Source organism: Melitaea cinxia, chromosome 2 (genome assembly GCF_905220565.1).
Source record: "Melitaea cinxia chromosome 2, ilMelCinx1.1, whole genome shotgun sequence".
In the NCBI taxonomy this organism is placed as follows: Eukaryota; Metazoa; Arthropoda; class Insecta; order Lepidoptera; family Nymphalidae; genus Melitaea; species Melitaea cinxia.
The window spans coordinates 12,293,448-12,437,626 of NC_059395.1; the positions used below are offsets into that span (position 1 = coordinate 12,293,448).

Below are 144,179 nucleotides of genomic sequence, written 5' to 3' on the forward strand. Positions count from 1 at the left end.
TAAGAATATAGCTACCCCCTCTCTTCCCGTGCGTGTCGTAAGAGGCGACTAAGGAACACAGTTCCACTACCACTATGGAACTTATAGAGCCGACCGATGGCGGGATAACCATCCAACTGCTGGCTTTGTAATACACAGGCCGAAGACGGGCAGCGTATCTCCTCTTTGTAAATATCAATTTTTACACGAGCGAAACCGTGGGCTGCTAGTAATTATATACTCGTATTATTTGAATTTAATTTATTTTGTTTACGAGTAGGTACTGTATATAAAATGAAATGTGCTGTGTGGCTACGGCATTTAAGAATATAGCTACCCCCTCTCTTCCCGTGCGTGTCGTAAGAGGCGACTAAGGAACACAGTTCCACTACCACTATGGAACTTATAGAGCCGACCGATGGCGGGATAACCATCCAACTGCTGGCTTTGTAATACACAGGCCGAAGACGGGCAGCGGCGTCTTAGGTGTGACAAAGCCAGCCATGCGGTCACCGACCCGCCTGCTCAGCGTGGTGACTATGGGCAACACACATACACACATTCACACCATTTTTGGCGCGAACTTGTGGAGGCCTATGTCCAGCAGTGGACTGCAATAGGCTGAAACGATGATGATGATGATATACAAAATGAAGTTAAATAATTAATTTTCACTCACATTACAATTACTATTACCGACATATTTTTGATATGTTACTTTTCGCCCATGACTATTAAAAACGTTGGATGTGAAAAACAGCTATTTTCAGGAGAGCGATTCAAAGTGTAAATTGCGTGTATCTTTTTACTCATTTTAAGCAGGATCATGAAATTTTAAAGTAATGCTGTACAGGCTATTTATGTTTAATATTATTACTAGCCGGTATTTAATGTGTAAATATGAGAAAAGTCACTTATTACATTTTTAACGGGTTAAGACTAATAGGTACTGATTTGTCAGAAGTACCACAACTAAATAATATATGCATAAAATAAAAAATTTCTCTTCAGCTGATGATAGACTTGGTTATTTGGGAACGTTTTATGAAATAAACAAATAAATGCGATTTTATGAAAGGTTGCCTGGCATACATTATTTGTTTCTGTATCTAATCGTTTTAAAATGTATCTTCTTTTTTGTGCGTGCAATAAAGTTTAATAAATAAATAAAATAAAATAAAATAATTTTTATACTTTATTATTAATCTATATATTAATACGTGAAGCAAAATTTTGTACCCCTTTTTACGCGAATTGCGCGGACGAAGGAGTATAAAAGTTCGTACACTTATAGTTTATATAGAGAAGTGCAGAATGCTTATATTTTTTTAAATTATGCATAAAATATATTAAATCAATAAAAAAACATTACACACACTACCATGTATTTGACACAAACACGCATATTATATACTCTTTTGTTGATTGTCAAAGTCAGTAGTCAAATTGAATAATTTAAATAATAATTGTGTTTGCAGGCAAACGAAGAAAAACCGATTTCAATTATATCGACAAGTAATACAACGTAGGTAGACGAAAAAATAGTCAAGTAAATACGCATTATCAAAGATTACTCCAAAAGTTGTAATCAGATCTCGATGAAATTTAAATATGACCACATGATAAACATCGGCTTTCGATTAAATTAAAAATCATTAAAATCGGTACACCCAGTAAAAAGTTATGCGGATTTTCAAGAGTTTCCCTCGATTTCTCTGGGATCCTATCATCAGATCCTGGTTTCCTTATTATGGTACCAAACTAGGGATATCTTTTTTCCGACAAAAAAGAATTATCGAAATCGGTTCATAAACGACGGAGTTATCTCCGAAAAAAAAAAAAATATATATATATATATATATATATATATATATATATATATATGTTCGGAGATAACTATATATATATATATATATATACGGTCGAATTGAGTGACCTCCTCCTTTTTTGAAGTCGGTTAAAGTAGGTTATTTTTTTTCTTTACTTTAAATTTGTAATTATCGTCGAATTTCTACCTCTTGGCGACCACTACGTTTATTAATATTTTGATAGGAGTGGTAAGAGATTACTATCTATTCGAATATTATAAAGCTCAAGAGTTTGTTGGTTTTTTTTGTTTGTAAACGCCCTAGTCTCAGGCACTACTTACTTATTCAAATAAAAAAAAAATCGTTTCGCGTTGGATAGTCCATTTACTGAGGAAAACTATAAACTATATAACATTATGACAATCGGAGGGCCACCAATAGGAGCTGAGTATTCATAAATGTTACAAAAATGGGAAAAAATATTATTTATTGAGAGCTTCCGTTGCGTACGCTGCGACCTACCAATGAACTATGTAAGACGAAATTAATCGCAATTAAAAGTTGTAATAAAATTCGCGAATGCGTATGTCTATCTCTTAAGGTTCTAAGGTGAGTGACATAAGTTGGTTTATTTATAAATAGGGCATTTTTTTCTCTCAGAATATATAACTCATGCTAAGAAAGCAGATTTGGACAATCTCATAGACCTGACGTTTTTTGATGAAAACATAAATTCGTCATATCTCTGCGACGTAATATAAGAACTAAAAAATTCCTACTTTTTCTAACCTGTACAGAACTATATTATAACATATTTCGTATGTATTTTGTTTTATGTTTGTGTTTTCTGTAACCTTAGTAAGTCTTACATACCGGTATTCCGGATAAAATTCTTTATTGTATATTTACTATTATGGCTAAATCTTATGCGATTTCCTCAGCGTTCTTAACCAAACTAACTCTTCATCATTGATCATCATTATCATTTCAGCCTATTGCAATCCACTGCTGGACATAGATCTCCACAAGTTCGTGCCATTTTTGGCACGAACTTGTGGATCAGGGCTGGCTTTGTCGTACCGAAGACGCTGCTGCCCGTCTTCGGCTTGTGTTTTTCAAAGCTATGAGTTGGATGGTCATCCCGCCATCGGTCGGCTTTATAAGTTCCACGGTGGAAGTGGAACTGTATTATCCTTTAGTCGCCTCTTACGACACCCACGGGAAGAGAGGGGGTGGCTATATTCTTTAATGCCGTAGCCACACAGCATCTGCAACTATTCAATTTTATAATATTACTCAAAAGGAATATTTATTTTTTCCGTTTTAACAGTTCCAATATTTCTTTTTTTCGTTAAAACTATTTGTTGTAGCGTAATGTTATAAAGTCTTATCGCCTTTCTTAAGACGTATTATATCTAACAAACGAATTTTTCATTATGAAAATTCTATAATATTGTTGTTTTTTTTTTTTTTTTTTTTTAATTAATATTATTAAGTTTTTCCCATTTCTTATTTCTTTGAATGAAAGGGTTTTGTTCTGTGTACCCACTGCCTCAATAGGTCGAGGAGATAGTGTCATGTAAAATTTATTTTAGTAATGCCGCTGTCTTCACTACATAGTATAAAACAAAGTCGCTTTCTCTGTCCCTGCATATGTATGTACGCTTAAATCTTTAAAACTACGCAACGGATTTTGATGCGGTTCTTTTTAATAGATAGATTGATTCAAGAGGAACGTTTATATGTATTATAACATCCATTAAATAGTGGAGAAATACTGTTATTTTTGAGTTTTCTAATGTTATGTCGTAAATAATTATTTTTTTTTTTTTTTCGCTTAAATTGCAAACGCAGGCTGAACCCTACCAGATTTATCAAAATAATGTACTAAGTATTGTACACATTGAAAAGGTCTACAGAAAACTCCGCGATGGTATATACCTATCTCTTATGGATATCCCACAATAACATTTTTTTGTCATTTACTTTTTACGACAAATAATGGCTAATTTTCGAAGCGATTTTAACCAATACAGTATTAATCCTTATCCAATTAAATACCTTAAATATATTTTTTATTTAATATAGATCTATATGGCCCTTTACAGCAAATGATTTAAATGAATATTTTCGAAGATATTACAGATTTAAAAATCGCGGTACGTAGCGTTTGCGGCGGTTCCGGCCGGCTTTTACTCTAAGTTAACGCGTGCGGGTCACGGGCAGTAATGAATAAATCAAAACTACTGGATCGATTTTAATCATTTTTTCAGTGAATGACATAGGCTATAATTATATTTTATACCCGTGCGAAGCCGGAGCGGGTCGCTAGTTTAAATATAAAGTAAGAGAAAGCAAGAGTGGACCAGTTTATGAAACACTTTTCGTGATATTTTAGTTATATATTAAAAGAAGTCGTAACTATGTCTGTCGTATATTTATAAAGTAAATACTAGCCGACATCTCGAATTTGTTAATGTTCAAGGTTAACTCTAAACTAAAAAGCTTCGGATATGCAAGTGGTTGGTTGTCAAACATCTGACGACGAAGGCTGTCCGCTTCTGTCCGGCTCCGCTCGCTAAATTTGTCGGTGACTGTGTAAGGGGCCTGTGGTGGGGCGGGGACTATTTTCGTCTGGCGGCCACGTTTGGAAAATGCGCGGTGACGTCATGATTCTCCACGGCGATGCCATCATCGAGCGCCCGCGACACGCACAGACCGACTTGCCAAAATATCGCAGCGAGCTCCCCGCAATCAACTTTATTTTGGTCATTGTTCCGACTTAAAAACTTACCTCACGCGATGTATTGATCAACATAGAGGTTGAAAGTGCTTAATGATTGCTTAATGATTTTATATCTTGAGACGAAATCTAAACTAGCTAGCTAGCTATATGTGGCCAAAACACAATTATATCCGCTTGTTCTTTAGCGGTATATATGTATATATATATTGTTGTAGTATGTTAAAGTTAGCCTACTGTCTTCTGGGTGACTTAGACCATAATCCATATCTGTTCTAAAGTACATCTAAGATTAATTCAGCGGTTAACTGTTAAAAATGTAACCGAGAGGCTAATAGACAGACATAATATCGTGTTATTTTGGCATTTCTAATTTTCGTACATTAAGTATGGATAATGTGAAGATGAGTCCCGGTGAGACCTTTTCCTTTTACATATTAAGGTCTTTGACATTAATTGGAATAAAACTGCTCTCGCTCTCTGATACTTTTTTGAAACTCTACGTGACTGTCGTTATTATTTAGCCGCATTGTTTCTTTCGTCTTTGTATATAGTTTCGTGTATACAATTCTTATAATTATATTAAATTAACACAATAAAGTATGTAAAGTAGGTATGCACTATCCTCCGCCAAACGACATTAACTCGTACGTGTTTGTTTACTCATCATATTTCTGTGTACTTACGAGTGAAACGAGAAGGTACATTATGTACTTGTTATCAGTGTCAAGCCAATACTTTGCACCCCGTACCAAGTTTACTTAGCGTGAATGAATTCACAATTTGTGCACGTAGTTTAGTTTAGAACGAGCGATAGTGTAGCGTTGTTACGTTTCAACAGAGATGTCGAGGTAGGAGCTATAGGGTCGGATACGCGCTATCGTTCGTCAGTCATCAGTGCTGCGCGACTGCCGCCGCTGCGTGGTACAGTCCACCTAACATGAATATTAGAAATGGTAATTTAACAAACACGTCCGTTTATTTACAGTGACGTTGTGTGAACTATACGATCATGGTGTTAGTGATGGAAGGTTACCATTAAATTGTAAACAGGTGACTAAAGCTCAAGGCCAATCGACGACCCGCGCACGTCAACCCTTGTGTTTTGACGTTACCGAATAGTGTTGAGGAATATGTAAATCTAACAATCGTGTCGTGCTATATTTTTGCATATTTATGGATTTTATGTAAGTTTATTACTAGGCAAAAACAAATGCAAGTTTCCTGCAGGTTCAAATAATTTCATTGTGTGTGTTAGATTCCTCTGCGGTTATAATTATTTCATTTACAGTGTTATTATTCATAGCCTAGTTTCCTATACATTCCTTAGCAATGTTGCAAATAGTATTAAATGTATTAAACGCGCTGTAGTCTATTATAACTACGTAGGTATAACTACGTGGTTTAAAAATATAGACTTTGAAGGTTTAATATTTAAATTCATAATATTACAGTTGAAATATTCGAAGCTAGTTCTCGCTCACTGCTTAAATATATTTTCTTAAGTAAGTGTCATTATGAAATTCTAGTGACTATTTTACTGTCGTTGATTTAACTTACTTTGCAAGTGGTTAAGTAACTTACTTTATATAAACGGAGGATGTTTGTAGAAAATAAGTTAAAATTAATTTATTATAAATTATGTTAACTGGCAACTAATCAAATTTTTCCGACGATAACAAAATTGAATTAGCAAGTTATCTAACTAATGTCAATATTTTCAAAATGACTTATTTTTAGATTTCCGTAATCAGAGAAAGCTTTATCACATATCATTTTTTTTGTCATATCATTTTCCAAATAAACTATTTTTAGGATATCACAAAGTTTGTGCCGTGAAAATACATTTCAAATTATCCAACTGTATATTAAATAAAGAAAGTAGTAGTAGTAACTAAAAAGCCCTAGTAAGACTATTTAATATATAAAATTCTCGTGTCGCGGTGTTTATAGTTAAACTCCTCCGAAACGTCTTGACCGATTCTGATGAAATTTTGTGTGCATATTGGGTAGGTCTGAGAATCGAACAACATCTATTTTTCATATCCCTAAGTTATAGGGAGGGGGGATTGAGGAGGTTAATAACATATATGGCAAAACGTTTGCGAGTCAGCTAGTATTAACTATATAAACACTAACCTAACTGATATAATTGACATGGGAAAAATTGATCAATTGTTATAAATTTTGTATTTCATCTATATTCTGCGATGCCGGTAAAAAAATATTCCTAGCGTCATGAAAGTTAGTTTAACTTTTTACCAATGGCGCTTTATTGCATTTTTTATTTTATATCAATACTATATCATTTTTACATTCTCATGGCTTTTAATAACTAAATAATATATAAATATAACATTATTAATAAATAAATATATTTAATAGTTTAGTTTTAAAACGGCAAATAAAAACGTCCAAGACACTTTCATACTATCATAATATTTGTAATTGTCAAATAAAGATAAGCTTCCTAAAAATAATAATATATGAATTGCTTTAATCAACAAATACTAACAGCTTATATTGTTTAATAAAGTCAACTCTATGTAACAAATACCAACAGATCCATCTTACGGCATTTATAATGTATGATTAGATATGTTCGAGGGAGTAGAATCCAATGAATGATATCTTTAATTAACTACCAGGATGTCAACAAGAAATGTCACATTCTCATTGAGTGTGGTTGACCTAAAGGCATTTGTTAAGTAAGAAATTAATCAGTAGCAACTAATTTTTGTTATTTGTATTTAACTGAGATAGGGCACAGCAGGAAAATCCTGCTTAAAATCTGGAGCAGCCTGACTGGGGAAGTACCTCGACCTTACAGAAGATCACAACTAAATAATACTGCTTTCAAGCAGTGTTGTGTTCCTGTAGTGAGTAAGGTGGCCAGAGCTTCTGGGGAGGCTCGGGAGTAGGGTCGGTAACGGGCTTGCGATGCTTCAGATGTTGCAGACGTCTATAAACTAGTATAATCACTTACCATCAGGCGAGCCATGCGCGTAATTGTTTACCGACCTAGTTATATATACAAAAAGAATCTGTTATTTCCGTTACATACTTTATTTTTAATAAAAAAAGGTTAGTTTAAAAAATGCAACAAAATCTGATACTAGGTGTTTTTTCGGCGGTTAAAACTTAAAGAGTAATAATTTGAAAACTATATATCGATTCACTCTTCAAATGATATATTACGATATCATAAACCTAACTCTACTAAGCACCGTCAGAACTTAATATTTTAAAGTATAATTTAAGAGTAACTTCAATTCAAAATATACATGTACATTCCAGCAGGATACAGTTGTAACTTGTGAGCTCACTAGTGCCAGGATGTCTTGAACTCGTTTGAGACGAGAATACAATCGATACGTCTAAACGGTTGACCTCTATCTATTATTCACTAACGCACATGAGAGTTCCTACAATCTTTTGTGAATAGGTCTTAAACTATCATTTATCTTCAGGTCGGATTTTTAAACGTGTTCGAGTTATTTAGACAACGGTTTTCAAACGGCGACGATCTTACAAGTTGCCTGTCCGGTCCGTTTAAGTTACCGTTAGCAATTCTTTTTTTATTACCCGAGACTTGTTACATTGAAACAATTTTGTTTTTTCTGTTTACACAACAGGATTGAATCTTTTTAAAATTAATGGTGACAATGTGCCAAAAGTTCTACTGCCAATGAATATGACTACGTCAGGTAAATTATACATCGAAACTATTATATTAAGATTATCCTCCTTACATTCCTCCTATCTATCTTACTATGAAAGTACGTACGAATTAAAGGGTACCCTTTTAATTAATCTAATCAACTTGATACAGTGACACTTCCTTTAAAAGGTTTGGAACTTAAAGTCGAAGAAGAAGAATTGTTAAGCCTTGAACACAGATAACACATAATATCTTTCGTTAATATGTCACTTCATTTAAGAGCTCACTAAAGATAGTAGAAAGTCCCCGAATTTAACAAGCCACTATGACCATTTTAGCTACTTTATTCTGACTCTGATCAATCTTCTGGGTTAAATAAAATTTAAACTTGTATTAATGAAGATACGGCGTATTATATCATACGTACGCCGGTTAAACATTAATTCCTTTGTTATGTAAGTACAAGTATGCACGACTTCGATTACCATATCCACGTTCATGACCTTTAACTAATCGCGAGATGAGACTGAATTTAAATCTTCCATGAAACGTGATAAAGAGTTGATTACAGTTTTCGTTGTTTTATGGATCGATCAAATAGTTCGAATCTTGTGATATGACAATAATGTCAATCGACTGACTTATTAGGAACTCCTTAATCTAAAGTATTTACATATGCTGCTTTTGGTTGGTAGTAGACAAATATTGCATGATGTTTTCATCATCAAATTTTATCTATCAGCTGGCTTAATGTTCACAATATCAGCATTCTGTGATAAAACTGGGACCCCCTGCCCACTGACTCTGTCGGCCGCGACACCGCATAGCATCCGCCGCTCAGTGATTTGATAAATCATTTTCATGTTATTGTCGTGGGAAATATAGCACACTTCTCTTTTGAATCTTTTAAATGAAAATAATACTTTTATTACCTTTACATGAATTAGAACTTTAACTCAATCGTATTAATAATTTTATTGTAGCGTTATAAATACACAATTTAATTTCATAAATGATTAACTAATGTTAGGTCGCTAATGAATGACCCAATAAAAAGTAATTATTCCTCACATCACAAGTTAACATTATGAGGTCATTTGTAGCTAAAGACGCAGCCGTAATAATTTTAACGGAAAGTAATTAGGGCAATTACTAGTTAACCGACATGAAATCAAGTAACTAGTGGGTATAATTACAAATGTTCAGTGGGCGATATTCGTCCTTGATCTCAGTGCAGGTTTCCTACGCTTGTTTATGCTTGTTAACTGAAATAACTACAAATGTTACGGTACTGATCGTAGACAATAATTATCACGTATTTATGATGATATCCATTTACTGAATCATAACTTTAAAATTGGTACAGAATATAAAGTATTAACAATGGGAGGCCTATGCTCATTAGTGGACTGCAATAGGCTGAACTGACTGACTGACTGATAAAGTTATAAAAATTTGTATTCATTTATAAAACTATTTGTAAGAATTATTCACTTAATGTAACGACGACGAAGTAGACAATTAATTTGGCAGTTGTCTTTGTTACGTCTTTTGATACCATTGATATCTTAAGCAAATAAAGACACGCCATTACTAGGTATAATAAGTTTTATTGACCGTCCCCGGACGGAATATATGCCGACAACGATGTCGCATTGTTGCTTAAATGGATGTAGGCGGTGATAAATTGTTATGTTACACTTACAAGCTCCTCTATACTCTCTGTTTTGTTGTTTTTTTTTAATGCTAAGTATGTTATCACGTAGAAAAAAGGTAACTTTTTGTACTGTAATTAATGAAAATTATATAATGCTTTAAAAAAATAAATTAAAATAATATAAATGTAAATACTACGAAGTATTGACTCGCACAAAATATATCTAGTACGTGAAAGCGTCATTAGTGTAATAGAAAAAAAAAAAAACGAAGACTTGCAAGCGTTCAATGGCCTGTTCTCCTTTTGCCTTCTTTCACGATGGATCTTAGTGGCAAAAGGGGCGCGGGCGTGCAGGGGTCAGGCGGTAGGAGGCAGCCGTCGAGCGCTGATGTAAGAGCGGCTTCGACGGTGATGTCAGCGCACCTACGCTTCGCCCCCACCGCACCTCGCTGACCGTCCGTCCGTGTTCTAAAAGCCTTACGCAGGTCTAAATAATCTATACATAATTATATACATTAGACTGGGCCAAAAAAAACTTTTTTTAATGATACTGTAAAAATATCATTCATGATGATAAAAAAAGATTAATTTGTTTAAAAAAAAATGGAAAAAAATCATCTTTAACGCGAAAAAAACGATTTAACTTCAACGTCAAATAACTTTGAAAGGAGTAAATCTATATATTAACTAGCTGTGCCCGCGACTTCCATCGCGTGGCACTAACAAAATAGTTATTGTTTAGTTCGCAGAGTTATAAAATAAAAATAAAAATCTAAATACTCATTTTTTTTTGTTTGTGTAAAAAACGACCACTATAGTTGGGCGACCACTAGCTTAATTAAAAATGTTAAGATACTTTTTTTGTAGTGTATTAAATTCACTTTGAAAAAAAAATTTTTTTTTGATCCATAAAAATATTGATTGATATTTCTGGTAGTTGAAAAAATCCAAAATCGAAACACAAAATTGAAAAAATAAATCAATGTTTAAGACACGATTACAAGGAAACTGCTCGTTTTACAATAATTTACTAAGAAAGCTTTTTTCTAGGAAATTTAATTTCCTTTAAGAATATGCTTAGCTCAAATTTTTTTCAGATTGATAATTGACGAGTTTTGAGCAAAAAAATTCGATTACTTTTAAAAAACCTACAGTCGTAACGATACACCCTTAGTATTATTATCAAGGGCTCAAACTTTTACGATAATCTTTTTTTATCATCATGAATGATATTTTCACAGTATCATTAAAAAAAACTGTATATAAATAATAATAACTGTATTTGCTCGCAAATGAAAAAAAGAAACAGACTTCAATTTACATCGACCAGTACACGTAGATCGACGAAGACTTTGTTTTTTTTAATAACTAGGTTGAAATAAGCCTACGGCTCACCTGATGGTAAGCGATTACCGTATTTTATAGACGTGTGCAACACCAGAAGTATCGCAAGTGCGTTGTCGACCCTACCCCCAATCTTACCCAGGAGTTCTTGTCACCTTACTCCCCAACAGGAACACAACACTCCTTAAACTTTATTATTATTATAATAGATATTTTTATTATTGGACAGTATTATTTAGCTGTGATCTTAAGTAAGGTACGAGGTATACTTACTTCCAAAATAATAATATAAAGTAAATACGCACTATTGGCGATAAATCAAAAATTACTTTTCACACCTCAATTAAATTTAAACGGGACCACATAACACCCCATACAGGAAAGTACCACGGGGCCAAGCCTGGCCCAGGCTTGGCACAATTATGTAGAACGCCAGGCTTGGCCCAGTCTTGGTAGAATCTGGGATGATAACGATGGGCGAGGCTTGGTTGCCGGGACTGGGCCATGATTAATTTTCAGGGTTGGACTATGCTTGGTTCTCAAAAAGCACACCCGTAATACGGGGCGGCACTGCAATGCTAACAACGGTTTCGTATTATGTAAACGTTTTTCTAAATAATTTATTTTTATTTAAAAAAAATACTGTGACGAGTGGAGCGAGCCCCTAACTTCCCATTTTTTCCAAAAATCAATTTAATAGGCTAAGTCAACCAGTCCTGGCCCAAGCTTGGATAATCATTAGCATGGCCGAGGCTGGGTTAAGCAGCCTACCCAGGCATGGGCCAATAGACGTACGCGGAAAGTAGGTTTCCCAGTACTGAGCCTGGCCTCTTTGTCAACTCTGGGGGTTTCCTGCATGGGACGCCCAGTCAAAAGTTCTGAGGTAACATACATAAAACAGTCGAATTTAGATCCTCCTTATTTGAAGTTGATTAGAAAATAATCAAGCCAATACGCATTGTTAGATATAACTGAAAAAGTATTTATCAGATTTCGATTAAATTTAAATGTTACCATGACATTAAGCAACATCTTTCGATTAAAGAAACAATCATCGAAATCTGTCCACCTAGTACAATGTTTTGAGGTATCACACATTAAAATACAGTCGAATTGAGAACCTACTCTTTTTTTTAAGTCGGCTATAAATTATCAAAATTCGTTAAAATTACAAGTTCTCATAAAATAAAAAGACTCTGCTTTACGCAAACGTCAACATTTATCACGATCAGCGTCATCTTCTAATACATATCATTGTATAAAACTAAGTCGCTTCCCGCTGTCTATATGCTTAGATCTTTAAAAGTACGTAACGGATTTTGATGTGGCTTTCTTTAGTAAATAGAGTGATTCCAGAAGAAGGTTTATATGTATAACACATGCATAATATAGTAAAGAAACGGTGAGAGTTTTTTTAGGTTTCTAATGTGATGTCGTAAATAAACACATTTCCTTTGTGCTTACATTGCAAATATTCAATTTATATTTTATATTTAGTATCAGCATTGCACCCATACGAAACCGGGGCGGTTCGCTAGTAAATACATAATATACCCGCCACATTAGTCTAACGTTACTGGCACTTCACTACAAAATTGCATTTTATATCATGAATAATAGAGCCAAGTTACTGCAAAACAGTCGAGCGAGGCATTTGTAAAGTAGACGGACACAAAATTATACTTATACTTAATATTTATAACATTGTAGGCAACTATATAGCACGACGATTTTGGCTTTTTGAATGAATCAAATTAATAAAAACTGTATTTGTGATGCTAAGAGGCCATCCATAAATTACGACACACCTTTGTCCACAAAGTGTGACATTATATGATATCAAAAATTTTTGACATCACATTCAAAAGTATAACATATATAATTGTTAGTATTAAAATAATTTTATATTCATAAGTTTGATTAATGTTATTTTATTGAAAAATAATTGAAATGGAAATAAATAATGTCGAAAGTGATGTTTTAATTTAATAAATCTAATACTGTTAAACGAGCAATTCTTGTTTATATATAAGAAAAAGTAAAAGGTTATATAAGGTAAATTTCGCAATTGTCAATAAAGGTGTTATAAGCTCAGGTGGGAAATCGGAGGGCGCAAAAAATCGTCATATTCATGTGAAGTGATTTATAGATGGCCCCTAATTAAATTATATTTTAACATTGCGTGCATGTTTTTGTGTGTTAACATAAATTTGAGCTCTTAATTTTGTATTAAACTTATATAACAGTTAATTAAAATGACTTTGAAAAGGTGACGTTACCTCTTCTGAACTATAACAAAGTGTAAATTGGAACTATGGATTCGAATATACATTAAGTGAAGTGAAATATATTAAGAACTGCAAAATGGAGGGTGCAATACTAAGCACCCAAAGTAATAACAGATTTCGAACGCATTTGAAGAATGCAGCTACAGTATTATGTGCTAGGACGCTTCCGAAGTCGAGATGTAACGAACAATCGGCTAGTTCCTCTAGACATCACACCTATCCACGATCTTCTCCGCCGAAGCGACCATCTATTTCCTGCAGAATGGAACCTCTTATGAGTGAATTAGCTCCGCTATCGACACTCAAGCAAGCCGAATGTGTCCAATGCAAAATGATCCCGCAAAATATTAACAAATCCAACAGTGTTGTCAAATTAAAAAGTACTTTGGCCCGGTAAGTGATAATTTTATTGTAATACATATATACATTTCATTTTTTTCTTGTGGTGTAGGTAATGGGTATATGTTAACTAAAAAAAATACATCAGTAGTTGTCACGCAATGTGACAGCATTGCGGTAAGACTTCAAAATGGGAAATCGAGGCATAGCAGAATTTCAGTTGTATTGCGGTTTTATATTCAATCGTGTACGTTTACCAAATAGTTTTGTATTCCTAAATAAAATTAATTAATGTTCGAGTTCAAGGATTAATTTGTGATTTAGAACGTTATAAATAATAGGTAGGTACTTACTTAATTTGATACAAATAAAGATTCAATATATTTTTATCTATATGTTATGGCAATAAATGTTCCATTGTCAGTTGGGTCAACAACATGAACATGTCATCATGGCTTGTTTCCACCGCGGGGCGGAGGTGATGTCACTAATTACGTAGCCGCCGATTTTGTTGTGTTAATGAGCATTCCCTTTTTATACTCTTCACATTTTTGTAGATTAACTTATTCATTGGACCAAAGTTCAACTATTTTATAGATAAAATGTAAATAATGAATACACACATCTATACTCGAACGATGAGTGATTACTAATAGAAAGGTAGTGAAATCATCGCTTTTATCTTTTCATTGTTGTTCGATTTGATAAAGATCCTTTTATTTGTATTTCAGTTTTACACCTTGCTGAAATTTTGAAAATAATCAATGAAAACAATGCGTATTACTTTGTACCTACTTGGGTCAACAACTTTAAATGACGTCAGATCTAAAAGCTCTGCACTTAATAACGACTCACGACCTCTTGGCAACAAACTCTCATTATAGGTTTTTGACATAAATTTGTTTATCATATATATCGTATATATTTCACAATGATGGGTAAACATAGTAGCGGGAATCATCTGGCATAATTTAAAATTATTTTTCATTTATAATAAAGTCTTACTATCATAGCATTAATAAGAATTTTTTATTATTCTTTTGTCCTTCTTGGTTTGGACTTTTACACCAAAATTAAAGTGTAAAATATTAAAGTGTAAAATCTTCAATAATTTAGTCTCATATTCTAATAATACGTTTTTAAGTAAAAAACGACGATCTAAGTAAGATTGCCGGTGTAGGCTAAATGAGGATTGTGGAAAACCGGGATGTCTGGCGCGAACTTGGGGAGGTCTATGTCCAGCAATGGACTGCAATAGGCTAAACTGACTGACTGAATTAAAAAACTACTTAAGTTTTAGTTTGTATTAAATAATACTACGAAATTTGATTTCGAAAGCAACATAATTTATTTAAATGATGTCATACATAAAGTATGCATACAAATAACTCGAAAAGCAATTTTAGTTTAACCGTTATAGACATGTTTCGTGTCGAAAGTAATCGATGGATACCGTGGCTTAGCGTTATGGTATCGCTTAGGACGTTATGACATTCTCTTATCTCGTGAACGTCCGAATTGAGGAATCGAACGTTTTTAATTGAACGCGAATGGAGTAAATGCACTCGCTAGTGTATTTATAATAAGCGTGCTGTGTGCGAATGGGAGGGAGAAGCAGGTCTCTGTCGCACACCATGATGTCATGGTATATTTTTATAAACGCTAGCCAGCCTGGGTCGCACGCTTATTTCTAATCTTTGCTCTTTTCCGACATTGGTATTAGCTATGTAGTATACGGAAAATTAAAAACATTGAAAGTTTTTTGTTTACTATAAAATAAAAACACAAATAATTCAATACATAGTGAAAGTACGTTGTGCGTTTTTTGTCTAAAGTAATTTTAGTAGATTTTTTTTAAAGATCGTATACTCGTTGCGTGATATTTATGAAGTAAAGGAAAACTTCTCTGTGTTCTTCTTGTTTTTGTAATAAGAATTAGGAATGCAATATTTTTCGCCTAAACGAAAATAAAACAGATTCTTTAAAAAAAGAGCGATGCCTCGCTACATCGCAACTACGTCTCAGTCATTTTTTAACTGACTTCCAAAAAAGGAGTAGGTTTTCAATTCGATTGTTTTTTTAACCTAAGTGTTAAGGTTGATCATTAAACTGGGCACGCTGTCTAAACGCTCAGGGGTTAAAATAATATGAGCCATAATTTTTATCTGGGGTGCAATAAAGAATATTTAATAACATAATATTAACACCCCTTTAGTTCCTATCAAATCGACATCCAACAACCGATATGAAATGTCTAATCTATGAAATGTAATCTATTTGGTAGAAACTGCCAAATTACCAATGACTATATTTATGCTATTAGTCGATAGTGCCCTAAAAACCTAAACTTGCTAGGTACGATATTTTACAATAAAATATAAAAATCTAATAGATTTTACGTTAAAATTATTAAAACGTGCAAATTCAATATTAAAAAAAAAAAAAAAATACTTTGACTTTAATTTATAAGGCAATTATTTGACTTCGGTAAAATTCGAATCACTCATGATTAAAAATATATAATTTTACTAGCTGACCTGGCGAACTTCGTATCACCTTATTTTTTTCTGAAATATAATAATAACATAATATATCAAAATAAAATATAGCCTATCTTTTAAGTTGGATCAAACTGCACACGGTGTGCAAATTTGACTAAAATCGGTTAAGTAGTTTAGGAGTCCATTGAGGACAAACATTGTGACACGAGATTTATATATATTAAGATTTTTTCCATTTAATTGAACGAAAAAACGTAATGCGATTTTTAATACGTATTAATTGTAACAAAGTTATTTTTTTAACTAATTACAGAAATTCGTAACTTAATATTGTTATTATTTTTTAAACGAAATTGGTAAAATAGGTCATTTTGAAATAATTGAACATAAGATGACGTGAAAAACTATTCAGTGTTTAATTTAATAATACATCATTCAGGTGCATTCGAAATGGAAGTTTGAAATTATTATAAGTTATAATATACAAATTACCTATATTAAAATCATTTGTTCTCACGAGATCGCCGATAAAGGAGCCGAGCGCTGACTCTACCCTGATTGAATTACTGCCACACTGACCTCATCAGTCATTTTTACGTTGTTTAATAAGTACCGAACAATGAAAAGTTCGCTCTCTTTGTTCTCTGGATAGGTTGGGATTATCCAGCCTAAAAAGACCTTATGAAGCAATTTTATGTTATTTACATAAATTGTATGTTATTGGTAGTCTAATAATAACTCTTCTCAATAATCAAGATCTTAATCAATATAATTTATATTCTCGCTCAAACCTTTAGGATCTCGCTTTATAAATTTTTAACCGACTTCCAAAAAAGGAGGAGGTTCTCAATTCGACTGTATTTTTTTTATATATGTTACATCAGAACTTTTGACCTTGTGGACCGATTTCGACAATGTTTTTTTTAATCGAAAGGTGGTGTGTGTTAATTGGTCCCATTTAAATTTATTTGAAACCTAACAACTACTTTTCGAGTTATATCTAATAATGCGTTTTTACTTGACGCTTTTTTCGTCGACCTACGTTGTATTATACCGCATAACTTTCCTCGGATGTACCGATTTTGATAATTCTTTTTTTGTTGGAAAGTAGATATCCCTAGTTTAGTACCATGATAAGGAAACCAGGATCTGATGATGGTATCCCAGAGAAATCGAGGGAAACTCTTGAAAATCCACAATAACTTTTTACTGGGTGTATTGATTTTGATAATTCTACTTTTGTTGGAAAGAAGATATCCCTAGTTTAGTGCCATGATAAGAAAACCAGGATCTAATGATGGGATCCCAGAGAAATCGAGGAAAACTCTTGAAAATCCGTAATAACTTTTTACCGGGTGTACCGATTTTAATAATTTTTAATTTAATCGAAAGCTGATGTTTGTCATGTGGTCACATATAAATTTTATTGAGATCTGATAACTACTTTTTGAGTAATCTTTGATAACGCGTAGTTACTTGACTATTTTTTCGTCGATCTACGTTGTATTACTTGTCGATATAATTGAAGTCGGTTTTTCTTCGTTTGCCTGCAAACACAATTATTATTAAAATTATTCAATTTGACTACTGACTTTGACAATCAACAAAAGAGTATATAATATGCGTGTTTGTGTCAAATATGCAATGATGGTGCTCAAAGTGAAAATAACAAATAGCTTTATTCAAATAGGCTCCAAAACATCTGCGAACCGTCATTTTACAAATTTAGAATACGAATTAGAAAAAGAAAATTTTTATTGACTTTTAGGATTTTTTTTTTTTATTCTAATTGAATATCTATAGCTTAAGAAGAATAAAATATTAGGTCATATAACTTTATTGTCACAGTTAGGATATATATACTTAAATAAATTTTTTTCTTAAATATAATAATTACATATATAAAAATAAAATGTAGTCTATCTGCACACGGTGTGCAAATTTGATTAAAATCGGTTAAGTAATTTAGGAGTCCATCGCGCAAAAACAACATGACGCGTAATTTATATATATATTGTCTCGTCCATTAATCACGTGATGTCTTTGAAACTTTCCAAACCCCACCAGGTATAATCTGATTAAATTTTGAAAAATTAAGCATCGTGATACAAATTAACAAACAAGCATAAAGGTTGTACAGTGTTAGTTGGTTGTTTTAGAAATCGCGCGTTCAATTAAAATAAATACACGTGATATCTTATTACAACCCCCGTCCTTTCTAGCGATATTTCGTGATTTTTCTCCGAATTAAAGCTCACGTGATTAATGGACGACCCCTATTAAGATATATGGTCGGATTGAGGAACCTTATTTGAAGTCGGTGAAAAATGTAGATAAATAGACAACTATTTATGTGTATTATAGACAACATATTATTAGTATTTTTGATTTTTACTAGCTTAGTTGACTCTTTCACAACCATATCAAAACAATATAAATAAAGGAAACAACCAATAGAATGCTCCAGTCCTTATCTCCGAGGTCGTGATAGAGTCCGCTCGCGTCACTATCCATACTGACAAATCCACTTATAAACAATCATAAATACGACTGTTGTGAACGTTTCAGTCCCATAAATTTATTGAAATTTTATTATGAAGATTTTTAGTAGCATAATTATTATGCTGTGTCATAAACATGCTTTGCTTGTGAAATATCCGTCTACTGATGATTGTAGTTGTGAACGTCTATCTTCAGCGGTACAATTAATGCCGTAAGTTTATATAATATATATATTTGGTTTTTTTACGTAAAAGTGAGTACTGAAAGTTTTTTTTTTATCTTATAAAAAATAATTTGTTAAAAATATAAAAGAAAAAAAATATTAATTTATGAATGTATTGCACTTTTAACGCATTCTGATAGTCTTTTTTTTTTCGTTCGCGAACAAAGACAACTATTATGTAATATATAAAAGTATATCGAATAACAGAAGGAAAGGTTTTTAAATGATTTTTCGTAAACTGTTGATCAATTGAAACTTCCTTGACTATTTTTCGATTTCTGATTAATCAAAGTAAAACATACTTTCGCATAACCTTATCAGTTGAACAAGCTGACGACTCTAGAGACTTTCACGTGGGAACGGTTGTGCCGCAGCTTCTTTGGTAATCAGACCTTTGGCATCCGTTGTTTTGTCTAAAGTGCACTTCTAATGAATTTATATTATGTATAAAGAAGGACCTATTTAATGGACTTTATAGAATCGTTGATACTATGTATGTAGAATAGCTATTGGTACTGGTACGACAGAGTAAGTGCAATCGTAAGCTGAGTCTACGGACTTCTCAGCGATATTTATAACTGTTGCTAGCTAATTTGAACTCTGTTACATATTCTTGTGTGAATAAGCTTTGCTATAATTTACTTTTCATCACGCTAGTTCTACAATTAAACCTATTTTTGTTTAGGAAGATATAGTCTTCTAATTATATTTAGATAGCCTGTAAAATAGATAGTCGTAACTATTGCATGATAAGGTATTAAATTATTGAATGAATACAACGAAGAATGTGTTGTGTCTTCATTATATGCGGTCAAGTATCAATTTACGTTGATGCAAAGAAATGTAATATGTGTACAAAATAAATCGCTTCACCTTGACCATCATCCCTACATTTGTAATGATCGTATTTCAATTTATTGCAATTTATCCAATACGTAAGACTGGAATTGTTTCAATATCATAATAATAATTTACACTACACGTGTTGACAATTTTTTTTATAATAACATCATATAAAATTGATTCATGTATCAATTGAAGTGGATTTTACTTGTCGCATATGCATTTTCTTGGCGCAGTGGTCGAAATTTGACCATAAATAATTTAAATTATAAGTTTGAAAATTATTAAGATTCTGTTATCAAAGACTATAATAATAAACAAAAGAGTATATATGCGTGTGTGACAAATACATGGTAGTGTGAGTAGTTTTTTTTATTGCTTAAATCTACTTTTATGAACAATTAAAAAAATATATATTATTGCACTCCTCTATATAAACTACGAGCTGTACCCTGCGCACGATGCTACGCTTCTTTTTTTTAACCGAGTTCCAAAAAAGGAGGAGGTTCTCAATTCGACTGTTTTTTTTTTTTTTTTTTAATGTATGTTACATCAGAACTTTTGACCGATTTCGACAAATTTTGTTTTAATCGAAAGGTGGTGTGTGCCGATTGGTCCCATTTAAATTTATTTGAGATCTAACAACTACTTTTCGAGTTACATCTAATAATGCGTTTTTACTTTACGCTTTTTTCGTCGACCTACGTTGTATTATACCGCATAACTTTCTACTGGATGTACCGATTTTGATAATTCTTTTTTTGTTGGAAAGGGGATATCCTTAGTTTGGTATCGTGATAAGGAAACCAGGATCTGATGATGGGATCCCAGAGAAATCGAGGGAAACTCTCGAAAATCCGTAATAACTTTTTACTGGGTGTACCGATTTTGATAATTTTTAATTTAATCGAAAGCTGGTGTTTATCATGTGGTCACATATAAATTTTATCGAGATTTGATAACTACTTTTTGAGTAATCTTTGATAACGCGTAGTTGTTTGACTATTTTTTCGTCGATCTACGTTGTATTTACTTGTCGATGTAATTGAAGTCGGTTTTTTTTTCGTTTGCGAGCAAACACAATTATGGTCGTACAAACTCAGAAAACCTTGTAGGCTCATGCACTTGCTCATGCTTTGCTGAAGATCATGATAATGATATCACTGCATAGTTTACGATTCTATGAAGGACATACAGACCATTATACATATATTCATTTTCATATATAAATAATAAATAAATAATAATATATCTAGATAGGTGTGCGAAATTTCGTACTCAGTCCGCGCAATTTTCGTAAAAAGGGTTAAAAAAAAATATTTCACGTATTAATATATATCTTAATATATATAAATCTCGTATCACAATGTTTGTCCTCAATGGACTCCTAAACCACTTAACCGATTATAATAAAATTCGCACACCATGTGCAGTTCGATCCAACTTGAGAGATAGGATAGTTTAAATCTCAAATTATAGTCGCAATTTTAATTTATTGCTAATTATTTGTCTGTTATTATTTGACAGTCACAATTATCTGTTAACTCCAAATGATTCTAACAGATGTCGATACCTTTCGACTGGGTTGACTAAGTAATCAATAGATGGCGCTGCTATGGTAAATCTACGAACGTGTCATATAAGCTACATTTTAACAGCATAATTACTACGTGTTGTTGAAGCTATAAAATTAATTAAATTTATTTTGTAGTGAACGAAATACCGTATAATTCAATTATTTCCACTTTTTAAATTTTTGGTGTTAGCATAGCCGGCCACGTGTTACTTAGACTGAAGTGTAAATTGAATTCATATTATAATGAAGATAATACAGTAAAGTATTTATAATTCAAAAAAATAGATATTAATGTTTAAAAGTTTAAGACTGTCTGCCTTGCCTTCCTCATTCATGAGTTTAAGCGTCACATGTTATTTACTGTATTATACTGTAATATACTTATATTTGTTATAAAATTAAATGGGAATAATAAATCTGATAAATTTTTATTTTTTACCTATCGATTTCTGCTTAATATCAAGTGTAAGAACATTTTAATTAATTGTGTTCAACGTACTTCCCCTTCAAATCTCAATCCAGTGAATCTGTATACCAACATCAACATTTTCGTCTTTGTTCGTAAATAATTTCATTGTACTAAAGGGTTATAGTAGTAGAAAGTCAAATAAAGAGATCACCATATTTTTTTTACAAATAGCATCTGTGTGAAAAAGCATAGTGGACTCCGTGACTGATGTTCTCTTATTGTTCCTCTTAGATTGTTTACTATAATGTAATATAACAAAAACTTTAGCCACAGCAACGCGTGGCCGGGTCAGCTAGTAGATATTTATAAGAATGAAAGTAGTTAAAACTTGATTATATTTTTGTTTTCGGTAAAAAAGTTCATTTTATTTTTACATTCTTACATATTTTTATTCCTCCCTTTTTACTATTTAATAATACATTCTGTCCTATTTAAAAAAAAAGTAATTTTGAATATATATATGTTTTACCCCTAATTTATAATGAAGTCCATCAGTACATTGCAAATGGGTAAAAACTGAGGTAAGGCACAGCAGGAAATTTCCTGCTCAAAATATGTAGCAGCCCAACTGAGGAACTTATATAAGATCACAGCAAAATAATACTGTTCAAGCAATGTTGTGTTCCTGTTGGTGAGTAAGGTGACAAGAGCTCCTGGGGAATAAGGGAAAGGGTCGGCAACGAGCTTGAGATCCTCCTGGTGTTGCAGACCTCTCTATAAGCTACGGAAATCGCTTACTATTAAGTGAGCCGTACGCTTGTTTGCTGATCTAGTTCTTTAAAAAAAGATTTCACTGTAAATATATTAAAATAGAGTTGTTTTTCCCAGGGAGGTAGCACACGCTTGGGAGTGCCGTATTGGTCCACCCGACCAGCCGGCGCCCGCCCACCGAGTACAAAGCCTCTTCAACGATATCGAACTGTATCCAACTAAAACGCAGGGTGAGTTATTAATTTTTTTTGTATTACTCATTACACATGATGAATAATGTCGTCAAGTTGTATAATTTTTAAATTGATTTGGAATAAATCTATATTAATATTATAAACAGATAACCGATAAGATAAGATATTAGAAACCGATTTGAAAAATTCTTTATCTGTTGAGAAGCTACACTGTCCGCGGGTGACATATGCTATTTTATATTTAAAAAAAAATTAGGAAATAAGATATTATGAAATTTTTGTTGAATAGCCAATGTCCGTGCGAAGCCGGGGCGGGATGCTATTACTTCATAATTAGAATGTTAGATTATACAGAAATACTACTTTACCTCTTGGCCTCTCCCTTTTCGGAGGATGCTAGGTGCTGTGCAAGATGATATTTGCTGTATATCTAAGAGAATAATTAAGGTTAGATTAATCATATTGTAAGTGTCAAAAGTTAGGATATGCGGGGGACCAAGAACAAATCACACTTAACTGTGGCTTTGTTCTTGGTCCGCGGTGTATTATTATTATTACTTTTTTAGCGAAGTAAAATGGTACTCGTTGTTATATGGCTATGTTATTGTTGTTGTCATTTTATATCATTTATGTTACGGGGGTGACATAATCACTAACGGTCTTACTTATAAACGTTTCTTAATTTTTAATCAATTGCTTAGCAACGGATTAGCAAAAACCTCACTTATAAACACTATTTAGCGTTAAGAAGTCGTTAAGTAGTGTTTAAATAGCCGTCAAATTTAAACACTATTTAACTCCTGCTAAGCGGCAAGATGGCGGATTTCACATAAATCAGCTGTTCTATTGTGACGTTTGATCTACTTACTTGCGTGTATTTGTTAGAAAAAAAAAAATTATCATTCTTTGTTCGTTTCATAACTAAGTAACAGCTAATCAACGTTTATAAGTAAACAAAAGTTAAACATGGATTTGTAGCTTAAGAGCGGTTTAACTAAGCGGTGGCTAAGTATTGCTTAGCGAGATTTTTATAAGTAAGACCGTAAGTGATTAAACTCCCATTAAATAAAAGATAAAAAACGAGAGATCGATAGAGACGATCTCGAGCGATATTTTAAAAATAATATATCAAAGAAACATCTTAAACATACAACATAAATTATTTGGTTATTCGAATTGTCAGTTCGAATTTCTAAGGACTTTTTTGCATAATTTTTGAACAACGTCGTCCAATATTTTATTGTTTCATAACTTTGTCTTTTAACAGATTTGAGATGTACTTAAATTTTTTATCGCCTATGTACTTGAAACAAGAATAAACATTTCTAATGATTGCTTATCACTACATAGTATAAAACAAAGTCGCTTCCCGCTTTCTGTATGCTTAGATCTTTGAAACTACGCATCGGATTTTGATGCGGTTTTCTTTAATAAATAGAATGATTCCAGAGGCAGGTTTATTATGTATAATACATGCATAATATAGTAGAGGAACACTGATAGTTTTAGAGGATTCTAATGTGATGTCGTAAATAAACACATTTTTTTTTTGCGCATATATTGTATAATATATTTATTTTATTTTATATTTAGTATCAGCATTGCACCCGTGCGAAGCCGGGGCGGGTCGCTAGTAATTGAATAAAAAACAATTTTATTTATTTTGGTTTAGCTACATTTATACAAATGGTTTGATAGATAGTCTGCTATATGTAGGTAGGTATCATGACATCATTAGATATGGAATTAACTCGTTATATGACTAATATATTCTTTTATATAGGCTTCAAATATTATCTTATTATATTTTAGATTCCGTGTTGAAACTTTTATGACAAAGCGTTTCATTCTGATTACTCAATAAGATTTTATTTTATTATTATATGTCTTATCTTAACTTCCAATATTTTTATTGCAAGAGATATAATTATTAGCACGGGCTCAATAACTCAATACCAGAGTATTAATTTCGTAAGTACCTACTTATGAGAGGTGTTTATTTGTTTCCAGGTAAATAAAAATTTCAAGAGGATAAGTAAGAAATTTGTGCCACATAATGTATGTTAAATCTTTCGCTTTAACCCCTAGGAATAAAGTTATATTTTTTTGTTTATAAATTTCATCTATTTCTAAATTACACGACACTTAAACGATATTTGATAATGTTTTGACGGAGAAAAAATTTAAATTCAATGTCGCAATGTGATTATCATATTTTATATTTAGTAACTCGAGTTTTTACATCAAATGTTGTTATCTTACGTTATAATTTGTTGCACCTAACTTGCCTTTTAAATTTAATTTTTATCCTTTTACTTATTTATTTTTTAACTTCGTTTAGCAAATGGTTGCATTTTAGCAAACTACCTTATTTTTTCTAACATACCGATATTTATTCTTGACCCGGCTGTAAATTAGTAGATGTAAAAATAAAGTAATTGTATTATGCCGCTAAAATATTTTATATCTTTTGCAGCAATAGAAAATATATATTTTTTTGTTGTACGAACCCTTACTAGGTACTATAAGAACATCTTACTTATATATACTAACTGTATTCGTAAATCAGGTGGATCTGGTGGTGGCTAATATTTGGATTTCGAAATAAAATTTTGCCATGTTACATATCGCTAATATACATAGGCTTGCCCTAAATATTACAACGAAAAAAACGTTTTCTATTGCACGTAACATTTATTACAGTGTATTAGTTTAATACATTAATATAAAACTATTAAATATATATAAAACTTATCTGAAGTGGTCAAAATTGGCGGTAATACATACAGTCCTTTAAACGTTAAGGCCAGTTATCAATAGAAGCACGTACTATTTCCATGAGAAAATTCTTCACTGCCAATAGTATGGATTGTTTTAGGGGCTCCAAATTATCAACACATTTAGAGCAAGTACTCTCGATACGATAAGAATGTACGGAACAGATCGTAGTCAAAGGTGGGTCAAGCTGCACAGACTATTTCAAAACCTGGGTTTGACATTCAGTAAAGTGATATTGCGTGTATGAGCTTTTACCCCGCGGCAAAACCATTTGGTTTCGGATTTCTACTGTCAACAGCTGATTAGACTTAAGCAAGAAATTGAGAATAAGCAGCCAGAATTGATCAATGAAAAAGGTGCTGTCTTTCATCACAACAACGCCCGACCACATATGTCTTTAGCTACTCAACAAAAATTGAGAGAGTTTGACTGGGAAATATTAATGCATTCACCATATGTGAACCATTCTCCGATGTTCTACTTCTCGGGGTTTTTTTAATGAGGTACATGTATATTACAATTAATGTGGATAAATTTTGTAAAATCTCACCTTGAATTTCTATATAATATACGAAGTAACTGTTTTCCCGATCAAATATATCATATAAATATGTCATACAGATTCTGGGGTACTTCTTCGCAATAAATAGTACGATGATTATCGATATCGTACTGTTTATCGAGTTATGACGTCAACGATAACGTACCAGTTTATTATTAGAGTTCTATCCTAAATGAACACAATAATCGTAAGCTTCTTAGGATGCTATAATTGCTCTGTTCGCATATCTTTGGAGTAATTGAGTTCTAATAAGGAAGGGCTTTGCTACTACTGCATATGTACCCACAGTGAATAATAACTCATATAATCTCAGTTATTTTTTTAAATTCGGTATTGCCTGTACTTAATTCATGTTTGGGGAAATAAAGTAAATCTAAGAAGATTTATTTCTTCGTAAATTTTTTTTTTTTAGGATAATTTAATAAATTAATTATTATTGGTCACGTGTGCAAATATAAAATCACGACATCGAAATAAAAAGTGTATATTGAAATTTAATTTATAGAATTTCTCTTTTTTTTTGGTGTTTACCGTGAATACGTTTTCTTAATTTCTATTTGTATTTATAAATATCTTTAAGTAAAGTTCTATACGCTGTAGCATCTGTGCCACATTAGCACATACTCGTCAGTTCATCAAATTCGAGCATTGTAAGAGTATTCACGTAATATTTTAACATCTTCTTGTAATTTTCTTATGCTACGTCATACACAAAACGATAAGATTCAGTCTGTAACATCTTACTGCTGGGCATTGACCTCTTTTTCCCATTTCTCCAAGTGTAGTGTTGTATGTTACATGTAAAATTAATTTATTTTTGTTGTAAATAATAATAAAATAAACTTTTAACGGGTTAATGACACATATATACATACACTAGCTGTACTCGCGACTTCGTTCCCGTGGAATAGTGACTGTACATGTTCAACGTGATTCTTTAAATTGGCATAACTTTTTATTTATGTACCGATTGACATGAAACAAACATTAAATATTAAGCTGAGCTTGCCACAATATATTAGTAAAAACCACATTTAAACCGGATAAGCCATTTTTGAGATTAGCGTGCACAAACGCATAGACAAACAGACAAATATTCTGACAATCTTTGTTTTGGATTCTATTTGCGTTGATAAAGATTCCAATAATATTTTTTCTCATATATCTTAAATGTACAGACAGTGACCCGTTACATTTTTATATGTATTGATGATACAACACAAACTTAAAGCTCACATATTCTAGGATTTCATCATTCACAAGGGCGGACCATGGGCATCATAATATTTTCCAGCCATTTTCACTAATGATTGTTCTTTGGGAATGTCGTATCACGTCTCGCTATTCCTTTCAGGTACTTTTACAGTACGTACGGAGATACCGATCCAAATATTATTACAAAAGAAAAATGTAAGTCTAAGACGAATTTGTGAAATTACGACCTGTATTTCAACGGATGGTCGTAATTAAAAAAAAATACCTTAGAATCAGTACCCAGGTTTATAAAAATGAATATTCGTATATAGCTTTTATAAGTAAACGAAACCAAATAAAATACTGTTTATAGTTCGACTGTAGGAGACCGTGTGATTGTATAATTTAGGTCTAGAATAATATAATGTTTCAATCCAAATAAGTATGTATGTGCAGTACTATCTTAACAAATTTTATGTCGCACTCGTCACAATGTGTATCGGGATGAGTAATCACATCAGTCATATGTTTAAACTATAGCTGCCACTAACGCACTTTCAAACAATATAATATAGGCTTGGATGTTACTCATTTTTAACCGACTTCTAAAAAAAGGAGGAGGTTCTCAATTCGACTGTAAGTCCTCCCGTGATCATGATTGTTGTAAAGTATCCAAAACGTCGGGCATGTAAAAAACCTAATAAACCGCGATAAACTCTGAAAAAGCTGTTTCATTATAATGGGTGCAAAAATGTGAAAATCGCGTAAAAATTAGAAAACAATATAATTCGACTGAATTTTAAACATTTTTTTTTTGAATATCATATCAAAAATTGACCACTCCAGCGGGGTTCGAACCCGCGTCTCCGACTGACCGTGTCGACTGAATTTTTTTTATGTAAGTTACCTCAAAACTTTTGACTGGGTGGACTGTTTTTGATGATTTTTGGTGAAGGGTGGTGCGTGTCATGCGGTCCCATTTAAATTTAATTAAGATCTAACAAGTACTTTTCGAGCTATATCGAATAATGCGTATTTACTTGTCTATTTTTTGTCGACTTACGTTGTATTTATACCGCATTACGTTTTACTGGGTTTACTGATTTTGATTATTCTTATTTCAGTCGCTAGGTGATACTTGTCTTATAGTAGTGTGTAGTAGTCATTCAAATTTGATCGAGATCTGATTACTTATTATTGAGTAATCTTTGATAACGCGTATTTACTTGACAATTTTTTCGTCTACCTACGTTGTGTTACTGGTGGAATGAAGTGGTTTTTTTTTCGTTTGCCAGCAAACAAAATTATTTATGCTATTGCATCTGTATGTAATTTTGGACGAAAATATTATTTGTATTTGTGTTCTGCGTTATCAACGAAGAGTTGTCTTAAAAACATAACAAATGTTTAAAACTAATTTGATATAATTAATATGCTTTTAAATGTGGTACCTACATACTCATTACACTATTCTTTTTTCAGTTGGCATTGCGTTTGTAATTTGATAAATAGGGGATTAGATAAGTTTAATGTCTCACAAAGGTGACAGAGCAAGAGGAGGTGAGGACCAGGTAACTCTGAGGTGACTAAATATGTGATAGGACCATGTCGTACTTCTTTGTGTAATTCAAATTAGGTAAACTTTTAATAAGAAACCTGGTGCAAAAATATATATTGAAATATATTAATACATTTAGACCAAAAAGCACACATAATTAATTAGTGAGAGTAAAGCACAACCTCCTCGGAGACGTGCAATAGGTATATTGTTTAAAACCTGATATCAAAAAATTTCTATTACTTATGTAAATGAGGACAGTAACATTTATTTATAAAGTTTCATAATTCATTAAAAGATATGGAAAAAACTTACCACATATCCAAACGTAATCAACACGAAATCAGCTATATTGGACGTGTGAGCTATTTTCATCCTCCCGTAGCCATAACATACCAAATATATCAGTCAGTGAGGCTGTTAACAACTCATTTTTTTTTTCTTGTGACTGCTAAACTTAATAATTTCCGAAGAAACCTAATCGATAACTAAGAAAAGTATACTTGCCGCTGAGTCACAGTGGATATCTTTAAATTACACAACAATCAGATTTATGGGATGTTTTCATATTAAATGATAAAGTTTTACCAATAAATTGAAACATTTGGTTGTAAAGATAAAGGTGATTCCGCCTTTTATCTGTATTGTTTGTATTAATTTTTGATAAGAATATTCATAAATGATCAATATCAGTTTAATAACTAATATGTATTTGTGATTTTTATTTATACATACTTTTTATTATCGTTTTAATTTGCGTTTTTTTTTTCAAATAGATTTTGAAGATATATTACTTGCTAAACAGAAACTTAACTGACGTAGGGCATAGCAGGAAATTACCTGTTTAAAATACTTAGCAGCTCGACTGGGGTATAGTACCTCGACCTTACAGAAGATCACAGCTAAATAACACTGTTTTCAAGCAGTGTTGTGTTCCTGTTGGTGAGTAAGGTGACCAGAGCTCCTGGGGGCTCCTGGGGATGGGGTTGGCAACGCGCTTGCTATGCTTCTGGTGTTGCAGGCGTCTATAAGCTACGGTAATCGCTTTCCATCAGGTGAGACGTATGCTTGTTTGCCGATCTAGTTATATAAATATAAAAGAGACAAAAAGATTTTTAATTTAAATATAGTTTATATTTAAATATAGTTCAACTAACACCTTGGAACTTTAAAAGCCGACTGATGGTGGAATAACCATCCAACTGCTGGCTTTTAAATACACAGGCCAAAGACGGGCAGCAGCGTCTTCGGTGCAACGAAGCCAGCCCTGCGGTCACCAACCCGCCTGCCCAGCGTGGTGACTATGGGCAAACCACATGAGTTCACGCCATTTTTGGCGCGAACTTGTGGAGGCCTGTGTCCAGCAGTGGACTGCGATAGGCTGAACTGATGATGATGTAGAGTAATTAATTACTCATCTGTAGACTTCGTATCAAGATGAAACAACTCCTACACCTTATGTATTTTTAACTGACTTCAAAAAAGGAGGAGGTTCTCAAATCGACTTTATGTTTTAATGAGTGTTACTGCATAACTTCTTACCGGGTAGACCGATGATTCTTTTTTTAATCGACAGGTGGTGTTCGAGCTATCTCAAAGATGCGTATTTACTTGACAATTTTATTGTCTACCTACGTTGTAACCAGTAAGTCGTTGATCAGTAAAGTTGATGTCATTGAAGTCGGTTTTTTTTCTTTTGCGTGCAAGCAATTATTTATAAATACCTCTCGTGTTAATATCAATTGCAAGCGTTTATTTCTAAAACTGCATTGAATAAAGTAGATTATGCCTAATAACTTGTAGACTCGTTCCAAGTCATGAACCTTGAAAAACATAAGTATTTATAAACAATTATAGAGCATTCTAGGTTGAAACTATTGCGATATTAATGATTAATGACTTATCAAACACTGACACAAACCGTAAATAAATGAGCAATAATCACTTACTTGATAATGACTAAGACGTAACAGACAAAAAATACATCAGTCATTATTCACATTGATTTTGAATTGTGTGAAAGTTGTTGGTAACTTTAGTTGTTTACGTATTAAATAACTAAAAAAAGTTTAAGATTTTTATAGTACGATATATGTACATAAATATACATACATAGACTATAGTATTTACTGTTAAAGTGTGGCGACTAGATACTGTAGATTTTTAATGTTTTTATGATATGTAATATACTTATTCAAATCATCATTACAGCTTATAAAGTCCACTGCTGGACATAGGCCTCCACAAGTTTACGCCAAAAATAACGTGAACTCACGTGTGTTGCCCATAGTCACCACGCTGGGCAGGCGGGTTAGTGACCGCAGGGCTGGCTTTGTCGCACCGAAGACGCTGCTGCCCGTCTTCGGCCTGTGTACCGGGGTGGCCATATTCTTTAGTACCGTAGCCACATAGTACTTATTCAAATACTTATTAGTAAACAAAATTATTTTATGAGTAGTCCTTAAGAAAAACGATCCCAAGAAGCCTATTAGTTGAACTTGAAGTCGGCTGATGTTATCATAAACGAGTCAAATTGACTGGACAGTATGCACGACATATGAAACAATTTACAGCCGTATGGGGTTATGCCCCATTGTTAATTTGTGACTCATAAATCACAGCGATCACTCGGTTTACGTTCCCATTAATACTGGTTACGATGCCTTTGTTATGATATAAACGTTTGTTCGGATGCGACTATCATTTATTGACCTCAACAAGGGGGCAATGAAACGTTAGACAGCGTTACTTCGCACATTTTTTCATTCGTAATATAACTCATATTTTTACAGAAAGACGGCTATATTACTTTAAAAAGCAACATTATCTGCCTTCCACCGTCCACGAACTTCGCCTCTACGTAAAATACTTTTTTTTTTTTAAATTTAAAATGAATATCCACTGGCTCTAAAATCCCCATGCCTTTTATTAAACATCACGCGTTATAAATTTATAATTATGCTTATCCTATATCCTATATATCGGGTAGGTCTGAGAGTCGACCAATATATATTTTTCATACCCTTAAATTTAGAACTCTACATTTTCTTTTTTTTTTTTTTTTTTATGTCACTAGGTCGGCAAACAAGCGTACGGCTCACCTGATGGTAAGCGATTACCGTAGCTTATAGACACCTGCAACACCAGAAGCATCACAAGCGCGTTGCCGACCCAATACCCAATCCCCCCAGGAGCTCTGGTCACCTTACTCACCAACAGGAACACAATACTGCTTGAAAGCAGTATTATTTTGCTGTGATCTTCTGTAAGGTCGAGGTACTACCCCAGTCGGGCTGCTCCATATTTTGAGCAGGAAATTCCTGCTGTGCCCTACCTCAGTTAAAATTCTTAATCTTTGAACACATTTACTCGTTTGAATGTTATCTGCTAAATGATTAAACTTGTTTATTAGGACAATCATAGTATGTCCTTATAGTTTTTAGTTCAATAAAAATATGGTGTTGTCTTGTTCGTCGAATCAGTGATTTGGTTGTTTACGTCTTTGCGTATAGTGCGTGAGCCAGGTGTTACGTGTTTATGACCTCATATAATATTACTCACTACAATAAATTACAGTTTATGAGTCGGTAGTCCTTATAAGAAGGTTCAAGCGTTTTTTATAGGCCTAGTAACGCCTTCATATTATAATCCTATTTTAATCACTACAGAATTATTTATTTATCATATACTTTATTGTACACCTCAAATATATTACAAACAAAGCAGACATAAAAAGGAAACTTACTATTAAAATTGGGTAGGTGGTGTAGATGTTTAATAAATTTACATACAAATGTCTACATTCTAATACTTATAGAAAATACATAAATAAATAAAAAGGAGAATAAAAATATAATAATATAATTTTAAACGGATGGATGGTCTTAATTGGCCTTGTTGATTATATTTCATTCTTGTTTGATTTATATTTTTTTCTGTGCTGTGTACCATCCCTTATAAGTGAATAAATAAATAATATATATTCTATCATAAACTAATAAAGTATGTAAGCAATGAACGTAAATTGAAGATAACAATTAAGTGAAATGATAAAAACACAAACATAACATATATTATAAACAAAAAGAGAAAAAAAGAAGCACCATATTACGCTAAATCTTCTCCATCTTAAGATAATAATCATTAACGTGTTTTTTGAAAGTCAAGAGTGATTTAGCCTCTCTTATGGATAAGGGTTATTCCGCATACAGAATTATCATAGATGTCTATATAAGAGGCTCCCCACGTTAATCCACGTTGCTCCCAATGTTTAAAGTAATGGACCCCATCGGACAGGTTTTTAATGAAGGATTTTTTTTTATATAATTGAAACATATAGACAATAAGACCCTTTTATGTTGTAAATATTTCGACAATCCTCTAATTATTATTGTAGGCGGTTTCACTGCATCAATAACGTTAAGCCTGAATGTAATAATCAGTTCTACGTAAATACACGTTGTCACGTTGCAATTGATTTTATACAACTAAAAAATTGTTCTCTTAGTCTAGATTATTTGACCATTACCTTTATATTTAATACTAGCAGCGCCCCGCGGTCTCACCCGAGATAATTTGAGGCAGAAACATAATAAAATGTTTTTGTCTGGCGCGAACGTGGAGAGGCCTATCTCCAGCAGTGGACTGCAATATGCTGAACTAACTATATGTATTATTTATTTTACTATATCGTCGGGGATATTGCAAATCCGCGTATCTGCTACAGGTAGGGAGCGCGTATCTGCACTAGATGTAGTTTTACCGGGGAAGGTAAAAACTTAATAAGATTTTTATTTAAACGAATTTTGAGCTCATTTTTACACAGAGAGTAATTATTTATGTGTTCTATCTCTTGTTAGGAAAAGTATTCCTTTAAAGTAAATCATTTAGGCCCTATGTCACTTTCACGGATTTGATTTGACCAACACTAGAACCTAAGAGTAAGTTACGCGGTTTTGAAATGAAACAAAACTAACTAAAAAATCTAATTCCTCTACGTTTTTTGATCTTTGCCCAATAGCCATTTTCCCTTTCCTGTCCAAAGTTTTAGAGAGTCTTGCCTATCAACAGCTAACTTCATTTCTTTCCTCTAATGATATCCTAAATCCTTATCAGTCCGGTTTTCGTAAAGGTTATATACGGCTATGTACTATAGTACGGCTATGGCCCTTGTAAAAATGTGATGATCTTCAAATTTATTCTCACGCTAAACTAACAGATTTACCTACATTAATAACCAATTTAAAAAATGACTTGAAGAACTTATATAGATGGAATAACTCCTACGGATTTAACATTAATCCCACAAAATGTCAAGTCATTATTATCAGTAGTCCTAAACTTGTTGAGTCGTTTATAACAACGCTGTAATCAGTTACAACCGCAATATAAAAAACCTCGGAGTTATCTTCCTTGGGCACCTCAGCTGAGTGAGATGAGCTGTAAACTATTTGCAGCTATCGGATCACTGCGACAACTGCAATAATTCCTCCCTTTGTCTACCAAAATTACTTTAGCACAGTCACTCCTACCAATTCTTGACTATGCTGACACTTGCTATCGTGATCTTAAAGAGGAGCAATTAAGTAAGCTTGAGCGTCTTCACAATTTTTGCATACGGTTCATATTTGGTCTTCGCGAAAATGACCATGTTTCCGAATTTTGCAATCGTCTCAAGTGGCTCCCGATTCGCTTTCGCAGGAATACTCACCTACTCTCGTTACTATATTGTAAACTTTTTCATTCTGATACACCTTTGTACGTTAAGTAGTGTTTCAAGTATCTTTGTAATACGCACGAACGCACCCTTAGATCCGAGTCTACTTTGATGCTCGAAACTCCAGCCCACACTATTTCTTTTTATTCCAACTCTTTTTCAGTTAAAGCTGTTCAACTTTGAAATGCTCTACTTCCTCCTATAAACCAAGCCCAATCCCTGTCTTGCTTCAAAAAATACCTCAAGGCGCACTATTTCTCTCTGCATAATATCATGTATGAGTATTGCTACACTTGTAATATGTATTTCGTTTATAAGTACAGTATTTTAAAGCGTATATATATATATATATATATATATATATGTAAATATACATACGCTTCAAAAAATACCTCAAGGCGCTATATACTAACCGACCCGTGCCCACTTCGTTGGGCGTTAATTATTATTTTTGTGAAGCAAATATATAGTAAAGTTTTCATCTCGCTTGCATTTCTCGGACTTGATTTACATATACTATTATTTTTCACTGAAATTCTTGTTCAATAACAATAAAATGTAGCCTATATCACTCCTGAACAGTGTAGCTTTGATCAGTATTTGCGAAGAGTACAAACAACAACCCTACAAACAAACAAAGTTAGAAACTTTACCTCTTTATAATAGTAGTATATATGTGTGTTTGTGTCTCTGTTTGTGTCTGTATATGTATGTATGTATTTATCGTATATATGTATTTGTCTTTTTACTATTGATAATTGATATCGTCTTAGGTGACACTATTCGTCACTTCTCTTTGTACACTTCCCTACCGCATTCACTTGCCGTGTCCTATATAAGGTTAAGGTTGTCTGGTTATTATTATTATTTATTTTTATTCTTATGCTATTATTATTATTTTAACAATAATCATCTTCTTTGTCTGAGATATTTTCTTGTCTAGTTAAATGTTTTCGTGATAAATGTTGTTGATATTTTTCTTCAGTAATATTATTAAATACTAAATAGCAATTCTACTTTATATGAACAACATAGATCACATGCATCTCTTTTCGGTTGAAACAAGGTTATTTACCTTTCAGAACATCTTCAAAAAGTTTTCTGGAAGCCACTCCCTGTCTTTTTTGTTATTTTTCAACATAGATATGGTATATAGTTCACGTTTATATTGTATTATTGGCACTAAATATAATTTCGTACTTTCTTTTCTGCAGTAGTGCGAAGACATTATGGGCATATTCCTTAAGAATGTACAGAGTTTTATAGCAAAAATAAACCACAAACGCGCTTCCGGTATCACTTACGCGGTATCGACGCTTACCGGCCGAAGATACGCGGTATTGTTATTTGGCGATTTCTGGCTTTCTATGGCTCGAAATAAACTCACATCAAAGTGGTGGCAGTAAATCAAGATTTTGTGTTAATTACTCGCGAAAACTTAAATTAGCTATATTTGTCAGATACGCGGTATTAACCAATGCTAGTTACGCGGTTTTGCACTATCCTCGACGATATGTATTTATTTTTTAAATATTTTTACATGTTATATTTATGACTTGGTATAAATGAGTGGTAATAAGTTGTGCTTTAAATATCAATACACGGATATAGGTATGAACTAAACGTGGATTAAAAATATACATTACATAATAACATTGTCATTACTACGCGGCATGTTATTGTTGTATTGTATTTACTACTCATTCTGTATAATATCATAGTATGATTCCGCGGCTGAAACACTACTGCTACTAAGACACTGAATCCTTGTGTCGGAAACATTTTTTTTTATTGTGTGTGTTCTTAAATTAATATAATTTATACTTGTACGAGATTTCCTACGTTTCTTCACTTGCGTTTGATACATATCCCGTTGTTTGGTATAGTATTATTATATTTATTGTCCTATACCTTCCACCTACATTCAAAAATAGGCTATCCAATATTTCTTTTCGGAAGTGTAGCTTCTGTGATTCGATTCAATACAATATTCACTAAACAAAATTGCCATATTGATTGTATTATACTGCTAATATACAGTCATATATTAGTAGATAGGTATAGACGATGCTGTAAACGACAAAGCCAAAGTTCACAAAAGTCGCCCTAATACTACACACGTTAGTGTTTAGTAAGTACGCTAAACAACTACGCTTGTTAAGTTGTTAACCTAATAATTGAAGCTGAATAGTGTACACTTACTTTTTTTTAAATTATTAGACTAATTAAACGATAACATACGATGATCCGTACGTTCTTAAAGTTTTTTTTCTCTCACTCTGCCTCAAAAATGTGATATGCTATCGGTCTCAGATGTTATCGGCTATTGTACGTCTTAAAACCTGACGAACGTCAATATTAGAAAGTATAAATCTATACTAATATTATAAAGAGGTAAAGTTTCTAAATTTGTTTGTTTGTAGAGGGTAATCTTCGCAAACACTGATCCGATTAAAAAATTATTTTACTTAACACAAAGCTACACTATTCAGAAGTGATATAATCTATATTTTATTGTTTTTGAACAAAAAAATCGGTGAAAAATAATAGTATAAATATGTAAATCAAGTCGGAGAAATGCGAGCGAAATGCGAACTTTACTATATATTTGAATCACAAAAATAATAATTAATGGCCAGCGAAGTGGGCACGGGTCGGCTCGTTCATAATATTTGTATATGTACCTATGTAAAAACATTTTGTAATGATTTTTATACAAAGACCTAAGATCTTCCTGCTATTAATTGCGCTTGAAGCAGTCACCATTATATTTCGTCGTCATCAAATGACAGCATAAAGCAGTCACTTGCAACGGTAATTGAAAGTTTTTCCTTTATTACTCAGCCCTTAATGAGTTTATGACACAGTTCTTTCCGAGAATAACATTAGGAACAAAAAAACACGGAGTTTACTATGCCTTACGTTATACACCAATTTACATAGTTTGACTCGATGAAGCGATTTCATATAATAATAATTGAAACATATCAAAAGTTCTGGTGACAATATTAAAATGACTGAATTGGGGAAAAAATAATTGTTTCAACAATTATAACAATATTTTGGTTAATTTTCTTACATTATGGCTAATTTTCTTATAAACCGACTATAAAAAACGGGGAGATTATGTGTGCGTCTTTGTTTATTTCTCGTCGTTCAAAAATTATTCAACACTGTCGTTGCTGTCTTACACCATGCTCATGCATGCTGCGATTGTTGTGCCAACGCGTCGAATATTATATTTATACATAGTCAATTAACCTACTATTAATTATACATTACGTTATTGTGAGTTGTAGTACAATTTTGCATACGTCGGACACTACAATTTCTTTTCTGTCGTTATTTGTAATCTATCAGTAGTGACTTCTTTTATTCAATCCTTCCATCTTTTTTTTCTTTTCTCTATTTCTCTAACGTACCACATTCACACCTAACGACAATCAATGACAGTTCTGATGTATTGGTGATGGTATATATTTTTTTCATTGTTCTGCAACGGCTACTGTAGCCTGTAAACACTTGTAACACCAAGAGCCCCTAGCTTGGAACTCTGACTAATTTACTACAGGAATACAAAATTACTTGAAAGCAATATTACTTAGCTGTAATCTTCTGTAAGGTTGATGTATTTCCACAGTCGGAATGCTTTAAATTTTGAGCAAGATAGATCCTGATGTGCCTAACAGTTACCACCATAGATGTGTCTATATGTGTTTATGCGTTAAAAAAAACAACGAGATATTTATACTCAACTAGCTGTGCCCGCGGCTTCGCCCGCGTTGAAATCAGTGTGACACAAAGTTTTCCCGGCAAACTTCCAGTGAAACTCTTATCGTGATCGGCTTAGCCGTTTCGTAAGCCTTCCTCTTGATGCCCTCTCTCCATTGGTGAAACCACATGAAAATCCGTTCCGCAGATTTTGAGGAAATCGATCACTTTGGACTTTGTTTTATAATACACTAACTGTTGCCCGCGACTATGTCCGCGTAAAGCGTGCGTCGCGTTCAACAAAATGGTTCGTTGAATTCGTCAGAATTATGGTATGAAATAATGTAGTAATAATATAGTATTGTAGTGTAAATATATTTAAAATATACTGCATGCAATTTAGTTTTTAATATGGTTCTACGTAAATATATCATACGTAAATAGATCACGGAATAGCGTAACGCACGCTCCTCCGTGACTCCGTGACGACAGGGGTAAATAAAAAGTATTCTAGTAACGTAAAGGTTAGATATTGTAAAAAGTATTTTTTTTGTGCTACTTATAAGTGTGATCAATATAAATGTTTCTCGAACACATACGGTGCAACGCGGTTATTTTGCTTTAAACCGACCCTGCTGTATATGTTTCATACAAACTATCAACCCCAATTAAACCCCCTTAGCGGTGGAATATCGCAAAATCCGTTTTTAGCGGACGTCTACTAACTATAATCTACCTCCCTGCCAAATTTCATCTTTGTCCATTCTGGATGGATGGACCATCCAGCAGTTTTAGAGTTCTCGTGATGAGTGAGTCAGTGACCTTTCCTTTTTATATATATAGATTACGATGCATTATTTGGACACCTCCTCACCATCTATGGAGCATAGATTTTAAATTTCAAGCCTCTTACTTCAAAAACATAGGACTTTCATACAAACTTCCAACCCCCGTCTTACTTACTTAGGGATCGAATTTCGTAAAATCCTTTCTTAGCGGATGTCTACGCCCTATAAGAAACCTACTTGCCAAATTTCAAGTTTGTAACTGTTACAATTTCGGAGATTTCGTGATAATTCAACCTACCATCCCCCCTTTTAACCCAAAAAAGAAATGGATTTCTAAAGATACATTATTTGGACACCTTCTTACCATCTATAGAGCATACATTTTAAATTTCAAGTCTCTTACTTCAAAAACATAGGACTTTCATACAAACTTCCGACCCCCGTTTTACCCCCTTAGGGGTCGAGTTTTGTAAAACCCGTTCTTAGAGAATGTCTACGCCCTCTAAGGAGCCTATCCGCCAAATTTCAAGTTTGTTGGTGTTATAGTTTCGGAGATTTCGTGATGAGTGAGTAAATCTACCATCCCCCGTTTTAACCCCAAAAGCGAGTTGATTTCTAAAGATTCATTATTTGGACACCTTCTCATCGTCTATAAGATATACATTTTAAATTTCAAGTCTCTTACTTCAAAAACATGGGACTTTCACACAAACTTCAAACCCCCGTTTTACCCCCTTAGGGGTCGAGTTTCGTCAAATCCATTCTTAGCAATAGATTACGCCCTATAAGGAGCCTACCTGCTAAATTTCAAGTTTGTAGCATTATAGTTTCGAAGATTTCGTGATTAGTGAGTCAACGTAACATCCTCCGTTTTAACCCCAAAAGGGAGTTGATTTCTAAAGATACATTATTTGAACACCTTGTTACCATCTATAGAGCATACATTTTAAATTTCAAGTCTCTTACGTCAAGAACATGGGACTCTCATACAAACTTCCAACCCTCATTTTACCCCCTTAGGGGTTGAGTTTCGTAAAATCCGTTCTTAGCGGATGTCTACTTCCTATAAGGAGCCTACCTGCCAAATTTCAAGTTTGTAGGTGTTATAGTTTCGGAGATTTCGTGATGAATGACCTCTCGCGTTTATATATATTATAGATAAGACTATTTATATTCAAAAAAAAACGACACGATCAATTATTTATTTATGTATCATCAAAAATGCCGAAAACTTGCGATCTTTTTAAATTAACGTATATTAAAAGGCAAATATATTCAGAGATACACACATGAATTATTCTTTCTATTTTCTAATATTTATCATAACTTTCTTCGTACAACAGAACTGTCGTTGCTAGTATAAAAATTAACGTAGGTAGCTCAAGTGACGTGTTTAATATCTATGATAATCAAGACTGACTTAAAAAAGAAGGAGGTTCTCAATTCGTTTGGTATTTTTTTATATATATACACCGATTACGCCGATTTTTCTGATTCGATTTACTTTATACTTATTACTACTATTTATTAAAAAACATTTTTATGTAAAATACCTTAGAACATTTTTACTGGGTGGACCGATCGATTTCGATGATTTTTATATTTTTATTTTCGATCGAAAGGCGGTGCTTTTTATGTGGTCCCATTTAAATTTAATCAAGATTTGACCAGTACTTTTTGAGTTATCTCTAATAATGTTTACTTGAATATTTTTCGGCCGTTGTTGTGAAGTCGATTTTTATTTCGTTAACGAGCAAAAATAATTATCTATTTGTCGATATGACTACACATATACATTATCACAGTCATTATCATAAAGGCTATTTTTTGACTCACTCATCTCAAATAATCAATATATGTAGATTATAGATCTCTTGATTTTAGCTATTCTATGTATAATATGTCATCAAATGAGTCAAAGTTTAACAAAATTTCTATTATTACTTCACCACTCATGGTTCTCAATCATATTTTGATTAATACGACTATTTATTTGTTATACATTTATTTTAACACTTTATTGAACAACTTAAAATAAAACAGAACAACTGCCGGCCTTATTGGCTATAATGATGTGCCATGCTTGTATCGTATGTGTAGCTTGCTTCCTATTTTTGTTTCCTTTTTTTTTATAAATCTGTATAAAAAATATATAATAGGTTAAAATATTAAAATAAAAGAAATAATAATAATATTCTTTTTTGTACGCCACAGGATAAATTAACAATTAACTACGCAATAAAAGAGGTACAAAAGCGGTCTTATTGTTAAATGAGTAATTTCTTCGCGACCACCTTTTGGGCACAGGACACGAGAAAGTAGAAGCTGTTAAGAAGTGTACAAAGAGAAATTAAAAACAAAATAATATAATATATTAAACATAGGATATATACTAACTATTATACATAAATATATACATATAAAATACCTACACATTGATACATATATACAGTACATGCATACACATAGTTACATATAATATATATATACTAGCTGACTCGGCAAACGTTGTCTTGCCGCTAAACGGTATTTAAAAATAGGGGTTGGTGGTAGAAGGGTGAAAATTTAGGGTTGTATGTATTTTTCAACGCCAAATCATACTAAAATAAAAAATAAATAATTTATCTAAAAATTAAAAAAATTAAGGGGTGGATTACTCTTAACAATTAGGGGGGTAAAAACAGATGTTGTTCGATTCAGACCTACCTGATGCACACAAAATTTCATGAGAATCGGTCAAGCCGTATATAATGTTATTAGAAAAGGATCAGGTACAACTCTCAGTTTGACGCAAATCAATGGTTTTTAGTCTTTAACAGATAAGTTAAATTATTTTATTGCTCTCTACTACAGATTACCATTATATTATAAGATAAATATCGAGTCTTTGGAATACCATTTATCAGTAGTCAAAAGTATTTTATTAAATAATCTTAAACATAAATCAGTTACACAATCTACAAACCAATAACACTTTTAAAATAACTAGTGGTCGCCTAGTGGTCGAAATTCGACCACAATTAAAAATCTGGGGGCACGGTAGTGCCCCGCCAAGACGAACCAAAAAAAAAAAAAAAACGAAAAGCACTACCTATCTTTTCTCGAAGTGCTTCGTCGTTTTTTTGAACCCTCATAACTTGGGTTTGGATTATACCAGATAAACAAAATTCTCAGGATATGATGTCAATAGTGGACTTATTAATCATATAAAGTTTCAATTGCATAGCTCTTATACTTTAGATTTTATTGGTATCTAAAAAACCCCGATTTATATTTAAGAAAATCAAAAAATTATGAAAATAAAGAACCTCTTTTAAAATTGTTTAATATGACTACAGAGTTTGACAATCAATAAAAGAGTTATAATATGCGTGTGTGTCAAATACATGGTTAGTGTGTGTAATGTTTTTTTTTATTGATTTTATATATTTTTATACATAATTTTAAAAAAATATTAGCATTCTGCACTCCTCTATATATACTAAAAGTGTGCGAAATTACATACTCCTCCGTCCGCGCAATTTTCGTAAAAACGGGTACAAAGTTTTTGCTTCACGTATTAATATATAGATGATCGACTAGTTTTTAATTACTTACAAAAAATAAATAAAACAGTTAAAACGAGATCAATTATACATAACTTAAGAATCAGTTTGACAGCCCTTTCCCCCCATTAAGGATATGTGAAGTATTTCAAACCCGGATCGGGATCCTTACGTAATGAATAATTGACCCCTTAATAAAATTCTTAAAGCAAGCTAGTGATTGAGCTTCTCTTAATGGAAGTGGAAGAGAGTTCCACAAGCGATCAGCTTTTACAGTACAGGAATCGAAGTAAAAGGAAGTTTTGTGGAAAGGTGTTTTTAAAAGTAAATATGAATCTGCTCTAAGGGAACACTCGTGGGAATAAAAAAAAGGTGAATCGCTTTTAACGTGTTAGGGTTAAAAAATACATAGTAAAGAAGTAAAGCATATGAGTACTTCTGCGAAAACGAATCGGGAGCCACTTGAGTTTTTACGGGAGACATGGTCATATTTGTCAAGTAAAGGATTGTTTAAAGAAGTGTGTGTTAAAGTCGTCGAAGTAAACCAATGGCTGCATACATGTTCCGGCTGAGTTCAGTTAACTAAGGTGACCAAGAGAGATACTGATCAAATAGAATTTTCACATTGTCACTAAAGTTTACTTTGGCATTGTTGAAAAGTACAGGTGTAACTAGTGACCAATCTATACAATTGACCGGTTTTGGACTACCCACAGTAGTTACTTGAGACTGAAGGATCGAGTTTTAAACTGTATGAGCTACTCCATTTAAAAATATTTTTCAAGTCTTCATTCAGTAGATATATACTTGTGTGTATGTAGATCAACTACCTTAGAATAGGTATATATTCGGAGATCGTCTGCATACAGGTAGTAGAGAGAAAACAAGTTTTTACCAATTCAAAATGTGTTGTCCATTGATAAACAAAGAAAATAGGAAAGGAGACAACACGGCACCTTGTGGTACGCCAGCAATTACGTCAGCCCAATCTGAGAAAGTATCTTGAAATTGAAAACGCTGCCGATGGCCATACAAGTAACTGTAAAACCAGTTAATTACCGATGGACATATGTTAAAGGAACCTAACACAGACAGCAAAATATCGATATCCACACTAGTAAAGGCATTACTAAGATCTAGAAATTACTAAGATCTAGGATTGGGTTTTTTCAGCGCTTCCTCTTTACCTTAATATTTCGTGCCCCTGCGTGGCTCATACTTAATTATATTTTGTATTTGTTTTATGTACCTACAATGTAAATTATGGTTGTGAAATAAATAAATATATATTAACGTCTGCTTTCTAATTTGATTTTTTACGACTTAATTAAGATATGCTGCGGTTTTTAGGTCATTTATGTAAAATTTTGCTGATTTTTAATTGATTTACCCTTGTTCCAGTGTTTGAAATGCTCGTTTGCGCGCGTCAGTGTGCACGAAGAAAATCTCTCATCCTGACCTTTGGAGAATTTTGCGTATTTGCTGCTGAACTTCGTCGGTGTTCAAGACAAACCAGACAGTAAGTTTGTGTACATTTTTCATATCTTTCTTGAACGAGGTAAATTTTATATCCATTATACCCGTATTTAATACTATGAAAAGTCGCAAGATATATATATATATGACTTCATCTTATTAATAGGTGACAACGTATACGAGTATATGAACGTAATTCTATAAATAAAAAAATAAAATACATATAGCTATTTCCTTGCATTTATAAGATCTGCTTTTTATTACGAGTAGTTTAGCTTATGTTTTTAAAAAACGAGTAGCTGGGTTATTATTTGACTATATGTTGAATTTTAATAAATAACTCAATAAAATTATAATTTAAAATGTATAATCTTATAATTACAGCTTGTAGAACAACAAAATAATGACGCTATTTAACCGACTTTTAAAAAAGGAGGAGGTTTCAATTCGACTATTTTCTATGTCTAGCTCTGAACTTTTACTGTGTTCATCGATTTCGATGATTTTTTTTCTATTTTATCGAAAGGTCTCATTTAAAAGGTCTCATTTATCGATTGGTCTCATTTAAATTTAATCGAGATCTGACAAGTACTTTTCGAGTTATATGTTAATGCGTATTTACTTGACAATGTTTTCGTCAACCTACGTTGTTATTATACCACATCCCTGGTATACCGATTTTGATGACTCTAGTTTTAATCGAAAGCTGATGCTTGTCATGTGGTTTCATTGCTTATCGATGTTTTATTCTCAATTACTTGTCGATGTAATTGTAGTAGGTTTTTTTTTTCGTTTGCGAGCAAACAATAATATTTTTCGTTTGCACAGAAACAACTATCCTACTAGGTAGTTATGCTTCCGGCTTATGTCATTTTTTGTAAACGATAGTCACAACAGAATAGCATATTTTAATTATATACTTTTAATAATTATTTAAACTTAATAAAAAACTGTGCAATATCAATCAATCTATATTCGTATTACATAAAGGAAAGGTATTTAAGCGCGAGAAAACGGGGTTACCAAAATTAAAAAGTAAGCGGAATCACCAAATTTACTTTTTTATTTAAAAGCCACATCAATATCTCTGCTCTTGTGCAGAAGCTTAATAAAAGCAAGCAAACAAAAGCAAGACGTCCATGTCGCAACATTCTACGACCTTAGGATGAATAGATTAGATCATTATATAAATATAAACTGCTACTCGCATTCGGCTTTTAATGGCCGCCTTATACAAAGGTATTACGGACGTTTTAATAGTGTGCGCAGAGTTTTGGCAGTAAAGCAAATTCTAGGCAAGCTGGATCGCACATAATGGGCCGAATGTTACAAAATCCTACACGAATATAAATAATAACTAAGTATAATGGCGTAATTAGTGCCCGCTTCAAGTGCAACATGAATCAGTTTAATTCTGTCGATGACGTCCACAATGGGCCGCCGTGTACGACGCTTGCACGGTCTTGAACCGCCGAGCTACAGCAGGACTGCCGCACCGTCGCCACCGCAAATGCGTGCGTTGACCCTTGTAATATATGTAGCATAAAATGTTGGTCATGCACTGAATCACGCTGACAACATGCATACAATACTATATAGCTGTAGAACTTGAACCGCTTTCCATCGTGACCTCAGACCTCGCTATTTAAAATACATATTGATCTAGTTTTATGTCTAAATATCTCTTTTATTAACAGAACATCGGACAAACCCGAGTCACCCGTATGGAGCTTAGAAAAGGAACTACGGGAAAAGGAAGCCATATGTAAACATGTTAACGGTAACTACTCTGTTTAACTTGTGATTATTTAAGGTTTTAAATTAACATTTTTTTTTTTCATTTTGCGGAGTTCGATATTATTCAGTATCGTGATTATTTGCTTATGAATACAATCAAACTGTAATATATTTTTAACCCACCTGAGTACAACAACCTGTTAGGCAGAGGACTATTAGAGGACTAACAAACCGATGTGCGTATGTAAATCGCGAAACTTCCGCTGCTGTGTTGACCTGTTCCTTATTGCGTAGCATACGTTTATTTTGTCTTGCGGAAGGTCGACGTGAGACAGCGTTGTCCCGCTAAAGCTAAACAAATCGTAAAGCGAAATGACTAACTTTCCGCACGGTACCAATCCAGAAATACTTCAGAGCGACTTCCCTTGCGGTGCTTAAACATAAGTTCAGTGCCGCTGCGCCTACGCGCCATCTGTCACGGATAGGGATTTTATTCATTCTTTACATATTTATAGCATAACAATAGCTCAATAAAGCTTATGATCTTATTTGTTTCTAAAAATATTCTGTCTTAAAGCCTAAAAACTAATTTGTTTTCGAATACATAATAACGTTGTAGGTAATTGTTGATATCGTATTTTATTTTTTATCGATTAGAGCAAAACTTATTTATTATATCATACTTATTACTACATCATACCTATTTTTATAATAACTAATTGTAATTTCACCAAAAAGAATTAAACTTAATTCTAAAGAATTAAACTAATTGTAAACAATAGGGCAATACATGCTTATTGCTTACTTTAAATGGCCATCTGGAAATTTTTCTCGTTCACCTTAATCGATAACGACTTGCGTTTATGTCTTTTAGTCTATAACATAGCTTCAAATGTATAAATCATAAAAACAAAATACTAGAGAGACAACTTACTTAATAATTGCTCAAATAACAAATATTGTAATAACTTTTCATTGGTAAAGTAAGCAAAAACTGCGTTGATCCATCAGCGAGAATATATGGATATTAAACGAATAATTACTAGTTTAAATCCAGGCTAACACGGAATTTTCAAAAGCTTCTGTTTAAAAATTCAACTGTACATCTGTCTTTTTAAACATTGGTTGAGCTCAATATTAATTGTCATAAGGAATTAAGTACGTAAATGCCCTAGCATTATTTAATACAAAACTTCCAACGTTTTATTGTTTAAAATTAAACGGGACACAAATGACGCACGTATACGTACTAAACATATCGCAGGACCAGGATTTACAAAATTCAGTAATGACCATTCGGTGAATAAATCTTATAGATATAAATTTTTTTTAAATTTTTTATTTTGTAATTCTCGTGTCACAATGTTAGGGGGGGGGGGGGGGGGGTAATAACATAGGTACATGAAAAAAGAACGTTTGCGGGGTCGGCTTAAAATCTTATAAAATTCACACACGGTCGTCTGTTACTAAGGTAACTTAATGCTTGTGTTATACAAATATATATGGAAGCATATACAAATATGTAAATAAAAATATTACACCCAAACTCAAGCGGAAAAATCTCAGATATGACATATTAATAAAATAAAAAACTTTGTATTTATAATAAGCCTAGTTTCGTTGTTTATTATTGTAAATGAACAATATCGCTATAGTCGCGAAACTTAAACTATAAGACGATCAGTGGATTTGCGTCATCTCGTGGCTCATCTTCGTTTATAATGATGGCTTCATTTAACTCATCGAGAACCATAAAAAATATTATGTTCTATTATCATATTGTTTTGTTTGACGTTGTACAGTAAATTGCGATTATACATATAAACAACGTAACATGATTCCATGATTGAGATAAATTGAATCAAATCTAAAAATTATACAAGTATCTAGATATATAATAAAGTTTTTGACGATGTAGTGCAAAAGTATCATTATGAGTTATTTAGAGATATTTACTTCTGCAATAATAATAAAACGCAGGTTTTCTGCAATTGGTTTTATTGCTTCTTTTCGTATTTTTAAATTGACGTGTTTTAATGTTAAAAAAGTTCAAAATAATCATTATTATATTTATTTACGTATTATTTTATATAAAAAAAATGCTCTGCATAGTTATACATTATTTATGTAATAGAATAATTAGGATATAATTGAGCACAAAGTCTAAACATTAACTAAATTTCGCAACGCTTTAAATGTCAAGCTAATAATGCGTATGAGTGCGAGATGGTTTTCCTAAAACTGGACAGATGTATGACTCAATAAAAAATATCATTAAGTTCAGTTTCCGCATTCCCATATATTCACCATCATTACACGGAATCATTCGAACCGACTTATGATAAAATCGATGATTAATCTCGTAAAATAATTATACATTTTGATGATTTTACCTTCATGTTCAGTTCTCACATAGAAATTTCTAAATATATTTACAGATTTGTTTTAACTGTTAATAAGTTTTTAGGTATTTGATAAAAAAAATCAGTAAACACCATAAAATATAAAATTTGTAAATATTTGTTTAGTGCGGTAAAAACACGTAGTAAGGATGCAGTCAAGCTTGAAATACGATGACATATTGACATATATATATGTATATGTTTTATTTACATAACTTATATCGCTTCCTTGTTGTAAATGTGACAATTTAAAAATAATTCTTATAAAAGTCTTTCCGGTATTTTTAGCAGGTACGCGAAATAGGAAGTAAAGAATATATTTTTCTGCTTTATTTATTTATTGTTTTATGAATTGGATATTGTATTATTTAAAATGTTAGTTCTTTTAACATTAGTTTAAGATACTTCGTTCTGATATTTAGTAGTGGTTGAGGAGCATGAAATTGTTTTTTTTTTTTTTAATAAGTTCTTTATAATATAGGATCAACAAAGGTTTTAGTTCCGCATGATACTGCATCTTAAACGTCTACGAAGTCAAATAAACGCCGGGCGTGGCCTTCCCGGCTCTTCCGCATCAACTATAAACAGATTGCGGAAATAATACGTGCCCACCAGATCGACTAATTCTAATATTTTCAAAATAAATTCTTTCAAATAAAAATTACGAGGTTACAGTTCATAACAAAAAAAAAAAAAAAAATCAAATCTATAAAACCTGCCAATAAATATTTTTTGCGCGAAATTGCTATTCTATATTAAAATAATTGAGATTTTCTTAAAATTCAATAAAAATAAAAATGCGAATATTTATGATTAATATAAGGTACATCCATAAAAATACTTATTACGTTTTTATAAAAAAAAATATAAAATTCTAAAATAATATGAATACATACGTTACCCCCCTCCACTCGTCGCTCAGATTTTAGAAATATATGAATAAAGTATGTAATTATATAATCATAAATAGCTCTACTATCTCAAAAAAAAATATTCTTCTATATAATATATATTTTTATTACGTCACGTTCATGTAATCGTCAAAAATCTGATTGTAATCTTACAATAAGATCTTTCTTGAATACTAATAACATTTTTGTTAGGTGACTGTAACCTTTTTTATACCTGTGTCGACTTCTTGACAGGATTAAGATTATTATCTTTGTACATCAATATTCACTGTCATGTTCCTATATCATGGATAATAATATAATGAACACTCGGAAGTAGAGATCGCTGGAACGAATTAATTTGCACGGTGATAATTAATCGTAAACTAATCAATAATACGATAATTACTCTATGGAATGGATCATCGTAACGATAATTATGTTGTCTTTATAGTGCTGTAGAAATAACGGAATATTTAAAATGCGGAATTGGCTAGTAGTCGGACGTAGAGTTGGCCGCCGCGACGCCAGTCGGCCGCCGACCGTACGCCTGGACAGCGCGCGACGGCGCGAGTGTCAAGAAACAACCGCAGCCATGCCGCCTACCACCATGATAGTGCCATGTGTGTTTCCTACTTACGTAAAATCTATTATTAGTCTAAAAAAAAAAACCAAATAAATCCACATTTACGGAATTCGCAAGATGTAAAAGTATAGTTATCTTATACGAAGTGAACCAATACTAATATTTGTATCGGCCCCATTGAGTGACGTAAATACGTTTACTACAAAGTTTCGTTAAAGCATTTTCTCAACATATGTGCGGACGGGAAGGGATGTTCAGTGCGTTTATTGACTACGCGTAGTGTTTACGTTTTCGTCACTGGCATTGAATGTTGATCCCGAATTGGATTCAGTGTTGGCCACGTTTTTTGTGCTTCTAAATGTCAACATTATTATCTATTTTGTCGGAATACTTGAATTATAATTTTATGCGAGAAAATAATACTGTATGTGAATGTCGAACGTAACTAAATTACTTTTTCACGAATTAAAGTAATAATAATAATAGAATTATAAATTATTGTTTATTTTTAATATAACTATTGACTACTAATCCGAATAATCAGGAAGTGTTGGTTTATGTAGTTTAAAAATTCATTAACCGGTTTTCAACCCACGCTTTTCCATCAATCAATACCCATGGGCGCCAAGTTGAACGGACCGCTCACCTGTGTGGAACACTTTCTAAATAAAGGTGTATCTTCACATTAGTCAGTAATATTTATAGCTATCTCTATCGTACTCAGGTAAATAATTATGCTTCGTATCTCCCTGCATTTATTATACTTTAATATTTTTAATATTTTATAAGTAATAAAATTATTTATGAACAAAATCTCTTAGCGATTGTCACTTAACATCGATTTTAAAAGCTTTCGTAATAACTAATCCAGCATCATTGCGTGTCCGCAGTACAATTGTTGACAATTAGCCGTAGTTCTTTGGCGTGCTTCAATAATTCGTCCGAGAAGAGGGTCAGCTCGCACATTACACCGTCACTTTGCATGAATGTCAGTGTGGATTATCTTGAATTAAAAATAAGTGTCGCACGTGAGATTCAGCTGTCGGCTTGTTGCTGTATTCTTTTATGTTACGACTATAAATGGTGTTATTCACAGTATTGACGTTGCCACTACGTTAGACACGATAGTTTGTTCGATCTGAGAGCGTGGGCTTCTTTCTACTTGAACACGTAATAATATCTATTCTGTATATAGAATCAGTTGCTCGTTACCACCTACATGTAATACTTAACGGAGGAGTGATATTTAATTTATTAATTTATAAGTTTTTCCAACTAATTACGTAAATGTAAAACGAGTAAACATTTAGTAAAAGGTTGTTTATGTTGTGGGGTTTAACATTAAATCTGTTTATAATAAAATTACTTTTATTGTGAATTAAAAAAAAATGTAGTATAATAGTTTATGTATCATATATTTGGATATCTGGAAGCAATGTCTAACACACACAGCACAGCAGAAAATTTCGTGCCCAAAGTATGGAGTAGCCCGACTGGGGTAGATTTCGACCTTACAGAAGATCACAGCTAAATAATACTGCTTTCAAGCAGTGTTGTGTTCCTGTTATATTGTTTATAAATTTAATTCTTTAAAAATTTAAAATAACAATTAATTCATCATCATCATCATCATCATCATCATTACAGTCTATATAGTCCACTGCTGAACAGAGGCCTCCACAAGTTTACGCCAAAAATAACGTGAACTCATGTGTTTTGCCCATAGTCACCACGCTGGACAATTAATCATTATTTTTAAATAACACAAAATAAAGACTTTGTTTAGAAATGATGATGTCATTGTAAATGTAGCTGACCTCACTTTACCCGACCAAAGAATCAGGTCTGCAAAAGGAGATGTTTATAAAAAGTTGACAAACTTCGGATAAGGCCGTTTTGTGTTATTTTAAAAGAATATGAAAAATGACGGCGCTCTTTTCGTAAAACAAATATGTATACTATATTTTTCCGTGTATTGTATATTATATTATATAGTCAAATTTTAATTTACATTTCTTTAACGCCTTACTCATTGTTAGTACTTATAAAATAAACTTTCATTCCAATTAAGGTTTTCTTAATGAGTTTAATCTGTTTGACTTAATAAACGTTACATTTTTTAATAAAGTACCGTTGCACAGGCAGCGAGGCGTCGCCACCTCCTTGTGAGGTGTTCCTGGGAGGGTCCTGCAACCCGACCACGTGGAGATCGGATATCGCTATTCCTATGCTTAAGAAGATGGGCATCACATATTTCAACCCCGTAAGTACGCCTCGACTATCTACTGAAATAATTCTCGAGCCATTCCCGAGTTCTGCGCTTAGCAACATTCATTTTTATTTATATAATGATCTAAATAAAATATATTATATATAAATAAGATATATTATATATATAAATAAAAATATTTTGTTCTTCTTTGATGCTAAAAATAAAAATTAATGTTTCGACACATTAATTAAATCTAGATACACCAAAGACATATTTTGACAAACTATTATATTTGAAATTTTAACTATATATTTGTCATTTAATTGTTTCGATAATATTACAGTATAATTATCTAAAAGCTTGGCTACATTTCTACACTTACTCTATGTTGTGATTATTGTTCATAAATTTGCATATTTATAAAAATGGACCACATTCCGTGACTGGTTTCCATAAGTTTTATTAAGTTTGTTTTTTAAAGAACTTAAATTACAATTATTAAATAAAAACTACAAACTAAAAGTCAAAATATATTTTATGATACCTGCCTACCTATTGCCTGATACGCAAAACCTGACACTGAGAAAGCGCATAAATTAAAATAATTCTGCTGACCTTTAATGAGAGTACTAGACTTTCTGAGTATATTTGAATTTTCGTTTCAAAAGAATCAGTGCATTATTATTATTAGCTGAAATGTAATTGTAATTGTCTATAAAGTCGTTATAAAATGTGATCTTCTCGTTTTTTGTTTAAGGCTCAAACTACAATGAATATACTATAAACGTACTTAAACGTAGGTTAAAGACATCTGTGATCTATTGCTTGAAAAACCATCTTAATTCTAAATGCTGTAAGAAATATATTTATTAGGTATATATTTATTACAGCAAAAAGCTGTCAGTGTCGGATCATCGTAGCAACTCTAGACAGTTTTAGAACTGCTGAACGGAATTAACTTTACTATGGTAAAAAAAAAAAACTCAATCCGATAATGAAACAAATATAAATTACGAGTATGTAGTAGTTGTAGTACAAATGGCGCGGGCAACTAAGAGTCCGTGGATGTTTTTAATATAATTAAAAAAAAAGGTTCAACTGTCGCATGTGTCTTACATTTTTTTAATACATTATATATTGTTTAATATGAGTAAAATTCTATTTATATTTTCCTTTAAGTTAAAGTTTTATTTAAGTTTTTTTTTTTTAATATTATAAAACTGGTCAATTGATTAAATGAAACTTAAGTTTTTCTTAAGCGGAAATCAATATCTGATTCAAATTAAATATTGCTTATTTCAGTGAAGGTGTTGGTTGAAGCTTACCTGTTAATTAAATTTACAAATTTGTTTGAAACGATTCGGCGACGATTGTTCGATGTCGATGTACCAATCGTTTATCATCTCAACCAAATGTTAAATTACTTATTTTTATATTCGCTTAAATAAACATATAATATTGATGTTTTCAACATAAACTTAGAATATTTTCGTATTTATGTGATTAACATTATAGTGACAAGTCGTGAGCATAATTTTATCATAAATTGTCTAATTAATTATTTGAAGTTTGTAATGATTTCAGTTATGGTAAGGTAATGTCTTCTAACAAAAGCCTTATTACTTACAATTTTCTAGATATCTCGAAAACAATGTCAAAAGCGATAATGCGTGTAGTTTGACCGTTTAAAACTTATGAACGTGATCTCATTGAGTAAAACTGACAATCACACGACACGTTTCTTTAAAATATTTCAATTATTAGAGATAAAAAGTTTTTGATGTTCAACATTCGTTTTACGTTGTACTCGTAATTGTCTCTAAAAAAAGATACACAACGTAATACGTGTAGAAACGTGTTTGTTCGAATCCTTGTTTCCGTTTAAAATCGTAATTACTACCACGTCTGTCCTAATTCACAAAAAATCTTAACGGATATCTTCTAAAAAAACGGACAGAAACGGGTCATAGGTATTGGAGTGTCAATACATTGAACATTAATAATAATATTCTGTATTATATTATGATAGTTTTTTATTATTTTTATTTTCGTATGATATTTAAAGCTCTTATTTTGTCACATATCTGTAATATTTTTTTTTTCTATTTAATTTAGTTCTAATTTCTATTAATATAAAATATGTTTGTTAAAAAAAAAGTTTAAAGTTTGAAAGGATGGCTTCACGGAATGACAGCGTTATATTCTAACCGATGCAGCACAAGCTGACTGACTGTTTTTATTTAAGTCGCTAATTGTTCTGTTAAATTTTTTCTAATACTTTAACCTAAATAAACTATTTTTTTCTTTGCTACTTTATAATAGTGTCGGTTATGTGTAACATAAATTAAACGGGTCGATGAAATTTCACTAGTCCGCTTTTACGATTTAGCAAGTAGACGACTGGTCGACGGAGTTAATGGAAGTAGAGCACCGCGCGAAGGCCGAGGCGCGGGCGCTGCTGTTCGTGCTGGACAGCGAGACGCGCGCCGTCGCCGCCAGCGTGGAGGCCGCGCACCTGGCCGCCGCGCCGCGCGACCTGCTGCTCGTGCTGCGCCCCTACTCGCGCCACCAGACCATCGGCCGCGAGACCATTTCTGACCAGTTAGTGCGACATATAACCTTATATAATATATATATATATATATACACAAGCGCACGGCTCACCTGATGGTAAGCGATTACCGTAGCTTATAGACGCCTGCAACCCCAGAAGCATCGCAAGCGCGTTGCCGACCCAATCCCCAATTCCCCCAGGAGCTCTGGTCACCTTACTCACCAACAGGAACAGAATACTGTTTGAAAACAGTATTATTTAGCTGTGATCTTCTGTAAGGTCGAGGTACTTCCCCAGTCGGGCTGCTCCATATTTTGAGAGGAATTCCTGCTGTGCCCTACCTCAGTTTGACATAGTTTTGTAGCGGCTCCATTTGCTGTTTAGACAACTGATAATCTCGAAATATATAAATAAATGAGGGATAGGGCACAGCAGGAAATATCCTGCTCAAAATCTAGATCAGCTCGACTGGGGAAGTACCTCGGACCTTACAGAAGATCACTGCAAAATAATACAGCTCTCAAGCAGTGTTGTGTTCCTGTGGTGAGTAAGGTCACCAGAGCTACTGGGGGTATTGGGCGTAGGGTTGGCAACACGATGTTTGAGATATTTCTGGTGTTGTAGGCGCCTTGAATATCCTGCAGCATTCAGTGTTTAATTTGTCATTGTTTTTTTTTAAAATTTTATTTATATATTCCATGTAAAACTTTGTCATTTTTAAATATCCCCTTTATACTCTGTACATTAAATCATTAACTTTAATTAAACATTTAAATAAACATATTTTATTATAAATAAAATTAGCTGTTAGTTCAGCAAGAAGTGCGGAGAAAAAGTCTTGCTACGCTTTTTTCGATCTCGCTCAGTTCGTGTACCGCGTGATAAGGAAATTCCTACCAATAATAAATAAATAAATAAGTCTTGAAACTGTAGACAGATAGCATGCAATAAACGTTAAGTAAGATTATATGCCACGATGCTCTGTCATAAATTAATCAAAATTTATTAAATTAAATGTGTAAAAAATCATAACGTAATCCCGTTAATTTCAGAGAATACGTTGAGTTGTCGCGAGCTCGAGCAACACTACAAGAAGCAGTGGAGCGACGAGGCCTACCGGCCTTCACGGACATACCGGCTGCGTTACGATGCGCCCGCGCCGTTCTCCGAGGCGCGCGTACGCACCCGCGTCACTCGTTGGGTCACACGATTCTGCGACTGAAACGCGTTTACGACGCAGCGGGTGGCAGGAATGCGCGGCTACCGCGCGCACGAGCTGTTGATGCACTCAAAGACGCGACGCGGGCGCCGCGCGATCTCGCTGAACGGTGTTTACCACCGAACGCAGATACAGTTGATTTTGAGACCTTTTGTGCTGCCGTCGCGGAGCTAGCTGCTGATGCGGGTGAGACATTTAAAATATCAACTTTCAATGTGTTTATGTGTATTTCAGGAGCTGTTGAGATTCAGTGATTGGTTAAACTAAGGGTTTTGAAAAGCCTCACTAATCCAAAATTGTTTAATACAATATGTAATTGGACATTGTTATTGTTTTAAAAATGGCCTGTTAAATATTCCTATTAAGAAATATTTAATAATGAGCGAGACATGTCGTAAGGCATAAATAAGGTGCTGCAGTCGGGTCAAGTCGACGTTTGTTAAAGGTTTGCACTCGCCGCGAACGCCGTCGGGCTCGAGCGTGGCGGCGCGCGTGCGTCGCGCGTTTCGTTCGCTGCGCGATTTGATCACCTCGTCTGGCTTGTCCTCCGGTGCGTGTTGCACGCACGACATGCTTTCAGATTTACTTGGAGCCTTTCAAAGTGTACCGTTACTAACTCGAATCTTTGTATGACTAAACTAGCTATGTCCCGCGGTTTTACTCACGTTCATTTAAATAAAAAAAGTGTTATATTAAAGTATTTTTAATTTATTACTCTTTAACTCGGGCGACATGCATAAGCGCGCAGCGTAATGTGGCGACGTATCCTTTGATTTTACATAACCTTCTACATAATGCGTCCAAATTTAATACTGTAAAAAAGTATTTTTCATTCGTAAGGATTCATTTGCCTGGCTAATAATAATGGAATGAAATTACCGCTTAATTTTTTGTGATCATTAATTCCTCCTTGAGCTATTCAAACTATGATAGGTAGGTATATAAACGGAATATCCGACACAAAATATTTTTTTTAATTCGAACCAGTAACTCCTGAGATTAGAGCGTTTGAACAAATAAACAAACAAACAAATCTCTGCTTTATAATATTTGTATAGATATGTATTTACTTTAAATAAACTAAACATATTTTTTTTACTATATAGAGTAAAAATTTTCTTTTTACTATTAAAAATATAAATTACATTAATGGACTGCTATTAACACGTAAAAACAACTCATTAAATACAACGCTGTCGATTCTCTGTATCGGTCATTAAACTTTGAAATTTTACAACCATACGCACTAGATAACGTATATCGATTGATTAGAAATGCGCCCTTGAAATCGAAATTAAATATTAAATAATCGATGTGTCAGGAATGTGACTGTAAATAATACAGTGCGCATGTAACCTTGCACTCTGTCAAGTCACGTTCGAGGAATAATTTAGAGTTTTGGTTCCCACGTGACATTGGCGAAATGATATGTGTCAAACTGACACAACTAAAAGCCAAAGCAAAGAACTGAACTGAGTTTTGGCAATGTCACTCGCTATGTAAGAAAGTGTAAGGGTACGCTTATGGCTGTCTTCACCGTGTATTCATTTCATTCATTCATTATAGTTCGCAGTTTCAGTCATTTCGTTATCTGTATTTCCCTCGCTGATAAAATTTAAACTGCAATTCAACGAGAGCTGTAAACATTGCTTTATCTTATCATTCTTCGCCTGAAGGAAATGATCGGTTTCATTCTAAGAATTATTTTATTTTCGGTGTGGCTGCGTTTTTGTTTTGCATTACAATCAAAATGTTTTTTTTTTTTTGTTTGTTTTAACTATTGGCCTATCATCTATCTAAGATATTTCTTTTTAAGTTGTATTGGCTTAATATGCATTATTTAATTAAATTATATAATTAATAATTATACTGTATAATTAATGTCATTACTTTACTTTTTTATATTTCATAAGTTTCCACAACAATTTGAATATTGGAATTTTTATTTTAATTCGTCTTGGTAAATTAATCCAGAATAATTAATGAAAATCAGACTTAGTTAAGCAAATATATATGTAATAATTATTCAGGATTAAATTCTAATCAAATTAATATAAGAATATGTAACAATTGTCGGTACAGAATATCAAAGTCGCCACGGTTCGGAGTCGGAGAGCGTGGAAGCGTCGAGCGAGCGAGTGTCGACCGCTCGCGAACAGAACGGCCTGCGCGCGTACAACCCGCGCCTGCGCGCCTACGGGCAGAAGCTCTCTTTGTTTATACCCAAGGTATAACTACACTGTATTTGAAATATTGTTCGTCCCGTATTTAGAATATACCATATATTATATTTACTATACTTTTTATAATATTAATAGTTCTATACTATGGAGTACAATGTATTTATAATCAAAAATAAGTACAAATTTAAATGTTTCACAGTATTTAAATAAATAAATATTTAAAAATACACGGATAAGGAGTGATTTCTGGATGTACCACCTTGAACAGATATTATTTATTTTTTTAAACAAAGAATGGTATATGGATATTACAAGAAATAACTAAATGGATTGACGTTTCTGTGATCATTTATCACTAAATATAACGTATATTGCAGATTTGTTTTCTCATTTTCACATGTGAATTGTTCTCTTATATATATTTAAATAAATGCAATTAGAAAAAGAAGGAAAAAATAAACGGTCTGGAGATTTGATCCGTGATCTTCTCGGTCGATCCAGACTGGCCGATTTCCCACCACAGCTATTACAACTTTATTGACAATGGCTAAATTTACCTTTGTATTCTAACGATATTGTAGCCATTTTTTCATTGCCTAAAAACAGGGATAAAACGACATTTTCTAAAAATGAATCCTAGATATATCGATTTATCGCCCCGAAATCCCCTGCATACTAAATTTCATGATAATCGTTGGAGCCGTTTCCAAAATTTTGATTACATATATATACAAGAATTGCTTGTTTAATAGTATTAGATATATGGTGTCACTATGTTGTTTTCCAGCGTTAAATCAGTGAACACAATAAATATTTGTTCTGTCAAATCACCTTTATTCACAAAGGATGAACTGTCAACTTGTTGATTGTTGACGTTCCTTATCGCGCTAGTCACTGTAGCAACAAGACTGTCTAAGGTTCTCTAGGTTAACCTAGAGACCAAAATACGAACACTTGACTAATTATACCAGATTTATTCCGATGTCAATATTTGCATACGAGTATATAAACAAGTTTCGTTTATATATTTCAGATGAAGATTTATAATTGGCGTGTAATCTATCATTGATAGTATGGTTATTCGTTTTAAACTATGATGTAATGATTATTCATAAACAAACACCTTTAGAATCCAGACAAGATAAATTCATATGAAATTGATATAGTATCTATATATTGTGTTTTACGCACATATCTCAATATTGTGCATACAATGGGTACCTTCCACTAAGAACTCACATACTTGTAATAGGAAAAATGTTCGTCTATGAGCTCTGATACGTGACTGGCGTTTACTCTATAAGAAAAATTGCCGTGATGTTTAAAAATATATTTATCTCTTTCTTACAAGAGATGGTCAGTAGTCTCGCAGGTCAGCATTACTGTTACACACGATTTCATTCTCTATATTTTTTTCAATCCACTGGCGTTTTTTCGTTTCTTATAGAGTAAACTCCAATACATGTTATTTTAATTTTGTTTTTAGAATGGTAGCAACCGACCAGCTGTAGATGAAGGTACCGCGTCAGGAGCCAGCAGCGGTGACTCAGTGTTCACGCCGGGAACGGAACGGCGACTCGAAAGGCTACCTGCCATGCTGGGAGCGCCCGTCCACGATGTGTATCTCGGCGGATCTTTTCCCGTGAGTTTATATTTATAAACTCTTATATATTTATAGCTTTTGTTCTAATGTTATGAGTCGCAGCGTGATTTTTTATTTTATTAATTATGAAAAATGTATTAAGATTGGCTTTAGTGTCAGATGTAATCGATTATAAACGAATATGCCTATGTTTACTTATCTATACTTCTAAATAGTTCTGAGAGAATATTTCTATTCCAAACTATAATAAAGCTACAGATTTTCAATTATTTTTTTAGTTTCTCATCGATAGAATAAATGCTACTTATTAGATATAGCTAACATATAAAAAAATTAAAAGTTAATGTTAAGTATGACTCCTTCATTAACGTTGTTCAAGTTATTGTGCATAAAATATCAAGGCTCATGTACAAATATGGGTCGAAGTTACTTAATACAAGCAATGGCTGTTTGGAAATGTAACTAGGTTAACATTTCCATTTCCAGTTCAAGATAGCATCAAATGTCAAGTTCTTATTTCGTTCGTTTAGCTTAAAATTTACAACTTTTCAATATTTTATATTTTCTTTGAATATAATTAGGTTTGGTTTAAATATATTATAACTATGTAAATAATGTGATCAAACAAGAACAAGGTTACTGTTTAATAAAATTTAATCACTTATATAAAAAGTTTGTTTAGCCATCGTCGTAATAACTAATGGTATACTAACATTACTAACACAGACAGCCGACTCTATTTAATTTGATTCATATTACCGCCAAGATAACGATCGCTTAACCAAAATTAATGTTTATCAATTGCTGAATGGGTTCTTGGATAGTTAGCATACAATGCGTTTCGCTCGTTCCGCGAATGTCGTTAGCGTATAAACAAACCGATCTTATTTCGGTATAAATGCGTAATACGTGGGTATACAAGTAATATATATATATATATATATATATATATATATATATATATATATATATATATATATATATATATATATATATATATATATATAAAGCATATGCTTTGGTGAAGCTTTATTTCAGTTTCTACTATCATGTTATTATAAATTTTTTTTAGTGTTTACATTCTGACTAATCGAAAGGATATAGTTTTAATTATACACTTGACCGTTTTTGTCAACTTTAATTTTTGTTATAATGACCTTCTTAGTGTTAATATCGTTCGAGTCGCGCTCTGACTAACATATTGAAGTAGTTCCTCTGTGAGGAACACAAAAAATGAATTGCGACTGTGTAAATTACTTGGCTACTCGTAAACGAAATATCTTTGGTAGCTTAAATTTGTATATGGTTAACTTTATATCAAAGTGTTTTTCCTCTAAATTAAAGTGAAAAGAAAAAGAAAATGACAACGATTTTAATTTAATTTTTTTATAATTTTGTTAAATAAACTATCGCACTTTCTATTCGCCGAACAGTGCAGAATACTTGGTGCAAATTCACCTGTTCCACGCATGAATCGGTTATCTAACAAATACTCTAAACAAATAAAACATTTTTGGGAGCAGCCAGAAAATCTCAAATATAGACGCAACGCATAGAGATATGGTAATAGTAGTTTATGCAACTGTCATATAATGAAGGGTATTAAAACACGAGTGAGTTTATGAAACGAGCGCAGCGAGTTTCATAATAGTAACGAGTGTTTTAATACCCGTGTTATATGCAGTTGCATACACTACTTTATCTTCACTAATGCAATTAATCAAACAACAAGAGTAAAAGCTGACAATAGTTTATTTATAATAATTGTTCAAATTTTGGATGGTACAATTTTGAAAGTTAATGTTAATTATTGATCCAGCAGCTGTAGCGGTCGCGGGGCAAGCAGTAGAGCTCGTAGACGGAGTGGGAATAAGTTATTATATTCTTTTTCATATAATTTTCTAGATTTTTCTGGCAAAAGATTGTGAGTTAATTTTGTTGCCAATTCTAGAATATCCAGAGGCGTACAAAATATCATCGTCGCTATCCATTTTTAACTTTTAATTTATTAAATTAAATTCACGCGTACGTGTATTGTCACAGTGATTTTGCCGCCATTAAAATCTAACCAATGAGAGCGCAGCTGCGCGCATGCGCGCGATGTTATAATGAGATTTTACGATATCGATGTGGATATTATACCATCATGTGAAATTGCTTAAATTGAGTGTTTTGTTGTCTGCGCTATAACAGTAGTAATTATAAGTCAAGTATTGGAAACATAAGTAGAATGTTACAACATTAGTGTAGATAAAAATAATAATAATGTTATAATCTATCCACTGCTGTGTGGTTACGGCAGGAAAGACTATAGCCACCCCCTCTTTTCCCGTGGGTGTCGTAAGAGGCGACTAAGGGATAACATAGTTCCACTACCACCTTGGAACTTAAAAGCCGACTGATAGCGGGATAACCATCCAATTGCTGGCTTTGAAATACACAGGCCAAAGACGGGCAGCGGCGTCTTCGCTGCGACAAAGCCAGCCCTGTGGTCACCAACTCGCCTGCCCAGCGTGGTGTCAGTTCAGCCTATTGCAATCCACTGCTGGATATAGGCAGTCCAGCAGTGGACTGCTATAGGCTGAACTGATGATGATGACTGATTGAACTTTTTAACAGTCGTTAAAAATAGTTTATATTCGTTAATCTGTAGCCTATGTAGTGTATCAAAGATAGTATGTAACGTGAGTCGCTTGTGGCCGGCGCAGACGAGCGGCGCGCGGCCGGAGGAGGTGCTGCGGCGCGAGGGCTTCACGTGCGTGGTCCCGCGCGCCAACGACTACACGCGCATGTTCTCGGCGCCCGCGCGCCGGCCCGCGCCCGCCTCGCCGCGCCGCGACAAGAAGCCGCGCCCCGACGGCGACGTCGAGCTGCGCGAGCGCGCGCCCGCCGAGCGCGACGACCGCGCCGAGCGCCTCAGCGCGTCCGACTTCTACAGCGTCACGGACGACGTCACGCCGCAGCCCTTCAAAGGTGACGCCAACGTTGCAACCGACACCGTCGTCACCCGGGGATGTAAAAAATAGGCCCAAATATAAACAAAAAAATATATAAACATCGGTCGATCGTTTCGGGGGAGTTCTGTAACAAATAATGTGTATACACGAGATTATTACATATTAGAGATTACACGTTTTTCATAAAAGAAATTACAACAATGTGAAGTAGCATTAATCGTGTGCTTAAATCTGCGCACTAATTATATCTGATTATTCGGTGACGTCAGGAGTGAACCGTAAGTGTAGTAAGGTAACGCAGAGGTCGTATGAGCTAACCGGGCGCTGGCTCGCTGCAGGCACGTACGACGAGGAGCTGCTGCTGGGCTCGCGCGTGCTGGTGTTCGCGCTGAGCGCGGAGGCGCCGAGCTTCGCCGCCATGGTGCTGGCCGCGCACTACACGGGGCTGCGGCCCGCGCACACCGTGCTGCTGGTGCAGCCGCTGGACGCCGCGCGCGCGCCGCCCGTGAGTACCACGCTATATTTCTGACAGCTTTCTTACCACTTAGTAGGATTTTTCTTATTTCCTCCTTCTAATTAGGCTGACTTCAAAAAGGAGGAGGCGTTCCTCTATTTGACTGTTTATTATGACGGATTGGATTTTGATTTTCCTTTTTCTATTCGAAAGCTTGTCATGTGTTTTGTTCCTATTTAAATTTAATCGAGATCTAATGTGTAGTTTTTCAGTGATCGCTATTAATGTATATTTATTTGTTTTCTCATTTTATTACTTGTCGATGTAAATTGAAATTGTGTTGTTGTTGTTTGTTAATGTTATTTTGCAAGCTCACACAATTATTAATTAATATATTAAAACATTAAAGACGCGAATAAAAAAGCGTTTCATTTTATTATTGCTATTTTACAAACGTATGTTGTAGTTATTTCACAATAATACAAGTAACTTCTTTCATCTATATACTTTACTGTTTACATAGTCGTGTAGAAGTCCTAGTCTAAATGTGTGACTGTAGTTTCTTATAGAATTCTAAACTTTTTTAAATACACTTAAATTGGTAAGTATATCTAAGTGATAATAAATAATAGAAATACCGTTTGTATTTGCAGTACAGCGAAACGGCAGTGAAGGACTACAACCGCGGGCGCCACTACCTCACAGACCTGGCGCGGCGCGCCGGCGTGCCCGTGTTCGACAGCGTGGACGCCACACTGGCCTACGTCGTGGCGCGCCTGCGGGCCACCCACTGACCGCCCACTCACCGCCCACTCACCGCCCATTCGCTGCCCACTCGCCGCCCACTCGCCGTCCACTCACGCCCGCCAGACACTGCGAGAAGCTCGACTTCAAATCTAAAGCGAACTTAGTTTTGTAAATAGCAATAGTTTCGCTTAGTGTCGCGTTCGTCTCACTGAGGACGTGGGTGATATTTACTTCGAGGAAGAATCCTATAATGCACGCGTGTGTCGGCGTCGGCCGACGGTTAACTGGTATTATCGCTTACCGTGTCGACGATATCGTGAATCTCATTCATATGTACCCTTCGATTGTCGATGCTAGGATTTTTCGTACGTAATTCCATAGTAATATTATCACAAACTACGTAATAAAGACATCACAAACTAACCATCGTAAAATTGTAGGTTATCGCGGCGAGGAGTCTCATATACGTGTACTTATTATTTCTTATCTGTTTAATAATTTTGAACACTTAGTCTAGTACAAAGAAGTCTCTCTTTTACTTCGCCACTCTCTATTGTGTTATAAATATGAAAGTGTAGGAACTCGTTTTAATGCGATCTAGTGTGAAAGAGCCGAATGTGAGGTGATGGTAAAATAGTGTCGTTTTTAACAAATCTCTGTGATGAATTTGTTTAGGAAATTTTAATGATTTGAATTTTCAATGCATACATATAAGTTAGTGTATGATAATATAGAATAATAACGCAGGCGGAGAATTTAAAATGGCATGTTAACATGTTTGAATGAATCTTAACATGACAAATGCATATGTCAGTACACACGTCTAGTGAGTGTCGAATAGTTGATATTCCTGAATACTTTTCTCGTATTTTATTATCTTCGAATGAACGCTGTTATTTAAATGACTAATGGTATTTTAAAAAGTGCCGCTTGTCATTTTTTTAGGATGTATAGTGGGTCTCGTAGACAATTTTCTCAAGTTAGATCTTTTAGTGTATTGGCATACTGCTGTTAAAGTAATTTACAGATATGTTTACTAAATCAGCTTGGATAATGAAAAGTACAAATGTGTTTTGCTCATGTAGCAAATGTAAGAGTACGGTTGTATTGTTATTGGGAAAATATTAAGAAAAATTAATCGTTATTCACCTTATACTCATTTTTAATATAGTTATAATGAAATGGTAGATTTCTAAAGGTTATGCAAAATTTTTAATTCGCTTGCAAAATAATCAGGCTTGTAAAGCCTCGATTCCATACCTAAACTAGGTATAGCATAGGGTAATATTAGATAATTTAAGTTGTAAAACTTTGACCCACTGTCACTAAAATATTACAATTTTATATAATCGGCAAATATTATTTGCTAGTCACATTATCCATTAACATATATAAGTTACTTTGTAATATTGTTTGATAGTACAAAAATCTAATTTATAGAAAATTATTTCATATATTAATTTTAATTATATGCCATGTACGCTTATTTTAAACTAAAAACATCACATGTAAATATAGAAATTTGTAATTACGATTTTTTTTATTGCTCATACCCAACTTCAATATTATTTATGTGTATAATAAGCATTACAATAGCATTCAAAATGTAGAACTAATATTTTAAGGAAAATATAGAAAAAAAAAATAAGAAATATTTAAATAAATTTATTACTAGAATATGGTAATAATTATTAAAATACAGTCATCTTTTGTGTATCCTTTCTTTGCTTTTGTTCTTTGACAATTTGTTTTTCTTTGTTTCGTAACAAATTTAGTTCTTTATTTTTCTCGACTATTTGCACACTAATACTTCTATACCCATTCGTGCCTTGTGGGTATTTGGGTAAGGTATTTTGTAGCTTCATGATTTCGTTTTCAATCTTTTTACAATCTTCCTCCAACTTAAACTTCTCTATATTTAAATCTTTACTAGTAGACTGCTTAATATCTAAAGGTGTTGCACCAGTTAGTTGTTGTTTCTCTGGCTTATCTCCCAAAGTGCTGTTTAGAAAATTAAACACATTTCTCTTCTCCCTTTCTAGTTCTCTTTCATAAGCTCGCTTATTGCGTTCCTCCTCTTTCTTTTGTAATCTTTTTAGTTTTTGCTCCACCTTAAAATAATATTAAAATACAAAATATTACATTATTGAAAATTGTTTTATTGCTGTAAACAAATATTTTCTATATTCTAAGCTTTTATAATATATTTAATAGACATCAAGTTGTAGTTGTGTTCCTGTAGTGGGTAAGATGGCCAGAGCTCCTAGGGAGGATTGGCAACATGCAAGGGATGCTTCTGGTGTTGCAATGGTCTATAGGCTAGAGTAACTGCTTACCATCATGTGGGACCTAAGCTTGTTTGCTGACCTATTTGTATAAGAAAAAAAAAAAAACGCAATGACAATGATTGTGATCGATTGACAGCTTAATTTGTTAATTAACTGTATGTTGTTGCCAAGGTCTGTAAAATTAGAAGAAGTAACTTAGTTACATTATTTACCTTCAATGGATCCCTTCCAGCAAGTTTTTCAGACAACTCCATGCAGTGGTCGAGGCTCCTGCCTGCGGGGACGGAGCGCGCCTCTACGGGCTTTAAGCGACCATCGCTGGCAGCGCCCAGCCCTGTGCCCGGGACGTAGCCCATTGACAACATTATCTTAGAACCCATGCCCTATGAAATAACAATGGTTAATATAGAGGTATCTTTAGCGCAATCGGAGTTAATTGCTACATTTTTAAAAGGCGACATTTTAGTACTGCACTTTGAAATTTTTACCTACACCTTTGTTTCATATACTTACATGAAACAAAGGAACTTTTATTTGAAACTAATTTTTACAGGTCCTTAAAATTAACTTTACAAATTATTATCATCATTCACAATGCAATAAAATAAATTTGTGCTTAAAACACTATATGTATATGTGCTTACAACACTATGTATATTAAAAACAGTAATTAAATCTATGTAAATTCAACTATAAACAACAATTTTTTTTATTTAATGTAACAAAGCAACATTAAAAAAAACTGTTTCATAAACAATGCAATTTGTAATAAAATAATCATGTTCTTCAAAATTTTATTTATATTACTTAATTATAAAAATCTTGTTAGGATGAGGTTGCATGTTCTAAGAAAAATTATGTAAACTGTTTTTATCTACACTAATGTTGTAACATTCTACTTATGTTTCCAATACTTGACTTATAATTACTACTGTTATAGCGCAGACAACAAAACACTCAATTTAAGCAATTTCACATGATGGTATAATATCCACATCGATATCGTAAAATCTCATTATAACATCGCGCGCATGCGCGCAGCTGCGCTCTCATTGGTTAGATTTTAATGGCGGCAAAATCACTATGACAATACACGTACGCGTGAATTTAATTTAATAAATTAAAAGTTAAAAATGGATAGCGACGATGATATTTGTACGCCTCCGGATATTCTAGAATTGGCAACAAAATTGGCAATCTTTTGCCAGAAAAATCTAGAAAATTATATGAAAATTAACATTAACTTTCAAAATTGTACCATCCAAAATTTGAACAATTATTATAAATAAACTATTGTCAGCTTTTACTCTTGTTGTTTGATTAATTGCATTAGTGAAGATAAAGTAGTGTATGCAACTGCATATAACACGGGTATTAAAACACTCGTTACTATTATGAAACTCGCTGCGCTCGTTTCATAAACTCACACTCGTGTTTTAATACCCTTCATTATATGACAGTTGCATAAACTACTATTATTCTAGTTTGTACAAATAACTATAATAAATACATACTCACTCTAGTGTGTCGCTCCCAGTCGCCCATTGCTGGTGCATTATTCTGTAAACTCTTTTCTATTATTAAAGCTTTGTTATTACAATCGGTTCGCATTGTTTTGCTCTGAGGATATTCAGTGTCGCTCAAACTGTCATCGGAATCTGTATCTTCGTCATCATCAACTAAAAATTTAATAAATATATATTACTAGCTGACCCCGCAAACGTTGTTTTGCCATATATCTATTGACCCCCAAACACCCCTTATAACTTAGGGGTATGAAAATAAGATGTTGGCCGATTCTCAGACCTACCCAATATGCACACGAAATTTCATAAAAATCGGTCCAGTCGTTTCGGAGAAGTATTGTAACTAACATTGTGATACGAGAATTTTATATATAAGAATAGTATGGTCTTGATTTAAGAAAACAATATAGAACAGAGGTAAACCAATTAGTCGGTGGTTGTCGACGAGTGTCGTCACCTCCCGACCGCATTTTTAGTCAACGACTAGTCCACTTTATTACTTTATACACATTTCTATTACTAAACAGTTAATTGAAACCAAAATCGTCACCTACACGTATAAAATATTATAGGATTATTGTAACATTTAGAAATATAATTAAGGTTTGGAGTTTTTCTGTTAATATAATTATAATGGTCCTCGGTAAATCAAAAGAAAAAAAAAATTCTAAAAAGGGTGTGGTTATGTTACATTACACTTATTGATTAAGACACTAATTATTATATGACTATGATTATTAATTTTAAATTAGGGTTACAAATTGAACCTGCAAACCGCCAGCACAACAGCCACAAACCAGTGCTGTGACCATTGCACCAACATGTTGTTTAACTTAAATAGTTATTATTATTTAGAAAATAACTCAGATTATTAAAAAATTTAAACTCACTACTTAGTGGAAATATTTCTTCAAACATTACATGATGTTCATCCAGTATGGATTTCCTTTTTTCCCCTGTTTTGACACCATGTTCCAATCTAACCACACAAGATCTCTTCTCTAAATCTACACCTAAAACTATTGCTCTATGCCATAAATGGTATTTTTCAGTTGATTTTTTGGCTGTACTCATGTCCTGTAACGCATATTACACAAATATATATGAGAATATTTTAACTCTTAAACATTCGTTTTTCATTATATGCTTAAAACTCTATACTAAAAATGCTAATATAAGAAAGAAAAAGTTAAGTAGTTTAACTTGACAACAGCATTCACAGATGTAAACATTTTTGTGCCGCGACAACCCTGATATAAAGCAATAATGAAATTATAATTACCTCATCATCCGGTGGCTTTAACTTTAATAGAATTCTACTACCCATTTTAATATTATTATAATTAGGTTCAATGGCTTCCTTTAATTCTGATAATTTTACTACTGCACCATGGGAATACCTGTAAATTAGTAGATTTGTCTATATTCTAGGAAAAATTAAAAAAGTACAAAACTGACTTGAAATTTTTAATGGGGAAAAAAAACGAATACATTTTTCGGATACCACCCCTGGATATGGTATTTATTTATTCCAACACAATAAATCTAGTTTCTCAGTTTAAAAATATGTAATGTTAAATATTCTGTGATATTGTATTCTTCATGCCAATCCCATCCCGTATAGTTTGTACATACCTATAAATGCTAAAATTGATCAAAACTCACCTACATTGATCATCACTGAACTTGCAATCACCATTCAAGTAAAATGGACATGGTAACATTTCAGCATGTGTTGGATGAGTAAATAATATTTTAACCTAAAATTTTTAACTTTACTTGTTATTTTATATATTTTATCACTTTACTGTGTTATAATAACACAATAAAGTGAACTCTGTTATAAGATAAAATCTTATTTCATACTATGGTAACAGAATATTTTGTGAAGAAAATTGCATGACAGCAGAAATTTTGAAATTGAAATTTGTTCAAGTTTACAAAGTAATATATATTCTTGACAATACTATTATTTTTGTAAGATACACACCTGAAGATCATTGAATTGGTCATCATCTTGCCGGGGAACTACAGAGCTCACCATTGCATTATGAAGGCTAGGTTGCCCACCCCATGTATGTGTATGGTAAACAGCACATTTCATACCAAGCAGAGAAGACAACTCATCCTTAAATTATAGACACCAATAGGATGTGACTATTAGCCAATATAACTCTTTCTAAAATAATTATTTATAAAAAAATATAATAAATATCAAAATTAAGTATTGAAACTGTAATATTCAACCAACAAGTATTAAATGTACTATCGAATTCTTTAGACAACAAATCAAGTAGGAATATAATGTATAATAGAAGCCAAAAATTTTCAAGTCTGGGTAAAATCTAACAGGTAATATATTAAAAATTAGATAACTTAATAAGTACCTATTTTTATTATTTAAGCCTTCCAGATTAAATATTAATTAAATACATATTACTCGCAAATGTTACCTCTATATCACTGTTGTTATCATCACTTCCGTCATGACCACTGCTTTCAGGCTTACTTTGAGTCTGTTTATTATTATCATACACCCCAGTTTCAGCCATTTCTTTCTAGAAGCAAGAAATTTTATTAGAAGCGTTGTTATGTTAATACGTTTTATTGGATTACAGTGATGCAACGTTAACAACCATAAATAAAGCATATTCGTCATCCAGTTCATTGGAATTATTGTCATTATCTGGTTTAGGCTCGTCAGTTTTACTTTTTTGAACATCTAAGCTTTCTCGCGTAAGTTTAATAAGTTCTTCTAATTCTGATTGCAACGCTAGTAAAGACTCTCGTTCGCTTGTTGTTTCTTGCATGGTCTCAAGAGCTTGTTTTACTACTGCAAGCTGTAAAAATATATTGACATATAATGGTAAATTTGCATAGAATGTCTCCAAAAATTATTGATCCAGAATATACTTTCCTGATCTTCATATTGGATTATAGATTGGGCTAAATCTTCCATAGTTGTTTAAATTGATAAGACACACACTTACTGAGTCATATGTATGTTTCTTTCTTTTAGAAAAACTGATTTGTATTGAATAATAATAACTTCATTAAATACAATTATTGATTGATTGGTTTATAGTCAATAATACTCATTGATATAATAATTGGTTACATATTAATCAATTACAAAAATGACATAAATCATTTTCAGCAGGCAGCAGCAGGCACCCGGCAGATAATGTTGTTTTAAAATTTATCCCCAATAGGGAAAGGCAAAGGACTATAATCCATACAGCCATCACCCAGCAGATAAAATAGAGAAGACAGTTACAGATTAACGATAGTTTACTCTTTATTGTACTTAAAAACTAAAAAGTAAAAACATAATTGTATTACTTAATTGTACCGTAAAATTAGGTGACGAATATCTCATCTTGACTAAAGTAACGCCAAATGAAAAATTTGCAACAAATTGGTATAATGAACATATAATAATAATAATAATACCAACTCAAATTAGTGTTTTTATGACTCTCAAAATTAATGCCTTACTTAACAAAATTAGTTAAAAAAAATATAAGTTATTCATCATTGGATATACAATCTAAAGGTGAGCATTAAAATTAACAGTTTATTTATTAAATTATGAAATATTTGAAACTATATTCATTTTGATAACGGCTAGTAGGGTTGGATTTAGAATACCTAGCGATTCTAACGACACGAAATTTGGCGAGGGTCGGGTTAGGGAGGAGGGTGGGTCACCCTTACTCCCCCATACGACTCGCAATATAAGATAATGCACCATTATTGAAAAAAAATCCAATAGATCTACGCTCAAAATTAGACCGTTTATCGGCATAATTTTGTTTCGTGACATCTCCGGTGCTGCGGAACGCTATGGTCAATTTTTGAAGTGAAAATTTCTTTTCGCGCACCGCACACACATTTTTCGTAGGTTGTAAGTTAGACTAATACGTCACGCTCTGAGGTGAATGGCTCGATCGGGCGAACTCGGAACCCCTCTCACCCCTTCTCGCCCTTAAATTCGTGCTAAACGATTCTAATTTTTAACCGGTTATAGTCGTCACAAAATAATAGGTCCGTTTTGACATTTGTCAGTCAGTTCAGCCTATTGCAGTCCACTGCTGGACATAGTTCTCTCAAAGTCCACGCCAAACTTCCCGGTTCCCCGCAGTTTTCATCCAGCCCCACCAGCAATCTTACGTAGATCATCGGTCCAGCGTCCGGAGGGCACACTACGTTTGCGCTTGCAGTCTCCACTTTAGGACGTCTGCTTCAGCAGACATGGTCCTGTGGCACACGTAACCAGTCCACTGCCTGTGACGTTTACTTCTGTTCTCTCGCGGATAATCTCATTTTTGGTCCTATCTTTGAGAGAGATCCCAAGCATAGCCCATACCATTACATGTTGACCGACTTTAAACCTGGCTAGTCCATTCGTCAGTGTCCAAGTCTTGGCACCGTGTGTCAAAACAGGCAGGACGCATTGCTCGACGACTTTTTACTACAAGCATTGCGAAAGCTTAGCTCACGGTGCCTGTGAGTGGTCTTTGGGAAAGGCGGCACGCACAGGCGGGCCAAACGTCAGGCCGTCACGGTTGCATGCTTTAGAGATCCCGTGGTGCCCCACTATGACGATGAGAGCATCGCTAGGTTTTAGTGGGTAGTTCGTGCGCGTTCTGTCCGCGGCGAGACCCTCACACTCCCATCGCCTTCAGGCGGCTGGGCTTGTGCGTAAATGCATGCGTTTAAAAAAAAATGTTAACAGCTACTTACCCTCGCGCTAGTTTTCGCGGGTTCGATACCACTAATGACAAACGTTAGATTTTTATAGTCCAATCGGATGTTTGTATTGGTCTAGGCATTTGTTTAAGAGATATGTTGCAAGTAATTCATAATTTCAAATCCTACTGAGTTTTTGCGTGTTTAAGTTATTCTTATAAAAACGTTGACTATTTATTTTACCATTTTTAACAACGAAGGACGAAATTAAAACATTAAAGGTATTTCAAAATAATTCAAGTAATAATTAATAGAATATTTATTTTATATTATTTATACTACTCGATTTTTGTATTAACATGTTATAAGTTTATATTGTAGCAAACAAAATCAATAAAGAACCATGAATGTAATCATCGTTATCAGCATCTACTGTGTACAACAAATAGTTTTAACGAAAAAAAGAAATATTGGAACTGTTAAAACGGAAAAAATAAATATTCCTTTTCAGTAATATTATAAAATTGAATAGTTGCAGATGCTGTGTGGCTACGGCAGTGAAGAATATAGCCACCCCGTCTCTCTTCCCGTGGGTTTCGTAATAGGAGACTAAGGGATAACACAGTTCCACTACCACTGAAGTGATAAATCATCTTTAACAAAAAAATTGCTTACAATCGGAATAGTTAAAAGCGAATAAGTTTTAAAGATTACGTTATTTCATTAAATGACACTTTACAAAAATTATAAGGAGTACAAGGTATATTCAGAAACATTCAAAAGTAGTTGTATTTTATATCCTTTTATACAGCACCAAATCTTAATATATATAAATCTCGTGTCACAATGTTTGTCCGCGATGAACTCTTGATTGATTGATTGATTGGTTTAATGGCTTTCAGTTGTGCCAGAGAAGCACGGTGATGAACTCTTAAACTACTTAACCGATTTTAATCAAATTTGCACACCGTGTGCAGTTTGATCCAACTTGAAAGATAGGGTATATTTTGTTTTGATATATGTAATTATTATATTTAAGAAAAAAAAATAAGGCGATACGAAGTTTGCCAGGTCAGCTAGTATATTATAGATCTTTTAAACAAGCTTTCGTCGTTTTCTTTATTATGGAAGCTACAGTACTTTTTACTATAGCACCTGGGTAACTTATGTCACTATCAAAGTTTGTTGATATTGTTTGGAATGTATCATTCATTATACTTTTAAGTTTGTTTTCAATATCACACAAATTTTGAGCTGATTCAATTTTTTTATTTAAATCTTTAATTTGTTCTTTTTGTGTTATAATATTTTCTTTTAATTCACTTATTTCTCTTATTAAATTACTTTCATTATCTTTGAGTTCCCTTTCTTTTAATTTTGATGTCAATGTTTGTACTTCTTCCTCCAGATGGATTATTTGTTTATCTTTATCTCCACACAATTGTTTACAGTCACACGATTGTTTGGTTTTATTAATATTCGAATATTCAACATTACACAAATCACTAGGTTGAAGTATAGGCTCAAATGTATCACAATTAAATCCTTTTGACTGTATGAAAGCTTCATAATTTTTAATTTTCTTTTCATATTCATTCAATAATTTAATTGTAATCTCGTTTTGTAAGTGTGACATGTTACTTCTAGTAGAGCATTTGTCATCATTTTCCTGCCATTTTACTTTATCTAATACACAATCTAATTTATCATTAATTCTACTCATATTTATTCGTAATTCACTGTTACTGACTCTTTGTTCAGATATAAACATGATCATCTCATTACCTTCAGGTACAGCACTTACCGGAGTTTTTGTTATTTCCATAGTTTTCATAGTTACTATCTGTTGATCAGTATTTTGATAAATATTTTTATTTACCTCTGGCAATAACAATGGCTTGGGAGTAATTTTTATTTGTAAATCATTATTGTTGTCAATTTCTGCAGTATTTTTCTCCACGTTTCTCTTAATAATATTTTTGTAAGGTTTATGTCTAGATTTATGTTGGTTTATTGATTCATTTGTGTCTGAGGAATCACTTGTTTGTGTTATTAGATGAGTGGGTGGTAAAACTGACTGTCCCATAGTGGCCATTCTTTTTAAAATTGAATCCTTAGTTCTTCTGTTAATAGAAGAATCTGTATCACTTTCCTTACTATCATTTTTAGATTGATTTGCAATTCTAGGTGACAAATGTTGTCTATTTATATCATCATTTTGAGAAAGATTTTTCTTTGTATCCATGTATTTTAGACTAACTTGTAATCCTTTTAGAATATCTAAAATTTGGGTTATGTCATGTGAACTTGTATACACGCTCCAATATTTTTTATGATTATCATAATACGATATACTGATATTTTCTCTGACATTTATTACTAAGTCAGTGGTAAGTGTCAAGCTGGATAATATTGTCTTGTTAGAGTCATATAGAATTATGTTCTGAAGACCACTTTTTATAAGTTTTATTATCACAAAACCTATTTTTTCTTTAGACACATATGAATCTCTTAGCCTGAAATGATAAATGTTAATGTTTCAATAATTAAATATAAAAGTATACTTTAATGTTATAATTGTAATAATTTACCATTCATATGCATTTACTGTTGCAACATATAAAACTTGCTGTGTAGGTTTCTCTTCTTCGGGTTTATGACTTTGTGTAGGGAGTGGTGGAACATACTTTAAAGTGCTGTTTTCTTGTCCCTCGTCAGCTTGTATATTTTTACTAAATATTTTTGACAATGATGTACTAGAAATTAAAAATCAGTGAAAACTTATTATCATAAATAAGTATATAAATTTAAAACAAATTAAAATATAGTAATATAGGTACTAACCTAGATGATGGAGTAAAGTAATCTATATCAACTTCTTCATTTTCGAGCATTGTTTCTTTTAATTGTGCAACTACTTACATATATTATTATTTCTTTTTACGATTCCTTAAAATATACGAATTGCAAGAAACCGGTTGGAAAATTTCCTAACGATGAAACTTATATTAAATATTCTTCCACTAAATATTGACTACGAATTACACTTTTGATGTTATTTACCAAATTCGTTATGTCAACAACATTTTATCTATATTATTGAAATTCTAACTTTTACAATTAATTCATTTTCTGTTAGCCTAGTATCACTGATTGAATGTATAATAAGTATTAATTTTTTCAATGCTAATTATTTACAGTATACAGAAAAAAAATGTTGATACATATAATATTGTAATTGTCTTATATACTCTTTGATAATTGTATTAATAAAATTCTTCTAATTTGTTGATCTTTCATGACTACTGTCAAATTAAATGTCATAATTAATAATAGCTACGTTCGACTTAACGTCCGCAACGTCATCGACTTCGTAATAATCCAAATCAACAAAATAACGAAATGAAGTGCGATAAGTATAATATGTATTTATAGTATGATAGGAATGGAGGTGGTTTAGGTTTAAAAATTATCATTGTAGACAAGAAATGTTTAAAAACAATTAATTTTTGATTATAAAGTAATATATACGATCAAATTAGAAGAAAATCATGATTTTATTTGTTGTTTTTACGACATTCTGTGACTCTGCGTATGACATGACCCTCATCTGTTATAAAAAAACTTGGCAGTCCTAGTATATGTCAGAAATTTATAATGCGTTCCATTAAGCGACCGTAATAATCGCAACGCTTTTCTATCGTTCCACCTAAGGCCCGTGGTCGTCGCGAGCGATCGCTCGACGTCATAGATAACGTCACAGTTCGCGACGATATCGCGCCCACTTCGCCCTCAAAATATAGGTGATACATAGCGGGAATTAAAAAAAAAAACAACTGTCAGTGTCAAATCGTGAATGTTATCTCTCATTAAATTCGCCAAAAATGCAACAACATAATCAATATTGAATTAAGTTTTACTCTAATCCATGCGAAATATTTAGTCACAATCCCCACAGCTGTTTTTATAATGCCGCCATATTGCGAGCACACAGCTGACACCTGACAGCGCTCAAATATGCGTTCAACTTATAAAATTCGTCCACAACGCCCGCAGCGATTTTTACATTAGTGGAACGGCAATTTTAGCGGTCGTGGTCGATAGCATTGCGGGTCTTTAGTGAAACGCGCCCAATGTGACTTTTGTGACATAATATATTAAATATCTATTACAAGTTTAATTGAAACTTGAAGTATAGTATCTAGGTACCAGTGATCCCAAACGTATTATAAGATAATAATTTTACGATTCTAGGATTGTACGTGATTTGTACGATAATTCTGTCTGTCCTACCGAAATACTGAAATGACAACAGCAGGCTTACTCTTGAAACTCGATCCTATTTGAAATTTAGGATTGGGATCGAGAACTTGTCAATCGGTACTCTTGAACACTACACTAGCGCACGATTTGACTCAATTGCAGTGGAATTTTATGTAACTAATAGAAATTGGGATTTCTCGATCTTATACATTTTTTGCACTCTTGACAATATTTTGACGTTGACTATCGACTTGGAAATCGTGTTTGGGATCGAATTTACTCGTTTCAATAAAGTTAACTTTTTAGTGTTCGATTGTGTATCTTAAAGTGTTTTTTATTATGATAATGGCGCGACTGGCGCTTATTTTTAACATATATTAACTATGTATACTTTTATATTATCAACAATATCACAATCACAGTATTTATTAAAATAAAACTAATTGCGTAACAATTAGTCTTTTATCCTCTTTTAACCTAAGGTAGCAATTTTTAAATATAAATCACAGTATTTATATCTCTAATATTTAAATATAAATCACAGTATTTATGTTTCTAATATTTAAATAGAAATCACAGTATTTAAGTCTCTAATATGTTTTAACTATATTAATAAACTTTTGTATTCACTAATTTAAGCTTAACACTGGTAAAATTGCAGAAATTATTACAGAAGTAAATAAAGAAAGAAGATAAGTTAATTATGAATATTAAATTAAGAAAATACGTAATTGAGATAATTTGAAATTTAGAAGTCTCAAAATTGCGTCAGCCATAAGCTTCTTTTTAACAACAACACACATTATGCAGAATGTATAATATATCTTGCGTTTTTATGCTTAAAAAAATCAGTTTTAGGTTTAATTTAAGGAATTACAATATAAAAGATAATAATTAATTATTGGAGACACATTATAATTTAAAAAACAAAATTTCATAAATTAAATTTTATTTTCTTATTATTTTTTATTATAATGGCTACACGAGAAACCGATCGTCAATTCGATTTCAATTTCAATTCAATTGAAAGCTCGATTTGGTCAAGAGTACCAAAATATTGCAGATTGGAACTGGAACTGTATTGAATTCGTGTTTTTGTGAGATTGGGATTGAAGTCAAGAGTAAGCCTACAGGTAGGCACTTGAAATATTCACAAAATACTCAATTGTATTTTTACATTAACATTAAATAGTAAAATTAAAATGAAATAGATATTTAAGCGGGGTTCCAATACAAAAAACCCCATTTTTTTGCCTATTTTTGCTCGATATCAATAAATGGTAACAGGGAGACGCTTGAAATAGTCACAAAATACTTAATTGTATGTTTATTTTATTAATAAATAATAGAATAAAAAAAATAATTGATCAATTTTTTTTAGTCTAATTATTTTACTTAGTCAATGATACGGCACCCTTCGCGTGCAAGTTTGACTCGCACTTGGCCGATTTTGTTTCTTTTTTGGCCGACTGACATTTGAAAACAGCTGTTCAAATTTTTTTTTGGTGGACAACCATTTTTCTTAGCCGACTGACATTTGTAGTTTTGTACTATAATTTATATTTAAAAACTTAAATTTAAAAAAGTATTTTTTTTGGTTGTACGATAATTGTTCTGAAAGTATGATAATTTACGGCACTTTGTCGATTAGACGGGCAAAAATTTCTGGTAACACTTCTAGGTGCTTAAAAGTCTTTCATTTGGCTTAAAGGTCTAGATACCAGGCCATAAACTCCAAAAAAAAAAGTCTTTCATCTGACAGTGATAAATACCAGTATATAAGGAGAGAGAAGCGCGGGAACTTTGAAGTGAAAAGGCGGTCTTTTTTTTTTTCAAAAATATTTTATTAATTTTATAATTCATTCACTGGAGTTTTTTATAAATAAATACTTATAAATTAATCAAGAGATGGGGAGAAGTAAGAAAAGGAAAAAGAAGGAGGAAGGTAACGCTGAGGACGACTCGTTGAGCTCCGACTCCGAGTCCATAAAATCTGTTGAGCTAACAGACGCCGAAAGGTATGCCCCGTTTCGGGTAGCCGATTACGTGCGGCACTACCCTGAGAACGGGGGTAATTTTGACTATATTGTATTCCTGGAGAGTACAGAGGCTGACAAGCCAATCGGAACAAGAGACATGATGACACTCGCTAATAGCATAAAAAAATATAATAAAGGCGTGAAACAACTAAAACGCATTAATAAAAGTAAAGTTGGAGTTATCTTTGATAGACCTGCTTTTGCTAACGCGGTCTTAGGCAACAAAAAATATCTTGATGGGTACAAACTTAAAGCTTCCCTTCCGGCTGCCGCTACAGAGGTCACTGGGGTAATTTCTCATGTGCCTATAGAATTATCCAATAAAGAAATATATTCAGCTCTAACTAGCACGAAAAATATTATATCTATACGTAGATTTATGCGACGTGTAAGAGAAAATGGAGAAATAAAATTAATCCCCACAAAAACAATTTCTATAACCTTTTCCTGTCCCAATTTACCAGATAGTGTGGACCTCAACAGCTGGCGGTTCGAAGTACGGCAGTACATCCCGCCAGTAAAGCAGTGTCTAAAGTGTTTAAGGTATGGTCATATTGCAAAATTCTGTAAAAATTCACAAAGATGCAGCATTTGTGGCGAAGGTCACAATTTTAAAGATTGTCAGACTCCTTATACTGCAGCCAGTTGCTGTCACTGCTCTGGCAATCACATTGCCATATCCCCTGCATGCCCTGTTAAAAAAGAAAAAATCCAGCTTAACAGAGATAAATTTCAGAAAAAAAGCTTTGTTGATGTTTTAAACAGCTCTCACTTTCCATCATTAAACAAAACTGATCAGTTCTTATCTCTTTTAAATTCCGAAATAATACTCAAATCTATTACAGAAGCTTTAGTAAAACTTATAACACTAAACAAAAATAATGAAATACCTATCTCTTCCCAAAATATTAAAAATGTCCTGCAAGATACATTAAAAAAGGTTACTAATAAATAATTTGCACTTTATGGATACTTTAAATATTGTGCAATGGAATGCTCAGAGTATTCTACACAATCAACATATTTTTAATTATTTCCTTTTGGACAAAAATATTCACATTGCGTTAATTTGTGAGACTTGGTTAAAGCCTTGTCAAAAATTTAAGATACGTCATTACAATGTAATTCGTCTTGATTCAGGAAACACCCACAATGGCGTAGCCATATTAATACATAGCTCTATTTCTTATTCTAAAATTGATACTTTTTATGATGACTCCATTCAAAATGTTGTTGTTCGTATAAAATACTCTAGCAACAAAGAACTTACTATCATAAGCTTTTACAGTCCAACTAATTGCAATCCTGCTTTTTCTAAATCTAAACTAGACAGGTTAATTAAAAGTTTACCAGAACCAATCTTCCTAGCAGGAGATTTTAATGGCCTAAACTCAGCCTGGGGCTGTTCTACTTCTAATTGTCGAGGCAAAGACATTCTAGAGTCTATCAATAACAATAATTTGGTTATACTTAATGACGGAAGTATGACCACTGTTGGTTCGCACATATGGAGACAGAATGCTCTTGACTTAACCATAGTATCACCTTCATTGGCTCTAGAGTGTGACTGGTCAGTACATGACGATCCCTTAGGCAGCTACCACTTTCCTGTAATCACAAAAATTTTACTTAATAACAATCATTACAATGCCACTCCTATTCCCAATAGTAGCTCACTACCCTGCTTCCCTAACCTGAACAACGTTGATTGGAACATTTATAATTTAAATGTCCAACTATTGCTCACTGAATTTTCTCTTGATACACAAGACCCCCTTCATAACTACACAAAATTTACAGATATTTTACACTCAGCACTGTGGAAATCATCTTCTATTTCTAAGCACTCTTTGGTTAATACAGCTTTATCTTCATGCTCTCCTTCTAACTTAAATAAAAAAAAAAAACTTCTTCCTTGGTGGAATTTCAATTGCACCAAAGCCGTATTAAATAGCAAAAACGCTTATTTGACTTTTAAATCTGATCCCACTGAGGCTAATTACATTAATTTTAAAAGACTACAAGCCACCAAAAAATATATTATCAGAAATGAGAGAAGAAACAGTTGGATAAAACTTTGTGAACAATTTAACAGATCGACTCCTATATCAGTCATTTGGACGTATATGCGAAAATTTAACAAAAGCTATTCTCCACCTTCCCATAACAACTCTGACTATTCTTGGATCTTTGATTTTCTCAAAAAATATACTCCAGATACTGTAGAGCCAGCCTTTAATCTTAATTCTTTCTGCCATATTCTTCCTAATCAAAATTTTATTATAAAATCTTTTACCATTGTCGAATTAAATTCTGCTATTTCATCCAGAAAAGACTCTACACCTGGCCTTGACTACATTTCATATAAAATGCTTAAACACCTGTCTTCTCAATCTAAACTAATTTTATTAAATATCCTGAATCTTCTTTGGGAGCATAATCTTATTCCTATGGATTGGAAGGTTGATTGTTTAGTACCTATCTTAAAACCCAACAAGGACAAGTTTAACTTTGATTCATATAGACCTATAGCATTGACTTCTTGCATGGGAAAAATATTTGAACAACTTTTAAAACAAAGATTGGAACATTTCATAGAGTCTAATCATATTTTACCTTCTAATCAGTTTGGTTTTAGAAGAGGCAGGTCTTCAAGGGAGAGCATTGCTCACTTACATCTTGATATTTATAATGCTATACAATCAAAGCAAGCTCTCGCTGGAGTTTTCTTCGATGTAGTTGGAGCCTTTAATAATGTTAACCATCATATTCTATCCACGGAATTAGCTGCGATTGGTTTACCTGTAAAAGTTATACAATGGATTTTTAATTTTTTGCACAGTAGGAAGGTATTTGTTAAGTATAATAATAGACTTATTGGTCCAAGGCTTTCTCATAAAGGTACATGTCAAGGTAGCATTTTGAGTCCATTGATTTTCACACTTTATATACATAGATTAAACTTAATTCTAGGCTCTCATATATACAATTTACAGTTTGCTGATGATTTGGTAGTCTATTGTTCTAGTAATAATATAACTACCCTAAATCTTAAGTTAAACGAAGCTTTAGTTAAATTAAATTCTTATTTTAATTATCTTGCATTGGACATTAGCTTTGAAAAGTCTAAAGTCATAGTTTTTAATAAAGTAGGGTCTGAAAGAATTAAAATAAACTATAATAATATATCTCTTCTTATCACAAATGAAGTTAAATTTTTAGGTGTTATATTCAAGAATAACTTATCATGGAACAAATATGTAGACCACATAGTTGATAGAGCTCTTAAGGCTCTTAATATTTTAAAGTCTCTTGCAAAAACATATTGGGGTTCTGATCCAAAAATCCTTCTTACCCTATATAAATCTCTTGTACGCAGTCATCTTGAATATGGATTTCTATGTTTTTCTGCTAATGACAAGTTGGTTAACAAATTAAATATTATTCAAAATCACAGCCTGAGACTTATCACTGGCGCCATGAAAACAACCCCAATTAATTCGTTACAGGTCGAGTGCAACATTTCCCCTTTACACCTTAGATTTAAATATTTGAAATACTGTTTTTTGCTAAAACTGTTTTCCATTAGTAATCATCCTCTAATTAAAAAGCTTAATTACTTACATAGTAAATATCCTGTAAATGCTCCATTAACTTCTAATAACCCATTTATTCTCTTCGAATATTCATTCATGTTAAATCTAAATAACCAACACAAAATACACAGTTCTAGCAATTGGATGTGTCACGAAAAGGAGTTTGACTGTCTTATTAATCAAATCGATATTATTATTGACCATAAGCTAAAAGAGCGCCAGGAAGTTTACAACCTCATAGCACAATACTCTGATAAGTTCAAACAAGTTTACACAGATGGATCAAAAAATGATATAAATGTTTCCATGGCCTATTATGTACCTCATCTGAAGTTTGGCCAAGGCGTCAGATTGAAAAAGGAGATATCAATATTTACAGCTGAAGCTCTAGCAATTACTGCTGCCCTAGAATTCATTAAAAAACAAACTAATCAATATTGGCTGATCATTACTGACAGTATGAGCGTTCTAAAGGCTTTAGATAATTATCAATTCAGTGCTAATACAAACTTCATCATTTTAGAAATAAGACATCTCCTTTATCAACTATCCAGAAGAAACTACAACATCAAATTATTGTGGACACCTTCACATATAGGAGTAAGGGGAAATGAACATGTGGACTTTCTGGCACGTTCAATTGTTGACAGTGACAGCGGCAGCCCTGTTGATGAGAATGTTGCCGTACCATACACTGATCTATTAGTTGCTATTAAATCAAAAATCCTATCTGATTGGCGTGATCTTTGGCGACAAACCTTGTTAAGAAAAGGATCTTGGTATGCTCAGATAAATCAAGATATTGGAAAAAGTCCTTGGTTTACTAAATCGCATCAACATAGAAGCAGAAAATATTATACAATACTATGCCGCTTGAGATTTGGACATTGCAGATTTAATGCACATTTGAATCGTATGCGTATCATCTCATCGCCCGTTTGCCCACATTGCACCAACAACTCTACACAGTCTTTAGATCACATATTTTTTGAATGCTCCGCTTTTAATCTGGAACGCCTCTTATTTATAGCCAACTTGTTATCAACTTCTGGACCAAAAAATGTCCCGCGCAATACACAAGATTTATTGACTAATTTGGATAACTATACTAGTATATTTGAATTTATTTGCAATACTATCAATGATATTTGAAACAGGATCAGGACCTTCATTCATCGGATGTGAAATTTTATTTTGATATTTCAGGCTTCGGCCTACTACAGACTTGGTTTCGACCTCGCCTATCACTTATAGACAAAGAAGAGTAGACGAAAATATGAAATTTCAGACTTGGTTTCGGCCTTACTCTACCAGTCATCGAATCAGAAGAACAATAAAGTTACTTCAGACTTGGCTCCGGCCTTTTGATATATCAGAACGAAACTTACAAATTCAGACTAGGCTGTATGGATTATAGTCCTTTGCCTTTCCCTATTGGGGATAAATTTTAAAACAACAACAACCAGTATATAAGTGTATAATCTATGGTGATAAATACGTCGTCTATTAACATTTAATCGCAATAGGGAACAGCTGTAAAATATCAATTATCAAGTCTAAAACGTGTTCATTTAACTGTGATAAACTTGACAAAAATTAGCTGTGATAAAATTTCCTTTAAACATGTCTAACGCATACACGTGCATAACATGCCAGGTGATCTTCAAAACGGCAGATTTACAGCGTGAACATTACAAACTAGATTGGCACAGGTATAATTTGAAAAGAAAAGTCGCATCCATACCTCCTTTAACCATAGAGGAGTTCGAACAGAAGGCAAAAGAGCACAGAGAACAAGCAGAAAATGCCGATCGAGATGAATCAGTGTACTGCAAATATTGCTCAAAGTTTTTCAATACTAAAAACTCTTATAACAATCATCTTAACAGCAAAAAACATAAATTAGCAGAAGAAAAAAGTTCGGTAAATCAAGGATCGACCAGTGAAAAGAAAGAGCAAAGACAGTTAGAAAGAGATGACAGTCACTCAGATAGTAATAGTTTTGAAAAAATCGAAGCGAGTAAAGCTGGCCCTCCTCAACCAGAAAAATTCGTTGTTGTGAATGCCGATGAAGACTCTGGTGATGATGATATTGAAACAGATTCAGAAATTGAAGAGGTAAATATCTCCTTTGCTTTTTATTTGAAAAAAGGTATATGTATGTGTTTATGAACCAAGTATTAAAAAGACATTATTTACAATTCCCACACATTATGAAAAAGAATTAAAAATAGAACGAATAAAAATTTAATGAATAAATAATTATAAATTGAACTTTCTTATTTAAATCATTTTGTCCAAAACATACAGGATATTCAAATCCTAACTGTGCTCCTTCAATCATCTCACATGGAGCGTGATCTATTACACCTACAGAACCCCTTATTTTAATGAACGCAGTTAGGAGTTAAACCTGTACATTGTTAATGTTGCATTAAATTAATTACTGTATTATGTTTTTCAGCTTGACTCTGATGAATGGGAAGAATGTCGAATTAAAGGTAGTGATTCACTTATTAAACCTAGGGACTGCTTGTTCTGCGGTCACCACAGTAAGAACATGGTGAAAAATCTGAAACACATGTCTGAGGCTCATTCATTCTTTATTCCTGATGTTGAGTACTGTTCAGATGTTAAAGGACTCTTATTGTATCTTGGGGAGAAGGTAAGCAAAATTTATTCACCAAAGTTTATATTATATGAATAATCTACAGTGGAGCATATGTGGACATTATGGGTTAATGTTTAATCCAAGCAAGCCTAGAGCAAAGGGCTTAAGAGCAGCCCCATTAAGAGCAAAGTGCTAGGAATTTTCCTATTATATATTTGTCTAGTAGTATAACATTACGCAGGCTGTTGCAGTTAACCTTAGTATGAAACATTAATGAAATTAATTTATCTTTGTACTATCAAGATGTGTATTCCAATAATAGTTGTATGCACCTTTTCCTACCCAATGTTTGTTTATTAGTTATTCTTATTTAAGATATTAATAATGTTTAACTCTTTAAGATTTCACAAGGATTTATGTGTTTATGGTGCAATGAAGCTGGTCGTACATTTTACTCCATGGAAGCTGCAAGGGCGCATATGATTGACAAAGGTCATTGTAAAATGTTGCATGAGGGCCTTGCATTAGCTGAATATGCCGACTATTATGATTATAGGTATTAAAAAAAATTTATATGTAATAACTTCTTAGTATCATAATCATTTGTTATTTTCAATCAACATGTTTGTGCTGCTGCCTAAAAACAATGATGAAATTCAATTTATGTTATTTATTGGTGTTTATTTCCTTTTGGATATTCAAACAGAATTTGAAAACACTTGTTTCTATAATATTCTTTCATATACATATCATATGCATTTTTTACAAATGTTAAATGTTCTTTCCTTTAAAGTGCTTCATATCCTAATCAAGAAGGAGAAAATATGGATGTAGATGAGGAAGTTGAAGAGCCAGAGACTTTGGAAGGTGATGATTTTCAATTGGTGCTACCATCTGGTGTTACAGTTGGTCATCGCAATCTTATGAGGTACAGATATTTTTTATTATTTTATTAGCATAGCTTGTTTACTTCTTAACATTGTATTAACAACTTTTGAAACAAAAGTAACAAGTCCACTTTGTCTCATAAATTCATTCCAGTTGTGATGAGTTTTATGTGTAATAGTTATATTTAAAATTGTTTACATGTTCATTAATTTAATACAATAATTTTGTGATAACATAATGAGGCTGGATAACACACGATATTTCTAGTATGTAATTAATTTTATTTATATTTGTTTTAATAATTTATTTATATTTCTTTTTTTATTTATCTTTTACAGATATTATAAACAGAACATATCTCAAAATAGCCAAGCTCTAGTTAAGAAATCTGATCGTAAACTTCATAGAGTGCTAGGAATGTATCGGGCGTTAGGATGGGCACCAAAGGAACAAGCAGCAGCAGCCAAGTATGTATTGTTTATTGATTTAATTATGTAAAAGTACATATGTTATTAGAAATGATTATTTGTTTATTACTCTTTTTTGACTACACAAATATTCACATTGAGCACTGGATAAGTATCACAGTTTTACAAGTTTTTACTTACTGCCTAATAAAATAGTTTTGTAATGCAAAAACATTTAAGTAAAAAAAAACGAAATTGGTTATTAATATTGAAATTAACTTATCTTATTAATCAATAAATAATTTTTTTAAATATAATTGATCAATTGTAAATATGTATTAGAAGAAATATATTTACTTACAGGAAAGCTCGTGACATTCACTTTATGAAACGTGTGCAAGCCAAGTGGGAGATGAAAATGTCTATCAAAAGCAATAAGTTCCAGAAGCATTTCCGTCAACAAGTTAACTTCTAAAACACCTTATCATTTATTTTAGTTTTTTTTTTTTTTTACATTTTACATTTTACACTCAAAGGCCTCTAGTTTGAAATTCTTCTGTCAGGGGTCTTGAAATACACACAATACATAAGCACAAAGGACCACGACAAACATTGATATAGCCAATACAAGTGTCAGTCGTGAGCGAGAATCGAACACGAGAACGCCAACGCAACATCCAGGGCTGTGATCGCTGCTCCAATGCGTCGTCTTTTGTAAACCTGATATATAATAATAATTATATATCTATATAATTATGACTGTCCGTATGTAAGAACATAAAACAAGACCTATTTTCCTCCGGCGGAGGGTAAGACAGGGAGATGTAATATCAGCGAAACTGTTTACTGTTACTGACCTTGGATTGGGGGATCGAGGTATCGACGTCAACGGCGAATACATCTCGCACCTTCGTTTCACCGTAGATATTGTCATCTTTGCTTTCTTGATTATCGTCACGTTGGATTAGCTAGGCGAAATGCTCTAAACGAGTCCTACCGGCGAGTCTGTCTCGGTATGAACTTGAACAAAACGAAAGTTATTTTTAACAACCAAGTCATACCGAGACTGATATCGGTCTATGGTACCTTTCTCGAAGTTGTTGAGGATTATGTTTACCTAGGCCGTACCATCAAACTAGGCCGCAACAACTTTGAGAAGGAGGCCGATAGGAGGATTCGGTTGGGCTGAGCTGCGTTTTACAGACTTCATCGAGTCTTCACTTCGAAGATTCCGCAATGCTCGAAGACAAAGGTCTTCGAGAAATGCAACCTGCCTGCGTTAACATACGGAGCCGAGACGTGGACACTGCCGAAGGGACTGGTCCACAAGCTTAAAGTCGCTCAAAGTGATATGAAATCGGCTATGCTTGGGGTATCTCTCAAAGATAGGATTAGAAATGAGACTATCCGCGAGAGAACGAAAGTAACCGACATGGCTCACAGAATTAGCAAGTTGAAGTGGCAGTGGGCTGATCACCTGTGTCGCAGGACCGACGGCCGTTGGAGCTGACGTGGCCTGAATTGGAGACCGCGTCTCGGCAAACGCAGTGTGGGACGTCTTCCGGCCCGCTGGACTGACGATCTACGTAATATTGCCGGTGTAGGCTGGATGAGGATTGCGTAAAATGTCTGGTGCGAACTTGGGGAGGCCTATGTCCAGCAGTGGACTGCATATGACAGTTTTGAGATAAAGATTTGTTCACAGAAAGTATTGCCTTGTTTATTTGTTCGCTAAAGAAACAAAACTGTATTCAATTAACAAACATGTTGAAAAAATAATTAGTTTTGATTATAGTCAACGAGATACGCATCATAATAGATAACTCGAAATTACTCGTCAGGTCTCGATCGAATTTAAATGGCTGTTCCCATGGCAAGCATCAGCTTCAAATTAAAAAAAAAGAATCAACAAAATCGGTACATCCAGTTATGAGGTAGCACACAAAAACATACGGTCGAATTGATAACCTCCTTGATTTGAAGTCAGTTAAAAATGAGCTTAAAAGAAGGCTGTGTTTGCATACGTTTCAAAAATCTATGGCATTTAGTAGGAATAAAATCTATTCCCAAAGATATTGTGTAAAAGTAATGTGTAATTGTGTTGTGAATTTCGTTTTTGTTTTACAATGTAATAAATCATATTTTTAAAAAGCTAACTTTTTACATAGAATGTATGTAATGCTTTTTTATTTATGAATACATTTGGTTCACTGCACATAGTAATAAAATTGTTATTGTCAAATAGATAGGCCTATATTTTAACCCTATATTTTATGTTGAAAAAACTTGACTCAACTTGCAATTAATGACTTTCTCCAGTTGTTTCGATAAACCGTTGTTATTGTTGAAAAAGGTACAATAAAATTCATATATACATATTTTTTAATTTTATTTCCCTTGACTTGTGTTTTAAATATTTATATTTTTTTTTCATTGGCATTTCATTAGTTGTTTCTGCTTGATCTAAAGTCCAAGGTATTTGAACTGGATTTCTGTCAATTTTTACATTGATTTTGAACAAAGGAAACGCATTTACTTTACCATTAAAGTATTTTTTTATGAATTTTGATAATCCTTGATCGATGACGTATTTACTGTCCACATCTGGAATTTTTTTGAAAAATTTCTCCATAACGCTTTTGACGTCTGCTTCATTATTGTTTATTGTAAACTCCAAACCGTTAGTTAAAGCGATGAAACTAACGATCTAAAACATCAATATTTATATTTATTATAATCTTACTTATGTGCTTTATTAAAATAGTTTTTTATTGTAATGAAACAACTTTTTCGGATTTTGTCTCGGTTTATTAAGTTTTTTAGATGCGCGAAGATACTTAACAGCAATCGTGCTCACGGAAGGACTAGTATCCGAAAAATATCCAAAACGACGGGCATAAATAAAAAAAAGACGTGGAACCGCCTGTTTTAATAGTTTTGACACAAATTGTATTTTGTTCGACCTTTTTTTCGTTGTAACTTTTTTTTATGTCACTAGGTCGGCAAACAAGCGTACGGCTCACCTGATGGTAAGCGATTACCGTAGCTTATAGACGCCTGCAACACAAGAAGCATCGCAAGCGCGTTGCCGCCCTAATCCCCAATCCCCCCCAGGACTGGTCACCTTACTCACCAACAGGAACACAATACTGCTTAAAACAGCTAACAGTATTATTTTGCTGTGATCTTCTGTAAGGTCGAGGTACTACCCCAATCGGGCTGCTCCATATTTTGAGCAGGAAATTCCTGCTGTGCTTTACCTCAGTTAACTAAAATGATGTGTTAGGATCGTGCGTGCATTGGAAGGATTGGAGGCATAGACAAAGAGCTCATAGAGTTTATATCCGCCCATGCTGCGCCACATGTTCTGTGAATACTACTTTGTTTGTATGCACACGTGTAGAATACTTGTTTGTTTTTAAAGATTCGCAGAATATAATCCAAACTGAAAGGCTATTTACAATCCAATTGGGCTAGTAAAAACGGATTGATCGGGATCACATTAGGCGGGAGACGGTTGCTAAGATTATTTGTCACCGTTTTCAGTGATGTTTTAGTTTATCTGAAAACAAATGCCCTTAACAAAACTTCTCAATCTATGTACTACGTAAGTACACAGGAATATACATATAATAATATAAAAAAGGGGGCGTGGGAAACAACGGGCGTGCTTAAAAATCTTTCCGTGTATTTTAGCCATTTAGGAACTTTTATATCTTTCAAAAAACAGAAGAGACGCAATCGGATTTATCTTTGCTTCGTTTCGCCTTTTGCCGTAAGCCTATTCTATGTAATTTACTTTAAGAACACATTACTTATTTCAAATTTTTGTTTAACATACCAAGAGAGGGTTTGGATCCACAATATAATCTTAACCTATTTCTAGGGACTAAAAAAGTTTAATCTTTCTTATATAGGTATATAAAAATAAAAACTTACGGTAACTGTTACGTAAGCCACCATTTTTAGAGGAAACTTATACATATTGCATTGGAAAAATGTATTATCGGTTTAACGTTAAAATATTAAAAAATAACATTATTTTCATTTTTCTTGATAGTTACGCTCATTAACTGTCATATGGGTTTAAGTAATAAAATTAAAAAAGGTAAAACAGTCGAAAGTTTATTAACAAAATATATAGTATATAGGTACACATAGGTTATAATTTTCTTAAAATTAGTAGTATGTTTAACATTGACCGTACCTATATAATCTTCACTTCTTATATCAACTGATTATACTTTTAGCGGCGAACATTATTTCGATGGTGGTGTTTGTACGGGCAAGTCTAAAATACCGCGAGGTGTGATACCTCTTCTGGAGAATCCTAAAGCCGCACGTAGTATACATAAGCCCGCGTCAATAGTCCTTTTTCTGTCCGAATCGTTGCCGAGCGCTGGATTTATTTCCACGAGATCAATAGCTCGGAGGCGACCCGTTCCATGGATAATCTCCATCAGCCGAATAGCCTCCCGAAGTGTTAGGCCGCCGCGCACTAAAATTTATTTTGTAGCAAAATTGGTTTATCAAATGAATAGATTAATAAATCTAGGATATGCTTTTAGTGTAATATTGTTTGTAAGAATGTAAGTCTTTAATTTTATTTTTGATTAGGATAGTGTATTTTCATACCTTAAGAAATAAGCGAGTTTAGAATAAAGTAAGAGTAGGTAGGTATACGTAGGTGCAGTTGAATAAGTAAACAAGAATTAAAACGATGGATATGGATTGCACGATAAGCACGTCACTTAGTTTACTAAATGGCATGGGCTTAATGTTACCTACATTAATCAAACTAGCACTAAAATGCGCCACCATTAGTATACAATACAAGGTGTAGTTCGTACCATTATTACTGTCTTGCTTATCTACACCTTGAAAACAAAATTCATATCCCAAAAATATTTCATCATCATCATCATAGCCTATACAGTCCACTGCTGGACATAGGCCTCCACAAGTTTACGCCAAAAATAACGTGAACTCATGTGTTTTGCCCATAGTCACCACGCTGGGCAGGCGGGTTGGTGACCGCAGGGCAGGCTTTGTCACACCGAAGACGCTGCGAGTCTTCGGCCTGTGTATTTTAAAGCCAGCAGTTGGATGGTTATCCCGCCACCTGTTGGCTTTTTAAGTTCCAAGGTGGTAGCAGAACTGTGTTATCCCTTAGTCGCCTCTTACGACACCCACGGGAAGAGAGGGGGTGGCTATATTCTTTGGTACCGTAGCCACACAGTACAACACACACACAGTACAAATATATTTGGAATAGTGTAATACTTAGTAGGTATATAATTGTAAGTAATAAAAAAGTGTTATTTTATAAAATAGCAAAACGCAAAAGTTATAACTAACCAGGAGTGCCAGTACTAGGTGCTTCTAAGGCATCTAAAGAATCAATATCGAAGCTGACATGAATCGGCTTATTCCCATCTGGATCTATCCGCTGAAGAATATGCTTTATGGATTTTTGTATGCCGTACCTGTTGGAAATATTATTTTTGTATTTAGATTAGATTAGATTATAATTGTATTTAAAGTCTGTGAAAATTACCTAAATATTAGACAACTAGATAAAAAAATTAAGGAAGAAAAACGATTTGAGATCATTTTTTGTACCGTATTATGCAGACGAATATTTATTACACTACACCTTTACAATTTTAAACTGGTATGGAGTTAGTGACGCAGCAGTTGGAAACATTTACTTACCGCCTGCCGCGATCAGTGATATAAATATTTAACTTACTCCTCGATATCTTCCATTGCGAAAGCGGGCACGTCGTATTTTTCTATCGCTAACCTTTCGTATTCGTCTACGGATCGCAAGCCAACGTATCCGAGATTCTTTATAGAAAATCTGCAAATATTTTTAGACATTCAAATATAGCATTTTATTTTACGTAACAATAAAGTTGGTTTTATTTTAAGTAAAATAAAAGTATATAACAGAGTGATTCAATTCAGTAGGGATATAATATTTTTATACTGTAATTTATCTGACGTACAACCTGCATGTACTTAAAGATATACTGCTATAGTGTAACAATGACTGCACACGTCCCAATAATGAGTAATGTATTCTTATACTATTGGAAATATGTCAGTTTAATCCGCTACCCTACTAAACTACGAAATGGAGGTATCCCAATATATGCTGGGACGTACAGATTTTCTTAAAATGTTTTTTCTTCAAAAGTGCTTAATTAAACTTGAAAAATTAGTGTAAATTTCAATTTGATAATTTTCTTTTGATTAATAGCAAAAATACACTCGAGGAACAAAACATGTATTAATATTGAGTAATGTTGACTAAAATAGCTTGCTAAAAATAATCGTGTTGCGGAAAAAATAAATCAGACAATATAACACACGCCTTTACACTATGGTATATTAAAGATAATTTACTTAGGAACTTGCCAGTCCATAGTGGGTAAGTAGGGCCAGTAATCTGATAACTCCTTCACGAGCAACGCGACGGGCATACCGTGCACCGAACCTGAATTAGACGTCTTGTTTGTGTTTAGATCCGCGTGTGCATCCACCCATATGAGAATCATATCTTCATTGACTCTGTAGTGACCGTCGACCGTTCCTGAGAAAAAGTGCTATAGGTACTATTTACTACTTAGATTTCATAAACACACAGAACGATTTGGCATTGAACAGAGGTTTTATAAAATTATATTATTCACGAATAAAGCAATTAAAAGATAAATTAGATATGGTTGTGACATCTGACCGAACGTATAAATTTAAAAAGTGGCAAAGTACAGTAGGTATATAACAATACAATATTTATTCAAAAGGAGTAATTTTTTGTCATAAATAAAAATAAGTAAAAAATAAAATTGAATTGTACTAACTTACCAACTCCTATGGAATGATCGCCGCCAATAGTAACAGCTACTCTATCATCTTTGAGAACTTGTGATACCATATCGGAGAGATTTTTGTTACAAGCAGATATTAGAGGAAGATTGGTCATATTATCCACATCTACTGGTTCATAACATGTTGGGATCTCAACGTCACCATAATCTTTAACATCCATTCCATCTGACAAAATATAGTGAAAAAATTAAACTTAAGTTTGCATAATTTGACATATACAAGTAGACTAAAATACGCACTTAAACTCGTCGAGAAGAGAAGAGATTTTAATAATTAAATTATGTTATAATTTTCTATTTAATATACGTAACTACATAATGTTAAACGTCTAAATCTTTGTTTTAAAATAAATTTTCGAGGCCTTTCCCAAACGAGTGTTTACGACTACTCACTGGGAACACTTAACAACAATGCATTTTAAATAAGATTTAGAAATAATAAAACTTTTTTTATTATTTTTTATTATTTTGGACTGTATCTAAAAATATGTTAGTAATGTAAGGTGATAGGACACATTAAGTAGAAAACAAAGTGTGAGACAAACAAGGCAGATCGATTTATTTACTTTTAAAAATATTTTATCTTGACTTAAAACTTCTATAAATTATAACTTCTACAAGTATATTGTAAATTTTATCTACACCCATGCTTTAAATCCTCTATAAAAGATTCTGAAACAGTTAGCTTATTGCCAAAATTAAAACACCCAATGTCCTAATAACTATAATATCATCCAAACTGATGATATAATGTTGTACCTACTGAATTTCACAATAAAATACTCTTTTGTTTTTTATTCGATCCCTTCTGCGCAAAGGAATCACTCAACAGCCACATTCTTGCTGCTCGATGCGTGGTTGCGCGTTTCACTACAAGAACGCCGCGCGATGTAAAAAAAAAAGTAGGTTATTTGAATCCCCGCCATTTTTCTTCGATATTTTTATTGTTTTGTCTACAAATATTTTTTAACAAAAAAAAACCGACTTCAAATAGGAAACTAAAAAGTAAAAAACTGATAGCTTAGCGTGTTCTCCGAAGCTAGGCGGGGAGACCCACAAGGATTAACAAACAGGATCGAAAATAAATATTTGTATAAACATAAATATCCACTCAGAGCGGGAATCGAACTCGCGATTGACGGTGTTTAGGTGCCGCCGGCACGGCACACACACCATTATATCAGATCGATCGTCTAACAACAAAAGTTAACTGTTGTAAATTATTGAGGAATTTCCTCGACCGTTTATAGGCTCCATCATCAGACATGGAATGACACTTATAACTCATATGGATGCAAAGTTCTCATCAATAGGAAATGAATTAAGTTCAAATAGCAGGTAATTGCTGTATATCGTTGAGGAGTTCCATCCACTGTCTCTCGACTCTATCATCAGACCGACTCCAGACCTTCATTAAATAGTATTGCTTTAAACTACTTAATGAAAAAACTATAAAACTTACTAATCGCCACTACGATTTTCGATTCGATTTTTTTTGGGACTCCATCATTAGACCCTGGATTTATCATGGACCCTTGGAATATCTCCTTTCCAACAAAAAATATTCACCAAAATCGGTTCATGAACGACGAAGCTATCCGCGAACACACACATAAAATATATATATACAATTATTCACCGTTGAATTGTAAAATCTCCTTTTTTTGAAATCGGTTTAAAAAGAAGCGATTCAAGTTTTATGTATTGAGTACATCGGGATCGGAACCTTCCAACATTAAAGAACATATTCAAGTACATTTATATTAATACAATAATTACACTATACAAAATGCTTATTACTACTACAATAAATAATTCTTTCATTAGTACTTAGTTTATTTGTATATACCTACTCAGTATTGGATGATATTAGTTTACTAGGACAGGCTGTTTTAATGTTAGCAGTACGCTAACTGTTTCAGACTCATTAATAAAGGATTCATAATTATTATGAATGTAGATAAAGTCTTGTATGCAATTGTTGATAATTAGATATTAAAATACTTATGTGATACTATTATCACATGATTTTGCTTCAGTGCTGCCAACTTTGGGAATTTTCTCCTAGGGATATTTTGAAAATAGCGGGAAAGTTTTAGGGGATAAATTTTTTAGGGTATATTTTTGGGAATTTTTAATTTGTCAGAACGTTATATATTTTTGTATAAAAAACTAATCAAAAATAATTCCTCAATTATCAATTTTTAAAAGAACACATTCAGTGAATATACCTACGTAGAGTAAAGTAGAATACAAAATAATTTTATTTTCTATTTAAGAACCTTTTGAAAAATAAAAAATAATAAAAAAAATAATCTGACGGATTTTTAAATAATTTCAATTTTAGGTTAGGGAAGAATTAGGGAAAAGTTTTTTCAAGAGTTGGCAACATTGCTTCGCCTCGAGTGATAAGCCCATATTCGTGTTTTAATACCCCTATTATACGACAGTTGCATAAATAACTTAGCATTTAACTTCAATAAGTCTTAAATAATAAAATTAAACTATATAACATATAATATTAAGTTTTAAGACATTCGCGATCACTAAAAACGAAAATTTGAAATTTCAACATTACGGATGAAACAGGTTCAAAGTACCAAATCTTATTTCTATGAAACTGACCATGATTTTTTGACAAGCTTTAAATGATTGATAATACTTTACACAAATAGGACACGAGAGTGAATAATATAATCATATTTTTTCAAAAAGGATAATAATTATGTATCTTTACTTACCAATTTCCTTAAGTTTTTGTATGAGCCCCGCTGATCTCATAGCCGCTGGGGCTATACTCACGCCGTACTTCTTCTGGCCCTTTTCGAATGGCACTCCAATTATTCCCAATTTCTTTAAGGGCTTCCACTTTTGGGTCATGTTTCTTGTAAAAATCCTTACGGAATTCATTTTAATTTAGTAAAATGCACTTTGTAATTCTAATACTGCTTCTTATTAAGCACAAAACAGACTGATATTTTAACTGATAAGGGCTCTGAGAGACAACAATTCATTATCTCGTAAAGTCAAAGGTTAACAATAAACATTTTTACGATTTTTTGTATATTTTTTGTATCATATTTCAAATAATTTAATTTTTAGTTCATTATTATAGTAATAATTAATTGATATAAAACAGAAGATTTTGTTTCTTTGAAAGCATATACCGAGATCTAAGAGACCTATTTAATTTTTTTATTTAGATTCTTTAAAAATATTGTAAAACATTACACTAAGATCATTGGAGGAGCCATAATGCTATTAATAGTTAACAAATAACTGATACGTACTCGAATGTTGCTAATCTCCAAATTATCTAATCCTTTATTAGATATAAAAAATATATTATATAAAAATGTCGTTCAAAACTTGATTAGATCCACACACGAACAGCCCCAGATAAAATACGCTCTATTATACGTTTTAAATTATTTTTGGATGTATCTTAAATGCTTACAGAAATGAGTATGCTTGAGGTTGAGAGATTTTTAATTTGCTTTGTATGCTAATTTTGATTGGAAAATAGCCGAAGCAATTGGATCTCGAAATGAGGTGATAATTTAAGCCGAACATAACAAGTATTAAGTAATTTAATTATTAAATTGTTACGTTAGTAAAAAAAAGAAATGATTTTGTCCGTTTTGAATTTTTTGAAATAGCATTTGAAGAATATTTAATGACGGTGTGGGCTACTTATCATTAATTTATGTAAATTATATTTTTTTTTGTGATACACGTATATTAAATATTAATATTTGATGCATAAAAATAAAATATTAAATTATATATTTATTAAAGAAGCATATCCGCACGATACCTGTAGTATACGGCGGATTTGACATTAGCACTTTTCTCGCGATTTTTAATCTGACATCTAATTTGTCCATTATAAGGGAATGGTCTAGAAATACTTTACGGTGTATAATCAAGAATTTTGACTAGGTAGATGTAATTTTGTGATACATGAGATTTAATTACAGGTCAATGTTGATATCGTGCCGGCTAAAAAAGTTATAAAGCTACGTGCTACGTGTATGGTATACAATACCGTATGTGAGTGCATTGTAGTCGCTTTCTCAGTGCTCTACTCCGAAAACGGTTAATTTTACAGAAAAATGCATAGCGCATTTTCTATAGATAATTTTACGATGAACAATTTTTATCCTTAGGTCTATTGACCTTCGAGCGATAGGTCGCGAGATATTTGTGAAAAACTGATTTCGTGACCTTTTGACCTTTATAACTTTTTTTGCCGGCACGATATCAATGTCGATTTTTCACATCTTTATTACAACGCCGTAATAAAGGTATTTATAAAAATTCAGCTCACTAGGAATTTTTCCGCAAATTGGGATTTAAATGCCTAAAATGACTGGACTATTATTAATAGCTATATAATACATTACAGAAAATATTGACCATACGGATGTTTCCGTGGTCTGGGTGTCTGTGCAGTCTTTATGGGTCTCCCCATCGTGCCTCGGAGAGCACGTTCAGCCGTCGGTCCCGGTTGTTATTATGTAGACCTGATAGCGATAATTACTCACAGTAGGGAATATATCCGCCAACCTGCATTAGAGCAGCGTGGTAGATTAAGTTCTGATCCTTCTCCTACATGGGGAAAAAGGCCTATGCCCAGCAGTGGGATATTACAGGCTAAAGCGTAGCTACATTATTGTTTATTGCTTAAACTCAATCGTGGAAACAGACATTGTTTTAACTTATTCCCTGTGTCGTTAATACTTATTTGTGTTTAGAAATGTATATTTAAATGTAAAAGTTACTTATTAAGTACATGTTTTATAATAACAATTTACATATTGGAAAGGAGAAAAAACTAAATCTTTCAGTTTTTGATAAATAATAAAATTTAAACGTAGAAATAAGGATGCCTATGTATATAGGAATATACGGTCTCATCACTTTAGCCTATTGCAGTCCATTGCTGGACATAGGCATCTCCAAGTACGCGCCAGACATTATGGCGCGAACTCATGTGTTTTGTCCACAGTCACCAATCTAGGCAGGCCGGTTGGTGACCGCAGGGCTGGCTTTGTCGCACCGAAGATGCTGCTACTCGTCTTCGGGCTGTGTATTTTAAAGCCAGCAATTGGATGATTATCTCGCCATCGGTCGGTTTTATAAGTTCCAAAGTGGTAGTGTAATTGTGTTATCCCTTAGTCGCCTCTTACAACACTCACGGGAAGAGAGGGGGCGGCTATATTCTTTACTGCCGTAACCACACAACGGTATACGGTCTATTGTGTAACTAATACAAATATTACATCCAAACTTGGGACGGGAATCAAATCCACATCCCTTGGGCTAGTTCACTGCTAAGCGCACCAATGGCCAGCTAATTTTAAGATAACATGATCCTTTTTTTAAATATAACTAGGTCGGTAAACAAGTATACGGTTCACTTGATGGTAAGCGATTACCGTAACTTATCGACGTCTGCAACACCAGAAGCATCGCAAGCGCGTTACCGACCCCATCCCCTATTTCGCCCAGGAGCTCTGGTCACCCTATTCACTAACAGGAATACAACACTGCTTTTTACAGTATTATTTAGCTGTGATCTTTTGTAAGGTCGAGGCAGTACTCCAGTCGGGCTGCTCCATATTTTAAGCAGGAAATTTCCTGCTGTGCCGTACCTCAGAACGTAACCATTTGTATAATTAATTAGATGTAATACATAAAAATAGCTTTGTTGAGTTAGGTTTTCATCATTTATTTTCATTTCATGTAGATATTAACTTTGAGTTTAGTTTGAAGAATGTTAAAGCAAAATTAAAACTATGAAGTTTGGTTACAATTTGTCTAAAGATCTACTTACCTACGAGTATATACGATTACGCAATAAAATGAATAAATTTAAAAGAACTTATGTATGAATTTATTAAATAGAGTTGTCGTAAGTATAATAATAAAGTACTTTTCATATATATTTGATTGCGAAGTAGTATTACTAAGATTTTTTAGTTGTACAACTATGCTCGACTTTGATTTTTCAATCCACGGTAAATAGGGTCCTATTACAGTAAATATATTGTAATTTACGTTCCTATTTAGTGTTAAAGATCCCGATGGGCTTGCTGATATGCCTACAACGACATCATTATACAAAACTGGAGCTCCTTCACCAAAAGGTTCGTCAGAACTAACAGCCGAATATTCAATTCCACAGATACAATAATACCATTTAGGATTTTTGCATGCGACTTGGTGGTACGTCTGCTGTTGTAACACTAAAGCTTCAGATTCTTTAACGTTTCCGTAACCGACCATAAGCAGTTGCTTGCCCTTTAATTCCGAAGCAAAATAGTTTCCTATGCTTGCGCACTCTAGAAATAAGTCTAGAAAAGGTCGTACAGTAAAAATTAGACCAATGTTACTGTGCATTTGACTTATACTAAGGTCTGTTTCTTGAAATTCAAATACATAGTCTCCATGCAATTTAGTGAAAGCGACTTCAAATACGCTGTTATTGCTCTGATTTTTCCGAAAAACGGCAGCTCCAACTGTAATGTAATGCGGTACGGGATTTATGCATCCCCCTGATGTCAGTACAGTTCTTTTATTTATCACTGTGCCTGTACAAACATAATCCTTTGCTTGATTTAAAATAGCCACAACATATGGATACTCTTCTGCTAACGTTTCTATTCTTTGCCAATCACTGTAACTCGATAATACTTTTTCGGTTTTTATATTAAAAATTATTGTTATAATTAATAGAGTGGCATGTGTGAATATCATTTGTGGTCAATAAAAACATTTCATAAAAAACATTCCATTAGTATTACAGAATGACAAGTCAAAATATTTCTGTCATAAATAGCATGATAAAATATTCGAATTTATAACACAAGTAAACCATAAATCATAGTCATTTATTAGATTTTACTTTGTGGCTATTTTTATTTTTCTTTATATTTATTTTGAAGCCATTTTGAAAACAACATAATTAGCCTCTCAGATTTTATGCATACATATAGTTATAAATACACTTACGTTGAGTTGGTTACTATTCACGTTGGGTATATTCGTGATAAACGAAAACGTACTAGAAATGCCCGTGCAGAAATTCGCACTAAATAATTTTAATAATTAATTAATTTACAAAAACAAAAGCAATAATAGATTTTTTTGTTCTGAATACCGGTAGAGCAAGCAATTATCTATAAAATGACATATAATTTATCTGGAGTAATGGTGAGGGTTTTTCGTGCATTTTAAACTTAGCGCGAAAAAAACTATTTTTTTATAAAATTAGTAATATCATGCATGGAATACAGCGCCACTAAATCCACTATGTTCGGCTTAGATACCAGACACGTGTCGAGATAAAATTTTGATCCCATGCGATTATTACATTTATCTTATGTATTGTAGTGATTTGCAGATACTCGTAGTATACACAAAATGACATTTTATTCAAAATTTTTAATTAGAATGTAATCATGATGATGTTTTGATTATAAAAGTAGTTTATTCACGGTTAAAAATGAATCTTATACTAGTGATTAGAGAGTTACAAACGAATATTTTCCGACGACGAGTCGATTACACACAAACGAATATTTTCCTTTTTGCGGTTTCTCGTGGCTTCGAATGCGTTCAGATTTTGTAAGGTTTAAAAATAATTTTTCGCCTTTTGTTTTGTATCTATTGGAAAAATATTTTCTAGTGACATAGATATATATTATAATCTGTTTAAAATTTAGAGAGGTTTTGATTACAAACTAAGAAACAATTATTTCCTATTTCTAGTATTATCTACCTACTGATAGTTTCCTAAAGTTTTAAAAATTAAGTATTTTTCTTTAATATCGTGTTGATGTCAAAGTAACGTGGTTACAAAATTAGTGAACATCGAGAGTGGGCCTGTCTAATCTTGTTCATCTCGAATGAACGTCTTGTGCGTAGAACTCCTCACGAGGATGAGAGTTGAGTGCTATTAATAATTCGATGTTTGCTTATAACGCTATGAATTTCAAAGAGCTCTCAACCTTAATAAGGTAGATGGATTGTGAGGGAAATTGGATGTAGGTTAATAGGACTGGTAAAGGCAAAATCAAGTATATGTAAAGATACTTTTAATAAGATAATTTCAATGGAGTTATGGAAAAAAGAATTAAAACGCACCTACAAATCATACAGAAAAATTAAAATTTATTCAATTTCAATTCTACAAGTAGTTTGAAAGAGCGAATATAATCTCAAATGTTCATTTTAATGACACTTCAACGGAAACTGCTTTAGTTTCCGAGAACAATTTTGTATTATTGAAAAGTTTGTGAATCATTCGAAATTGAATTTATTTATGGTAGTAATATTTTACCTTATGAAATATTTATCGAAATCGACGATGATGTCATCATTGGTAAAGAAAAATTTTGAAAATAATAGATAAATCTCAACAGATTTTAAACAGATTCTAAATATTTTTTGACACAATAATAAAGAACCGAAAGCATAGTCTAATACTTAGCATAGCGTTCTTCTGCATTAGGTATACGCGTAAGTAGTTAATTTATAGAATATTCTTATGATATTTATAATGGGAAAACAATTTCTGAAAACACTATGCAAGGCATCGCGTGAGTCTGCACCGCTACGTGGTTGAAATCCCCCGATCTCGCTTTGCTTCCTCTGTCTTAATACGCACCGTAAAAATTTGGATAACCCTTCCGAATGGCTTCCGTTTTTCCAAATAATTATAACTTGGACATCTTCAAATCAAGAGTGGATAGGCATCTTCTAGGCAAGCGCGCACTATCTTAGGCTGCATCTTCACTTACCATCAGGTGAGATCGCAGTCAAGCACTAGTCTATATTTATATCTAGTATATTTAAAAAAGAAAAAAATATATATAGTCCGTCAGATGGTATGCGTTTACTGTAGCCTATGAGTGCTAGGAACACCAGGAGCATTCCAAGCAAGGTGTCGACTCTCTACCACGTTGTCAACATAGCGCATCTCTACTGGCTCGACCTGTCTAACCCACCATAGAAACAAAACAGTACTCGAGAAAATTATTCTTCTCAAGGCCATGATCTTCTGTAAGATTGAACTATTTTCACAAACAAAAAAGAACAGAAGAAGAAGAGAGAAAACAGGTGACTTGTGCGATTCTTTACTGTTTGTCAGCTTGACTTTAGTTAGGTACCAGCCTAAAAGTCATAACGTGGATTGATTTCACTAAGTAAGCTTTATAATAAATGTAAAATTAACGTAAATAATAAGTTGAGTTTTTCAGTGATGATCGTATTGATTACTTTATTAATTATAATACTTCCGTTTTCCTGTAAAAATCTTGGATATTTTATTAAAAGGGTTGTTTACTAACTGTTAACAGTTTTTTGAAGTTCCGTGTTTAATGCTCATTAATTAAAATTGTATGAAATATTTTTAAGTAAAGCAAAATTAATTAATTTAAGTTTTGTATAAAACATCGCAGGTTTTATTGTGTGTTTACGTTTTTTATTTCTTTTTGTAAAAATGTACACGACAAAATGAATAATACAATTTTTGCTCCAGAATATAACATAGACTTAATAATTTATTTCAAGGCTGAATCAATTTTGACATTTGAATCGTAAAATCTACCATCAAACTTGGCGCAGTCTCTCCTCGAAACAAATAAATAAGTATTGGATACTTCAGTATACAACGAGAACTGTAAATGAAGCGCTATAGTGTTCACGTCTCGTGACCATAAAATATACTCAGTTTATTCCCATGGCTGTAATACATTCCTTATTTGAGATAAAAGTTCTTCATCGATAGTCTCTTGGGAGCCACAAAGGCGGCTGCGACGATTATATCAGCTACCGTAGGAAGTTATAGTCCGATATAGCCGATATATGGCTATAGTGAGACACACACACACACACACACACACACACACAATATAAATGTGTCTAAAATTACACTTTTATTATTTAGTAGCGACCCGCCACGGCTTCGCACGGCTGCAATGCTGATATTAAATATACTACAGAATGTCTTTATTTATGTGAAGCTAGCCGAACCGATGGCTTAACGTGCTCTCCGAGGCACGGTTGGAGACCCACAAGGACACACATCCAAACCGGAAAGAAATATTTGTACTAATACAAATATCTGTCCCGAGCGGGAATCGAACCTGCAAACCGTCGGTCTTTTAGGCGACTACCCACAACCAGAGCGCTTGTTAATAATTTAGAAATAATTGGTGAAAATTTCTTGTTTATACACAAAAACATAAAAAATATGTCCGAGATAAGCACCCTTTTGACACTGGTTCACGAGTTTATTACATTATCGATAGTAATAACATTTTACATGTTAATAAATGACACACGAGCCAAAAAAGCCATGTCGGTAATACAATTATCCAATTACTAATGTAATAGCGTCAGTTCACTGGGTTCGACGTAATATCGATGTACAAAAGGCTAGTAAAATGTTTGTATGGGTAATTAGTACATTTATTTACAAAACTGTTAAATTGTATTACATCTTGTGATATGTACATTGTTTGCTACCTGATTAAGGAGTCATAATTTAAAAACGTGGTTTGATTAAAATGTGAATTTTTATTAAGTTTTTTACTTCTAATAAGTCAACAATGTTGTTTGAGTGTTTGTATTTATCTTAAACTAATAACTAGTTAATAATAATAACATAAAACTTTATGAGCCATACAATTTTTTGTATTACAGATAGCAATTATTTGTAAAGGCATTCACCGGCGATGTTGGTTTAAATATTAAAGAGAACGATTTTCTGTTTAATATTAAAAGCCGTGTACGCGCTTTACAAGAATATAAATGTAAAAAAGCAAACATTTTTGATAAATCCCTCTACAAGTAAGTGCTACACGAATCGGCTTAGCCTAAGCCCTGCGAACTGTTCTTTTACGTAACTCATTCTATTAAGGTGCTTTAAATGAAAGAAAGAAAAAACGAGTATTCTTTACACATGACTGAAGTAGATCTTCTTTAGCTCCATCTAACTTATATATCCTTCTCAATTTCTGTTCGCCTCGCCCGATCACACTTTGTATAACGCTTTCGTCACGCATTCACCAGCTTTCTTCCCAAGTCAAGCGTACGTAAAGAAGTTTTACTTTGAAAACATGTGTACTTATTAAGTAAATAAAATTTAAAACATATGTAATGATGGTATGGATAAACGTGTTTGTATTGGAACAAAAATAATATTTAGATATGAACAAATAATGATTGTATTGTAATCTAAGCAAATAAATAAAATTAGAGTGTCTTGTTGTAATATTAAAATAACCGCTTATTACTAAATGCATATCGCTTCAGCCTATAATATCCCACTACTGGGCATAGGCCTTTTTCCCCATGTAGGAGAAGGATCAGAGCTTAATCCACCACGCTGCTCCAATGCGGGTTGGCGGATATATTCCCTACTATGAGTAACGATCGCTATCCGGTGTACATGATAACACCCGGGACCGACGGCTTAATGTGCTCTCCGAGGCACATCTATTTATTTTATAACTCTAAGAACTGAAAAATACTTTTTTGTTAAATTCCATGCGGACGAAGTCGCGAGCACAGCTAGTTTCAGAATAAAACTCAATCTTGCTATATCTTTCTATTTATTCCAATTTAAAGCAATATACTATTTACAATATTTACAAAACGACCAAAGTTACGATGTCCTTCGGTTGTACGACTTCGGTTTCAGTACTGTTTTTATCCTTAAATATTCATTTTTACCTCCTTACTCCATTAATATGGACACTAATTTGACTAAGAGCCCATAGGTACTTAATCAAATTAATGTAATCAGTATACTAATCTAATCACCTAATCTACTATTCTACTAAATACACAAAATAATATTGAATAGGTAACTAATATCATAATTATATAAACTAATATGTCATCATCATCACCTCACGTTTGATTTATGAATTGCGTATATAGTATCGTTATATGATTAAATAACTGTAAATGTAGGTATTTTATTTAAAAATTTGTACTTCGTGAAGGTCTATTTAAAAAAACTTTTTTTCCAAGTAGCGAGATAGTTATTAAAAGGTTTGTTTCTACGATTTATTTCAACGCTTAAATTTCTTCAATTTCAGAAGGAAATAATACATACACTTTAAAAGCTTTCGTTTTGATGAATCAAATTATACGAAGGTTGTGTTGTGCACAATTTGTTTTGAAACAAGTCACGTTTCACGTAAAAAAGGACGGAAAAATTGTGTCCAATGTAAATAATGTTCGGTGCTTTTATTTAGGTGATTATATAAAGGTACTAGGGATAACAAGATGTGTCTGGTGTAATGGTAACGAGTATAGATTTAATTTTCGACAGATTTCTTGGAAAAAAATAAATGTAGTTGGGTTATATACTTGTAGGTTTTTGATATCTCTAAGCGAGATCTTTTCTTAATTCAGTTATCACCATAAATTTATGTCAAAAATCTAACCACGTTAGTTACGTTAGAAAAATTATGCCCTCCGGCTTGTAGAGAACACATGGCAATCGCTTTGTAAATATCAGTAAAACGTTAGATTCGGACTGGAAAAATGTACGAAGAGCGCTATAAAAAAGTAGAAAATATTTTACTAAAGTTGCTAAGTTAAAGTTCGTAAAATTTATGATAAAAAGAGACATTAACTTTTATTATGAAATAAATGCAGTATGCATTCGAATACAATCTAATTGAAGGGTAATTAATATACGAAGAAATTCAATATCCACTGCAGTCGTCTCGAGTTTGTCGATGGAACCAACAGCTTCAGTGCAAACTTCAAGAGTATTGTTTACTTCTCTCGTTGATCTAGTTGCTTTGTGACTGTATCGGGACAAAGAAAGAACTTCCGCGAAAAGATCGATCACTATTGAAACTAAGATACAGAATAATAAGATTCATGTTTAATATTTTTCTTATATTTCATTTTTTGCTGTTTTTTGTTCGTTGAATATAAAGAATACATTTTATTTCGATACTTTTAAATTAATATTTTTTTTAATGAAGCAATAATAATACTTACTAATGTTATATTTGATTAATAATAGAAATCGTATGATATATAAATTATTAAATAAATAAATATCTACACAGTACACACACGGTCGTCTGTTCCTAAAGTGCTTGTTTTATAGGTAGCAGTCGACTGGTATAGCTGCATAATTTTTTTTTCGATAAACATACTTATAAATAATACATAAATAAATATATTACACCCAGATTTGGGGTGGGAATCAAACCCACAACCCTCCGAGCAGAAAGCAGGGTTAATACAAACTGTGCCAACGGGCTAGTCGAAATAATGTAGTAATATCAGTTTAGCTCTTGCGTAAGAGGAAGATTTTATGTTTTATTATAATAAACGTTTTCAACTATAAAACAATTCAAATTGCAGCAAGTGAGTAGTACAAAGACTAATAGTTTCCAAGAGAAATATATTTTAAGTCTATCGCCAATTTAAACACAGGATATGGCGATGAGGCGATAGAGTTATAGCAGCTGCCCGCTGCAGTGAATTTCTATCCGTTAATTCGAATCTCTTGAATTGCGGAACTCCAAGCTTTGATTTAATTTAGGTTCCATCTGATATTCTGAATATTAGTCTGGCTTGATATTAATTATAGAGTTATAAAGCGATTTCTTGATATTGCTGATATTGGAAAAGTTCAGCAACTTGGCCCGGATGTCGATATTTTAAAGTGGTAAAATTTTTGCACTAATAATAACTTTTTTTTTTTAAATTTCATAGTTTCTGTAAAATATGAATTGTGTTAAATAATTTAGTTTGTCAAATCATTAAGTAGCTTAAGTACTTTTTAATTTAGTGTTGAGATTGTATAATGTTAATTTAAAAAATAAATAAATAAATACCATTCATAAACTTAAAAACAACACCAAAATAGTCTTTATCTTGTTGCAAAATAGATGTTTAAAATTAGAAGCATATTACAGTTAGTACATGTTACTTTTTACATAACATTTCAAAAGATATTATCAAAAACAAATTATTTCCAAATGGTCTTGAACATCACAAAAAAGAATGAAATAGTACAGTTAAAGAAGAGCCTTTAGGTGTTGTCCAGTTTGTATTCGTTGTAAGTAACCTTCGGGCGTAATATACTCGACTGCTCTCTAAGGAAATGATCTCGGATAGAACTCTTAATTTAACCAATGCTAACAATGATTTCCCCGTTGCATTGCTTTCCGACGGTTAGAATATCAAAACTTTCCGTCCATTGTGTTTGTATACAAAAACTTATTATTAAATATCAAAATTCATGTGTACTATTGTTTGATTGTTATCAGTTACTAAAGTCATTTATTAACTTATGACCAGTCCGAGTATGTGTCGTCGGGATTGTTCAGAGGTGAGCCGGACAGTCTCCATGGAGGAGAAGTCTGGTCTTTTCGCCGAGGCCAGCCTGTCGCTGGAGGGATCCTGTTGCCTGCAGATCCGGGACCCTTTAATTAATGCGGCTGAAGGCTCCCGCAGGGGTTTTTGTCGGTATTGCACCCCAAAGTGCGAAAGCCGACATACGGTCTAGGAATGCCTACCCGGGCATCCTGGATATCACCCGTAAATGGGTTCCCCTGCGATACCAAAATAAAGTCCGAGTATGTGTAGATGGGATAAAAGGACCGAAGACTTGGTATGTATCTGTATTTAGCATTACCTTTTTTCATTTTCAGAAAAAAAAACGCAATGATAAATGTACACATGTAGTGTAGATAAATTTTAGTTGCTGTTCAGTGAAAGAAAATTAGAATGATACCAGAAAATTATCGAAGTAAACAAAACGTAATATTATCAAATATTGCCTGGTATTAGTATTTTTATGATAAAACGGAATACAAATTGTTCCAGTTTCTTGCTCCATATGAAACGAATATGTATTTGGCATAGAAATACTGTTTTGTAGCAAAAACAACACGAATCGTTGTCGATGTATCGATGTATTTGTCGATTCTGATGACAAATGGATTCCATTTTGTAGAATAAACATACTGATAAAGATTACTATTGTTGTAGGTACATGTATAAGAAAAAATATTATTTAAACACTTTAAAAAAAACGTTGTTTAGTATATATTTTTTATTTTTTTTTCTATTTTTCTATCTTTAGTAGTTTTATTTATATTCGATTAGTTATGCTACGTGGTTACGGCATTAAAGAATATTGCCACACCCTCTCTTCCCGTGGGTGTCGTAAGAGGCGACTAAGGGATAACACAGTTCCACTACCACCTTGGAACTTATAAAGCCGACCGATGGCGGGATAAACATCCAACTGCTGGCTTTGAAATACACAGGCCGTAGACGGGCAGCAGCGTCTTAGGTGCGACAAAGCCAACCCTGCGGTCACCAACCCGCCTGCCCAGTGTGGTAACTATGGGCAACACACATGAGTTCATGCTATTTTTGGCGTAAACTTGTGGAGGCCTATATCCAGCACTGGACTGCAATAGGCTGAAATGATTAGTTATTATAAAGGTATGTTTAATTTTCGTACTTTGTTAGACAATTTTTATAACAGAGAATAGAGTGCTCAGCAGTGGGATGTTACAAGCTGAATTGTATGTGTGGAAAATGTTTTGACCGAAAAAACACAAATGGTAGCTCTTTAAAGTTTTGAGAGTATGTTGATTTTATACTATACTAGTATTATTGATAAAAATTGGTCAGTTCTACTGGTTGTATTGTTAGAAAGTATGTTTTCATGAGCGAGATTAATGGAAATATTTATCAAAAATTATCAGTATTTATAACATAGCTTGTAGAAATCTTATATTGCAGTAGAGTAAAGTAGGTAATGTCACGACATCATATTTAGTTAAGGCAGAAAGAGTATATCTTTCCAATCTTATAATGTTACGACCTCGAAAGTTATTCCGCAGAAATAAATCAGTTTTCCTACTCGCAAATATTTCCTCGCTACCAGAATATATATCATCTCACTAAAGACCGATCATTATTTTGATACGAAAAAGTATAAACGTAATTAATCGTGAAATGTGATTCATTGTTTTAAATAATATAGTATAGTAAATAGTATAAGTAAATATAATAGTATCCGAATCTAGTTTGAGAACAATAATTTAATAAAATATGTTTTTGTTTAATTAAACAAAACCGAATCTCAACTAACAATCAAATAGATATTGAATAACTTTTTGTATTGTAAGTAAATCATCATCACTGATTTTAATGGGAATTTTTATATTATAAGCCGAGTTGTCACAGTGTAAAACGTGAGTCATCAGTGTATCACCAGACCGTAGTAGATAAATAGATATACTTTGAAATAAATTCACAGATATACATATTCACTAACTAGCGGCAGTGATGATGTAGCATGGCGGATAACATCCTAAATAGTTTTCTTCATAGCACCATAGGTCATGTCAAATGATGGGGGGTATAAAGATTGTTACAGAAAAGGTTATATAAACGAAAAATAAAGAAATAGTTTATTTTAATAATGATCCTGTTTCACTCCATTTCCTTCAAAGTCATTCGACCGTGCTATTTTTACCGTCTCAAATCTCATATTTTCTTTGTCGATGAACAAATTGTTTAAGCGTAAAACCTACGGGGAAAATGTTTATTGAACACCCATGTATAAATTCAGACCTTTCTTCAATTCGATCAATTCATTTTTTATTTAATAATGATTTCTTCTATTGAATTTTGTTGCCGTTATAAATGATAAACAGAACGATACAACTCAGTCGCTTCATAAAGTTTCAACAAATTTATTTAAATTTGGTGACATTTTTTTTTGGTATCGCAGGGTGACCCATTTACGGGTGATATCCAGGACGCCCGGGTAGGCAGTCCCAGACCGTATGTCGCTTCAGCACTTGGGGGTGCAATGCCGACCAAACCCCTGCGAGGAACCTTCAGCCGCTTTAATTGGAGGGTCCCGAATCTGCAGGCAACTCACAGTGGATCAGTGTAACGGACTAAGTAAGTTTAATCCATTTTCTAAGCGATGAAGAAGCATTTACATAAAATTTAAATAAAATAAGATATTTACAGATTTATTTGGGTTAATTCATCATTCATTTATATTTCTATACTAATATTATAAAAAGGTAAAGTTTCTAAATTTGTCTGTTTGTAGAGGGTAATCTTCACAAATACTGATCGGATCATGAAAATTCTTTTTTTAACAGAAAGTTACACTATTCAGGAGTGATATAGGCTATATTGTTATTGAACAAAAAATTCAGTGAAAAATAATAGTATATGTAACTAAGTCGGAGAAATACGAGCGAGATAAAAACTTTAGGTACTATATATTTGCATCACAAAAATAATTGACGCTCAACGAAGTGGGCAAGGGTCGGCTAGTAAGTACATTATAAATGGTCCGCTCATACTATTTTGTTGTTGCTTTGTCTCATACCTGATGTTTAGACGTGATCATTAATTTAAAAACTGGTTTGATATAATCTTAGATACTTTGTAATGTAAACTGCTTGCTGTCAACTTGTATCGTTTTTACCCAAATTCAAAAAAAGGAGGAGGTTACTCAATTCGACCGTATATATATATATATATATATATAAATAAATCATTAAACCCTTATCATTTTATGTGAATTATGAGTAATTTACAAATGATATGAATATTTTGTGTTCAGTGATTTATTACTTAATACATTGATTTTTTTAAATATAAAGTAATCTCAATAAATAATAAATATCGTTTCATTTTAATTTATATAATTATATACATAATATATTTGATAATGAGAAACACGTTATGCCGTGATTTTATAAAATGAAAAATATTTCTTAAGGACATCTACCAAAACGTTTCCAGCCTAGGCCTAGTGGGATCCATATCGGAAAGTAGTGTGCGTTGTAATCAAATAGTATTCCATACGCGTCATGGCTTTTCTTCATTGCCACAACGCGTCGAGATCGAATAGCATGTACAGCCACAACACGAATTTCGCTATTTGGTCTTTCTTTGATTGCCACAATGCGTCGTGCGCGTTTTCATTAGAGTCATAACACGAATTTCGCTATGTGGATGTTTTACTGTGACCACATCGCGTTGTGAGCTATTTTTCCGCTCAATGAGCGTTTTCGATCTTTGAGCGTAACATATATACAAGAATTGTTCGTTTAATAATGTAAGATTAAATAAACTGCGCTATCTTTTATTTTGTCTGAAGGAGATTCTGATTTTACTGGATTTTGTTGAGTCAATTATTCTGCGCTTTATTCGACGTTCCTAATAAGATAAGCGATAGGGACGATAAACAACAGGAATGATCGTATTTTTGTGTTTTATGTTCATTTCGGCTGTGGTTATAGAAACAATTGCTGTAAATACATGAATGTATGAACTATACGTTAACTGAAAATACTAAACGATCTCTTTATTTATTTAAGAGGTTAACATTTGTTCATTTAACATTGTTCATTTATATTTATTGAAGCAATAATAATGAAACTAGAAGAAAGTTATTACGTACTATATGTATTTTGTCTCTCACATTAATTTAACTATAATGAGGTTTACAATAACCTATTTACTAATAATGATAATACATAAAAACTTCTTAGGTCGGTAAATCTCCTTGTTAACAACAATTTTTTGATATGTTTGTTCACCGATGCCTTTATTATCATTTGTATAATGAACAGAACAATAATAGCAATATGGCTATAGATAGGTTTCTTCTGAAACATTTTAAAAAGTGCAATCTGCTGTTAGTTTGACTACTTTAACCAACCAGTGCATATTTGGATTGGTTGCATATATATTTCACTTGTCATAGGTCATAAACATCTTAAATAAACTAATTATAGTTTTTTTGTAAGCCATTAACTTTAAATTTTGCCACTTCAACACGAGTTTTTACAGAACTTTTTGAATAAAATACAATTAATGGAATTTTTCCTATAAATTAGTTATATGTTATGGCGTTTGTCGTCTTTATTAATCATATTTGCTTAGTAGTTACTATCTACATTTATTTAATAAGACTATCTTATCATAACAGTATTCTTCTAAAGAATCCTTAAAACGAGCTTTAAGAGGAAGCATTTCTGTTAATGATTTAGTATAATTTTCGTCACTCGGGAGCGCTAAACGTGGTTTATCCTCCCATTACGTCCATGAAAATATTATATTATAAAGTCAGTTACTTTTAATTTAGGCGAAAGGTAATAAACTCAAATATCTCTCTTAAATACAAGTCTCTACAGTTTCGTTTTTCTTAAATGGGTCCGATACTGAAACATTTTTAAGTGGATATCGTTTACTATTGCCGAACTCTTTTCATGGGCAGAAAAATTTCTTAAAATATAGTATTGACTATTATAGTATATTATACTATGTATTAAAACGAGGAATTGGAAGACAATATCTACCTTCACTCACTAAAAAGGTTTGCATAGTCCGTAGGTATGTGTGTTTGTTGAGGTCTAATATTTGTGTTATGTATGTTTCCGGATCACTTACGCTTACGCTTACATTCGCACCACGTTGCTCCAATGCGAGTCGGCGGATATATTCCCTACTATGAGTAACGATATCTTTCAGACCTGCATGATAACAACCGGGACCGACAGCTTAACGTGTTCTGCAAGGCACAGTGGGGAGACCCACAAGGTCTAACAACCAGACCGGAAATAAATATTTGTATAAACACAAATTATCCACTCCGAACGGGAATCGAAACGGTGTTTAGGCGCCGCCGATACGGCACACGGACCATTACACCATAGCGGTCGTCAACCTCACCTGATCCCCTGAAACAAGTACTATATTGCCCAATATTAGGGGTCGTTGAGTGTGAGGCGTTTATCGTTTATTAATTCACTTTCCAGATGCTTTGATCATGGTCCGGTGAAGGTTTTATATTGTTTGTATTAACCGGATATATACGCTAGAAATATAAACGTCCGAGTATGGGTTAGCGCTACTTTGTGTTCCTTTTCATGTATGGCTACAATTTCTTGATTGAACACTGAAAACAAATTGTAAGGAGAAGTACACTAACAAAATATTTTAACTGTCTACATCTGTTAGGTTTGTTATAAATTCAATTTTTTTAATTGAATATATAACAAACCTAATACAAAGTCTATTACATGTTGAATTATTTAATGAAACTCTTATGACACCATTTAGACTTACTCCCTCTGGTGATCTCCTAATCATTATTATTAAATCAAGTAGCGTGTGTTCTTATTTATTAAAAAAAAATATAATTTTATTCTCTAATTCTGTAATTGTAATAACAGCACACAATTACAATTTGACTATTACTTTGAAAGAAATTATAACAAATGTTTATAGTGAGATAATATGAATTAATAACACAAAAAAACTAAGGACTATTTTTTTGATAGAATCTGTCTACATAACTTTTTTGTTTATATTGTAATATTTGTGTTTATTTTATAATAGCACAGCGTAAAGACTTAAGTTCTGTAGACTGTGTATAACATAATTAACAACGTTATATCAAACATAATTTTCAGAGAATTTTCTACAAAGAATTGTTTGACTTTAAATTAGAGAGGAAAAACTTTTTCGCTGTTGGTTTGTCAGTACTAAATACTTGTTAAAGAATATTTAAGTAACATTTCATGCTTGAGAAAATGTGGGATAATCAAACAATATGTACTTATGTGCAATGGAACGGGCTATGCTTGGGGATTCTCTCAAATACAGGATTAGAAATGAGACTATCCGCGAGAGAACGAAAGTAACTGATATAGCCCACAGAGTTAGTAAGTCGAAGAGGCACTGGGCTGGTCATCGGTGTCGCAGGACCGATGGCCGTTGGAGCAGACGAGTCCTGGAGTAGAGACCATGTTTTGGCAAACTACGTGTTGTACTGACGATCTACGTATTGCCGGTGTAGGCTGGATGAGGATTGCGGAAATTTTGTCTGTCTGTCTGTTTGTTCCAGCTAATATCTGAAACGGCTAGACCGATTCTGACAGGAATTTCACTGGCAGATAGCTGATGTAATAAGGCGTAACTTGGGCTACTTATATTTTAGAAATTTATTTTTTTATAACTCTTCGAACTGAACAATAAATTTTTTGTTAATCCCCGCGGACGAAGTCGCGAGTACAGCTAGTATTTCTATATATTTATTTTTGTTGTAAATATTCGATACGACTTATTTTATGCAATAATTTTCAGAAATCACCCTACTAAATTAAGGGTTATGCGAGACCTAACTTTTAAATTTATTACGAGAATATATATAACACCAATACTCAAGAAATTTATACTTTTTTATTAAAGAATGCCATTACTAAGATTTTATTTATACTGTATTGTAAATCTTTTGAATCCAAACAATTAAGAACCGAAAAAAAATTAATAGATGAATTAGAACACCATTTTTGAATTTTACGGATCATTTTGCATGTAGAGTTCGACTTGTACTAGTTCGACAAATAAAAATTTTCGAGTTTTAAAGTAGGTACAAATATCACTCATTGGTCTAAAATTTCACCTCACGTCTAATAACATTGAAATTAAAGCCGCATTGTCTTTATGAGTTAAAGTGTCTACATATGTACGTTATTTTAATAACTAGCTTTACTTTGTGTCTTTTGATTCACTTTTTAACCAACTTCAAAAAAAGGAGGAGGTTACTCAATTCGACCGTATATATATATATTTTTATGTATGTTCGGGGATAACTCCTTCAATAATGAACCGATTTTGATAATTCTTTTTTGTTGGAAAGGAGATATCCCTAGTTTGGTACTATGATAAGGAATCCAGGACCTGATGATGGGATCCCAGAGAAATCGAGGGAAACTCTCGAAAATCCGCATAACTTTTTACTGGGTGTATCGATTTTAATGTTTTTTTAATTTAATCGAAAGCCGATGTTTATCATGTGGTCGCATTTAAATTTCATCGAGATCTGATTACAACTTTTGGAGTGATCTTTAATAATGCCTATTTACTTGACAATTTTTTCGTCTACCTACGTTGTATTACTTGTCGATATATTTGAAGTCGGTTTTTCTTCGTTTGCCTGCAAACACAATTATTAATACAAAGAATGTACGACAGATTGAAATATTTCAAATTATTTGGGATCTTATAGCAGTAATAAAATTTATGATTGGTGATTTAACAAACAAAATGATTTAAAATATTACTGAAATTATCTTTAGAATATAATGTTAAAAATAGTATATAAATTGGACTTAGTGAATTGCAACTGAAATGAATTACAAATTTGACTTTTATGTTAAAGCGAAAACTTTTCTATATTATTTCTTATAAGTACAATTTATAAATCAACCACGTTACAGTTTCGTTATGTATAGTACAGATACGAATAATGATTGTTGTGTTAATAATTATGTGTAATGAGAAAAGTTGCGATGTTTTGTTTTTAGGGATCGCGCGGAATTTGCTTGTTTAACTGTTACAGAAGTTTTGTTTTATGATAAAACCGATACGTAGAAATTGTTTTCGGAGTTTTAGAAATGGAATACTGTAAGATATAATTTTTCCACATTTAAAACAGTATTAACGAAAAAGTAACACTGGCTGTTTATTTGTTTGTTTATTCCTAACAGCTAAATAACGAGGGTGATTACATTAACCCGGCGCAGATGTGGCTGGGTATCTAATACCCGACATATTTTAAAACTTTGAAATAAATGATACTCGTTATATGTGGTTAATTATATGCGGATGATGAGTTCTAGGAACACTTTGGCTATTATTCTTAGTATCACTGCAGCTACAACGGAGTGCACAAGCTTCTGAAGTGCCCGCGGGTAAGTTATGCTCGGCCACATCCGACACGTAATATCTTTATGTATATTGTGTTTTAATTTTTTATTGCAGTATTGTAATATTGAATGCAATGTCATACGAAAATGAACAAAAACGACTTTTAGCTATATTTTAGAATATTTAATTAAAGTTATGTAACAAAAAGTGATACTCAGACAGAATAGTTTTAAATTAAATTATTGATGACTATAACTTGTTTTTATCGTAAACTATACTATAAAGTATTTGCCGCGAACAGCTATCGAGAACCTTTCCGAATCCGTTTAAGCGTTCACTAGAAATATGCCTTATTATTCACTCCTTTTATTTATTTAATACTTTATTGCACACAGTACACAAAACAACATTTTACAATATTTAAAATTAAGCAAAAATTTATTACGAAATTTTACAATTCACAACTTTAGAACTAAATATTTACAAATAGTTGCGATATAAATCGTGTCCGCGTTGAATGGTGCCAATAATGCTAGCAGTATTTCACCTTTAAATCGATATGACGATTCTCTGGGCAAAAATATACCAGCCCCACTGTCACCAGTGGAGGCAATAACACGAAGAGTTATTTGTTTAAAAAAAATTATCGCTGCTACTCCAATCATTTCGACTACAAACAGCACAAAGATGTAATTAGGAATTAGTGACGAATACTTGTGCCGTTCCGTGGCGGAAAATTTTTTATGAACTTTTTTTTCAGAAAAAGCAATGTAACTACGTTCTATACAAAGAAAACTTCTTTCCGACTGGGCATCGGTGTTCAAAACACAAGAGCGCTCCCAACCAAAGATTATAGCTACAAGGATTTCTATTTATTTTTTTTTTATAATTATTATGTTAATAATATAGAATAAATTAACACTTTCATGGACAGTACGTCTATTTGTGTAATTTAGTGAATACATGATTCGACACAATGCCTATTTACGTTCATTTTTTTTCAATGATTTGCCACAACGTAGATAGGCACCTTTTTTCCAATGGAGTTATATTAAAATATGTTCCTACTGCCACAACACAAACACTTTCAAGCTTGTACTGTCACATCAGAATATGTTATTATGCTCAATCATCTGAATTATTGTTATACAAGTATTTACCTCCAATTTAGTAAATATTTCATTTGAATATGTAAGTACTCTTAAGCTTTATCTTAGAAATCCACGGTAGTACTTCAAAAGAGAGCCCTTCTGAGATAGGCCTTGCCGTGTTACAAGGACAGAGACTACTTAGTAAGCAAATTTATTAATGACTTACTTTTTCAGATAACTAAAATATATTTTAAATATTTGGTACAATATTCATCTTTTACAAAACAATTTATTTATTGACGTAATAGTGTGTAATTAAAAAAAAGTTGAAACTATGCTTGCGTTTATTGAACGAAACTTCATTAAGATTAATATTTACAAAAAAATATATTTATTTTAAAATTGAAAATAAATATCTACGTACTGAGCAGTAAATAAACATTTTAACTATAAAAAGATACATTATCGATGATAATCGTCAGTCTTAACGTAGGCTAGATAGGAACGGTATCCATAAACAGTAGCGAGGAGTTCACACAGGTGTTGGCAAATGAGGGGTGCCAAATGGGTTATGGCCTAGTACTAGTTGTTTACCGGCTAGCTTTATCTAACATGGTTTGCAATTGTTAACAATACAGATCTACCGTAACTGTGTGGCTAGATACAAACAAAATACCATAGAAAGCAGTAGTGGATGATACCAGACATTTGCCAGTATCTTTTATACAGCCGACCCTTATTTATCGGTTATTCTGGGGACAACAATTGTTTTATGATATTTCCGATTAAAGTTCACAATTCCTTTTTAACGCTGTATTGTATTTATTTCGCTTCAGCCTGTAATATCCCACAACTGGGCATAGGCCTCTTTCCCCATGTAGGAGAAGGATCAGAGCTTAATTAAGCTAAAGAATATATTCCCTACTATGAGTAACGATCGCTATCAGGTGTACATGATAACAACCGGGACCGACGGCTTAACGTGCTCTCCGAGGTACGGCGGGGAGACTCACAAGGACTGCACAAACATCCAGACCACGGCAAAAACACCTGTATGGCCAATACAAATGTTTGTCATGTGCGGGGATCGAACCCGCAACCGCCAGCGCAACAGGCACAATCCATTGCTGTGACCGTTGCGCCGATGCGGCGTCAATTTCATTGTATTTATTGCAAGTGATTAAAGTCTTCCTATCCCTCACATCGAAGCCTGCTACTAGCTGTGTGTGGTTTGAACTGGATAAATGGTTGCAATGGATTTCCTTCATACCTTAAGGACCCTTTTGGAATCAAATTCCTTATTTTTGCACCATCTTCAGTCATTAAATTACAATTTGTTATTACATCTTTCAACGTCAAGACAGTGAAACTTTGGCATGCACTTCGGTAATATTAGTCGTCCTCAATCAATTGAAATATCGAAACGTCGTGTTAAACAGTACCGTCTATCACAAAACATGATTTATCAATATCTACTAATGCAATGAAAATATCTATAATAGCGATTGATGTATAGTCTTGCTTTCGTGTGCAGTACATGTAATAAAATGATTTTAAGAATGTTGATAACTTATTTAGTTTATTTATCGCGTGAATAATTTCACGTACACACGTCGTGTCATATCCCCAATAAGATTCTTATGAATGCTCATAAGATGATATCATAACGACATATTACGTTTGAATTATATAATATTACGTCTTATCAAATATTTAATATGAGGTTTATGATATGAGCCATCTTGCGTCACAATATTCATTAAATCTATTTCTCCAGATTTACGATAATATTTCTCTTTATAATATATTAATATCAAATTGTATTGGTAGTTTGGCCTACGTACTCGTAATATAATTGTTAGTGTAGTTGCTTAAAGCGAAAGTTTAATGTGAATAATTTTGTAATTTCATTGAAAACCACTATACTTATCATAATAACCATAATAAGAATATCAAATATGTATTAATAAAAAAGAATAATGGCCTAAATAATAATTGTGTTTGCTCGCAAACGAAATAAACTAATAACAATTACATCGACAAGTAATACAACGTAAGGAGACGAAAAAAATTAACAAACGTACTAGTCGTCACTAAGATTTTCGAAGGTTTCCCTTCATTTAGGATATTTTTTTTCTCTAGGATTCCATTATCAGATCCTGGTTTTACTAATCATTGTACCGCATCGGGGATACCTGCTTTCCAACAAAAAAAGAATTATCAAAATTGGTTCATAAACGACGAAGTTATCCCCGAACATACATTAAAATATACGGTCGAGCTGAGTAGCCTCCTCCTTTTTTGAAGTCGGTTAAAAAAGAAAATTTATAGACAAACTTCTTATTAATCAACAAACAAAACAAAAAAACAAACAAACAAGCTTCTTATTAAGAAAAGTTTAATTAAAAGAGTAATAAAAAAAAATTACAACGAAGTTTTACTTTACATCTGAATATTTGATAATGTTTATTTTTTTTCCATGAAAATATTTAACTGACATACATAAGTGTGATTGCTCTAAAATCTTGTATCATGTTACAGAAATGGCGCTACACCACGGTGCTAACTTGTCACCAACAACAAACACAACTCCTTTCGAACAGAATGGGCGTAACCTTTTGACTTATTGATTTGATGATTTAATTCCGCCTGTAACAGCCCAATGCGTGGCATAGGCCTCTTTCTCTATGTAGGAGAAGGATAGAAGCTTAATCCACCACTCTGCGCTACGGCAGGTTGGCGAATATACTCGTAATTTCTACTAAGAATAACGATGCTGTCAGGTAGGTAGGTATTTGTGAGAAAAACCCGAGCCGACAGCATTACGTGCTCTCCGAGTTACGACGGGGACAGATCCAGACCGGAACGAAATATTTGTACTATTACAAATCGAAACCCCCTCCGTTGATGTTTAAGCGTCTACACAGCACGCGCTCGACTACATCAGTGCGGTTTGACTTATTGAAATAGTTTTTATTAACAAGTTATTGGCAGATGTTGAAAAGTCTTAGATTTTTTTATAAGGTAAAATATATGGCTTAACCCTAAGTAATTTTAAGTTATTCTTTTATGTGGTCATGGTCGTTTGACTAAAGATATAACATATCGCGAGAATCTAAGTTTACTGGTTATACGTAAACGTTAAATAGTTTGACTATTTGTTTCTAGGCTTTTACCATCTTAAACATAAGAAAAAGTATTAAAATCAGAGCCAGATAACGTTTTACGAATAAAGGCGGCTTAAATTTCTCAACTCCTAATTTTAATTAAAACGTCGTTTTTAAATAAATTTCTTTAGTTTACGAGTTTGCGAGAGTTAAGACAAACTTTGTCCCTTTTATCAATTAGAAAGATGTACTGCGTGTCTTGGTTTGTTTTTATGTGTCGTGTAGTGTACTACATTCATCAAACGATTTTACCCAAGCTAAAATATAATGTTTGTTTTGGATTTTAGTGATATAATAACTGCTTTAGTATATATGCCGCTATATTATGGTTGTACATATACCAAAATAACATTTTTTACAATTTTTGTCTGTCTAAATAATATAATATAAAACACAAAGACGATACAGGCGATCAGGACGTGTTTAGTAACAAATAGCGTATTTTAAGATATTTTTTGAGAGAGGATAAAGATTGGGTTTATTTTCCAGGAAGAGGGAGAGAGTTCCAGAGTCGGGCAGTTTTAACAAAGAAAGATTAGAATATAAGGAACAGGTATGAAACAGAGTTTTAAGGATTCAATTGGTGTCAGATCGAAGGAAAAGATCATGGATGTCGCAAAGAAACTCAAAACGTTCCTTGTAATGTTTTTAATAAATAAAATAACTAAAGCTAATAACAGAAATAATACGTATTCAGAAATTTTGACAACATTTTTTTTTATTAATGTTAATGTCGATTTAGTTTTTCTTTTCCTCATCTTATTTGAAACTATTTTACTATATTTGAATTTATTACCAAACTAGCTATTTCATCCGCGTCGAGTTGAGGATATAACGTACTAAAATAGTTTGAAACCATTACTGTGCCTTTGCTTTCAAGGCGCGCAGCGCGCAGCTGCGCATCGTTTTATTTGATTTTACATTATCTCCTAAATTATGCGTACAAATTAAATATTATAAAACACAAAATTTATCTTCCTAAAATTGGCTTGTTGATAAAGTATTTTTCACTATGTAACACGATAAGAATTTTTCAATACGAACCAGTAGTTCCTGAAACTAGTTCGTTTAAATAAACAAACTCATAACTTTATAGTATATATTTACTCATACATGATTTAAATAATCTGATTATCTCCTCGCTACTGCAATTTATTTCTTATGGTAACTTTACTGCATTAAACTTACTGTAGTTTACTTTAACGTGGATCGATTGGAAATAAAAGTGTACGGATTACAAAATTGAATAGTTGAACCACTGACTAATTCAGTACAAGTGCACTGAGGATGAAAGTTATTTATATTTTCCAAATATTAAAGAAATTAATTAGGTGTCGAAAATATCTTTTAATTAAATCATTATTTATAAAGTTCTATCTCAAATCGGTATTTACAAGCGACCGTGGTTATATAAGCGACCTGGGTAAATATCTGTTAATCGCCTACACCTATCTACCCTAAGGTTAATAAAGATTATGCGCACGGTGACTTAAAATCAGAATTAAAAACATTCTACAATATAGTAAATATTATATAATGTAATCTTAATTGAAAACTTTATCACCCATAAAAATATAATCAAGTTTAACTAATGCCACATAAATTTGACTCCTACTTAATCTTTCGATGAGCTTGGCGAGGTTAAAAAAAGGACTCTTTTTTTATAAAATATTGTGAGTATGGTAAAGGAAATTTAATTAAACCTCTAGATTGGCCATTAAGATTATAAAAGCGTCCGGAACGATTTTTCGCCCACGAGATGAAATGTTCGCGAAGTAATATTAAAGAATAATAATAGAAAAGACAATTCGTAAGGACTTTATTAACCGACCGTTCGAACTCGGTTTTCGAGCTTGTAGAGGAAATCGTTAATTTCCTTTTTAATAATTTGGTGTACATGAGCTCTTCGGGAGGATCTGGCTGCGTTCGGTTGCGACGACGGCTCGTCGAGGAGTTTGAGTGTTTTTAACGACGCCACGTTGAACATGAAGTTTATTGCGGATGGGTTTTTGTAACATTTACCGATTAAAGGTTGAATGGTGACATCTGGAAATATAAATTTTATATTCTAACGTGGAGGTGATCTGGTCTAGCGGTCTAAACATTGATCTCAATCTTTGCAAAGTTAAAGGATTGATGTTTGATAAAATTTGCCTTATGTTCAGTATAAATAAAATCATCATATGGAAATTATGTATGTCTCAGGAGAAATTTGAAATATTACACCCGCTTTGGGACAGACAGCGGAGTAAGTTCGCCCAGTAATAAAACATTACAGTGTTAATAATTTGGAAATCGTGTTTTTTTTACGGGTAAATTGTATAAAAATTAAGTCAAAAGCTTCAAGGTTGTAAAGGATTTTTTCAAATCTTTTCTTTATTTTTAATGAAAAAAATAATAAAAAAAAACTACTTGATTGAGTTTAAAAAATTTGCTGTAATCCGCTGAAAGCAGTAAAGTACTAAGTTATCACTGAGTGACACAGACTATAATTTAACGGGAGTATACGGAACAGAAAAAATACAATAGTCCGCGCGGGCGATGCCAAAGGCAGAAAGCTAACACGCAAGTATATTTTAGCTGTAAAAAAACATCTACTCACTAACTCCAACAACACAAGAGTACAAATCAATGTGACAGTGGTTGATCATGGGTCTGTAGACGTAGCTCTGCATGTTGTGGGCCCAGATTTGTGCACACGCTGGGTCGTATGTGTCCAAAAAAAATGTCGGGCACGTGTGGTTGCAGGCCTGGTGAGCGCCAACTATACTGAAGTCGTATAATCTACGTCCACTTACAATGTCAATTTTCTCGATATTGCATAACTTATCGGGAATGCGTTGAACATCTTAAACATAAGTTTAGTTTATTATAATGAGTCTAGATATGAAAAACAGTTTGTAGTGGAGGATGGGTTGTTAGCATAAAAAAAGGCCTTCAGAAAGTTTCAAACGTGTTTAAAACTTCCTTCCTTCTACTTTCTTTGCCTCCTGTGACAAGCGATACAAGTTGAAAATCATCATTTTACAGAAAAGCAAAATTGTTTTAAAAAATTATTGTTTGTGAAGTAAGTGGGCTAAGTTCTATTTGACTATTTTCTTTTGTGGAGTAAAACACTCTCTTTCCATATGCATTTAAAACACTCTCTCCATATACATTTAAGTTTATTTGGTAAACATTTAATTTTAAATGTAGTTTACGAAGAAATATATGAGCTTTTTTTACAATTATTGTTTCATTATGTGATAAATGATATTTGTAGAGTTAAAATACTTTCCACCTATAACTTGTCTTTCTATAAACTCTAGAATAACGATCCCAGCGGAATGTTCCACCAACAAAGATAACCATGTAGAATTGATTTTTTTTTAACTCGCCTACTCAAATTATTTACCTGAATTTTACCAGTTTACGAAAGTTTTAGGATCAAAAAGACTTTAGGTACATCAGTATTTACGAAAAATGTACTAAAAATTAATTGTATGATTCAATACAATAGCACTAAAATCACATAGCACGAAAAATAGTGTTGAATATTTCCAGTGATTCATCACAGGTGTATACAAATATCATATTCACGAATTAAAAAAATATATATTTCCGTAACCATAGCAGATAGAGAACGTGAATTAACCAAAACTCGTTATTTTTTTTTCTGATAATGCCCATGTTAAAATCGTAAAAAAGGCAACCCGACTTATATTGCTAATCAAAGGAGATACAGATATTTAAATTGGTTAAATACGAGTAGGTATATCCGAAAATTTGAAGTAACTACTAAAGCAGTAATTTTCACGCTAGGTGAGAAAACCGGACGTCAATCCAATTTTGCCCATTCACAGCTCCGAGTTATCACTTTTCAATTCAATTTAATTGTGATCGTTTCACATCAAAGGACTCATCTGTTCCCCTACTGACTATTTTCATACAACAATATGTAAATTAATGAAAAATAAAAATAAGACAACGTTACTAAATTGGGTCACATAATTCTCAAAAGGAATTGCTTTGTGCTGTGTGGCTACGGGTGCTGTGTGGCTACGGCACTAAAGAATTTAGCCACCCCCTCTCTTCCCGTGGGTGTCGTAAGAGGCGACTAAGGGATAACAAGGTTCCACAACCACCTTGGAACTTAAGAAGCCGACCGATGGCGGGGTAACCATCCAACTGCTGGCTTTGAAATACACAGGCCGAAGACAGGCAGCAGTATCTTCGGTGCGACAAAGCCAGCCCTGCGGTCACCAACCCGCCTGCCCAGCGTGGTGACTATGGGCAAAACACATGAGTTCACGTTATTTTTGGCGTAAATTTGTGGAGGCCTATGTCCAGCAGTGGACTGTATAGGCTGTAATGTAATTCTCAAAAGGAAGGTTGTTGCGAAATTACCTGCAGTTTTGAAATGACATTGTATCATTTTCATATAACATATATTGTGAAATCTTTTGACAAATCTCTTGCCATTTAGTGACGTTCCTTCACCGCACACCGGATCGTATACATTTGAACAATGTGTGTCCTCACAAGAGTCTTCAAATGTGTAATAAATTGGAAATACTAAAAAAAAAAAAAACGGTAATAGTAAAAATATTAATTAAAAATGTTTCACTCCTACTTGACAACACAACTTGTCCTTATCTATTATATCTATCACCATGACTATAAAAAGAAAAACAAATTTGTAACAATAATGTTAAGAATCTTAAAATATTTACGATGGGTATCAACGAACAATCTTTTTCGGCACATAACTTTTTTCAAGGTTTAATACAACGTAGATCGAAGACAAAATAGTCAAACAAATACGCATTTTTAGATATAATTCGAAAAGTATTTACTAGATCTCATTTAAAATTTAAATGAGACCACATGACATGCGCCACGATTCGATCCAATCAAAAATTAGGTAACATACATAAAAAAAAATATAATCGAATTTAGAACCTTCTCATTTTTTGGAAGTCGGTTTTTTGGAGGTCGGAAAATACGATTACAATTTTAGGCGGAATTTAAAAATAAATACGATTTATATATTCTTTTCCTCTGTATATTCTCTTAGTTTTCAGTTTTTGTTACAATTTTATTTTCAAGTATTGCGTATGAATGCACTTATCTACTCTTATAAAATGCAATTAAAGGATATAATTTTTTTACCCAAATAAGGATCAAAGGATCGAACCAACAAAATTTGTTAAAAAAAGACAATGACCTAAATATATGCTCAAACAAAAAAAAAAAAAAAAATTAAACGCGATTGATATTATAGGTATATTGTGGTGAGATATATAACGTGGTTATGTAAAAATCCCTACCTAAATAAATAAAAAGTATCTTTTGATGAAATAATATAACTCAACTCACTTTTAAAAACTAAAAATATTGTTATCACGTAAAAATTCATACTGAGACTCAAGTAATTAATTATAAAGTCATAATGAAATCATTTTTATGCGACTAGTCTCCTATTCAACACGAGATTAAACTAAAGTTTTAACGCTTGTTGGTTATAATTAAAATTCAATTAAAATGTTACTTCATTATGTTCTACGTTTTTATCTCATCATTAATATTTATTTCCAAACATTCTTTATTTTTAGAATATTGGGCTTGTATAAAAAGGTTTTATATTATTCCTACATAGCTGAATGTTCACGTTTAATTTCATTAAGATGAGAAAAAATATGGACTAAGTTTAAAATTTATTATCGGAAAAGTCTTTTCTTTAAATGGATAGGAAATAGATTGGAAACTATGCTTTCGGACTACGCCTAAGGCTTGGCGAAAGTTTTAATAACATGAAAAATTATAAAAACAATTTCTTAGAAAAATGTCAGACTCAGATTCAGAGTTGTAAATAAATTAAAGGTTAGGTATTTATACTGATAATAAATTAATACATATTAAAACATTAAATCTACTTTTAGCGATAAGTTGTTTAAATAAAACTCATAGATTTTCATTAATTCTAAATTTTTTAATCTTGTATTTATAAGCATAATGTTGAAATAAGCTAGGTTTAAAAAGTTTATATAAATAATATTCCTTTTAGTTATTTCGTTCATATCTGAGAGAAATCTTCATTACCCTGCACGAAATGGCTACACAACTAATGAATTTGTAAAATGAAACTGCTTCACTTCGCCTTTGTTTTAAACATGAGTTATGAATTTTCTGAGCTCATCTCGGTTTCCCGAATGTCGTCTTGTTTTCTCACATACGTAGTCACGTGTGATGTTTCATTTCCTCATTGTACTTTTAACATATACTACATATCTATTTCTAATACATAATATGAATGTAAAATAGTTCAGTCACTTCTATAAACCGTGTACAACAATGTAAAGTAAGAGTACGAGTTTATGAGTATCTGAAACAAAAAGGTTTTAAAAAAGTTATATGTGGTTAACGAATGTCCAACGAGTTTTACGTTTGCGGAAAAACGTTACATAGCGCATAAATTTAAATACGGAAACTGTCTCGTGTATATGAGTATAACATTTTTCTTGTACATGAATTGTAATTTCATTTATTTGTTTTGATAATAATCGATATATTTAAATTTAAAACCCTATGGTACATATTTGCAACAATTTTTAGATAAATATTAATGAATGCGTGGTAAGAATAAGAGGTGTTAGACTTAAAAACCATATATGTTTATTCATGTTTGAAAATGAAAATTATATATCTACGGATATATTTATTATAAAGCAATGTCTGCACAAGAAATATATTTACGAAAATGAATTGTAAGGATATTTATAAGACCAAGAAAGGCCATAATAATTATTTTTTTAATTCTAGCCTGCCTATCTGTCTGGCAGTATGTTCGTAGTGGTAGTACGCAAAATTAAAACAATTGTACAAACATGTGATAAGCAACGCAGACGTAATCGTAGCTGTCTGTTAGTAAGTAACAATATTATGTACCGGCTAATCGATTCAGACAGTTTCAGTTTTCTTAAGAAGTCAAAACACAAAAAAAAAAATAGCAGACAGCATTTTAACAGATTCGATTTATATGAAATAACTGTGTTTGCTCGCAAACTGCTCGCAAACGCTCTTAAATTTAAGTGGAACTACCTCTCAATTTAAAAAAGAATAAGCGAATTTGGTCCACCCTGTGGAAAGTTATGAGGTAACATACATAATAATTAAATTAGGAATCTCCTCCTTTTTTGAACTAGGTTAAGAAAAAAAAGGAGACTTACAAAAATTATTTTACTTAAAATCGTCCAACTTACCGAACTGTATGTCGACATGGTGATTGAACTAAATTTAAGCGCTGTGAAATAAAGCGGTTTCTGGGATCTGAAAGCGAAATAAATAAAAAAAGTTTAACCATCTCTAGGGAGATCCCTTGCCGGATTGAAATGCAAATTAGTCGCTATTTGCTGAGATTTTCCTATTGCAGAAAATAGGGTTTGGCTTTTTATGGCGTCATAGTTTTTATTTGAATTATGTTAATACCACAATATATACCACTAGCTTTGCATCGAGGATTTTCTCGCGTAAATTCCAATCCCGTTACAATTTCGGGATAAAAAGAACTTTGTTCTCCAACTGCAATACAATTCGTTCTTTTTTTCTGGTGTGATTATTTTTTGCGAAAGAGTAACTAAATACTAAATATGGCATTTATAACAATGTGTTGGATTCAAAAAAGCACTGTTACACTATTTTCAAAATTTACTGCTTCATTATAAAATACAACATTATCAATCAATCACAGCAGCCTTTCGCAATCCACTACTGGACATAGGTCTCCACAAGTTCGCGCCAAAAATGGCGTGAACTCATGTGTGTTGCCCATAGTCACCACGCTGGGCAGGCCGGTTGCTGACCGCATGACTGGCTTTGTCGCATCGAAGACGCTGCTGCCCGTCTTCAGCCTGTGTATTTCAAAGCCAGCAGTTGGATGGTTATCCCGCCATTGGTCGGCTTTTTAAGTTCCAAGATGGAAGTGGAATTGTGTTATCCCTTAGTCGCCTCTTACGACACCCACGGGAAGAGAGAGGGTGGCAATATTCTTTGATGCCGTAACCACACAGCATTATAATTATTTTAAAACATTATAATTATTGTAAATAAATCTTATATAGATTGTATTTTAGCTATACTTGGCTGATGTAAACATTGCCATAATTTTTGATGTGTATGTACCTACTGCATATTTATTTATTTATTGGAACGAAGTTCCTTACGGCAGGCTTGACATTTGGCTGGGCGACCGAACTGAAAAATATAATAAATGTGATACTAAAACCGTAAGAAAAATATACAACGGAAATGACGTAATATCAGTCACACGACTGTATTATAACATGACGTTTGTAAAACTAGTAAACTTTTTTTAAAATTATTTATGTAAGTTTATACTGTCGACAAATGTCGAAAATAAAGACATATGTTTTTTTATTTCACTTAATAGTTTGTATTATTACTATTATTATTATTATTATTTTGTTTGATTTATTTTATTTTACGGTATTTGTTATTTTCTAAAATACTAAATTTCCTAAATACTTTTATGTACTTAATTAAAAACCAATCAACAAAATAAAAAAAAAAAAAAAAAAAATCAAGAACTAGAAAATATATATAAAATTTAACGCTTTTTTTTTTCAAATTGTGTTCCTTCTATACTATCCGAAGGAACTTCGTTCCTACCTGGTGTCCCATGACACCACATAATTTTTTTTTTATATTTTCTGAACGCCATTTTTGCTATTATATTTAATCAGCGTAGTTTTTATTTCATTCAAATGAAAATATTACAGTAACAAATTGTCGAATAAAGTTATTGGGGATGGATTTAACATATTATCTTACTTTTTAAAATTTATTTTAATGATCCAGACTCCAGACGGTTGTAAATCTTTTAATCGCTTTAGCTTTCGGACGTTCAGTCGCCATTGATTCCATAAACCATTTCAGTTTACAATAACTACAAAATTAAATGAGCTTGTCGTGTCTTTTTGTATTGTGCTTTTGTATTTTAGAACACATCAACATATTTGAATATTATTTAAAAACTCGGAGTTACTTCAATAAAATGAATAGATGAATAAACGGATGATAAAGGAGAATAATAAACAGATTTTTCAGTAAAACTTACATGACCTCTGGAAACATACCTGGACTTTAGAGAAGACCACAGCAAAATAATACTGTTTTATAGCAGAATTGTGTTTCTGTTGGTGAGTAAGTGCGATGTTTCTGGTGTTGCGGGCGTCTATAAGCTACGTTAATCGCTTACCATCAGGTGCGCTTATTTGCCGACATACGAATAGTTATATATAAAAAAATTGACGAATTTCAATTTCAAGTCAAAAGTTGACCTTACCGTAAACTTCACTGTTTGTATAGGGTAATGATTGATGGGTCAGCTAGCAAACATAAGCCCGGCACGTACCTCTGCATCAAGACTAGTAGAGCTCGTTGGCAGCGTATGTTGTTTTCGTACCACCTGCTTTCGTACACCGCGTTTGCTACACCTGAACTCTAAAATACGCCGACATTTTAAGTATTTTACATGTTACTACTAACTTATTATATTATAGAATTAATATTGAATAATAATAGAACGAGAGAATAATTAAAATTATGTAACGTCTTTAACAAAAAATAACTTTGTGCTATTTTTATTAATTTGCTGCTAATATTATTTGTCGAAAGAAACTTTAAATTAATATAAATATCGATTGGAATTAGATGATATAGGTGGAATAATAGTTATCTACCACTATCGTATGAAATAGACTTACTGATCTGATTAAAAAATAATATTATTAAGTCTGTTTATTGAGGATGGTATGCTGTAGACAATGCACAATAAATAATACAGTTAAACTCTATATAAAAAGCTGTATCATGTATATAATTAGGATACGAGTTACATAAACATTATTTATCTATACAGGATACTTTAGCCAAGTTAGGAACACTGCGCGAGTCGAACTTTGCTGCAAATGTACTTTACGGAGATATGGAGGATTTTTTTGTTCTTTTAAGCTTGTTTGATATTTTTTTACGCAAACACAGACAAATATAAATCAACTTAAAAACCTTAAATATTCTTTATTATGTGATTATTAGTAAAACACTAATAATCAGTTTATTAATTACTAGACATTAATAAGTTTGAACCATTGTTTATGAGGGAAAATAATTTTGAATAAATATTTTTCAGCTAAGTCACGACTTAATTGCGAACGCATTTAGACCATATTGCTATTACTTACTGATCTAAAAATATCGTCAGCATACCAACAAAGGATACCGACTTGAGTTAAGGCAGCACCTAGGAAAAACTTATTACTCATTGCCATCCACGGATCTAAGAGCTGAAAAAAAATAAGGTGAGTGCTTAAGACCAATGCAATCTAGCAATAACGCAATAACGTAAGAAAAGCAGCTTTCTGTATCTTTCTCGCTCGGGTACACTCATCACGGATCGAGCCTTTCACCGCAGAGCGTGACGGATCTGCCTAACTTAATACCTACGAAAAATTTGCGTGCGGTGCGCCAAAAAAGTTGTCACTTCATAAAACATAAAGATCTTACACGACAAAAAAGTATCCATTTAGGTTTTATATTAACGTCTCACATATGCATTTGTGAGTATTTTACAAATTTAGTATAATTAATAATAAACGTATGTTTCAAATAAATAAATAAACGCTTCACACTCAACGGCCCCCAGTAGGATTCACTCCTGTGTCGGGGGTCCGGAAACACACACAATACACAAGCACAAACGCCCAGACCACGGCAAACATCTGTATGGCCAATACAAATGTTTGCCATGTGCAGGGATCGAACCCGCATCCGCCAGCGCAACAGCCACAAACCAGTGCTGTGACCGTTGCGCCAACGCGTTGTCGTTTAAAATAATATCCCTATATATACATCAATAGCACAGAGATGGCAAAGTTAAAGGAACAAATAGATTATATTGGATTATCGCTTGTTATGCCAGCTTACAAGTGAGAGTTGTGGCGTTCAAAGTTTTGGTACTCTGCGGGTATGGAATGTCCTAAATGAACTTCAATGTTTTGAGAGGAGACCTATTCATTTGTTGTCGCGTGGTCTGACGGACTAAGTACTGTATTATATTCGTAAATGACTCTAAGAGAAGTATATTTATCTATTATCTCATTAACTTTGCTTTTGATACGTACGATGTTAAATACGACGCAGCAAATGTTGACTGAGCTTAAAAGAACGTTAATAAGGTTCACAACGGAAAAGGCATCTTCTAAATTATTTCCGTACCTGAAATGATATTCGTCAATTAATTTTTGAGATTAATACTATTACCAAAGGTAACAAAATCATATTAATTTACAGGTGTCGTTTATAATAAACTTACTTTTTGGTCTTTGATCTCTTCCTATAATTAAATTTTATGAATTAAAATACACAATTTCTTAAATTAACTAAATAAGTACAAATTTAAATATAAGTTAAAGTATAATTATAAGTATAAAATCATACTTACATTATCAGTTTCTGATGTATTTTAATAACAGATATAATATTTTGATAACAATCTTTAGATTTAATTCGCTGGTTATTGCGGTCATGCTCGATGGGATCCAAGTTCCGTATCTTTAACTGTAAAAGCTGTAGTAACATACTTATGTGACTTGCCATTGTCATAAACAGAATATCAGATCCAAGCATTGCCCAGACTGATACCACGCCTATAAAGAAAATTATTGATACAAAAAAACAGTTACGTAAAATTGTTTCATTTAAAATGTCATAAATGATTTTAATTTAGTTTTTTTTTTAATATTTAGGACTTTTATATATTACGAAATAATAAAAGTAATACGAAAATGTGCTAAATTAACGAAAGAAATTTATCTTGTTAAATATCGTTAAATATAACCGAACATTTTACATAAAGATAAATCTAAAGCGTAATTAAATCAGGTATGTTTGAAACTATAATAGAAGCTTACCTCCACAGATTTCGAAGACAAAGGAAAGTTCGTGGTATAGTTCGCGTCATGTAAAAAGAACGCTGAAAGAAACTGGAGGGGGTGCGTTTGCGCATGGGTATACTCGCGCACAAGTACTACTGTTTTATTTTTTAATTAGGCTTTCACTCGCGGCTTCGTATAATGGTTATTGGTAGGTTACATTAAAAAATACTAGAAATACAAATGCGAATAATTCGGACTAAATAAGTATAATAATTATCACTTTACAAAATCACAATTTTTTTTTAAACAAAAGCAATAACAAAAATTTTTAGTTATTGAAATGTCGTATTCAAAAATAATAATTATCTGTACTCTCGATATTCGTATCTTAATAGTTTTTATGTGTTTAAAATGATAAATTGATAATTGTTTTTTATTGAAATAAATAGTAAATGGAGAATTTTGTCATTTAAAACTTTTGTGCGCGATAATAATTTGAGTCGACGTCGAACTGTCAACCGCTGTCAACCAATAGCACACCGGCAAGCATGCGACAGTGATAAACACTCCCGTCCCCCTACCCCGTACCACCAAATAGACCGATAAATCGCTTCTGCGCAGCTTCAAGGCCAGCGTTCTTTTTACATGACGCGAACTATATACGGGTTGCGTCTTATCATATGGATACGATAAGTGCCAGATGTAGCCTAACTGAGCAGGTGCGCCCTGAATCTTGCGGTACACATATATCACAACCGGAGTCAAGTTATATAGCCATAGTCCTAATATATTCCAAAAGGCATACGCTGTAAAATACTCTTGACTGTAGCTAAGTCGGAGTATCAATTTCAGCTAAGCAAAAGCTTATATATAGACGAAATTGCATATTTCGATAGCATTGGATGGGTGTGCTGTTATTTTCATACATACTAAATATTGTGCTTCGAAAACTGATTTAAAATAGAATCATAGTGCATTTAAGTTTTATATTGTACTAGCTGACCCGGCGAACTTCGTATCGCCTAACACAAACTTTATCGTATGGTATTAAAGTTCAAATTGACTTTTAAGTATTATCACAAATCTTTTGTATGGGAGTATAGAAAAGTGTTGTTTTTAGACTTATTCAGGAAATTTTAAATTTTTTTTTGAATTTTTCTCTCCGTAAGAACCATCCTCGTACTTCAAGGAATATTTTAAAAAAAGAATTAGCGAAATCGGTCCAACCGTTCTCAAGTTTTGCGCTTAGCAACACATTCAGCGACTCATTTTTATATTATAGATATCGTAATTATTAATAAGTTTGACGTATTATAGACAATTTTATGCAGATACTCGTAAATACAATACTTTATATAAAAGGAACTATGTTATAACTTTATGTTCTTTTTGTTAATTTTATGTACTAAAGGGAACATTCATTGTTTTCATAATGTTGATGAATCAATTGGGTGCTGTATGCAAAATTTTAAAAGCCACATACAAAATTGACCGATACGGAGTCTCGAAAGCTTCTTTTGTTTGATATCCCTAGAATCATGGCTGGATGTTGGCCACAGGTATGCGAGTTCGTTTATCAGTTTTCTGAAAATATCTCTTTTGTACCAGATCGTCAATAATTTGCCAAAACCTGTGTTTTAAAATAATCGATTAATAAATATTTATATTTTACAAAAAGTCAAATCTTGCTATACTTACTCATGGTATCATAGCCAATAATATGTAATCCTGCAACGAATTCTACAACGGATGCCGAAGTTACTAGCTTCGTTACGGCATAGTTAATTTGTCCAACTAACTTTAAAGCTAATATCAAAGTAGATCCAAGAAACCATACGAGAGAATATATTTTAAATATCAAACTTTTTGGTGGTTCGTCAATGAAAGAAAAACCAATTTTCGTTGTACAGAAGTTGCACAACTTTAAAGTTTTATGAATTTCTTGCGTAGCGACAACGTTACTTGACATTTTGATGTTACAATCAAGATTCATTTAAACGAAGCCTTCATAATGTCGTATCATTTTAACAACGTTCCTTTTATACAAGAACGTAGCAGCTTTGTGGAATAATTTATAGCATAACTGTGATTATACTTAGTAAAAAGTACATAAAGTTTTGTAAGAAGTAGAGGGTTAATAATAGTAATGGAAGGAATGAAAGTTTTACTTTTCTCATGAATTCAAGTTATATTTTTTGTTAGGAACTGTTTTCTTGTCGAAGAGTATTTTATTTTTTAAATTTACCTACTTTCTTGTAATTCCTTTTTTTAATACTTTAAGTTTATGATTCAACAAGAGTGTTTTTTTAGCTACGTCTAATCACAGCAGTATCTATCTGTTCCGTATATTAATCTAAAAAGTACGTATAGTAAATCTAAATATACAAACTTTTTGAAACGAGTCTCGTCATTTAGAAAAAGTCTCAAATAAGTACACTAGATGCACGTACAAAAAAAGTTATTATATAAGTACTATACAAGTAACTTGTACTATTGGTTACGGTTTGGTACTCATAGACACAACCGAATTTCCAAACTAACCAAGTTAGACTGATCTTCTAATTAAGTCTCGATGGCTTAGCTTTAGCTGCCTAGTTGTGGTTAACGGTTATTGTCTCTTGTTTGTTGATGAAGTTGTAGGGTTTATTTGTTTTATTGCGCTTATAAAGTAAATTAAATTCTTCAAGTAAAATCTTACACTTTGACATAATGCGTAAACCTCTTAACCAATTTTGACAGTCAATGAGGCTCCTCTTTGAAATTATATGCTAATAAGTTAAATAATAAAATGAAACGTATTTCGTGTACACGTACAACTCCAGTTAGAAGCAATTGATCATTTCAAATATATATATTTTTTCTTTTAGATTGTCATCTCACGCTTAACACATAGATTATCTCAGGTACAATTTTCTGTAACATTTTTCGCTTATAACTTACCTTACTTAAGATTTCTCAATTGTAAAAAAGACTACGACTTAGCGATTTTTTTCATAAAATAATTAATTAAAAGAAATAGGTCATTATGTAAACATTTATTATGCAAAAAATAATAATAAATGAAACTTGTATAGAACAAAATTAGTAATATTTACGTCAACAAATATATGGAAAAAATACGAATTATGTAATGATAATACTGCAAATATTTGAATAGTTCTTAAGTGGTTTGTGTTAATCTTCACTCTTCTATATGAAAAGAGGCCTATGTCCAACAGTGAGATATTACAGGCTGAAACAAATTGTAAATATGTGTAATATGTTATTTTTTTTTATTAGGTATGCACTTAGTTATGTATGCTGTGTGATTACGGCAGTAAAGAATATAGTCACCTCCTCTCTTCCCGTGGGTATCGTAAGAGGTGACTAAGGAATAACACAATTCCACTACTACTTTGGGCCCTAAAAAGCCAACCGATGGCGGGATACCAACTGCTGGCTTTGAAATACACAGGGCAAAGACGGGTAGCAGCGTCTTCGGTGCGAAAAAGCCAGCCCTGCGGTCACTAACCCGCCTGCCCAGCGTGGTGGCTATGGGCAACACACATGACTTCACGCCATTTTTGGCGCGAACTTGTGGAGGCCTATGTCCAGCTGTGGGCTGCGACAGGCTGAAGTGATAATGATGATGGTGAGCTATATATAAAATTATTGGCAATAATTCATTTAAGATGCTAGCAACTTAAATATTAAAAACAATATTTACTTTAATTTAGTGCCAGGAATATGTTTTATAGATTTGCAACCTTTATTGGCTTCACACTAGTCATAGGCTCTTCAAAGATGAAAAATGTAAGAGCTCTTGTCGGCTTATCTCTTTATGTGAAGAGCAACCCCTCTCGCTTCTTTATTGAATCGTATAAAACTATGATTTTATGTGTATATTTTTATGTTTGAACGGAATTACGTTGTACAAAATACAATTCAAATTCTAACGTAAGATCTTCTTTATTGAATATTATTTGAGAATTTTATTTATTTATTTTATCATATTTTACACAAATTCCATATTGCGGTTTACTAATTAGGACTTATTTTTTTATTTCCTAAAGATTAACATTTTTGTAATACGTTGTGACAAGGTACCTTTTATTATTCCATCAACGTAAGCAAATACAGCGACGCAGTAGTGCTTTCTTTTCTGACCTTTTTACAATTTTTTTTTGTTTAAGACTAATTTAATATAATTAACTATTAAATAATATAGCTTTTTACGGGCGAAATAATATTAAAAAACTAAATACCTAGAAAGTATAAAGAATATCTATAATATTAACACGTTGCTTGTGGCCCTTGGAGTATTTAACATATTCAATGAGCTTATATGAATTCGTTCTAAATAAACTGTACTCTGAAATCATTGTTGAATTGTGTTAAAAATTTGATTAAACTGTGTTTAATTTTTCATACTGCTTTAACTATTATATAATATGTAGAAATATACACATGTATACGTAAGTTACTTAAAAGTTTGTCAAGTTCTTGAAATCTTTATGAGTCGAAATCAGTTGTGCTGTAAAAAGTTGCACGGTTTTATTATTTTATCACATTGTACATATTAATATTGATATCTATACAAATAAATAGAATTGGAGTGTTTGTTTGTAATATTGCAATAACGTTTTTCACTAAATGCACATGAATGTATACACGGTACATATACCAAAATAACATTTTTACAATTTTTGTCTGTCTGTTTGTTTGTTCCGGCTAATCTCTGAAACGGCTGGACCGATTTTGACGGGACTTTCGCTGGCAGATAGCTGATGAAATCGAGAGTAACTTTGCTTTATTTTAGAAATTTATTTATTTTGTAACTCTGCGGACTGAGCCATATTTTTTTAAATTCCATGCGGACAAAGTCGCGAGCACAGCTAGTTTACAAATAGATAAAATACGAGTACTTATCGTATAAGACTTAAATGTAGGTTTAAAGAATATTTATTTTCTTTTTTAAAACACACAGTCTGTACAGTATATAAGAAACTATCAACATATTATGTGGGTAAAAATACAAAAATTGTCCAGCAGTTCACAGAATACATTACGATTTTTTTTATGTATAACACTGTACTTACGATTTTCCATCACCAAACATTTTATATAACTAAAATTAGACCATTCCTCAACTTATATCCATTATCTATCCATTATCTATCTTACAATCAAGATAAGTTGTGCCGACGCGCGCGCACAGAACGCTCGGCCGGCAAAGTACTATAATGGTACTGTCATACCACCCACCATACCCCCCACTGTGCCTCCGAGAGCACGTTAAGCTGTCGATCCCGGTTGTTATCATGTTCACCTCATAGCGATCGTTATCCGTACTAGGGAATATATCCGCCAACCCGCATTGGAGCAGCGTGGTGGATTAAGCTCTGATCCTTTTCCTCAATGGGGAAAGAGATCTATGCCTAACAGTGGGATGTTGTAGGCTGAAGTGTAGATATAAACAACGTAATAGAAATTTACTCTAACCATACTTTCTTAATTTGATTTAAATTGACTTTTTATTTTAATGGTGTCACACTAATTGTTCTTAAAGTGAGATTTGAGGTGAATAAATAAACTTTAGTCCATTTTCATTCGGTTTGTGCCGACCGAATAATTGAACATTAAAGCACGAAAATAGAATATCATTGAATTCTAAATTGATTTAATGTACTTAAAGAACTTATCCAAACATTTCAAGAATATAATCGAAATTTTGTTGTGAAAAGAAATAACTTTTTAATTATGTTAAGAAATTACCCCCGATGCAAAAAGAGGGTTGTTGCCAATGTCTGTCTGTGTCTATCTTTTAGCGATTTCGATGTGTTTTTTACCTAAATTGACCAGGGCTTTGAAAATGTTAAGAAGTAAAAAAAAAACACAGTAGGATGAAATCCATTAGAAAAGGAAGAGAATAGAACGAAAATGAAAGGAAAAATAAATTACGGGCGATTTGAGGTCGGGAGGGGAGGGTAAAAAATGGCTTACCTCGATTTCCGGCTAAACTACAAGTCCTATGGAAAAAGTTAAGTGGCAAAGTTGTAAGTAATAAGGACATAAAGAAAAGAAATAAGATAAAGAAGTTTTAAGTAATAAAAGTTGTACTTTTGCACTTACACTTTTTTCACATAACCTCAAAATTCATGTGGAAAATTCAAAAAACCAAGTTTTTGGTTTGTATTTATTTTACAAAAAAAAAAAAAAAAATTACGAAATTTAGTGCAAACTTACCTTTTTATGTCCCAAGCACACTGTGATTTTTTTTTATTTAAAATATTTATTTTTTCACCTTATTTTGACATCAATATCGAAAAAGCACTCTAATTTTCAATCATAAATTCTCTCGTCAAAATATCAGTTTTTTCTTGCCGTGGTTCTTAGCTATGTTTGGTACAAATTAATCCAGCAGTTTTGAAGAATATAAGCTCTTTTTCAAAATGAAATATGACATTTATAGGACAAAATAGAATAATAATTCTCTTTTTTAACCGACTTCAAAAAAGGAGGAGGTTACTCAATTCGACCATAATATATATATATTTTTTATGTATGTTCGGGGATAACTTCGTTGTTAATGAACCGATTTTGATAATTCTTTTTTGTTAGAAAGGAGATATCCTAAGTGTGGTACCGTGATAAGGAAACCAGGATCTGATGATGGGATCCCAAGAAATCGAGGGAAACCATCGAAAATCCGCATAACTTTTTATTGGGTGTGTCGATTTTGATAATTGTCAATTTAATCGAGAGCCGATGTTTATCATGTGGTCACATTTAAATTTCATCGAGATCTGATTACAACTTTTGGAGTAATCTTTGATAATGTGTATTTACTTGACTTTTTTTTCTACTTACTACGTCGATGTAATTGAAGCCGGTTTTTTTCGTTTGCCAGCAAACACAATGATTAGTTATTTAAAGTTTGTATTGTATAGTTAACCAGTCGGTCATTGTTATTAATCCGTGACAGATTTTAATTTTGTACTGAAACTGTAATTGTTTGTACCTATTCACATTTTTATATTTACACCTACTTTACTAGCTATAGTTTGAAGCAGCGTGGCGGATTAAGCTCAAATCCTTCTCTTAGACAGTGAAAGAGGCCCATGCCTAGCATTAGTATGTTACATTTTGAATCATCATCATCAAATAAAATTAAAGCAATATCATAATTTTCGCAATTATGTTTTTTTATATAGATTAATACAAGACTAAGTTTCACACTCGACGAATCCCAGTAGGTTGATAATTCTGTGTTGGAGGTTCAGAAAATATATGTATTAAATACAAAAATTCAGACTACGATAAAAATCTTTTATTGCCATTTAACATTTTTCAAAGTCAAGTTCAAAGCCAATACCATAATACCTACTCTGTTCCTGCGCCAATTCCTCGTCGTAAAATACTCGTATATAAGCAAGTACAAAAGAAAAAAAAACTTATTCGCTGTATTGTATATATATATACGATATAAAAAGCAATCATAAATTCCTTTGAAAATATTTACAAAGCCGTGATAATTCGGTTGTAAAAAGAGTACATACAAATGGTCCTTTTGAACACATAAAAATCTCGACCGTTTCTGGGTACATAAAGAGATTCCCTTCAGTCCTACATGTTATATTTAATCTAAATATCTGAAGTATCTACTATTTACGATCCCTTTCGACCTTTGAATTTGGGCACGGTCTTTGAACAACAATTCCGTCTTTATCGATCTATACTTAAATATCAGTGATTAAAATGTGAGGTAAAATAATTGTATTCGCTCGCATTCGAAAAAAAACCGACTTCGATTACATCGAAAAGTAATACAATGTAGGTAGACGAAAATATAGTCAAGTAAATACGCGTTATCAAAGATTACTCAAAAAGTTATTTTCAGATCTCGATGTAATTTAAATGTGACCACAAGATAAACATCAGCTTTTGATTAAATTAAAACATCAAAATCGGTACACCCAATAAAAAGTTATGCGGTATAATACAACGTAGGTCGACGAAATAATTGTCAAGTAAAAACGCATTATTAAATATAACTCAAAAAGTAGTTGTTAGATCTCAAATAAATTTAAGTGGGACCAAATGACACACACCATTTCGATTTAAAAAAAAGTTGTCGAAATCGGTCCACCCAGTCAAAAGTTCTTAAGTAACATACATTAAAAAAAAATACAGTCGAATTGAGAACCTCCCCTTTTTTAGAAAGTCGGTTAAGAAGTTACATGTGGGGAAAAAAGATTTTTCAATAGATTTAATTTTTGTGCTCACTTGATTATACTGTGGTAAATAATATTGTAGCTACCCATACACAAATCCTAGTACTTTAGTCAGTCTGGTACTGTTCCAGCTATTAAATTATGGAATCGTCTGCTTACCTATAAGGACGCTAAATCACTGTCAGCTTTTAACGATCACTCACTATTTTAAGACGGAGACAATTTAAATAGTATGATATGGCATAATTCCTTTTGTTTTTTTTTTTTCTTTCCGTTTATATTTATATTTGTTTGTTTGTTATTTCACTTTCCTTTTATTCTCAAATTTTCTGTAAGTATTAGCATGTAGATATTTGGAGGCACAGCACCTACCAAGTGTTTAGGTATATCACTTGTCTGATTCTGAATATAATTTCACCCGAGCCGTCGCTTTTGAAACTAACTTTTGATAAAAGGATGAAGTTATACGTGAAATATTGTGAGTGCACACGAAAGCACTGCTTGCATAGTGTTGGATTTATGTTTGCCGGTATTTTCCTACTGAAATGTGAAAGTACATTGAATTAATGTAGGCTTAAAAATTTTTCATCATAATTCAGTTATAGTACATACAACAGAATATGAAACAAAAATGACATAAAACGGATTCGCGGATAACTTACATTTGATTAAATAAGAGCGACATACAACTAGTTATTTAGTTTTTTTACAATATTTATTCGTTATATTTATTACTCTTGTTGAGGGATTAATAATAACTATATTTTAATGTGTATTAATAATTTATGATTACAACAACCGCTCTGGTGTATTGGTGGGAGTAGTGGCCTAAAGCACCTACAGTTTAAAGGTTCGATTCCAACACGGGATGGATATTTGCTACTTTTACAAATATTTCTTTGCGGTTTGGAAGTTTGTTCATGTGGATCTATGTCCCCATTGTGACTGCAGAGCACGTTAAGCTATCGGTCCCGTTTGTTATTATTTACACCCGATAGCGATCGTTACTCATACTATGATATAGGTACATCCGCCAACCCGTAGAGAAGGAGCGTGGTGGATTAAGGTCTGATTGTTCTCCTACACAGAGAGATGAGGCATAGCCATGGCCCAGCAGTGGAATGCTACAGGCTGAATCGTGATCGAATCGCGAGAGATAAAATGTAGTTTTGTTAACTTTTTATATTACTTTATGAAAGATTATTAAATTGTAGACGTAATAAATGCTTTGTTCATTTGCTAGACCTCATTTTTTTGTTTGTATTATTATTAATAGCATTATTTGATACGTCTCATCCTAGATAAGGTTAACATGAACAAGACTTCCAAACAAGGAGGCGGTTCTCAATTCGTCTGTATTTTTTTTAATGTATGTTACCCCAGAACCTTTTACTGGGTGGACCGATTTCGATGATTTTCTTTAATCGAAAGGAGATGCGTGTCATGTCCCATGTAAATTAAATTGAGATCTAACAAGTACTTTTCAAGTTATATCTAATAGTGCGTATTTGCTTGACTATTTTTTCGTCGATCTACGTTTGTATTATATCGCATAACTTTTCACTGGGTATACCGATTTTGATGATACTTGATTAATCGAAAGTTGATGCTTGTCTTGTAGTTCTTTTAAAATTTGATTGAGATGTAATGAGTACCTAATCTTTGATGACGAATATTTATGTAACGGTGCGTACGCGTCGCTGTCGTAACGCCATCTTTCGGAACCCAAAGGTAATAAGGTTATTAGAAACTACTTCAGGGAGGGCAGTGGCAGTTGTTTATAAATAATTTTGATGATTTTTGTTTTAATCGATAGCTGATGCTTGTCTTTTGGTTCCATTTAAATTTGATCGAGATCTAATAACTACTTATATGTTACTATTTATGTTTTTTTTTTATCGTTTGCAACCAAACACATTTATAAATATATATGTCATACACAAAATACATATAAATTAAAAAATATTTAGAAACTAGCTGATCTAGCAGACGTTCTATCTTATTAACTGTTAGCCTTTTAAGTTTTCTGAAAATTTCTAATCTTCGTAACTCTTTTTATTCCTGGAAATTTGAATTTTTTTGCCAATTCTCTAATCGGCATAGCTATTCAACGGGAAATTCTACCAGCATTCTTGGCACCATTCCACGCGGACACGATTTATATCGCAACTTTGTATAATATTGTAAAATTTCGGAATCAACTAATTAAACAACCGAAGTAATAACTAAGACCCACTTTCATGTCATGTATTATTCATTTCGCTTCAGCCTGTAATATCCCACTACTGGGCATAGGCCTCTTTCCCCATGTAGGAGAAGGATCAGAGCTTAATCCACCACGCTGCTCCAATGCGGGTTGGCGGATATTCTCTACTATGAGTAACGATCGCTATCAGGTGTACATGATAACAACCGGGACCGACGGCTTAACGTGCTCTCCGAGGCACGATGGGGAGACCCACAAGGACTGCACAAACACCCAGACCACGACAAACACCTGTATGGCCAATACAAATGTTTGTCATGTGCGGGGATCGAACCCGCAACCGCCAGCGCAACAGGTACAATTCATGGCTGTAACCGTTGCGCCAACGCGGCGACATTATTCATTTCACTAGGTATTGATTATTTTTTTTAGAACAAATTCAATCTTTACGCGTCACCGACATGTTTAAGCTTTTGATTTAAAACCACTTAGGTAAGGCCGTTTTCAAAAGTTTTTTTTCATTGTTTATTACTTTTGATACAACAATATTTTTGTAATACATTTTAGTAGTATTAAATATCAATTTTTAAAATGAAACAAATAAAATGTATAAAGCATCAAGATTTTAACAAATAGTTTCACACGTAATCACTTCCACTAGGACTTATTTCTTTTCGGGGCCTTGTATACAAAGACGCCCGACGGACGCCCAGACTATGGGGACAAGACGGCGGTCGGCCAGGGCTGTGACTACTAAGCTAATGAGTCGTCATGGCTAACAAATTGATGATTACATATAGAACTTCAAAAATATGTACATTTTTGTCGCAATTAATACCAATCCGTTTCTGGCTTTATTTTTTATCGACGCAGTCCCACACATACGTGTGGAAATGTGCCAGCTATCGTCACAATTTTCATTGAACATACGCCACGAATTGTCGCCGTGAACCTTCGCTGATCCATCAGAGCGTTCACTCGAAACGAGCATTATTGTCTGCCTCACGTAACCTGTTCACAAAATCAGAAATCTCAATATTACGACTGTTAAATATTCAATATACCTGCCTGCCTAAACTCTATGACAGAATATAGAACCGGAATTAAGTACAGAACTTTTTAACGACAAGATTTAAATAATGACATTAAAGTTCATCAAACCACACGTTATCGCGTTAATTTAAGTTTGACATTCAACAAAACCTCAATATAATTTCATACTAATATAATCGCAAACTCTAATTAACATAATGATGTTTATTTAATTACACTTGAAAGTCAAACCGATTGTAATAAAATTAATTATATAGATATACTCGTAGTTTGAAACCAGGGAAAGAAGGTATAATATATTTTTAATAATTAATAAATTATATGTTAATAACCTATATTTTTTTAAGTTAGTTACTAGTAGAATTGCATTTACTGAGTGTTAACTATTTTGCATTTTTTTAATATCGTAAGTATTAATGTAATGAAAAAAAAACGGTTATCTGTATAATTGGTTTACGGATGATAGTTTAACGTGACAACGTCATAACAAAACATATCCTCAGACGCAAAGGCCAATCGAGTGGAAGAGAGATAGATGCATCTATCTCTCCTCCACTGAGCGCAACGCTACAATGAGCGTAACTCTACAATGAGTCACCCTTTTTTGTACATGCCGCCGGCGTTCATCGATTTATTAGACGTGTTCACGTAAAAAAATATTAATAGGTAAATATTGTAAGGTCCACCTTGATTTACTAATAGTCCTTCTATTGAGGAAATCTTAAAATAAACTATAAAATTTAGCTCTAAAAAACTTGATCAGATTGGGAGATTATCGTTCTTCTAGTTCTGCTTTCGTGTGTCAGACTATAGATAAACATATACATATGTAAAAAGAAATT

At 32.8% G+C, this 144,179-nt stretch overlaps 7 protein-coding genes across 9 annotated transcripts; 2 read left to right on the top strand and 5 right to left on the bottom strand.

Annotated features, from left to right (window-relative positions):
• Nucleotides 1-13,351: 13,351 nt before the first annotated feature.
• LOC123665094 lies at nt 13,352-65,241 on the top strand. Its single transcript, XM_045599444.1, has 13 exons — nt 13,352-13,873; nt 22,762-22,874; nt 44,092-44,209; nt 45,864-45,946; nt 51,923-52,044; nt 54,383-54,594; nt 55,600-55,952; nt 56,212-56,316; nt 57,849-57,994; nt 59,436-59,591; nt 62,261-62,525; nt 62,848-63,014; nt 63,617-65,241. The coding sequence occupies exons 1-13, from the start codon at nt 13,557-13,559 to the stop codon at nt 63,755-63,757; spliced, it is 2,298 nt and encodes a 765-aa protein (XP_045455400.1). The 5' UTR covers nt 13,352-13,556; the 3' UTR covers nt 63,758-65,241.
• Nucleotides 65,242-65,360: 119 nt separating this feature from the next.
• LOC123661601 (zinc finger CCCH-type with G patch domain-containing protein) lies at nt 65,361-70,452 on the bottom strand. Its single transcript, XM_045596563.1, has 10 exons — nt 70,438-70,452; nt 70,161-70,364; nt 69,978-70,082; nt 69,515-69,652; nt 69,190-69,284; nt 68,807-68,924; nt 68,415-68,601; nt 67,517-67,677; nt 66,211-66,381; nt 65,361-65,821 (listed from the first exon to the last, which is right to left on the bottom strand). The coding sequence occupies exons 1-10, from the start codon at nt 70,450-70,452 to the stop codon at nt 65,402-65,404; spliced, it is 1,614 nt and encodes a 537-aa protein (XP_045452519.1). The 3' UTR covers nt 65,361-65,401.
• Nucleotides 70,453-73,276: 2,824 nt separating this feature from the next.
• LOC123660594 lies at nt 73,277-75,532 on the bottom strand. The gene is made up of 3 exons (XM_045595652.1): nt 75,061-75,532; nt 74,808-74,972; nt 73,277-74,732 (listed from the first exon to the last, which is right to left on the bottom strand). The coding sequence occupies exons 1-3, from the start codon at nt 75,108-75,110 to the stop codon at nt 73,301-73,303; spliced, it is 1,647 nt and encodes a 548-aa protein (XP_045451608.1). The 5' UTR covers nt 75,111-75,532; the 3' UTR covers nt 73,277-73,300.
• An 8,070-nt stretch (nt 75,533-83,602) lies between these two features.
• LOC123665105 (zinc finger protein 622) lies at nt 83,603-86,495 on the top strand. 3 transcript variants are annotated; one of them, XM_045599461.1, is made up of 7 exons: nt 83,603-84,037; nt 84,080-84,232; nt 84,579-84,779; nt 85,127-85,281; nt 85,519-85,653; nt 85,952-86,080; nt 86,384-86,495. In XM_045599461.1, exons 1-7 carry the CDS (start codon nt 83,738-83,740, stop codon nt 86,493-86,495), a joined length of 1,185 nt encoding a protein of 394 aa, XP_045455417.1. In that variant the 5' UTR covers nt 83,603-83,737. The 3 variants fall into 3 exon arrangements, with proteins under 3 accessions (XP_045455417.1, XP_045455409.1, XP_045455421.1); XM_045599465.1 differs by having other exon boundaries at nt 83,715-84,032; nt 84,159-84,232; XM_045599453.1 differs by having other exon boundaries at nt 83,603-84,232.
• A 3,637-nt stretch (nt 86,496-90,132) lies between these two features.
• On the bottom strand, nt 90,133-95,826 carry LOC123665125 (arginase, hepatic). Its single transcript, XM_045599474.1, has 6 exons — nt 95,658-95,826; nt 92,894-93,082; nt 92,432-92,618; nt 91,773-91,883; nt 91,379-91,506; nt 90,133-90,518 (listed from the first exon to the last, which is right to left on the bottom strand). Exons 1-6 carry the CDS (start codon nt 95,824-95,826, stop codon nt 90,280-90,282), a joined length of 1,023 nt encoding a protein of 340 aa, XP_045455430.1. The 3' UTR covers nt 90,133-90,279.
• Nucleotides 95,827-121,734: 25,908 nt separating this feature from the next.
• Nucleotides 121,735-124,389, bottom strand: LOC123660611. Its single transcript, XM_045595670.1, has 3 exons — nt 124,319-124,389; nt 122,535-122,780; nt 121,735-121,978 (listed from the first exon to the last, which is right to left on the bottom strand). Exons 1-3 carry the CDS (start codon nt 124,350-124,352, stop codon nt 121,755-121,757), a joined length of 504 nt encoding a protein of 167 aa, XP_045451626.1. The 5' UTR covers nt 124,353-124,389; the 3' UTR covers nt 121,735-121,754.
• A 1,493-nt stretch (nt 124,390-125,882) lies between these two features.
• On the bottom strand, nt 125,883-133,834 carry LOC123660602 (odorant receptor 4-like). Its single transcript, XM_045595660.1, has 10 exons — nt 133,564-133,834; nt 133,349-133,495; nt 132,528-132,671; nt 131,902-131,940; nt 131,433-131,637; nt 131,113-131,206; nt 130,174-130,275; nt 129,345-129,433; nt 127,174-127,240; nt 125,883-126,296 (listed from the first exon to the last, which is right to left on the bottom strand). Exons 1-10 carry the CDS (start codon nt 133,832-133,834, stop codon nt 126,237-126,239), a joined length of 1,218 nt encoding a protein of 405 aa, XP_045451616.1. The 3' UTR covers nt 125,883-126,236.
• Nucleotides 133,835-144,179: the final 10,345 nt, after the last annotated feature.

Bases quoted from the DNA above. Each gene is read 5' to 3' on its own strand.
- LOC123665105 (XM_045599453.1), top strand. From the start codon at position 83,738: ATGTCTAACGCATACACGTGCATAACATGCCAGGTGATCTTCAAAACG. The intron at 84,233-84,578 runs GTAAATATCTCC...TATGTTTTTCAG, and splicing joins CAGATTCAGAAATTGAAGAG to CTTGACTCTGATGAATGGGA. The intron at 85,282-85,518 runs GTATTAAAAAAA...TTTCCTTTAAAG, and splicing joins GCCGACTATTATGATTATAG to TGCTTCATATCCTAATCAAG.
- LOC123660602 (XM_045595660.1), bottom strand. From the start codon at position 133,834: ATGTCAAGTAACGTTGTCGCTACGCAAGAAATTCATAAAACTTTAAAG. The intron at 131,638-131,901 runs GTAAGCTTCTAT...TTTTCTTTATAG, and splicing joins TGTCTTCGAAATCTGTGGAG to GCGTGGTATCAGTCTGGGCA. The intron at 129,434-130,173 runs GTAAGTAATAGC...GGCGTATTTTAG, and splicing joins CTGACGATATTTTTAGATCA to AGTTCAGGTGTAGCAAACGC.
- LOC123665125 (XM_045599474.1), bottom strand. From the start codon at position 95,826: ATGAATTCCGTAAGGATTTTTACAAGAAACATGACCCAAAAGTGGAAG. The intron at 91,884-92,431 runs GTAAATTATCTT...AAATATTTGCAG, and splicing joins ATGGACTGGCAAGTTCCTAA to ATTTTCTATAAAGAATCTCG. The intron at 91,507-91,772 runs GTAAGTTAAATA...TATTTCCAACAG, and splicing joins GCAATGGAAGATATCGAGGA to GTACGGCATACAAAAATCCA.
- LOC123660594 (XM_045595652.1), bottom strand. From the start codon at position 75,110: ATGCTCGAAAATGAAGAAGTTGATATAGATTACTTTACTCCATCATCT. The intron at 74,973-75,060 runs GTTAGTACCTAT...TTTAATTTCTAG, and splicing joins TACTTTACTCCATCATCTAG to TACATCATTGTCAAAAATAT. The intron at 74,733-74,807 runs GTAAATTATTAC...TTATCATTTCAG, and splicing joins ACAGTAAATGCATATGAATG to GCTAAGAGATTCATATGTGT.
- LOC123661601 (XM_045596563.1), bottom strand. The intron at 68,925-69,189 runs GTGAGTTTTGAT...ACTAATTTACAG, and splicing joins TTCAGTGATGATCAATGTAG to GTATTCCCATGGTGCAGTAG. The intron at 67,678-68,414 runs GTGAGTTTAAAT...TTAAATTTTTAG, and splicing joins AGAAATATTTCCACTAAGTA to TTGATGATGACGAAGATACA.
- LOC123660611 (XM_045595670.1), bottom strand. From the start codon at position 124,352: ATGAAAATGATACAATGTCATTTCAAAACTGCAG. The intron at 122,781-124,318 runs GTAATTTCGCAA...CTTATGTTTAAG, and splicing joins ATGTCATTTCAAAACTGCAG to ATGTTCAACGCATTCCCGAT. The intron at 121,979-122,534 runs GTGAGTAGATGT...TTATATTTCCAG, and splicing joins CTCTTGTGTTGTTGGAGTTA to ATGTCACCATTCAACCTTTA.
- LOC123665094 (XM_045599444.1), top strand. From the start codon at position 13,557: ATGGAGGGTGCAATACTAAGCACCCAAAGTAATAACAGATTTCGAACG. The intron at 55,953-56,211 runs GTGAGACATTTA...CGTTTGTTAAAG, and splicing joins GGAGCTAGCTGCTGATGCGG to GTTTGCACTCGCCGCGAACG. The intron at 63,015-63,616 runs GTGAGTACCACG...TTGTATTTGCAG, and splicing joins ACGCCGCGCGCGCGCCGCCC to TACAGCGAAACGGCAGTGAA.